The sequence below is a fragment of the Chenopodium album genome, chromosome 4 (genome assembly GCF_948465745.1).
Source record: "Chenopodium album chromosome 4, dcCheAlbu1.1, whole genome shotgun sequence".
NCBI lineage: Eukaryota > Viridiplantae > Streptophyta > Magnoliopsida > Caryophyllales > Amaranthaceae > Chenopodium > Chenopodium album.
In genome coordinates, this window is record NC_137837.1 from 69,744,815 (window position 1) to 69,888,993 (window position 144,179).

The window sequence follows — 144,179 nt, forward strand, 5'->3', positions numbered from 1 at the left end:
AAAAGTATAGCAATATTGAATTCATGAATCGAGCAGATGTTAATTTTATATTAAAGGCTATTTTCAATAGGAACTTAGATCTAGTAAATTGCGAGAGCCTGTTAGATCTATGTTGATTAATAAATTGCGAGAGCCTGTTAATCATGTTATATGTGCAATGTTAATTATTGGTTGTTATGTTTTATCCCGGATTATTAATTTTTGGTGAACCTGTGACCCTAGGCTTCCTTATTATTGATTTTCTCCCTAAACAAGATCTCCGTAGTATAGTTCCTTTCTACAACAACAAATTAGTTACTTGATAATTTAGATTACTCTTAATTAATTAGGAATAAATTAACTTGTTTCCCTGGGGTTCGACCCTTCTTCCCTATCTGCATAGTGTAGACACCTACTTTTGCCTCTTGTCCCGAAAGGAAGTGCGATGATGTTACAAAAATCCGTTCTTCATGTTAGATCAAAGTTGAAGTGTTTATGGACTACGAAATGCATTATGAAGTAAGTTGAAACCCATATTTGAGACCAATTTATCTTAGAGCCTTTTCAGATTACTAATTAGGCCTAAAACGTGTTCATACATGTTTAAACTTGATTAATAACGGACCCGAATGCGTCAAATGCAATGATTGGATCCAATGGAACCTACATTGTTGAAAAACCGAGCCAAACAGATGAACCAAACATCAAAATCTTGTGCAAGGCCTATACAAATGGATAGAACTTTTAAAGATCTTTCCAACGGTATATTATAAGCCCAATTCCGAGTTAAAACAAAGAAGTTATGATCAAAACACTAAATCGGGCCCTAAAACCGACACCCTTGCACTCCAACGGCCATATCTTTTGATCCATATCAGATTTTAACCTAATTCTAACGACATTGGAAATTAGACATTCATAGCGTTCCAATTATATCTCACACGCCTTAATCTGACTCCACAATTATATCAGATTTTAAAAATGCGTTTTCGTATAAGGCTAACCGCAAACCAGCGCAACTCAATTAGTTGCGCGCGCCTGTCTCGCGCGACTCATAGAGATGCGCGTGGCACCCAGCACAACTTAGAGAGTTGCGCGCGTCACCTAAAGGTGAAGTTCTAAAACCCTAAACCTAGATCCCTACGCCTATAAATAGGGGTCTTCGTTCAGCATTACGGGGACAGAAAAATCAAATCTAAACCCCTAATTCTGAAAAACCCTAGCATTCTCAAAACCCTAATTTCTCAACTTCTCTTACAATCTCTCAACTTCTCTTACTATCATACTACCTTTTATTCTCTCTTCCCAAATACTTTCAACCCTAATTGAATCCATTGATCCTTGGAGGTACGAAGAAGAAAGAAAGTCCATAAACGCATTAAACGGAGATTAAACATAAAAAAAGAACGGTTAGTTTCCTGGGCACTTAGATAAATCACTTTTCTTTCATTGTTTAAATAACTATAATTATATAAATAGTGTTATTTGATCACTTTAAACAAACTTTTAATTAATTATTTCACATAGTATTCTTTCGTTTAATCAAGACTAGAATTTGATGATTAATCGTTGTTTTATCACTTAAGACAAGACGAATATTGTTTATTTTGTTCTTTTCATGAATATTGATTAAACAAAGAATAACGACTTTTGCAATGTAATTCCTACATGATTAATGCTTGTAAATAAAATCAACTAACTTAGTTTTAGGTATCGCGTTGCATATATTTTTTGGTGATGAAATTGTAAAAAAGGAAGAGCTAGTAGAGGCCGTACTAGGGCTAGGATAGCGATTCCCTCTAAAGGGAACGTTATTTTAGTACCCTCGCTCCCGAACTCATTTCTGGTTTATGTAGACCAATTTGGGCATGGATAAACTTACGATTTGTGCTAATTATTCCCGAACTCCACATGGAAGAAATGCATGAACGAGGGTTTTCCTAAAACTCATTGGCGACTCCTACTTGTTTCTTATAAAAAAGCGTAATGATAGAATCAATTCTAATTCAAGGTCCCCCAAACAGTCAGGAATTCAAATCCTACTACACCTTATTCACAAGTGTAAAGTCCTAGGCTTTTAAATGGCCAATGGGCATTTAAGGAGAAGATCCCCTACGATGGGAACACCCTCCTTACACATAGTTAGAGGACTTAGGAATTATTTTTGATTAGGTGATTACGACTTTAGCCTGTCATACACCCTTGACCGAGTAACTCGAGTAATCCCTGATCGAGTAACCCCTGACCAAGTAACCCATCTCCGAGTAGGGCTGGAAATTCCTGACCTGCTTACCCGAATTTCCGTCCTTATCTCCGAGTAACCCCTAATCGAACACCTAAAGTAACCCATAACTGAGTAACCTCTAACCGAACCCCTCAACAAGTAACCCTTAAATTAAATCCTGATAGAGTAACTCGAGTAATCCATGAGTCCATGACCGAGTAACCCCTGACCGAATAACCCCTAGAGTAAAACCTGATTGAGTAACCCCTTAAGTAACTCATGACCAAGTAACTAACCCCTGACCGAGCCCCTCTATTAACCCGGCCCCAAACCGAACCCCTCAAGTAAACCCTGACCAAGTAACTCGAATAACTCATGACCGAGTAATCCCTCGAGTAACCCCTGACCAAGTAACCTCTTATTTAACCCATGATCGAGTATTTAACTAACCCCTAACCAAACCCCTCAAGTAACTTCTAACCGAACCCCTTAAGTAACTCTTGACCAATTGCAAGTAACTTGAGTAACCCCTGCCACACGATATTGCCAGCCACATATAAACATTTGCCTTTTATTTAATTGACTATTTATGTCCTCTAACTTAATACGAAGTATATTTTAGGAAGGTACCATTATAATAACAATATGATCATTATATATTGTACTTCATATATCACAAATAATTTCGTATTCTTTTTCTCCTCAATGGCCTCTAAAAACACTTAAAGTTTGAAGTTTTTTTTTTTCCTAAAATTTTAACCTCGGAATGATGTTTAGGCTTGTCAATTGTTTGATTACTTGTCTTTTTTTTTTAATTACATGGAATCATTTAATATTTAAAATGCATATATATAATAGTAAATAAAAAAATAAAATATAAAAACATATAAGAGAAGGAAAAAAAATGAATATCATTCTTACATATCACTAGTGACAAAATCTACAACATATTTTCTATGCGACTGGTCACACTGTTTGAACGCTTGTAAAAAAAGGGGAGTATTTAACCCCTATGACACTCACAAACTAACCCCTATCATATTAATATAGAAACTATTAGGCCCTGTTCACTTCACCTCATATTAGCTGAACTAAAATTATTTTTATTGAATTGAAATTATTTTTGTTGATAATTTTTTTTTATTGTTTCTGTATTATATTTATTCTTTAAAGTAATTGCTTTTTACTGAACTGAAATTAAATATACCAAATTGAACTTATTTATACTAAACTAAAATTATATTTACCAAATATTATATTTTTAAGGTGTAGTGAACAAAGTCTTATTATACCTTTTTAGTAACCCTTAAATAACAAAGTACAACACTGACAAAGTAACAACTATAACACTAAGTGGGTAACCCCTATAACACTAACTGAGTAAACCTATGGTGGTTAACTACACACATATTAAATTAGTACCAAAATCTATATATATTAAAAATGAAAATTATAGTTTTTCTTATAGGGTGGTACATATACACTTACATGCCTCATATTTATTATTTTTTTGTATGAATTTATTTATTTCTATTATGTAAATTTATATATATGATAGATAAATAAAATTATTCTTATGCACACTTAGTACTAATATAATTTATAAAATTTTCTAGCTTCATAAATTCTTATAATTTGTGTCTATTCATAATCTACTAGATGAAACTCGTAAGATGCATGGTTTGTTTGAATTTTTTACATAATTTTTTTTAATATATACATTTATGTGCTAAAATTTGTTATATATTTAGATAAAATTCCTAATATCAAAAGATAATATTTTTTATTTAATTAATTTAACTTGGGAAATCTCATTCGCCAATTTTGCTTTAGTGTTATTTACATTATATAATTCTAAAACAATTAATAATCTTGTATTTAATTGGCTACCACTAAAATTTATTATCCTACATGGCGCGCTGAAAAAATTAAATCTTATGTCGCTCTCTAAAAACTCGGGAAAAAACTCCCATATCTTTTATGAGGGACATCTTGATATTGGCTTGAATTTTGTCACCCTATAATATGAAATCAATACAAGTAACTGGTAAGTATATAGAAATTACAAAAAGGAAGTTGTTGATGCTAATAAGATAAAATCAATATAAAACTTTACTACATGAATTTACCTTTTCATCAATCAAAACTAACTCAATTGATTTAGTTATGTTTGGCTTGTAGTAATCAGGTTTATCCCATTGTCTCACAATCCTAACCCTAATTTTCCAACTCTCTTTTAGTGGGGTTATATCTTATTATAGTGAATATCATTGTTAATATAAATACTAAACACAAATACTACGTATTGTAAATTATGTGCATATATATAATGGTATTTGAACACTAATTATGTTAAACGCCATATATGGTAATTTTTTTTAATTATATCTTTAGAAAATATACTTATAAGATATATATGTATTCTTAGTTTATTAGTAAGAGAATGTTAAAATATAAGATAATTATATTCTGTATTTATGTATATGGCTTAGTTTGTTGAGTAAATATTCTTGTGCATAATTGTAGCTAATAAGTTTGTTAATGAGCAACGGAAAGAAGAAATAGGTGGGGAAGAAGATAGACAGATTGTTAGGGATTTTAGGATCTAAAATAAAATAATACCAAGAGTTTGAATCCTTGCCTTCTCATTACAAACGTATGGATTATATACAAATTACAAGAGCATAATTAGCCCAAAATCATGGAAATTTATTAGCCAAAATATGCATAAGAATATTTACTTAACAAAACTAAGCGATATACATAAATTAAATACGAAATATAATTATCTTATATTCTAACTGAGAAAATGTATTACAGATATCTATATATAAGTATTTTTTTTTAAAAAAAAACTAAGCCAGGGACACGTGGCAGCCATGGAGCTAGTGTACCCTCTTTTTAGTATAGTATATAGATTCAGGGTAGAGGTTTCCTTACTTAGGCTCTGTTTAGTTCACCTTAAAAATATAATATTCAGTAAAAATAATTTCAGTTCTATAAAAAAAATTTCACTGCAGTAAAGATAATTTCAGTTCAGTAAAATTATTTTTTAATTAGTAAAAATCAATAATTATAAAGATGAAATATAATAGAGATTCAGTAAAAATAATTTTAGGTCAGAAAAATTAATTTCAATTCTAGTAAAAATAATTTAAGATCACCAAAAATAATTTCAGTTCAGTGAAATTAATTTTAATTCAGCAAAAATAAGGTGAAGTGAACGGGGCCTTAGAGTCAAGTCATCTATCCACAACCAATTAATTCCAAAAAAAAAGAGTTAAAAAATGTAACATATTCAAGTTGGGTAGATCTTTTTAAAATGCCCAAAATAGTATATGGGACTAACATTATAAAATGGATGGAGTATCAATTTTCATAAGTATAATCCTTCTTTTTCTACGAAATTAGGAAAATTTGCAAATTGCAGCCATTTTAAGTTCGTATTTTGCAAATTGCAGCCCAAAAGTTCATATAAATTGTAAATTGCAACCCGATTCAACTTTTTCATCGGTTTACAAGTTGAAAAATCTTCGATTAAGGTTTTAGGGGTCATTTTAGCCCTTAAGGGTCCGAATTGAGCTCGGAATTAGCAAAAAAATAACGCAAGTATCTCGTTTTGCGTAACAAAAGTGTATCGATTTGTGGGAAACTGTAAATATGAGATACTTACGTTATTTTTTTGCTAATTTCGAGCTCAATTCGGGTCCCTAAGGGAAAAAATGACCCCTAAAACCTTAAGCAAAGATTTTTCAACATGTCAACCGATGAAAAAATTGAATCGGGCTGCAATTTACAATTTATACGAACTTTTGGGCTGCAATTTGCAAAAAAAAATTAAATGGCTGTAATTTGCAAAATACGAACTTTAAATGGCTGCAATTTGCAAATTTTCCACGAAATTAATTCTTCTATCATTATTTTATTTTCTGATTTTTCATCTTACTTTCTAAATTAATTCTCAATGTTGTACAATTTTAATTGTTCTTAAATCTCAATTTTTCTAATTACTTTTCTTCATGTGTTTATGTATGCAGGGTCATAGCAATGATTTGGGGCCCCTGTTCCAAATCGAAAAAGGGGCCCTTAATAATGTAAAAATTATACAATTTTTTTAATCTATAGTTTAGACAATGCACAATTTTTTAATATATACATTACAAAATAATAATGCTTTATAACGATGTATATTTAATCATGCTAAATGAATTCAGATATTTTATTAATGTTGATAGCAACAACTAAATACAACTCAAAGCTTATATAACTTAACTTTTATTAGTGAATTACAATGTTCTTCTAGACAAATTAATAGGCTAGCACAACTTTAAAATTAATTATACAACGAAGTACGGTACTAGACCAACTAAAATTGCTTCAATTGACATTATCAAAACCAGAAAAATTAAAAAAAAAAAAATTAATTGCTTCAAGCCTTCAATTATTGCTTTAATTCAAAAAAAAAAAAAATTGCTTCAATTTGTTTTTGTTTGATTTTGTATCAATTGAAAATTAGATGAAGATGATTGAAGAATGATGGAAGAAACCCATATCTATATATAAGGGAAGATAATTGGCCATTTGATAACAATAATTATGGAAAATTGAAATTGATTTCTCATTGCCATTGTTATGAAATTGGAACAAAAATAGTTTGAATTTGACTAATATTGTTTTCCCCCCTTGAAAATCCTTGAATAGAAAAATATGCAATACAATTTTTCATGGAGTTGATTGATGTAATTATGGAAGAATTTGGAAATTGGAAATTAAGATGGAAGCTTGAAATCCTTGAATAAAGACGGAAAATAATGAGGAAAAATCAGCGTGATAGACTGATCATGAGTACTACTGCTTGCTTGGCGTTACTAACAAGTTGGACCCCTTTAAAATTAGGGGGCCCAGTGCAAGATGGCACCTTGCGCATTCTATTCTACGAGCCTACTAACATGGAGAATTTTACTTGTTTTTTTTTTATTTATTTATTTAAGAATAAGGAAAAAAAACGGGTCCCTTTAAAATTGGGGGCCCAGTGCAAGAGGGCACCTTGCATATGCTATTCTACGGGCTTGTATGTATGTTATTTTATTATTTTAGGGTTTGTTTGGCATTGTTGTGGTTTTTGGGTTTTTAAAAGTGTATGATATTTGCCCCATAATGAATCAAAAATTATTTAAACTTATTAAAATCATGATAATTTTGAAAACTGACAACAGAAAAGTGGAAACACCTTTTTCTTGTTTCCTATTTTTGGTTTTTAGTTTTTAAAAAAACAGGAAATTAGTTTTTGGATTTTCGGCTTCAAAGATAAACTATCCAAGAACAGTTTGTATGAGAGTGTTGGCAGCCATTATTCAAAATCATTAGACGATTAGGTGATGTAATTCTTCAACTTTTGCTATGTTATTTTTTTAGGGGTTTTCTACATTATAACTCTCTAAATTTTCATTTTCTAAGATGTGCCTCCCCCTTTTGAGAAATCCACGCTATAACCCCAAAATACATTGGAAAAATTGCCCCCATTAATCCCAACTTTGCCTCGTCCGCCAATAATAATCCCTACTTTGGATTATTCACCATCAATCCCAACTTTAGGGGGTATTAATTTCTATTGCACCCAAATGACTTGCAACCGGTTAATCAGGTAAACATTTGTGAATTAGTTTTTTTTGCACACGTGTCAATATGTAATTGGTTGAAAAAAAATAGTGAAAACAAAAAAAAAATCCTAAAACTAACCCAGTAGCTGCCCCACCTCCACCACCACACCACCACCATCGACGCACACCCTCCTCACCACACCACCACCACCGATGCACTCCCTTCCTAGCCATTACTACCAGAAAACCCATCACAGGCCTAAACAGCTGTTTCCCCACCAAAATTGGCCACAAAAGTAAGCCCCCTCCCCAAAATTGACCGCGAAACTTAAATGGTCGAAATTGGTCGATGTTGGGGCTGAATACCCTAAATCGATCGAAATCGACCACAGTGGCTGATTGTTGCCGTTTTCCAGTGGTTAGGGGAAAAGGGAGAAATTCGATGGGGGAAAGGGGAGGAATTCGAAGGGGAAATGAGGTGTAGGCTGAAATCGGCAGGGAAGGGGGTGAAATCGGCAGGGAAGTGGCGAAAAGGCAGGGGAACTGGGGTGGCAGGGCTACCGTGGCGCTGCCGGAGGTGGCTGGGGGCTGTTAGGGAAAGGTTTCGGGGGTGGGGGAAGGGAAGGGGTGGGTTTCGAGGGAGGGGGAAGGCTGGGCGGCGGTTTCCGGCAGCTGGGGAGGGGTTTTCGGGGATGGGGCCGATTTTCCGGCGGGGTGGGGGTAGGAGTGTGGTGTTTTCCGGGCTGGGCATGGGTGGTTTGTGGGGTTTTTTTGTTTTTTTTTTTAAAGCCAATTATAGGTTAACACGTGTCTTGTAACCTGTAATATTATGTTGGATGACCGGTTGGGTGCAATAGAATTAATACTCCCTAAAGTTGGGAGTGATGGTGAATAATCCAAAGTAGGGATTATTATTAGCGGACGAGGCAAAGTTGAGATTAATGAGGGCAATTTTTTCAACTACATTTAGTTTCTATACGGTAACCTTGCTGTTAACAAATTTCGTTAGTGGGGTTCACTCTCCCCTTAATAATATTTTGTAAACGATTTGCGTGTTGGAATTTATTCCGTCAAAGGTTTTGGGGTTTATTTTGGTCTCGGGGAACCAAATTGAGCTCACATTTGGCAAAAAAATAACATAGATGCCTCGTTTTACGCATTAAATACGTGAACACGCAAATCGAGACATTTCTTAATACGCAAAAAGAGGAGTTTACGTTTTTTTTTTTTTCAAATTTGAGCTCTATTTGAAATCTTAAGGGACAAAATAACCTCCAAAACCTTTAATGGAACAATTTTCAACTCGCAAATCGATAAAAAAATTATTAAGTGGAGAGTGGACTCCACTAGCGGAATTTGTTAACAACAGGATAACGGCAAGGTTACCATATAGGAACTGAATGTATTTTTGGGTTATAGTGTGAATTTCTCAAAAGAGGGACCATTATAGAAAATGGAAAATTAGAGGGTTACTATATAAAAAAAAAACTTTTTTTTTTTAAATAATGTTTTTGAGAAAACATGCATCCAATTGTGATTTAATTCCTATGCATTTCGTATAATTTCTTAGGCTTGTTTTTATTTGGTTTTATAGATTCTACTTTCGTTAACTTGCATCATTATATTGTTATTACTATTAATTATTAATTGTTACGATTATTACGTGTATCTTTTGTTTAATCACAAATTATTATGTTATTGGTTAATAGGGTTTACAATGATGAACAAATAGTTTAAAACATATTCATCGGCCTCAACCATTAGTTTAAGCTTTTGGTTGAGATGGTCCTCTAACATAGTATCGGAGCCAGCGTGACACAAAGGTCACGAGTTCGAATCTCATCTGCCCCCCCTTCAAAGTGGAATTAGTACGCAAAAAGAGGAGTTTACGTTTTTTTTTTTCAAATTTGAGCTCTATTTGAAATCTTAAGGGACAAAATAACCCCCAAAACCTTTAATGGAACCATTTTCAACTCGCAAATCGATAAAAAAATTATTAAGTGGAGAGTGGACCCCACTAGCGGAATTTGTTAACAACATGATAACGGTTATTAATTAAAGAGAGAATAGGAAAAGGTTGAATTAAAGGGGGGAGTTGAAGTGTGTATGAAAGATGAATTATAAGTTTAATGACAGAATTAAAAAAAAAATGGTGTAATAAAAAATTAATAGTGTAGGATGACATGTGACACTATGGTTAGAGAAGTGTAATATAATGGATGGGGACATGTGTGTTTCTTAGTTTCTTGGTTATACTTTTTAAATACTAAGTATAGATTTCTTTTTAGGTGTGTTTGGATAGAAGGAAATGGAAGGAAAAGAAGAGGAGGGAAATGAAGAGATGTAATATCTTTCATTTTTATAACAAATGAGGAAGTAAAGGGGAGAGAAATGGAGAGATTAAATTGTAGGAAATTAATCCCTTCAACAATTGAGAGATTTGGAAGGAAAATTCACCATTCTTTTCTCCCTCCCTTTCCCTCCCCTCCTCTTCTCCTCCCTCCCCTTCTTTTCCTTCCTCTTATGTTATCCAAATACACTGTAAGTGTTTAAAACTGCTAAGAGGTTTTGTTCTAAGAGGATGACGGGATGACATGTAGGGAATTTTGATAAAAAAAAAAAGTAGCATAATTGAGGAATTTTGATTTATTTTAGCAATTTTAATGAAAATCCTTAATTATAATGACAAAAGTCTAATAAGGTTCGACATTAAAATTAGATATATCTTGTAGCATATTGTAGCTTCGAAGAAAAAATAAATAAATAAAGAAGTTTTTATTATACCCATGTCATAATTTAAGTGGGTGAAAAATCAAGTAATGTAGCTTGTTTGAGCAGGTTGCTAAGTCTTTAATCTTAATATGTCGATGTTTCAATGGTAAGGTATATGCTTGCAATTTTAATTAATTTACTAACTAGTCTCTTTTTTTTTTTTTTTTTTTTTTAATACCATTGAAGATGGTCTAATTGCTAAGTTTCGGTTTTTCTACTATTCCGTATTTTCGCGTGTTGTTAAGATGAGTGCATTAATTTGAACAAATATTCAAACACAAATTTTTAAAAAAGGCTGGTGTACAATACTTATTGTATGGCGTGGCCCAATTTGAGGAATTATTGCCCTCTTCTCACTGTCAGGTTTTAAGATTTTTTTTTTACTTTTTTTATTTGTATCTCTTTCTGATTTTTTCTTCTGCTCTTAAAACTCTTTTTAATTTTTCTCTCCCCTCTTTTCCTTTCAAGGGGTATATTTATGGTTTTTATTCAATTATAATCTCCTTATCCTCTCTCTCCTCTTCATTGCATTTTCATTTTACCTTTTCTTTCTTTTTTTCTTTCTCATGTTAATTTTTTTTTTAGTAGAATCAACTCAATTGGTAAATAAAAAATCTTTGAAGAAGAAAAAAGTTATAATGAAAATGTGTCATATTGAAGATTGTAACGAAGAATGTTTTTTCTCATGTTCAGCGTTTTGTAATAAAGGTTTGATAACCATTTTTTTTATTTTGTTTTTGTTTTCGTTTTTTGTAGTGTTTGATTCTGCGATGGTGAAGAAGAAGATTACAAAGAAGTCGTTAGATGCTGAAGGTTCAATTCAGTTTTTTATGGGGTCACTTTTATGTATAAAATGGGTAACTTTTGATCATAAAAAGATATATTTTGTGCATTGAAAAGGTAACTTTTATGAATGAAAAGGGTATTTTTGTGGCTTAAAAGGGTAACTTTTATGAATGTAAAGGGTAACTTTTATGAATGTAGATCAGGGATGAAACATATTTTAGAAAAGTCTGTCCCATTTGGTTCGCTGTACTTTTCCTTAAGCCCATCGCAGAAGTGTATATGGAGTGTTGTGAGTGACGGAAAGATTGTTTCTGGAAGCGATTTCAGTCTCAGACAATAACGGATGTCAAGTGATCGCAAAGACTTGAGGCAATCAAGCCACTCTGGGAGGGCTTCCAACTTGTCACAAAATTCAATTTCAAGACTTTGAAGGGTAGTCAAGTATTGAAGGCCCTTTGGCAGATGTACCAGTTGTGGAAGTTCATTGAAGCTCAAGTCGGACAGGACGTGAAGGGCTTTCCATGGAAACCCTTCCTCTTCTTCCAGTTTCAGGTTATGGCATTCCCAAATCGATAGTGTTTTCAAGTTGGTGAGACCCTCTATTCCTCCTCCTGACAAACTTTTTAAGTTTGGGCAAGACAGAAACTTAAGACTATGAATGGAAAATGCGTACTTCTGATTATACTCTTGTACAGAACTCGACAAACTCTGGACCTCCATGTTAAGCAATGTGAGATGATGAATGCTTTGTATAGAATCACGGAAAAGGGACTTGAGTATTCCTAAATTGTCTGTTTTTAATTCCCACAAATCAAACACATCAGAATTATTGTTGTTGCTGCTTGATAATGAAGAGCCAGCAGAGGTGGCCGTTGCATCATCTCTATGTCTACAAAATGTCAGTGCTTCGTCGAGGCCACATAAAGTAAATTTTTTCACATGTGGACAATCAGGAAAACATTTCAAGCTTTGGCAATTCCAGAGGAACAAAGACTCAAGTGACAGAAACGATGGTACAACAGCAGCACCACCACTATCATCCTCCACGAACTCTACATTGGGCATTTCTATGAGCGTAAGATATTTGAGATGCTGTAGTTGACTCATTGCTGGCAGATGTTGCAAATCACGAAAATACACTAGTGAGATTGTCACAAGCCGTGGGAGAGACATTGCTAGTTTGGCTGCCCATCTTGGCAACGTCACACCTTCATATCCTGTAATTCTAATCTCTCTAAGATCATGGTGGGGTTCGAGTCTTTCTAGCAATCTTTCTTTTAAAACTACTGGGTCATCCTGCTGATACAAATGGTTGATTCGGTGTGATCTAACCCAGATGTTTTCTTGTTCTATCAACAAAACCTTGATATGTTCCTTGTTTAATAAATATGATCCCTCCTCAGAGTTGTTCAAATCGTATGCATATCCTCTTTTAAGTTCAATTTCAAGTCTATTTCTAAGGTTAATTAGAGGCATCAAATCTCTAAGTTGACCCATTTGGGTTTTTTTTGAACTTTTTGGACCCAATACAAACCTTGTAAGGGTACAAAGACTAGTCATACTATCCATTCCAACAGGCATATGAGTCAAGCTAAAGCAATTAAATGTATCTAAATGCCGAAGATTGACTAGTTCCCTCACGTCCTTAGGCAACTCTTTTAGTTGCAAACATGATCTTAAGTTCAAGGCCTGCAAATTATACAGTCTAGAAATCGACTCAGGAAGTATCTTCAACTCCATATTATAAGAGAGATCAAGATACCTTAAATGCAGAAGGTTCTTTATTGTACTTGGTAAAACTTTTATACTAAAATGGTGCAAGTCCAATACCCTCAGGCGCTTACATTTTGCTATTACAGTGGTCATTGGCGATTCACAATTCAGCTGACGTATAGAAGGCCGAAGAAAGGTACGCAATCCCCTCAACTTCCCAACAGTATCACTTGTACAAAGCAAGGAGGGACGCCATATAGAAAGGGAGAGATGACGTTTTCCTTCAAGAATGCTTTTGCTAGTCTCTGTTAAGCACAACTCCTTTCCTGCTACTTCTTGTGCAAGATCGTGAATCAAATCATGCATTCCACATGAATAAATTTCACCATACGAATCCCTTTCAATGTCTTGAAAAAAACATCTATTTAATAAAATCGAAAAATACTCCTCACCAACATCTTCTATGCTCTGCATGTCATTCAACGGCTTAAGATAGCCTAATGCAGACCAAAGACATATCAACATATTTTTCACAATGGCATAATCCTTAGGGAAGAGTGCACAATAACTAAAACAACTCTTTAACTGAGGAGGAAGATGATGATAACTAAACTTCAATATTGGCATTATGCTCTCTTCACCTCGGTCCATTTCAGGCAACTCAATGCTCTGAAATAATTTCCACTTGCTTTTGTTACAACCATACAACATGCTCCCTACGACCCTTATAGCCAAGGGAACATTTGCACATTTTTTCACAATTTCTTTACCAATGCAAACAAGGTCATCATCTACCACTTTACTCTCGTGGTTAAGTGATATCCTCTTAAACAAAAGCCAAGAATCATCGTCCTGCAAACCTCTTAATGCATACATTGGATCGTCCCCTATAGCTCCTCCCACCTTTTCTGAGCGTGTAGTAACCACAATTCGGCTTCCTCTTGCACCTACCTGCAAGAACTCCCTCAACTTAAGCCATTCATCACGACTTTCGTTCCACACATCATCTAGAATAAGAAGATACTTTGTCCCTTCTATTCGTCTTCTAACTTTTCTCTGCAACCCATCAATTCCAAGATCACAAGGATCTTGCTCGGCGGCTGACTTTAACATCTTATGGAGGATTTCCTCAATAGAAAAGTCATCAGAGACACAAACCCATAACTTCAATTCAAATGCACTTTTGATCCTACCATCATTGTACACTAGTTGAGCAAGAGCAGTTTTCCCCAATCCTCCCATCCCGACGATGCTCACAAAAGAAACACTATCAATTGACTCTCTCAGCAACATGTCTATAATGGCCTCCTTATCGATATCTCTCCCAATTATACTATGTTCATGCACATAAGACCAGGTTTCCTCTTTTCTCTTAACAGCTCTATACACATTACTAAACCCAAAATCTGCACGATCTTTAGCAACGCTATCCAGCTTCTCTCTAATCTTCTTTATCTTTTGAGATGTACTAACAGCAAAAAGAAACTGGTTTTCACTGGAGAAGAAAGCACGTACCGTTTTGGAGATCTTACCATGAGGCATCATTTTCTGTCTCTGAGCAATTGTGGCGAATTCATCAAACAAGTCATCAGCATCATAGACTGCATCCTTGAGTTTGTTAAGCCAATCTAAGCCTTGACTGTTGAGCTCCTGCTGCTTGGACTCCGCATCAAGGAGGACATTCTTGATGGTTTCAACAGTTCCGCGAAGAGCTTCAAGTTGAGATTGATACCCAAACATACAGCACAACTCTCTTAATTCCTTGCATTGTAGTGCTGAAAATAGAGTTTGCGCGACACTCAACACCATACCTGTGGCCATTTTCTTTGTTCCCTCGCCTTTCTGAATGAAAATAGATTTGAGATTGTATGAATCACAATAAAGTTGCTGATTATAAAAACGGTACTAAACAGCAGGCTCTTTAGTAAAGTGCTAAGAAATTCTATCACACTTTCCCCTGCTTTTTTTCCACTAACTATGAGAAATAATTGAGGTTAGTAGGATTAAAGTTAGCAAATGCAACTGTGCAAGTTCATTGATATGAAATTCAAAGAAACGGGTCCCTCACTCCAGTGCTTTACTTCCTTTTATTGACTGCCTTAACATTAATTTTATGATTTTATCTAGTGGCGCCGAAAGTTAACCAGACATGAAACCAGCGGGATTAAATTGTTTAACAACCTGTTTGAGTGATTTAAGTTAACAATGGGGAGGGGACTAGAACCTAACCACCCAGAACTGATTCCCAAATCCGAATTAACCCAAAGGGTGAACCGGATGTAACACCAAAAAAAATGTTTACATGATAAAACATGTTAATTGCACCTCCTAATTGTATGAAGGGACACATATATAAATATATTACTGTTATATGTGATATCAACATTCAACATACTTCTTGGCATGCATGGTTACGTATGATTAGATGTATAAAGTATAATTTTGTTCACATTATTTTGAAAATTTGAAGCAACAATCAGTTTCTTGTGTTTCTTGTGCACTTCATATCGTATTGTTTTATAACTTTTGGCTTCTCTTTGGATATTCTCGTCATCTTAAGCAGCTTCATTGCGCCTCTACTTAGTTATAATAAAAAAAATTCATGAATATCAAGCAAGGTTATACAAACAGGTAACTTTATAGCCTTGGTTACCTGTCTCTTTGATGTATCGTGTCAGGGAACATGGCTATCATTAGCAGCTTGATAATCAAGAATTTCAGCCTCAAAGACAAGATGCAGATTCTTGAAGATGAATTTGATACTCTGACAGCTCGAGCATCTGATATCAGGTCTGAGTTGGAAATTGCTGAGCTACCATCCAGGAAAGAAACGAAGAAGAGAATTGAAGTTGAGCACTGGTTGAAAAATGTTAAAGAGTAAAAAAAGTTGGAGATGCCATATGGTTTTGGGATAGAACCTCCTTTGGTCTTGTGAAGTGGACTCCCTGTCCAATATGCTGTCAATAATTAGAAAAAGCTACTCGTCCTAGATGACATATGGCAACATTTTCCAATATTGCAGAGTTAGTCGCCAAAGAATGTGGAGGTTTACCACTTGGGATTAGGACAATGGCTCGAAGCATGAATAAGGTGCTTGATGTATATGAATGGACCAATGCACTTGTATTAATACAGCAGCAACTATTCCCAAACCTGCAAGAGATTGAGCTTGTGAACTGTCCTTACATGACAGAAATAATAGCAGACAATGAAGATGAAGGAGCTATAAGGGGTGATAAGGATAGCCTCCTTTCACTCCCAAACTTGAAAACTATATCACTATGTAACATGCCGAATTTGGAGAGTATCTGTAGAGGACTACTGCTGTGTGATTCTCTTATCAAGTTGAACAAGGAGGGCTGCCCTATGTTGAAAATGATCCCACTCTCCCTGCCCTTGCTTTGTGATTCTTCTGAATGCACACTTCGTCGTCTTCCTACTGATATAGAATGGTGGGCATCTTTGGATAAAAACTATCCCGAAGATGTTAAAGTCCTAAGACATCTTCTTATTAAAAGATCTGTTCTGAAATTTAGAGCTACTTAGTTTTGGCTTGTAATATCACTTGAACATGTGTATAACATATCTTATTCTAACATAAATTGGTTATGTATTAAGAACTTATCAGTTGATTTGTAATGCTAATCAGGATTTTGGCCTTCTGATTTCGTCTTTGATTTGTAGCATTCTGAATGATTGTTTGAGATTTCCTTGTTTTTTTAAGTTCCAGAGCACTGGTTACCATACATATCAGAAAGAACAATTTATAAGCTTAGCTAACTGCCTAACTTGATGCTTACTCTTTATTGCTAGCACAGGGCCAAAATTTTAAGAAAAACACTTACTGTTCTATTCTATATTTATGCAATGTTTCAATGAAGGTTGTTCATGAATTATTGAAACATTCAAGCCCAGACATGAGATTAGAGGTTGTCGGAAATTATTTTTCCCTTGATTTTCTCTTATTGATTTTCCCTTGATTTTCTCTTAATGGCTGTATTTAGTGAACAATATGGAGTATTTTAAAAAAAAAAAAAAAAAAATGATTATTTGGAATACTTGGTCATATTCATATATGGGTAATATACACAATTAATTACTACTTGGTCAAGTGGAATAGCAGCTTATCTAGTCATACTACTATTAAATATTTATCAACTTATACATATATAAACCTTCTGCTTCAAACAGCAAATATATTGTTTAAAATCATTGACATAGTCTGGTTAGCATGGCCTAAGGAGTAAGGACTAATGGTATCGAAAAGTCATGTGAGATTATACTGTATAGTATCTGGTTTTGATTGCGCCAACATTCTATTGGTGCAAGTTGTGCAACGTAGAGGAAGCTGTAAAACCAACGCATTTGACAAGTAATTGCACCCAATACAATAACATCTAGAACAAACAATGATTAAGTCGGCTCTCTGACCTAAGTTTGAAGGTTGAAATTTCACCAAATCACAATCATGTCATACTTGTAGGCTTTAGAATAACTAGTAAAAAAATTTACTAAATACATGCTCTCTATTAAATTCGTAAAGTATAGGACTTGTTGTGCCTGTCATAAGTGTTGGGACAAGGATGGGCGTGACGGACCTTCCTGGGCATCCACCGAATCCGCCCACCTCATTGACATTCCAGATTCCATATGGTAATGAAGAGGAATAAAGGGACTTAATTTTTCAGTATCTTTTGAATGGCTACATAATAACAAAACAAATTCAATTCCATTCCCTCAATATTTGCCATTATACCAAATAAGCCAGTCAGGTCCAATATCAGAGACATTGATCCTCATGACAGTCAGTTTCACATTACTATTTTAAATTTCTATTAAGACTCAACAAGGCTTTACTAGTTCAGAGGATACATCAGCCAAAAGAGGCTGTCAATCTTTTGAAACTGTTAAGCAATACTTATATGATCTATCAAAACCAAGAAAAAGTAATTGCTGTGATGTACTCCTTCCATATTGACTTCTGAAGCCGCAAACCAAGTATATACAAAGCCAAAACAGAGGAAAAACAAAGAAAACGGCATATGAAATTAGCATGATTCTAACCCAAGTGGCCAAGTCCAGCAAATGATGTGGTCAATGACAGTTAACTTGGTTCTAAATTCCAAATCAATGAACAGGTCCTTGCAGATCTTTCCACAACAGGATTTACAGCTAATGAGGATCTAAAGAGATGACTAAGCCTTCCAAATCGCAATTAACACCTTCAGAGCAACTACTGAAATATTCATCCTTTCTTGACAGGACGAAAGACTAAAGGGAAATGACCACCTTAAAGCACTTCACACATCAATGCCATCCACTGAAGGAAATTTCAGAGGACAATGAGTTCAAATGTGATGGCTGTGAAATGTTAGGCATCGGACAGAGATACCAATGCAAGGAATGCAGTTTCAATCTGCACATGCATTGTGGCCATTGTCCTGCAAATCTTTGCTCATTTATGCACCCAAAACACCGACTTCACTTGACCTTAGTGCAAAGGTCAAGAGCCTCATTTTCCAACAAACATGCCTGTGAAGTATGTGGTAAGGGTGTAGGGGGCCTATTCTATCACTGTAAGCGGTGTGAAATTTATGTTCACCCACTTTGTAGCCAATTGCCTCAATATGTACACTACATAACAGATGTAGAGCACAATTTAGAGCTACAGTGTCGAGAAAAATCTAATTCTTGCACTGTTTGTGGGGGATACTGCAGTCACTGGTATTACAAATGTGGCAAGTGCCCTATAATCCTTCATATTGACTGTCTACTATCAAAATTTCTGCTCTCAAGACCACTACCTCTGCAAAAGAAAAAGCCATTTTCTTGGTCATCACAGAAGAAAAGGTCAACTGTGGCATGGTGGTGGTTCTGTGTAGCTTTTGTTATGGCTTTACACTTACTTCACCAGGTAATGGGATCCCAATTTCCAGCAGATCACAGATAAATGTGGTTACATAGAAGAGGTAACTCAGGTGAGTTTGAAGTTGGGCTACATGAATTATTTTACTCTTTTTTCAAATTATCCAAATACTTGTAATTACATGTACTAATATATGTTGGCCTTCTGTTATGTAACACCAATGGAGATATTTCCAGACACTTAATTTTTATAATAAATACAAACACCAAAATAAGAACTGTTAGACATAATCCTAGGATGATCAGCAAAGAACAGGTCAAAGCGATTGCAATACAAGCATATACTCCATATTACAGCTATCATAGGTTTCATATTGCAAAAGGTACCTCTACTTTATTTCAAACAGAATGAGGAACAATGAGAACCTAATAGTGTGAGCTTTATATACAGCCTTCATCGCTTGTCAGTCTTCATCGTCAAGTGCAGTGAAGTCTTCTATACCTTCAGGCTCAACAGTATTTTTATTTGATGAACGCAGTTCCTCGATTTCCACATGTAATAGAGCGTCACACACCACTCTATTAGCCTTTAATGGTTTGGGACAACCTGAAAGCAAGAGAAATTAGGTATAAATGTTACAGCTCAAAAAGGTTAGATGAGCTAAACCATAGAACTGATGATTAATACAACCTGCTACAGGGCATTTTTTCGTTGGATTATTCTTCATGAAGTGCAGAATTGCACTCTTATCATAGACGTGCTTGCAGTCCATGCTGCCAAAGGAAAAATCAGTCGAGAGTTTCAACAGCAGAGTTACAGGAAACAAATTGCCTTGAAAAAAGTTCGACTGCTTAATTCTCTTTCTTTGAGCAACAAGTCAACTTAGGAAGGAAGTTACACAAAGTCTCAAACCAAAAGACAAACTTACGCATCCAACAGTAAGTAGGTAAACTACAGAAGTTATACATGCTTTGATGAGTTAACAGACTGAGAGACCATTATTTTAACTCTCTCTAGGACTTATCTTCTACTTGAAATCAGTGAGCTTCAGAATTTTGAGACATAACTTAAGGTAGCCTTAACTCACAACCATCAAATCCTTTTCTCCAGTTATCCAATATATAGGCAGGCTAAGCTAATCACCATTTTCAAATATAATGACAATACATCTTCTACCAGGCTTGCATTCCCTTACTCCACAGCCAAAGGGATGCTACTTCTAGTCTTCAATGACAGCCTAAGTGTCTGATATACATTTTGGTAAAGTGACAAGAGTCTTGGCAGATTAAGCAGTATAAAGACAACAATAAAATCTTAAACCTTACAGAATCTAGATCATACAAGGAACTATGAAATTTACAGTCACTTCTTAATGCATTCGCTTTATTAAAAAAGTGCTGAAAACTTTGAACTGCATGCATTAATATAATAATATCTAATTGCAAATGAAATTTCTCAGCTTCAAGTGCTTTTCAGCTTCAAATTTATTGACTTACCATGGAGATGAACTTGAATATAAAATCACCAAAAGCCCACAATTATTTACTTACCATGGAGATGAACTTGAATATAAAATCACCAAAACCTACAGTTCCTAACTTGAGGTTACAATCTTAATGGTAACTCAATTTGTGGTGAAACTGATGATCTCTACTTTATGTTTCCCAACTTCAGACCAAAAGCAACCCCTCATCACTCTCTCACACAGTCACACCTACCAAACATGCCTGTTGGAAGTTTAATCAAGGATAAGGGATACAGAGCTATTTTAGATTGACAAAACAGAGTATTATGTCCTATTATGACCAACTATCTAAACTTTAGGCAACACTCTAGACTATAAGATCCCAAAAAGGTTCCCTTATAATGACCCCCTAAAGTAGTTTGTGATAAGTCAAAGAAACTCCAGATAACTTAATCGGACAGACATGAAACACTAGTAAGAATACCATAATCCATATTAAAACCAGATATGCTGGACTTGGGGTCTTGGAAACATTGATCTTAAGCCCCAAAATCAACTCAAAAATTCAAAGAAGAGTAAACAATATTCTTTATTTTTCCAATTTGAGATAGAAAGAATTGCATCATCCACAAGCTGCAAGCGAGACAGCACAAGCCCTACCAAAAACCACAAATACAACCAAGCAGCTTCACTTCTGAAACCAGCTGACAGCAACTAAAGTAAACAAAGAAAGAGGAAAAGGGTACCAACCCCCAAGACTTTAATCAACTAAACTATTGGCATCCACACTCATGTTTCTTTTCTAACAGCTTGTTGAACTGATACAAAATATAAAATTACATCTGTCCCGCATACAAAATAAGTCATACAAGTATACAACACATGAAGAATAGATGAAATATTACCTGCGAACTGGATCTGCCAGGTCAGTAATTGACTTTCCAGATATTGGGCAAGCTGTATTTAAAATGCCTTGTGTGCTGGTCATCACAATGTCTTCTTGCTCTTCACCAGGCATTGGCTGACCTGAATGATGGACATTCTGCAAGAAAAACGTATGAGAAAAATTCAAGATATAATGTAAATAACCCAGGCATAAATAGTGAAACGTTTCTGTCTCCAATTAAGTTCTAGCAAATAGTACGTTAATCAGATATATTCTCAGTCACTTGCACAGTGAAATTCAGTTTCTGGATTCATATAATTGTATAATATGACTGACAGCACAAATTATAAGAAAGAGCATATATTTAAAATTATAATTTGAAGCTAGAGATAATAATTTCTAATATTCCTTTCCTGAAATTCTACATCATCAACATCCAATTATATAAAAGAGATACCAAGAAGATGGATCAAACAATACCCAAACAGCTTCTTTGAACTGCCGTAACATGCCAGCAGTCTGACGATTTGAAGACGCATTACGCTTGAGCCTAGAAACTTCATTTTTAAACAGCTTATTAAAATCGGTTAACTGCAAGGGGGGGGGGGGGCAAAACAAAACACAGAACATTAGCTTTTTATAAAGAAATAGAGAATAATCACATGAGAAAAAGAAAAATTCGTTCAGAGAACCTCCGGGCCAGGTTGGTAATTGCTCCCAACTGATTCCATCACATTGGTAAAATTCATGGATTCTTCATAAGTGCCCAATAACTCTACAAAAGCGTCTTCAAGCTCTCTTACCTGCAACATGTTACTGTCAGTTCATGGACAGGAGCTTGTGGTGGATGGCATCATTGCATCCGAAAAAAATAAACAACAACAAAGCATAAGCATTGAACAATCAACAAACAAACACATAAAAGTATTACCAAGTTCCCTCTCTTTCAACATCCTCTAAAGCCAATAAGGACTATAAGAGCGATCACTCAAAACTTGTAAGCTTGCCCTTCAACCGATCATCCCCAAGATGATAATATATGTTGCAGAACAAGAATATATATCCCTCATTTCCTCCAAACAACTTCATAAAATAAAGCAATGATCTTTATGTAGATCACACACATATTTTCTTCCAAAAAGCGCGCCATTTAGTAACAGTATCTTGTAAGTTTATTGGGTTTTTTAGCCAAAACAGCAACAAATAATTTGATTTGTTATACCCATAAAATAACACCCAATCACCCTAATTTTATCAACATGCATTATTAAACATTCATTACATCATCTAACTAGCAAGATCACATCGTGTAATTGGTAAAACTGCTGAGAAATTAGGGTTCATAATCTTCACAATATTAAATCAACATTATGGTTCATACTGCATATATAAAGGAAAATTAGTAAAAATGACAAATTAGGGTTTAATTGCATTGTTATTTTGGAGAAATTACCTGTTCAGATCGATTGAATCTCTCCATTTCTACCGCAACTTCCCTCAACGTATTTAGGGCTTTACGGATGTCCTGAATAAGTAAATAAAAACATCAATAAAAAAGAAAATTTTAGTAAAAAGTAAGAATTAAATGATGAACAATTAAGGAAATTGAAGATGAAAAGGCAGTAAAAATTACAGAGATAAGTGGTCGATTATCGGAGACGAAGGTATCAGTAGTGTTTTTGATTCGCACGGAAGCTCCCACGCCACGGCGAGCAGCAGAGGTAGACGCCATTTTTGCCCCTTTTTCTCTTCAAGTGAGTTTCAAGGGTTGTGTTTTTGGAGGGAAACAATAAGAGAGCAATTACTCACTAACTCAAACTACTTTATTTTATACTCCCAAGTTATTGGCCAACGAGTAATTTCTAACCGGTGCCCGACTGACTGAGTTGATATCAAAGCATTAATGATATGCTACATTGCTATGTACGAGTAATCGTTAACCGGTACTCGATTGACTCGTGTAAAGTCGTAATACGAGTATTTTAAGATGGCTCTGGATCGTGTCTCGTGGAGTCGTGGTAGACCCACATACTTTAAAGTTAGTTAGACCCGGAATACATATTTAGTTTCTTTCCGTTCCGTGCCATGTCGAGCCGAAGTTTTCAAAAGGTTGGCTCGTGCACGGCCCATGTCCATAATGCCATCGTGTCGGGTCATGTCCGGTTTGCATGCCTAAGCAAAATTGCATTGATTTTAGCATGTTTTTTCATGTCTTGCCCCATCGTGTCGTGCCTTATCGTGCTTCTCTCAAATAAAGGCGACCCAGGCCCAACCCACACGCACAATACCGTGCCGTGATGTGCTTTTACATGTCCATGTCGTGCCGTGTTTTTTTTCGTGCTGGATTGTGCCGAGCTTTATGCCGGCTCGGCCCAGTGCCATCTTTAATTGTAATACGGAGTATGTAGTTATGTACTCATGACTTGTAAGTTGTAAGCAAGCAAAATGTGTTTGGTACGCCATAAAGTATCAAACACTCTGAACAACTTTCGGTAAGAAAGGGAGTATTGTGTATTTTTATGAGATAGTAAAGATATCATTAAATAAATAAATAAATAAATAGTACAATTTGATGGTATTATAATACTTTTTTTAATTTTAATTTTTGTACAACAGCCGAATATATTAATGAAATCAGGGTTTACAAAATATGAAACAAGAACTAAAGCTTATCATTATCTACGTAAATTATTGTTGAATTAGCATTTCATGTTATAATATACCGTAAAATTAGCAACAAATGTGTTTTACACGGGAAATATTGACCAAAGCTAGAGGATGAAATAAAATACTACTCCCTCTGTTCCTATATGTTCTTTACGTTTCTATTTAGGGTGTTCCTTTTTATTCTTTACATTTAGTATATTTTCTTTTTAAGTCATTAATTTTGGACAACGTTACCCTTGCTTTACAATTTAAATACTCAATTGTCCTCTACTTTTTATGCGTAATTATTGTACATTTCATAATATTTTAATGGCTTTTCAATATTCATTATTACTTTCTGTCACATCTCTATTCTACTTTCTTTCTACTTTCTCTGTTTTTTAATAGTTGCAACACACACTTTTTCACGGTACTTAAGGTATGTGGAGTTCACATGATATACTACCTCTACTTCGTATTACTCGCAACAAACGAATATTTTATATCTCACAAATAATACTCCTTTGTTGCGAGTAATGCGAAGCGGAAGTAGTAATTGTTGGGGATTTTGTGTTTAACAAGGGTCACAAAGAAAGAAAATGAAATAAACTAGTAAAATCTTCGAGGCGTGAACGGAATCACTTTCCCAAAAGTATAATTCCGACCCTATACTACAACCGGGTTTCACGGAAATTTACTTAGGAGATACAACGAAGAACAATTGCAATCACAAGTGTTTAGGGTAATTTTACCCCGCCACGTGGTCCAACCAGAGGACGACACGTGTCAGCTTCAGGTTGGCCCAAAGTGGACCAATCAATGCCTGACACGTGTCATTCCATAAATCAAGGGAAAAAAGGGCGGCCTTCAGGTCCAAATCCCGAGAAAGCCGCAAAGCGGCGCAACCCACCAATGATTAGGGTTCAGTGACCTAATCAGGGGCACAATTCCCAAAGACCCTATAAATAGGGAGATATCCCTCTTTTTGAGGGCACGTTTTACCATTTATTACAAACAGTCCCTGTGATAGAGACATCTGAGCTTGGAATCCAAGCAGATACCCACCTAAATTTCCGCATCTTTTCCTTTCTCTACAAGTTACTAACTTGTGCGTCAGAGGTGGAGCACCACCCAACAGGTGTCTCCGTTTGTTTTGCAGGTACAGCTCCCCCTGGATCAGTCTCCGAGTTGTAACTCTCCCGAGGGACAAAAACACCCAAAACATTTGGCGCCGTCTGTGGGGAGAGTACCTCGAAGATGGTTCAAGAGTCTGTACCACCCCCTAACCGTCTAGGCGATGACCCAGAAGTCTTTACAGACCAGGAGGATGAAGATCCCCAGGTCGAAACCTTTACAGCCGATGACGGCTCTCTCAGAATCAAGCGCATCCGGCCCAGAGAGACTCTGGAGCGGGGTGCCTCCCAGGCGGGTGCAAGTCGATCACCTGGGCAGCCGAAGGGGAAACCCATACGGCCGCAGGATCAGCACCTGTCACCCGAGATGAACTCATGAGGTTCATGACAAGTTTCAAGGGTGAAATTAAAGAGCTGATCACCCAGAGCCGGGCTGGCTCGAGTAGAGGTCAGTCGGCCAAGAAGGCTCCTCCGGAGAAGGGGAAGTCAGTCAGAGAACGGAAGCCCACTCCTCATCCAAAGGAGAAGGCAGCCGGGACCATTGATTGGTAAAAAATTCTCCTTCCTAAGAGGAACAACATCCGCCGGACTCAACAGACGGTGGGAAGCAAAAAATCAATTCTTGATGCCCGGGAGATCATCAACCGGAAGAGAAACCAGTCGCTGTCTAAGTCGGCTTCAACGTCGAACTTTCCAGACAGCTTCAACAACATTTCTACAGGGAGTGCACCCTCCTTGCATGAGAGCCAGACAGGCGGTAATACCGTCCATTCTGGCCCTCATATGATTGGAGCTGTACCGTACGTGCCTACCCAGGTTTACGGACAGTATCCCCCTCACTTCATGCAGCCGACTCTCTTTGGAGGTCAGGCAGCATATCAAAATGTCCAGCCATTGGACTGGAAGCTCCGTCTGCTGCGCCTGGGTGAACAGCTTTCTGCGTTCACCCGGGAGATAACCGAGGCGGCTCAGCCGGCCAAGGTTAAAATGTATTGGTTGGTACCTATGATGGTACCACCAATCCGGAAGACCACCTCATGGCTTACACCAACCTCATGTATCTGCAGGGGTTGGATGATGCCACTTGGTGTCGGTGCTTCCCGGCTACATTGAAGGGCATTGCCCAACAATGGTTTGGTAATCTGCCAGCCGGGTCCATTGATAGTTTCAGGAAGCTCGCCTTCCTGTTTGCCTCCAACTTCTCAATGAACATCTCTGCTAAGAAAACAAGCCTTGATTTGAGCACTGTTAAGCAGGAAGAGAGAAAAGGGTTGCGCTCATATGTCAGGCGGTTCAATCTGATCAGAATTCAGATTCAGGGACTGTCTGATGAGGTAGCTTTTACAGACTTCTTTAAGGGTCTGAGAGACGGGTCGACCTTTAAGTTCGACCTAGTCAGAAAAGGGGCTTTCACCTTACAGGCGTCCCTGAGGGAGGCGGAAAGCTATATTCAAGCTACCGACCTCTACTCGCCTGGTAAACAGTCGGACTCCAAGAAGTCCGACAAGCAGAAAGACAGCCGGTCTGCTTAGCCGGCGAAAAATAAAGAGAGCAAGAAAAGAAAAGAAATCTGGGCGGTTAATGCCTCTGACCAGCCGTCCCAGAAGAAGAAGAAATAATTTAAACCGTACGTCCCAAAGTACGAGTTTAACAAGGACTGCAACTCCATCCTCATGGAAATCAAGGACCGGCTGTCCCTAGAGAAGCCGAATCCAATGAAAAGTTCCATTCAGTCAAGGAACAAGAGCAAGTTCTGCCAATACCATGAGGAGGTTGGCCATGACACCAACGACTGCTTCAGCCTACAACGGGCGTTGGACCGTCTGGCTGACAAAGGGCTGTTGAAGTCCTACATTTCTAAGTCCCCAGCCGGGGCAAAAAAGAAAAACAAGGGTCAGTCATCCAAGACAACCCCCAGCCTGCTAGTAGCTCGGATACCGACAAGGAGCCGGTCTACACAATAGCAGGCGGGCTCTCCTGTGGTGGCCCTACCATCCGGGGCACCAAGAGCCATCTTCGAAAGATGGACAAGGATGATGATGAGCAGGCGTCTGCAAGCACCTCCTTCCCAGACGTCTTGATCACTGAGAAGGACAGGGGCAGCGTCCGCCGTCCGCATGATGACCCGGTCGTCATTGAGTGTAAGGTGGCCAACCAGCTGGTTGGAAGAATCCTTATTGACACCGGCAGCTCATCAGACATCATCAGCCTCCGGTGCTTGCAAAAGCTGAAATACAACGTCAGCAGCATGCATCCGGTCACCCACCCCTTGGTTGGTTTTGGGGGTGGGATGGTCTACCCAGCCGGAAGAATTGACTTACCCATCCGGCTGGGAGAGAAGGGCCAAGGACGACATATTGTCGTCAGATTCTTGGTCGTTGAGGAGTTGACCGCCTACAACATTATCCTTGGCCGGCCAACCCTCAACGTAGCCAAGGCAGTGATCATCCCGTCTCTCATGCTCATCAAGTATGAGAGGGATGACGGCACTTTTGGTTCCCTGAATGGGGATCAGAAGACGGCCCGAGAGTGCTATCTCTCAGCCGTCAGAGACAATGTGGCCCTAGGCGGCCAGGAACCAATAGACCTTGACAATCTCAAGGATGCCGACCCAGCGCCTGCCCCACCAGCAGCCGGGAAGAAAATAAAGGCACCTCTGCTGGTGGAGGTGAAGAAAGAGAGAAAATAGCAATCACTGACCGGTGAACGGTCAGATGAGCTCCGTCCCCAACCGGCTGGTGAAAACATTGATCTCGTTCTGGATGACAGCCGTCCAGAACGTACTGTAAAGGTGGGGACGGTTGCCCATGCTACCTTGGGTGCAAGCTTGCACCTTCTGCTGAAGGAATTCAAAGACATTTTTGCCTTTGAAGTGGAAGAGATGCCAGGCGTTAGCCCGGATCTCGCTGTCCACAAACTCGCCGTGGACCCTAAAAAGAAGCCCATCCGGCAGAAGAAAAGAAACCACGGTGAGGAAAGAAGTCAGGCGGCAGCTGCCGAAGTCAAAAAGCTGCTAGATGCCAGGTTCATTCGGCCTTGTAACTTCCCCGACTGGGTGGCCAATGTGGTTCTTGTTAAGAAACCGAATGGGACCTGGCACATGTGTGTTGATTACACAGACCCCAACAAGGTGTGTCCAAAGGACAGTTACCCGCTTCCAAAGATCGACAGTCTGGTTGATTCTACAGCCGGTCACGCCTTGATGAGCTTTATGGATGCCTATTCCGGCTTCCATCAGATACCCCTGTGGAAAAAGGATCAAGAGAAGACGGCCTTCGTCACTGATCAGGGTTATTCTGTTATACTGTGATGCCGTTTGGCTTGAAAAATGCGCCTTCCACTTTCCAACGGATGATTAATACGGTCTTCATTAATCAAATTAGGAGAAATGTGGAGGCGTACATTGATGACATGATAGTCAAATCCAAGCTACAGACGGATCACCTTGCTGATCTCCGAGAAACATTCACCACCCTCAGGCGGCATAAGGTCATGTTAAATCCAAAGAAATGCGTCTTTGGTGTTGAGTCTGGGAAGTTTCTTGGATTCCTGATTGATCAAAGGGGGATAGAGGCTAACCCCGAAAAGATACAGGCGGTGATTGACATGAAGTCACCCCGTTCTGTCAAGGAAGTTCAGAGACTCACCGGTTGTCTGGCCGCCTTGGGGAGGTTCCTCAGCCGGTCAGGCGACAAATGCCTCTACTTCTTCCAAGCAATCAGGAAGAAGACCAGATTTGAATGGGGGGATGATGCTGAGGCGGCATTCCAGAGGTTGAAAGAACATTTACATTCTCTACCTAGGTTGGTCAGCCCTTTGCCTAGGGAGACGTTGTACATGTATTTAGCCGTCTCAAATCATGCCCTCAGTGCCGTTCTCCTTGCTGAGCGAGACGGCTGCAGCTCCCGATTTACTTCATTAGCCATGTTCTCAAAAATGCTGAACTCCGGTACCCCATGGTTGAAAAATTTGGCCTTGCTTTGTATATGGCATTCAAAAAGCTGAAGCCTTACTTTTTGGCACATCCGGTGGTGATTTACACCGACCAGCCACTCAAGCGGCCAATGTCTACCTTGGAGTCATCCGGGAGAATGTTGAAATGGGTTATTAAAATGCAAAGTCTTGAAATCACTTACGAACCAAGAAAGGCAGTGAAAGGTCAGGCGTTTGCCGACTTCATTGTTAAAATGACCCGTCCGATGGCTCCGGATAATCTTGATCAGGTTTGAAAAGTGTACGTAGATGGGAGCTCTACAAAGAACGGATGTGGTGCAGGCGTAATCTACGAGTCTCCTGAAGGGGACAGATTTGAGTATGCACTACGCTTTAAGTTTCAGGCCTCTAACAATGAGGCGGAATATGAAGCCCTGTTGGCCGGCATTCGCATGTGTAAGGCGACGGGGGCCATGAAAATTGACGCCTACTCTGATTCCCAATTGGTTGTTAGCCAGTATGAGGGAAGCTATGAGACTACTCATCCGGCTATGATCAAATATCTTTAGGCAGTCAAAGAAGAGGCCGGGGCACTTGAGGAATTCCGGCTGAATCAAGTGCCTAGGTCAGAAAACAACCAGGCGGATGCATTGTCAAAACTGGCGTCTTCCGCCTGCCATGATACGCCTCCGTCAGTCTTTTGGGAAGTTCTTGAAAAGAGAAGCATCTATAAAGATCCCATTGGAATTCTGAACCGAAGCTCTACCTGGATGGATGGCATCCGAGCTTACCTCTCAGACGGTACACTTCCTGATTCGCCACAGGAGGCAGCCGTCCTGAAGAAGCGAGCTGCAAGCTTCGAGTTGAAAAATGGAGAACTCTTCAAGGCAGGGTTTCTTAAGCCCCTGTTGAAGTGTGTCACCCCTGAAAAGGGGAAGGAAGTACTCGAAGACCTGCACTCGGGATTCTACGCCTCCCACATAGGCGGCAGGTCCCTGGCCGTCAGAGCCAGACAACATTACTTTTGGCCCACTCTTGAGGCAGACGCCAAGGAGTTGGTGAAGAAATGTGACAAGTGCCAAAAATTTGGCAAACTCATTCAGCGTCCGTCTACTGACCTGACGGCCATTCATAGCCCAATCCCGTTTGTAAAATGGGGCATGGACATTCTAGATCCTTACACGCCTGCTCCAGGCGGAAAGCGCTACATCTTGGTGGCTATGGATTATTTCACCAAGTGGGTGGAGGCTGAGGCGGTTAAAAACATCAAGACCTCAGACGTGATTTCCTTCATCTGGAAAAACATTATCACCCGGTATGGGGTACCTATGTCTATGGTGTTTGATAATGGTCCTCAGTTTGAGACGCCTCAGCTAAAAACTTGGTTGGGAGATCAGGGGATCTCAAGCTATTTTGCATCTGTCTGCCGGCCCCAAGAAAACGGCCAGGTTGAAGCTTTCAACAAACTCATCTCAGACGACATTAAGAAGAAAATAGAAAGAGCCGGTGGCTTGTGGGCAGAAGAGTTAATCCATGTCCTATGGGCCATCCGGAAAACAGCAAAAGGGGCAACCGGTGAAACCCCATTTCTCATGATTTACGGTGCTGAAGCCGTCTTGCCCATCGAACATTACGAGCCGACTCTCAGAGTCATGTTATATGATGAAGAGGCAAACTGGGAAGCAATGCGTCTGGCATTGGATTCACTCCCAGAACGCAGGGGCAATGCCGCCTTGTGTCATGAGATTTACCGTCTGAGAATGACTAGAGCCTACAACAAAAAAGTGCACAAGCGTCCCTTGAAAGTTGACGACTTAGTGTTACGAAAAATGGAGGCAACCGGTAGGGCCAATGAGCTGGGGAAGCTAACTCCAAATTGGGAAGGCCCCTACCGGATCTATGAAGAAGTAAGGGACGGCACCTACCGCCTGGAAACTCCAGACGGCAGGCGCCTGCCTAGAACTTGGAATATAGACAATCTGAAAAAGTACTACTTCTAAGAATGTAAGTTTTTTGTAAACAGTGAGTCAATTAATGAAGATTCAGACTTTATTTGCAAAATTGATTTGTTGTTTTTTGATTATCCGTCTGGGTAATACTCAGGCGGATTCTTCATTTACCTAACTAAGTTCGATACTTAGTAAAGGTTACATTTGTTTGACCGTCTGGGTAATACTCAGATGGATCCTTTATTTAATTAAGTTTGATACTTGGTATGATTTAATAATTGCCTGTCCGTCTGGGTAATACCCAAACAGGCTCGTTTGTTTAAACAACTAAGTTCGACACTTAGTGTAAATTCAATGTTGTAATAACGATCGGCCAATGCTCCGATTAAAAACTAAGCACAAAAACGCTTAGTGGCTATACAACCGGTCCTAAACAAGACCAAAGGCTAAAATGGCCGGATGGTTGCTCATTTTATAAAATCGCCTGTCCCAACATGGACAAAGGCGTCCGGCGACACCTCTCCGGGTGCAATCGTCGCAGAGAACATACTATTTGTCGGTTCTACGTACCCATGCAGACGGCAAAAATTGAACGACCGAATTGGTCAACTCATAGCCGTCTGACCATAATGGTCTGTGAAGAACGATCAAGTTACCAAATACCGGATGCCCTGGGGCATCAGTCGGTCATCGGCTGAAGTTCTCACTTGGGTTATTTATTCCAAAATTGCACTTTCTATCCCAATTGGGGCAAAAGAGTTGTTCAATGGCTATGAAATCTCTACCAAGACGGACAAACGCCGTCTGGGTACTGACTGGAACGCCTGTTGGTGTACGGATGTGCACTTGGTTTGGGGCAATCACTACTGTGATTGATTGACTTACAAACGTATCATGCTCTTTGCAGCATCAGACGTTTCCTAGTCAATCAACCAACTCCATTTGAAACCAATCACACAGCCGTCCAGGGGCAAGGACAACCAGGCTATTGATTAATTAGGCAAAAAATCGCCGCATGCTTTTGATAAGTTGGGCAAAAATGAAAAATTAAAATTCGCAAAAATTGAAAATCAGACGCAAACGCAAAATGATCAAAACCGACTCAGTCGGTGCATTCCATAAAAGTCCACCCAACCAAACGGTTGTAGTGGATCAAATGTAAACCGGACCCCGTCCGGGAGAAAAGAGAAATTGTTAATTAACCCGGCTCCACAGCCGGTAAATACAAACATACTCGGCGCGCAGGCCGAAAAAGTAAGTTTTGGCATACTACCGGTGAAAGATCACTTCTGGCCTGCAGGCGGTGCTTCCGGGTCCTCTTCCTCATCGTCTGAGGGAATCTCTTGTGCTTCACCTGGTCCAGGTTGCTCAGGCACGGGGGGCTCATTGTTGAAGTTGACCCAGGCTTCAAAGGACCCAGGCTCTGGCTAACCTCTGTCTCTCAAGTACACCACGTACTTGGCATAGATGTGAGCCAGTGCCCAGATGCTGTAATCCGCGTCTGGGTACAAGGCAGCCCAGGTAATCTTCATACGGGCGTCATTGTCAACGTCACTCTCAGCAACTAGGCGGTTTTGTTCCGCCTCCGGGGTTGCTGCAAAGTTTATATGAGCCTGCGCAGCCTCCTTCTCCAGCCTCTCAACCTTGGTCTTCAGGTTGGTGTTCTCTTCAGAAACACCCTGAAGTGTGCCAAGGTCCGCCTGGGCCTTCTTGAGCGTCTCGGCAGCTTTCTTGGCGCTCTCATCCGCCTTCTTCTTGGCCTCCTCTGCCTTCTTCTGGGCCATCTCAGCATCACTCGCCCGCTGGTTGGCCGTCTTCAGATCTGCCTCCAACTACTGGATTCTAGACGCCTGTGTCATTATGATTGCTTTAGTTTCAAGTTCATTTACGATAGTCGAGTGTAAATCAATATTATCAGCGTCTATGGTGGACTTCTTGGCCCTTTTTACCTCTTCCCGTTTGCGGGAATAAGGACGTTTGAGCCCGTCCACCCGCAGCATAGCCTGCAAAAAACTAAGCGGTATGAGTATTGCAGGCGGGATAAAACACTTGGTAAAAATAAATTTGACAAGTTTCTTACCTCAGCCAGAAGGGATAGAATGCGTTCCAGATTGAACGTCTCTATCCCAGGGATGCTGTCTTTATCCCTCTTCCGGACAGCGTCAAGCATGGCCTTGGCATGCTTCTGGACGTCTGGCCAGCGGGTAGATTGATCTGCACCACAATCAATACGTGATGAGTGCGAAACTAAGGCAACACCTATTTGTTGCCGACCGTCTGAAGATGATGTCTGTTGAGAGTGGGATTTCACCCGCAAAGGCCACCCCAGCTCAAGCGCGGATTCAAAAGGGTTCTTACCTTCAGAGCCAGCCAAGCGGGAACCTCTTGCAGGCGTGGTGAACCCCCCGGTCGATGTTACGGGGTTGACGAGGTCGAGGCCCAGGCAGCCGCCTACCCTCTCGATTCGCCCCGCTATCCGTATTTGTTGATTCCCGGCTGAGGCGCCAGGAGTTGAGGCGGAGGTAGATTTTTTGGTTTTGTTGAGAAGGGCGGGGGTTTCCTACCTAGCTCGTTTGAGATTTTTCTCAAACGTCTTTCCAACCTCTCCTCCCTGCGAAAATCAACAAGTAAAAGTTAGCATCCGGAGAAAATAATCTTTGTGGACAATCTAAGAAAGGGTCAGGCGTTTTTTTACCTTGGCCTTGAGTGCGGCCGCCGCTTTTTCTGTAAGATCCTTGCGGATGGCTGCAGAGGACCGCCTAGGTGTCTTTTCCGTCTGAAGCAGGTTTAGAGCTTCTTCTGCAAAAAGAGAAATTGGTTAATATCATAAATCAATTCCGATACGAAAGCACTACAGGCGAATATAAACTCAGGCGCATACGTTTGGTAAACATGTTTCCTAGCCCGCAGGCGGCTAGGAAACACTCGTCCCTGAACCAGGCGCTCTTGGGGATCCAGTTCTTGGGGACTTTTATTGTTTCCCTAGCTGACAAGGTCGCGTCTGTGAGGCCGAAAAAGTCTGCCTCAATGATCTTGTCAAAGTCTTCCTCTGGGATCCGGGGAAGACAAATTTCCGGCCCAACAAGTCGGGCTTCTTATTGTACTGACGGAATTCATAATTCTCCCGTCTGCTGGGAGCTGACATCAGGTAGAACCTGTGCTTCCAGCCGTCGAATTTCGAGACCTTGTCCAAGGTCATCATGTATTGAGGATGCGTGGTTAGAGTGTACCACGCCCTCTAGCCGCCTAGGCTTCTGCTAAGATAATGCATACTAGCAAAAGCCTCCCAGCCGGGGTTAAGCCCCTGGAACTCGCAGGCGCCAACATACCCCAGAATGTTTGTCCAAAAGTTGGGGGTAAGTTGCCAGACTCCGAGGCCATAGCCTCTCAATATTGCCTTCACCGCCTAGTGAAGGGGGAAGCGAAGACCAGCCTTGAACGCCGCCTCATAACAATCGAAATAGCTGTTGGCGTTCTCTTGATCATCCTCCCAGGCAATGGTGCCATCCTCAGGCGGCACCCGGATTCTATACCCGTCTCCTAACGGGTGCATTTGCGTAAAGTTTTCTAAGTTCTCCTCCATTTGGATCCGGTCCTTAGAGGAGACGTGGATGTTGAAGGGATCGTCCTTCTCGTTCCACTTCTTCTTTTCTTCCTCCTCGCTATCCTCAAGCGGGGGTAAATCGTCGCTACTCTCAGAGGTAGAGGCGGAGCTGTCGCTCTCCGTCTCCACCTCATTCTGGGTCAAAGGGGCTGAGGCGGCCTCATCGCCGCCTTGGTCGCACTCTTCCAGAAAGGAATCTGCGGGAGTTGAAGGGGCGCGCGGAGGGGATCTCTTCAGAGCCGTCTGGCCTCCCTGACCAAACGTTTCTCCCTCAAGCGTTTGGCCGCCTGAGCCTTTGCTTCTGTAGTTTGGATCAGTGGCCGTCTGCATAGTCCGAGCCATTGTGTCCTGCACAGACACATAAATGGTCGGAATCCAAGGAAAAGGGTGGTCCCAACACCCCGAGACGGCACTCCCAGTCCTAGACTCAGCCGTCCCAGGTGACCGGCTGGACTCTAACCTAGGCTGTGTCGTGTGTGTTGGTGATGCATCCATTTATTGCAAGAAATATGTACAAGCGGTGAAACAAGAAAAAGAGCTGAGAGAGGCAGAGACGGTACCTTTGGATTTGATATCTGAAAACGGACGGATTCGGCTGGGTTGATGGAGTACGAGCTTCCTTGCTTGCGCCTGACTCAAGCGGATGACTTCTGCTCTCTCAAAGTTCTCTCTCTAGAAAGTTTTTGTAAACGTACAAAATTATGAGGGTAAACGGCTATATATAGAGGGTAAATATGGGGGTCATTCCCGTAATTTACTCGGAAGGTGAACGGTTACTTCTTTATGGTAAAATTACCGCCAATCGGAGAGTGACACATGTCACAGATGCCACGTGGCGTGCCACGTCACATCTGTGAGGGGCAAATGTTTAGGGTAATTTTACCCCGTCACGTGGTCCAACCAGAGGATGACACGTGTCAGCTTCAGGTTGGCCCAAAGTGGACCAATCAATGCCTGACACGTGTCATTCCATAAATCAAGGGAAAAAAGGGCGGCCTTCAGGCCCAAATCCCGAGAAAGCCGCAAAGCGGCGCAGCCCACCAATGATTAGGGTTCAGTGACCTAATCAGGGGCACAATTCCCAAAGACCCTATAAATAGGGAGATATCCCTCTTTTTGAGGGCACGTTTTACCATTTATTACAAACAGTCCCTGTGATAGAGACATCTGAGCTTGGAATCCAAGCAGATACCCACCTAAATTTCCGCATCTTTTCCTTTCTCTACAAGTTACTAACTTGTGCGTCGGAGGCGGAGCACCACCCAACAGGTGTCTCCGTTTGTTTTGCAGGTACAGCTCCCGCTGGATCAGTCTCCGAGTTGTAACTCTCCCGAGGGACAAAAACACCCAAAGCAACAAGTAGGATGATTACAATTCAATGTAGATAAGTGTATGTGATTTGTGATGATGATAATTAAACTTTGCATATATTTTCAAGAAGAAAAAAGGAATCTCACTTTTTCTCCTCTCAAATTCTCTTATATCTAACATATGTTCCAAAAGAACATATTTATACTCAAGGCAAATAACAAAGCAAAACCCCTCAATTATTCTCTCGAAAGAAACTGACGTTAACCGTCAATTTCAAACACCCAAGACCCGCGCCCGATCGGGCCGGCCACCGCCCGACCGGGCGATTATGGACGTCGATCTCTGCAGCTTCTTGCGCCTGATCGGGCGATGGTAGCCCGATCGAGCGAAAACCCAGCAGAATTTGTATCTCGTTCTCGCGCCCGGTAGGGCGGCGGCTGCCCGACTGGGCGGTGGAGCAAGATACCAGAAGCAGCCTCGCGCCCGATTGGGCGGCTACCTACCAGACCGGGCAGCTGAGAGGGTGGCAGAACTCCAGCCCTTTTGCTTCCTATTAATTGAGCCTTCTCCCTTTAAACCAAGGTTCTTCATTCAACCTTTTTACCAAGGTTAATTAATCTTGTTATTTGCTTTAATAATCTTGTTTAATTAATCCACAACACCATATCCTAAGTAAATTAATTAATTACATGAATTTTGTCTCCAATTCTCAAAATAATTCAACAATCCTCCCCCATTTTGAGAATTAAACTAGACTCATTGCAAAAACATCATCATCACAAAACAATCTCATGCATAAATGAAAGTGTACATAGACTTGAACTCCCACTTAGTGCAATATACAATTCAAGAATCCGTATTCATTTGGTATCGTAAAACGTTTGAACCAAAAGCAACACATTTGGAAACTTGAAGATATTACACACACAAGATTAATTACTTAAATACATATTAGCTTGACATTATAAGCCATGTGTCCATATCTATTCATAAGTACATCAAAGCTACACCCCTAATAGCTTCTTGAAGCGGCTAAACTTCGTACTTATATAGGTAGATTTCCAAACATGCTCCTGTGACCGAGCAGTATATCAGGAATTCTATTAAGTTAAAACAACCTCTTTTCATCACAGTAAAACCGGAACTTAACCTTGGATGATTTAACAAGTTCCCAATCATCAAATAAGAGAATTGATCTCATTGAACTTAAGACCCAACGTCTTATTGGGCGTGAAGTTGAGATTCTCCTAATTGTGATTACAATGGGGCTCCAATATAAAAGGATTGCCATCCTTTTATTAACATCTCTAACTCATGTTTTTTAAAAAAACTGGCGAGATAACACTTCGTACAAAAATAAACAATAGTATATATTTAACACTATCCTGGTTAAGTCCTTGATGTAACTATACCTTACACCAATATACCTTAACTCACCATTTTATAATTTTACACTTGGCTATATGCCTTAGCCAAAAATTACATTGTTATCCCAATAATTCATCACTATTAGTGATATTGGCTTTTGCAACAAAGAAATCTCATCATGCATTAAAACCCTTAACCATTCTACTTCTTTACTAGCGGAATGTAATGCAATGACCTCCAATGTCTTATAGAATGCACAATGCAAGTTAATTTGCTTCTTTGATGCCCATTACATGACACCTCCCCCATATGGGAATACCCATCCACTTGTGAATGAACAATCTCTATTTGAGATCCAACTTGCATCCGAATATCCTTCAATAACCGAAGGAAACCCACTAAACCACAAGCCATAATTCATGATTTTCAACAAGTACTTCAACAAACAATAAACCGTTTTTCAACATAACATTAACATAGCATTCTAGAATTACTAGTGAACCTATTCAATTGACCAATCACATAAGCAATATTCGCCCACTTACATAGCTTTTGTCTGATACATGCATATATACCCTTTTGTAACCAAGAGTATAAACTCATAATCACAAAGAGATTATCATTATCCATATAACTTGAATAAATTTCACAAACAATATCAACAAACACTTAATTATACTGCTATCACCATAGAGGCATAAATTACATCAATAATTAAATTAAGGATTTTTTTTTTGAAAATAACACCACATATTTTGAAAAAAAAATGGATTATAACACCACCTTTTCTCGAATTTGTATTATAACACCACATAAAAAAAAAAAAAAAAAATAGATTTCACCACTTACTAACGGATTCCATCCAAGAATCCGTTAGTGGGGCTCACTTTTGACACATGTCACTCAATTATTGGATTAAAAAAAAAATTAAAAAAAAAAAAGAAAAATCCTATAATGATAAACCAGCCACCACGGCCGGTGGGTTCCCACCACCGTCACCCAAACCTAACCCTCGAAGCTCCGAGACCGTCGCTGAACCACCGTCGTCACCATACCCTGCCTCAAAACCTCCGATACCGTCACCACACCATCAAAACCCCAACCTAAACTAGCCGAAACCTCAGCCCACATCGTCGCCGAACCACCGTCAGCCGAAACCTAACCCAACCCAGCCGAAACCTCCCAGCCACTTCGATTCCTCCTCGAAAAACCACCCCTGTACTTCCGCTTCACCTTCAAAACGGTCGAAAACCACTTTCGAAGCCCTAGCTAGGTCGATTTTGCGGTGAGGCGACGACATGGGTGGTTTTCGGTGGTTCGTGGTAAGGGTTTGCACGGACTGATTGGTGGGATTTGCGCGGGGGGGAGGGGGGCTGTGGTGGGTGGGGATAATGGGCGGTGATTTCACCGGTGAAGGAAGGGTTGCCGGTGTTAGTATGAGTCTCCGGCTGTGGAGTCGCGGCCGCCGATGGTGGGCTAGTTGCTGGGTTAGGGTTATAGGGTGTTTTTCTTTTTTTTTTTTTAATTTTTTTTACCTTTATTTTTTAAACCAATGTCTTATTGCCACGTGTCTATCTTGGGTCCCACTAACGGATTTCATCCAAAATTCAGTTAGAAGGTGGTGAAATCCAATTTTTGGATTTTTTTTGTGGTGTTATAATCAAAGTTTGAGATTATGTGGTGTTATAATCCATTTTTTGTAAAATTTGTGGTGTTATTTTCAAAAAAATCCTTAAATTAAACGTTGATTTAATCAATTACAATAATTCAATACAAAAACCTCATGTCATAGACCATGACACTCATTGCATACCTTTATTCTATTTCACCATAGAATATTCATTATTATTAATTAATCAACCATTCTTAACATATAACTCATAACCCTCTAAACCAAGGAATTATATATTCATGATTAATTCACTATAACTACAACATAATTTATCATTGTAGTTTCAGTATTCTATTATACCATAGAATAATAACTTGAATCAAATTAATCATCAATTTAACATATGTCATTAACTTTTATATCAAGACAACAAGGCATTAATAAACCTAATAATTGTAACATATTAATCACAAGACTATACTTGCCATGATATACAATACCATCACATCACAAAGTGACATATACCTTTGTCAATAATTAAATGACTACTTGATTTAATTCATGCATGTAAACTTACATTCACAAAACCGAAAACAAGGCCATTCAACCTTTCATGAATAAGTACCATGGATTATTAGACCATACATGAGTAACCGCTATAAATAACTGCCATAAATGAAACAACATCATTTAGGCCATACAAAGTACAAACCATCAATTGACAACCCATCACCCATGTAACAAGATGAAATAATACATACTTTGTATAACAAGTAATCATGGCTATTAAACCGTCCATCTATAGCAAGAATTAACCTTCTAGCAAATATATTAACAATACCCAGAAAAACATCTTAAGTATCTTATTATCAATGTAAAAATAAATAGTAATTCACACCCATTTCATGAACTATAATAATACTTAGTTCATCCATTAACAATGTTAAATTACATGGTTTTAACCAACCATCATGATTTCACCAATCATCTTTAATGGGCATAATTACAAGACAACATATCTCTAATAATAATCAAGATACAATCAATAAACTTAGATTAATTAAACATGTCAAGAATTAACCATAGAGATAAATAATCAAACATATAAATATATATTAATCACAAATAAGAAACCTCTTACTTGAATGGAGTGACTTTGATCATATAACTGACTAGAGAAAACCTTCCATCAAACCTTTTTTCTTGTAATCCCACAAGAAATATCACCATCTTCGTTTCCATCTCCATACCACGATCTTCACCCTCGAACTTGTTCAATTTCTGGAAATTCGTCATCATACCCTTCACATTTGCCATCTTTGTAGAGATTATACTTTTGGATTGTTGGGGATTTTGTTTTTAACAAGGGTCACAAAGAAAGCAAATGAAATAAACTGGTAAAATCTTCGAGGCGTGAACGGAATCACTTTTCCAAAAGTATAATTCCGACCCTATACTACAACCGGGTTTCACGGAAATTTACTTAGGAGATACAACGAAGAACAGTTGCAATCACAATTAGGATGATTACAATTCAATGTAGATAAGTGTATCTGATTTGTGATGATGTTAATTAAACTTTACAATATATTTTCAAGAAGAAAAAAGGAATCTCATCTTTTCTCCTCTCAAAATTCTCTTATATCTAACATATGTTCCAAAAGAACATATTTATACTCAAGGCAAATAACAAAGAAAAACCCCTCAATTATTCTCTCGAAAGAAACTGAGTTAACCGTCAATTTCAAACACCCAAGACCGCGCCCGATCGGGCCGGCCACCGCCCGACCGGGCGATTATGGACGTCGATCTCTGCAGCTTCTTGCGCCTGATCGGGCGATGGTAGCCCGATCGAGCGAAAACCCAGCAGAATTTGTATCTCGTTCTCGCGCCCGGTAGGGCGGCGGCTGCCCGACTGGGCGGTGGAGCAAGATACCAGAAGCAGCCTCGCGCCCGATCAGGCGGCTACCTACCAGACTGGGCAGCTGAGAGGGTGGCAGAACTCCAGCCCTTTTGCTTCCTATTAATTGAGCCTTCTCCTTTTAAACCAAGGTTCTTCATTCAACCTTTTTACCAAGGTTAATTAATCTTGTTATTTGCTTTAATAATCTTGTTTAATTAATCCACAACACCATATCCTACGTAAATTAATTAATTACATGAATTTTGTCTCCAATTCTCAAAATAATTCAACAGTAATACACTTTAAAATGGGGTGAATGGTAGTTAGAAGTGTAATTTAGTAGGTCATGTGCTTTAAATAAGGGAAATAGTATAGTTTTTCCCTAACATAACTTTATATTTATGGTGTGTAGCAACTAGCAAGTATTGTGACATTTCCATTTTAGGGAAGTGTTTCAAGTATTAAAAAACGAAGGAAGTACTTTCTTTACCCCACATGTATAATATTCCCTTTTTTAATTAAATTTGTATATCTAATGATTGAATTTATGTAAATATATCTCAATTTTACATAATTATTAATCGTGCATAATTCCATACGTCAAAAACAAAAAGAAACGGAGGGAGTAGTATAAAAAAAAATAACTTTCTCTAATTGATAAACACACCATCAATTGTTTATCATATGACATTTCGTAAATAAATCAACAAATTTTTCATTAATGTGGCTTTTACAAAGATGGTAATTGTATAAAATTATTAATTTATTTACAAAAATAAAGTGGGGCAAACTCAATAAAAGCTTATGGACATGACAAGCTAATTTGACAGTTAGCTTATCATTGGAGTTGCTCATCTTCCTACTACTCCGTATTATAGGGTTTTATTTTAGCAAGTTTTTTTCCAAACAAATTTACTTCACGCCAAACTAATTGTATTTTTTTAACTTTGCTTCATAAAAAAAAAATTGTATTTTTTAACTCTAATAATTGAACTAATAGATAGGGATTATTTAATATTGCAAGAAAACTCCTAAGTACAATTGCTCTTTCTGTCAAAAAAAAAAGGGAAATTCTCTTTGGTAACACCATACTTTTTACTTTTCTCAGTGGTGAATCACAAAAAAATTTTATTATCTTTGGTAAACCTAAGTTTTGATTACCAAAGATAATACTTATTTTAATTTAAACACATTAACCATAGTTAGTTTTTATATTTTTGTAAATAATTAAATTATTTTTATTTAAAAAAAAAAACCCAACCCCACCCACTGGTGCCCCAGCCAACCCCAGCCCCCTCCCCTCCGCCAGCGCCACCGCACTTCATTGCCGACTCCACCCACCGTTGCCGGCACCCAAACCCCTTAACGCCGGCGACCATCCCTCATCTCTGAAAACCGCCAGCCGCTCATCCCCCCACCCCCGAAAACCACTAGCCGCTCACCCTCCACCCTCGAAAACCACCAACCTTTCATCCCTCACCTCTGAAAACCGCCAGTCGCTCATCCCCCACTCCTGAAATTCGCCAGCCTTTCATTCCTTATCCCTGAAATCCGCAACCACACCTGGAACCCCTCTCCTATCGGACTCCCCTTCCCTGATTTCCCAATTCCCTCTCCTTCGCCAAATCGGACCCAAACCCACGACCCAAACCACCATCGAAAATCACCGGCGAAAATCAGGACAAAATCATCGGTTTTTGTGGCGAAATTCAACGACACTGCTTCGAGACAAAGGTCGTGGTTTTTGAAACCAATCGGTTTCGAAGGTGGGAAAAGCCCGATTAACGTTTTTGATGGTGGGGTATTAGTCGGATGGGGGATTTCGAGGGTGGTTTCTAGGGTTTTCGGGGAAAAGGGAGGTGGGTTTCAGGGACAGGGGATAGGCGCGGCGGGCTGGGGAGGCCGAGGCGCCGGTCAGGGAGGTGGTTGGGGCATGAGGTAGGTTGCCGGCGTGGTGAATGTTGTTCGGGGAAGGGGTGGGGTTTTTTTTTTTTTTTATAATTTTTAAATTTAAGTTAATTATTAAAAAAATAATAAAACTAACCATGGTTTATGATTTTAACTAAAAAGATGTTAACCATGTTTTAATATTAACTAAATTGCTTCATTAAGTTCACCATTGAAAATTATAATAAATTAAAGTTTATCAATGATAATAAGAATTTTTGCAATTTACCACTGAGAAAATTAAAAAATTTAGTGTTACCATTGAGAATTTCCCAAAAACTACAATTACTCTTACTCCTTTTCAAACAATATGTTAAGCGGCAACCGAATGCTGTGCACAGTGACATGAGTACAAGTGTACAAAATGAATCCACCGACTGCAAAATCGTGCAATATTATGAAATCAGCGATTTCATTTGCTTACATTTCTTCTCTGTTAATCTCTCCGCTTGCTGAAATACTTGTAAATCCCTCTTCCTATGTTTTTTTCGATTTACAGTTTTTAAATTATTTTTTGGATAATTACTGGGAGTTTGTTGATATTTATGTTTGTTGTTTTGGAAGGTGCTATGGCTGGAGCAAATGATGTCAATGCTGAAGAAATCAAACTTCAAGTATTTTCATCCACTAATGAGGTTTTTTTTTTCTTTGTATCTTGGATGAATTATTGGAATAATCTCTCTGTTTTATTAGAATCTACCCGTAGAAGATTAAAGGGTTGCATATTTTCTCTACAATATACTATGAGTCTATGACTAATTAATACTGGTTCCATTCCTTTTTGTTTGCTAAGCATATTTTCTCTAGAATATACCATGATTTATTAATACTCGTTCCGTTCCTTAATGTTAGCTACATTTGGGCAAAAAAAAAAAGAATGGAATGAGTAATGTTTTGCATACCCACTTTCACCAATGTTATGTTTTTTACATAATTCTTATACTTGTAAAAGTGTATCATTGTAATGTTTTCGACTATCAAATTTTTATAATGTATATTTATTGATAGTTAAAGATATTATTGATAATTTTTCCACGTTGCATATATGCAAATCAATGTGGGAACTTATTTTGAATTAACGGTGTACATCAAACACATGGAATATTTCAGTACGTACATTACACTACGTGCCCTTACCTCACAAAACAACCCCATTTTTTTTTTCCAAACACAAGGTTATTAAGTTATCACATATGGTGTTGTTTGGTTTAGATTCGTATCCATGAGAAGTTTGATATCTTAGAAATTAGAAAGTAATAATTCTAATAACTAAAGAGCAGTTTGTTTGGTTGAAATTGAGATGAGTGTAGGAAGTGAAAACATCCTAGAGTCTTATTTCCCACACAATGGGGCAAGTTGTTTACTAGCCTCCCCTAGGTATGTAGAACATCTCACCGACATTTCAACTTCTTATGCTTAACCAAACAATGTTACTCAATTCAAAGGAAGTGAAAAGATATAGGACCTTGGCATTATGATATGAGTCCTACGAGGCTACGACTACATATAATTTTTAAATGATCTTGATACGACCCCTCCATGGTCAAGATTTCATATATTAATGAACAAAATACTCTATTTTTTTCTTCAAAAACATCTTTCTTATTACTACTCGTAGTAATTATAATTTTGGAAGAGTATTAAAAGCAAAACTACCGGTTGAACCTCAGAACAAGGACCACCTTTTCCTTTACATACTTTGTGATTAGTTAAAAGTTAATGCTAATGCAACTTTAAGTTTGTATTGCACAGAGTAGCTGGTAATTTCATTTCACAATTGTTAAAACTTATTTTTTTAAGGTGAACGGAACATTCTATAACACTGCCCGTGTTAAATTAAAGTAATTAAAATTTTACTTAAAAAATGATCTAGCAATTATTGCAGCAATATGAACGAGATATATATCATGCATTAGGGAGGCAATATTCCCATCACCGTTCCAACAATCCGACCTATCATACTAAAAGTACTGAGTACAAGATCGAGTAACAGAACTACAGAAGCTTCATCTAATACCTTCATGTACTATTATGCACAAAAATTCTGAAATGATTACATCTAATAGGTTGCTTCCAATTTTGACAGATATCAGTCAGTCATACATATAGAGTACAAAGTACTTAAAATGAACATCTTTATAAGTTCATAATGATAGGAATACATTCCAATCTTATGTTTATTAATCAGTAAATAGTAGTTTTTCTTACAGACCAGAATAATGTAGTAATGGAACAAATCCCCTAATTTTTTTTTGCTAGTTTAAAAAGCAGTGAATGACTCCTAAAGTCCTAATGCAATCTTGAACAATAAAGCTAAGTTAATGCAGCAGTAGTACAACTGCTGAACAATACAAACCCCTAATATCCATCGTTGCTAATAGTCCCCTTAAAAACATAGAGATAATCTCCATTTTCAACACCGTGCCAACGAAGACTACAATTATTGCGCATAATCCTCTGTTTATGGATGAAAATGTAATCATCCATAGGCAGAATCCTTCTACTTAACAGCAATTGCCTCACCTCATTAACAGTGCTTGTTTCCTTCATCTCTAAGGGTATGCTTGCTGCGTTTAGCAAACTTTTTGAGGTCTGTACCACCACGCTTAGCTTCCTGCAGAGAGGTTCGGCCTTAATCCTGTTCATGCTCTTAAGAAAAACTGTGATTTCTGAATATTCAGTAACCCCATACTCACTCAGATATCGAAATTCTTCTTCCATTTCTACCCCTGAAGTGTATAGTAACATCCTCTTTATCGGGGTACCATCAATAATGTGAATTTTCTCCTTCAGGCTTCTGACTGTTTCTGTTATGTTGTCTACCTCTATGCTTACTTGCCTTGAGGAAAATTTTATTGTGACTGGGATCTTGTTATGGCAGCTAGTGTGCTGACTGTGCTCCAAGTAGTAGTCCATAGGAGGTAATTCGTCGTGAGTAGTGTTCACAATGAGGTCGATTCTTGTGCCCTCGTGAATGATGGGGTAGTCATCCATGTCAAGCCCATCTATTAGTTCAAAGCCTAACACGGAAAGTGTTTGTATGGATACAGGGATGCCTAGGATTTTCGATATTTTGTGTTTGATCTCAAGTACAGGCTCTTGGTGGCTTATTTCTATGGGGAAATTGCTGGTGCTGGTGACTATGGTAACCTGCATTGTATGGGTTGAGAGAATGAGAGAATTTGGAGTGATTATGCTTTAATGTTGGTAGAAGATTATATTTGAGATTCGGTATTAAAAGAAGGTTTTATCATGTTCTTATAATGAATAAGACACTATGGTTTCTGTTCTGTCATTCTGATATCATGTCTTCATGTTTTATAACATGTTCTATATCATGCAAATATGCTTCTTTTGAATGGAAATTGTTGGTCTATGTCAGTTAGCATGCATAAGTCATCTATTGAACTAGAGACTTCAATTTTCCTTTTTTTTGGGGGTTATTAAATGATTAAGTGTAAATTGTAAAATCAGTTCAGTAAAATCATGTTACTTAAGTTGTAAGTTGGAATCTTCTGTCCTAGTATAATTGAGACAATGACTGTTATAAGCTGCAATTTTTGGACCATTTAATTTCTGTTCTATTTGTTAGGGCGGAGGGAAGTAATGCAGCACTTTCTATGTTATGCCTATTAAGGTCCATGGGTGTCTTTTTCTATGGTCTTTATATGTCAAACTGATGAAAGCATGTGAAATGATTAAAAACTTGATTCCTGGTAGTCGTCTTGAAGCTATTAAAGTATGAATTAGTAATAGAAATATGACCATATGCAATTCCAAAAGCCACCTGAGTTTTCTTGAAGAAAGTTTTGGGTGAGATTGTCTCTTAATAATCATTCTCAAAAATAACCAAATCGCCCGTCATATCATTAGTCATGAAATGTCTCATATGAGACTTTGCCGTTTGAGCTTATATGTTTTTGTTTTAAGACTAATTGTTTTATTATTTATTTTTTATTTTTTTGCCTTTTCTCTTATTTTGAGTTACATGTTTCCGTTCCTAACTGCTTTCATTCTGATTAGTTAATTGAAATTCTGAACAAGAAGTGCAATAAAGCTACGGATCAACCCTATCCTGCGATGTATTCCAGCATCTTTGGTGGTATTGTTCTTGATCCTATAATGATGATGATACCTATAGATGATCATATGGTGCATCGAGGGCATGGTGTATTTGATACAGCCATAATTTTTGATGGGTAAGCCACTCAATTGCCATTAGCTTATTTCAGTTTGCTCTTTCAACTAGAACATGAGAAATTGATTGTTAGGCTGTACATCTTTGAAATGTTGAGCTGATTTATAATTTTTAGCAATTCTCAATTGTCTATGTAGAGTGTGTAATCAAAGATAAAAGTATAATGATCCGACGTAATTCAACTACCTACATTTGATCCTGTGACAAAATGACGGTATTGGAGTTCCTTCTTTACATAGTTACTCTCCTAGCATATCATTTGTCATGGATTATATTTGGTGAGGCTCTTTTTACTTTACAGCTTCCTTTATGGCCTGGATGCACATCTTGACCGGTTTCTCAGGTCAGCTTCAGTAGCGAAAATATCTCCTCCTTTTCCTCTGCCTACTCTTCGGAGCATTCTCATCCAACTGACTGCAAAATCAAAGTGCAAGAACGGAACCCTTCGCTACTGGCTTAGTGCAGGTCCTGGGAATTTCTCACTTTCATCTTCAGGTTGTCCTACAACAGCTTTCTATGCAGTAGTTATCAAACATGATTTCTCACAGTGGAAAGAAGGTGTTAAAGTCATAACATCCTCTATTCCCATGAAAACACCGTTATTTGCCACAACAAAGAGTGTTAACTACCTTCCTAATGTCCTTGCTCAATTGGAAGCAGAAGAGAAGGGGGCATTCGCCTCCATTTGGGTTGATGACGAGGGTTATATTGCAGAAGGTCCAAATATGAATGTTGCTTTTGTGAACAATGAAAGAGAGTTGGTTATCCCAAAATTTGATAAGATCCTTGCTGGTTGTACCGAGAACAGGCTTCTAGAACTTGCACCCAAGTTGGTTGAGCAGGGGCGTCTGAAGGCTGTCAGAACAGCTGACACTTCAATTGAGGAAGCAAAAGCAGCTGCTGAAATGATGTTTGTGGGAAGCTCCCTGCCAATTGCACCCATAATTATGTGGGATGGAAAACCCATAGGAAACGGTACGTATTGTTATCTGATCCCTCATCTTTATAGTAGTGTTAGTAGAAATAAGCTGCTTGTGAGTGCTGGCTACTGCACAAATATTTAAAATTAGTTAAGAGAGTTGTAGAGTATTGGGAAAAAGTAGCAGATTTTACGTAGTTTTATTTCACTGAAATGGAATGAAATGGCCTCAATAATGAGCTAAAATAATAAGCTTTGTGTAAATTGGTACCACGCGGTCCATGTCTATGAAGTAAAGTCATGGTATAAGTTTCGTATTTTGCATGAATACAATATAAATTAAGATGACTCCACACACATAATATGAAAGTTTTGGTTGGTCTTTGCTCTTTGATAAACTGCTGTTTTAAGCCTGTATCTTTATATGCTACATCTCTTGGCAGGAAAGGTGGGAGAACTGACTCTAGCACTCTCTGATCTTCTCTGGAATGACATGGGAGCAGGACCTGAAACACATAGGATCCGCATAATTTACGAATAGGATCTGTGTTATGTGTTATCTACGAACCTTACTGATCGAATCATTGCCATCTTGCTTACTAAAGGTTATAAAAGTCCTTGTTCCACTGTTTTTTTTTTTTTTTTTCACAACACTTGGTCCTTTTGTTACACTTGTTACTAAAAATTAGTATATCAATGTTAGCTTAGTTGGCCTTAATGGTCAAGTCTTGAGATCGTTGTATGAGAATTGTTGTCATGAGTAACGAGTTGGGATTGACCCAGCCTTCTATATTTTTACATAAATGACATGAGGTGGGCTGTGGGGGTAAGTCTTTGGCCTCATACGTGACATATGGTTAATCTTTAGGCAATGTGAGACAAGCTAAGCTACGTTCATAGTGAATCCAAATTTGCATTTTTGCCCTTGTCTCACCCCTCTCTCTCCCTCAATCTCACCTAGAACTCAGCTTCAGTTAACTAGATATTGTCAACTACACAAGCACACCACTGGCAACCCGGAATAAGCCACATTAGATAAAAGGAGGGTCTTACACGTTCATTGGTTTTATTTGTGATGTTATAAACGTTGCTTTGCACTAGAGGTTTATTTGTTTGGTGAAAGTGTGGCCCTTGTCATTGTGAGAGAACATTCTAGGGAAGATAGAGAAAGTAGTAATGGGCAACCAGGGTCGTTTCTGAGTTTTTAGGAGCTTAAGGGCAAACTAATAATTAGGGGACCCTATAAATTTGGGTGTTTGCGCGATATACGTAATGTGCGAATACGCTACAATCTAAATAAAGCAGTCATGCGGATGGGACTTGGAAGTATAAATGAAACAAAAACATAAATTTCAGGTCTCGAACCCCAGAAGACAAGGCTAATTAATTCCACTATAAATCTTGCTTTGACCACTAAGCTAGTTTGTTCATTTGTCTAACATTGAAGGAGATTAATTTTTATAACTTAAATATTTTTCCTTGAAATAGCGAATTTGATTTGGGGGCCCTGGGCGACCGCCCGGCTGCCCTGGCCCAGCGACGGCCCTGCGGGCAACAATTGCCTGTACTCCATAGATGGCAGCAACTCAAAAAGAGATTGAGGGGGTAAGCAAGGAAGAAAAGGTGGTAGTTCCAAATTGCTTAGGATGATCACTTTAGCAATTTTAAGTGCTTGTTTGGTTCACATCATCACATGTGGTGTTAACTTTTCATGGGAAGTTCCATTTCACGTAAGTTACTTGATAATTTTTTTTATGAAATACCTGTATAGTATTTGATTGACACTTGCGCACTTTTAGCTCATGGAAATTGACATGAGAATTGTGATTTACTAAGGGTAGGGTAAGTAAGTCATTTTACATGTTGGAATTCCAACTTTTAAATTAAGAAAGTTTCACTTTTCTAATTTTAACCATTTCATGTTAAACAAAATAGCTTGTCTTATACTCCTCTGTCCCTAATTGTTTGCTCCACTTTCCTTTATAAGATGTCCCCAAAAGATTGCCCCATACTACTTTTGGCATGTTTTCCCACTTGCACTCTCTCTATCTCTCTCCTCATTGATAATTGTGTCAACCCATGTGCACCATTTTTTGCCCAAAGCCTTAACAAAGTGGATTTATGGTTTGGAGTAAACAATTGGGGACAGAGGGAGTATATATAAATGATGTTAGTGGTTGTTTAATGGTGAGATTAGATTAATTTATCTTGTCATATAAGATTTTGTTGATTGTTTAAATGGTAGGACAAAATTAAATAAAAGAAGAACCAAAAACAAAAAAACACACACACACCAAAAGCAAATGGGATAAAAAAAAATTTCACCACAAATGTGACAAGAAAAATGTTAATATTTGCTTTTAGTATAAGTTTATAGATTTATTTCTAGCTGTCCAACCAAGCAAGCACCAAATTGGATAAGGATGAACCCTTTTGTCATTCCAAATTTGCATAGTAAAGGTATTTTTGTTAGACAATAGTTATCACGCTTTTGTGAACAAAAAGTCTGGGTAATAATTTATTGTCTTATTGAGATAAGAAGTATTTAACCAAATGAAATAAGACATATTCTTCAAAATATTCTGCCCAATAGAGAGGGTAATAGTGTTGCATATCACCTTGCTAAGATCATTCCTTTCGGGGTTGAACAAGTGTGGGAGAATCACGCTGCGAATGAGATTTATCCGTATGCACTTATGGACACTTTGTCCCTAAATTAATATTATTTGCAACCTGGGTTTCAAAAAAAAAAAAAAAAGACATATTCTTAGTGGGTCTATACTCTATAGGGTCTTGAAAACTCTTTTTATTTTTATTTTTATATTTTTATTTTACTTGTAACACTTTTTATTTTACGCTGTAAATGCATTATCTCAATCATTAATATTTTTAATTACCACCTTCTAAAAATTTGATTTTTTTTTAAAGTATAAAGTGAGACAAATTTAACAAGACCACATATGACTAGATTTTTCTCAATTATAATTCATCAAATCTACTTTAAGTAGTGATGAATTATAAAGTGTTGCAACTAAATAAAAACAAATGAATATACCCGTCAAAAAAAAAATGAATCACTTCATAAGATTATGTTACTATATGCAAAGTTTGAAGCATTTTTTTTTTTACAACAGCAGAAACAAAGGAAAGAAAAATAAACAACTAAAAAGCATCAAAAACAGCCGTAATGGAGAAACTATTCAGTCTAAAGCATATCTTACAACAAACCAAACTCACATCTATTATGATTTACGAATATTTAGGCCATGTTCTTTTGATCTAAACTTAAGTTACTATTTATCGTAAATATTTAAATCATTTTTACTAATTGAAATTTATTTTTACCAATTTACTACAACAAAGAAAATATATTTAATATAATTGAATAAGAATTAACCACAAGAGCTAAGAATCTAAATACATGTATATAAGAATTCGGCATATTCTCAATTTGTTACTTCATACAACTTCATGAGTGATTTCGTCACTTTGTAATTTTGAGAGGAAGAAAGTTATTGTGATAATTTCGTAACCAAAATTCGAGCAATCAACTTCAATCGCAGTCCCCTCATAACTTAATACTATACCAAAAGCATAGATCACCCATAACTCGATACTATACCAAAAGCATAAAATCAAAAATCGAGCAATTGTTTCATAGTATGCCATAAGCATAGAACACCTACATATACATCATCGGAAGGTCAAAGATCTAGAAAAATCCCGCAAAAGGATCAGAACAATTAAAATTCACCATCCTAAAAATCCTCTCATGAAAAGGGAGAAATATATATGACTTGAATGAATTGAAACCTAAAAAAGAAAAAAAAAAGTAATATATAAATAAAAATAGGGGTCCACCATCCTTATCCTTAACAATGGTGGATAGCAACCTCTTAAAGGAAAGGACTAGGGTTTACTGAGATTTTAAGAGATTTAGAATTTTTTTTTTTTTTTTTTTTTTTTTTTTTTTTTTTTGGTGAATTAAATAAGCCAAACTATCTTTTATTATGCATATAACTATAATTTATGGATTTTAATACTTTGAAATTACATATGTGAAATGAATCTAACATGATCATACTCGCTTTTTTGTTAAAAAAAATAAAATAAAATCAATTCAGATTAGGGTAATTTCAATTGTAAATTGAAATATACAACCGGCAAAAGTATTAGTTCATTTGCACAAAATGAACAGATTTATTTCCCTCATTTTTCTTGATTATGTTCATATGTGTTAAATGAGCTGTTAAATGAGTGAATTTGTCAAGCAATGATAAAAGCAAAACCAACCTCTCATCTGTGCAAAAACCGATCGATTTAACTAGTTATATAATGCGTGAGTAACCAAATCTGACATAATTTTGTACGAGGCTATGTTGTGTCCTCAATACATTTGACCGATAAAATTACTTGCTCATTTACACAGAATGAGAATAACCTCGCTTGATTATGTTCATTTGCACTAAATGAGCAAATTTGTATGGGAATAAGCAAAACCAACCTGCCCATTTGTTTAAGTAAACAAACCTCAAACCCGATTTAACAGGTTTATTAATGCATAAGTTGCCAAACCAGACATAGTTCCATGCGAGGCTATGTTGTGTCATCAATACATACAACCGGCAAAATTATTTGCTCATTTGCACAAAATGAGCAGAATCTCACTTATGATCGTTTGTACGAAATGAGCAAATTTGTTAAGCAATTATAAAAACAAAATCAACTTGTTCATCTATTTGTGCAAATAAACAAAATACAAATCTGAAACAAGTTGTACATTGTATGATTTGCCAAATCAGGCACACTCCCACATGTGTTTATGTCGTGATGGCAATATAGCCAGCAAAAACGTTTGCTCATTTGCACAGATTGGCAGAATTGTTTCCCTCATCTCGCTTGATCATCTATCAAGCTACGGTAAAAGCAAAACCAAACTTCTCATCTATTCGTGCAAATAAGCAAATTACAAACCTGACTCAACCGGTTGTACATTGTTTGAACAGTAAAGCTACTTAAATCAAACACAATTCTATATTTGTCTATGTCGTGCTGCGAACTCATGCCCCTCAAATCAATTTAATCAATCATAAGCTATTGTTGTAAAATCTTTGTCAAACCATGACAATTACTTGAGTCGTTAGTCTTATCCATGATTATCAATTTATCATGGCTAATTGGCTAACAACCCTTGTGCTACTAACCAAACGCTACAACTCCCCCAATAAAACAACGAAAACGATTGAAAACGCTCCTCATTTTAAAACCCCTTGAACAACAACACTCCCAGATAAATAGAGAGAGAAAGAGAACAAACATTTTCTTCGATCTTCAACATTTCTAGGGTTAGGGTTTTCGAAATTCAGCCGCACCACAACCAAATTCAACGATGTCTTCCGACAACAACACCACCGCTTCTTCTCAGCAGCAGAAGCCAGGAAATGCGCCGACGAAGCCGCCACTGAGAAAGCCTACTTTCATCAAGGTCGACCAATTGAAGCCTGGTACTAGCGGCCATACTTTGACCGTCAAGGTTCTAAGCTCTAACACCGTTTTGAAGAGAGGAAGGGTTGTTTCTCAGAATCTTCGCAATACTCGAATTGCTGAATGTCTTATTGGTGATGAAACTGGTACCATCATCTTCACCGCTCGCAATGATCAAGGTATGGTTTTTGATGGGTTGTATTTCTTTCGTGTTAATTTTCGAAATTTAGGGTTTAATGTGTTCAATTTTTGGATGGGATTGTTTTTTTGAAACCCTAGTTTCATGAATTGGGCATTTATTTGAATTTTTGTGTTTGATTGTTTTTATTGGTTTGTCATTTTGAGTGATATGGTTTTATATAATGGGTTACGTCATTTGTTTCAGATTTTTGTTGGGTTTAAAGAGATTATATGCAGAACACCCATGAATATTTAAAGTATTTTTGTACATGTGCACCTGAAAAGTCAAAATTTAAACACTTCAAAATTGATGGATTTTCTGGTATTTTATAAAGGGTTTTAGTTTTATATGATTTGGTGGAGGGATATGTTTTTCTGGCAATAAATTGATAGGGAAACAGGTAATTGTAACTTTTGATATGATATAATGGTCCATATCTTTGATGTGTCAAGGATTTTCGGCACAAATTTGAAATAATTTACACTATGTCCTTAACGGCCCATTTGGTAGCCGGTAATGAATTTTTAGTGTAAACTAGGAAGAAAATCAACAATATAATCCCAATGGTAATGCAATTTTATCCTCAAGGGTGTGTTTTCTTCATAATTTTCATTACCATCCATTGTCACTTGGGAGGATGTATTAGGTGAAATTTCTAAAGAGAAATGGTCATTTTGGGGCGAGCTAGCATTACCATATGAATGAACCTTGATTTTCATTACAAATTTACATAAAAATTCATTCCCATTACCTTCATTTATGACCACCTACCATACGGGCAGTAAATAGAATGTTTCTATCCTTTGTTATATGTTTGTGTGTGCATTCCTAAGCTGCTCCGACAAGGATCAAGTACTACTATTATTGATATTGGCAAGTGTTATATTGAGTTCTCAGTTATACCCACATTATTTAATATACGTGCTACACTGCAACGGTTTTAGTAAATGCAAAATTGTGTCTACTGTCTGTCTATCTTGCATTTTTTATTTTGTTGGGGATGCATAATCAGGGCCCTTTTCACCTCTTACAAGTCATTGCACAAAAATGGCCTTGCAAAAGGAGTGAGAATTTGGAATGAATGATTTTTTCCCCCCCTTAAAAAATAGGATGAGAAGACAGTGTTACACTTTTATATATCGGTTCAACATGACAATTATAATTAATAAATGACTTCCTATTTTGTTCTGGAAAATCAAATTTGAAGATGTGTTCTCTGATATTTAGATTTGAAGACTAGTGGCCTTAGTAGCTATGAAGCATGTATTTTTGTCTCTTGACTTAGTTTCTGTAATGTGTTGGTAGTTTTAATTGCTAATTGTGAATAAGTCCTCCCCCCCCCCCCCCCCCCCAACAAAAAAAAGGCCTTTGTTCCTCAACTTAGTTTCTTTAATTTGTAGGTAATTTTGTAGTTGGTGGTTGAGGTGAAATTGATTTGTGCTTGGTTTTCAATATTTTTTTTTCTGATATTTTTTGTGCTAATGCACAAGATTGTGTAATGCATTAATATCAGTCATTATTACTTTGTTTGTTGCTCAGTGTTGAAGTTCAGGTTATTCAAAACATTTTCCTCTTAAATGTAAAATTACTGCTTGAGTTAGAGAAGAGAGAATTATATATTGGCTCTATTGTCAATCATTAGGATCATAGTTGACAATGTTTTTACGGATATAGATTGTTAATTTGGTTCTTTTTATGTATCTTTTTCATGAGTTCAGATTACACAACTTGTATTGGTGATGAAGTATCTAGATGCATCATTATAGCTGTGATTCTTGTGGATGTGGATGCTTGCATCATGCCGTTGTGATCAAAAATTGATTAAAAATATTTACAATATTTCAATTAAGGAAGCGTTGAGGTGATGTGTGGATTTTTTTTTACTGCTGGTTTCTGATGTATGGACTCTCTGATTACATGTTTCAAGCTTATTTGATTTCCTTGAAGTGTTTGCTGATTGCTCCTGTCCTTTTTTGCGGCGTTTTTGCCTTGTTGCTGTCAGATATTAAATATATCAAAATAGAATATGATTCATGCGCTATTTGAAAAGCTTTTATCTTATATGCTTCGTGAATGAGAATTGGGGTTGTGGCTTTGTTGTTTGATTACTTTATATGGCACAGGCGTGTATTAAGTATTTTATTCCCCAAAAAATTTCTGAATTACTGTTGAGTATTAGTTTGGGCTCTGATGACGGAAAAATGATGATGATAATTTCTTGGTGTCTTTAAAGAGTAAGGGCCCTTGTTTTGTCGGAGATAGCTTAAGCATAAATCTAAGCAGAGTTGAGGTATGCCTCTCGGGATAGTGGCTAGTTTTGAATTGATGTGCTGGAGTACCTGAATGATCAGGTGCAAGAACTTCTTTTGTTCTAATGGCTTGCAATATAGATCCATCAGAAATACGAAGTACTATTCTACAGTATATTCTTATGCATACAAGTTTCTGTTTGTTGATGTTATGGCTTCTTTTCATGCTTTCATCCTTGTGCATACTAGTTTCTGTTTGTTGATGTTTGGCTTCTTTTCCTGCTTTCATTATTGTGCTGTGCTATCTACTGATCTCCCTAGAATTTGTTTTTGCATTTAATTCTGTCTGTCTCCACCTAGTCAAAAATAGTAAAAAGAGTTGTGAAATGTAATAGTCAACGAGATGACAGTATGACATAGGTCCAGGATGTAGAACTTGTAAATTATGAAGGTACTTGGTTTACCTTATTTATCTGTTAAGCATGGTAGTTTTGAGATGTTGCTTACTCATTTGTTTAATCATGATGGTTTGGAAATGTTGCTTTTGCTGCTCGTTTGCTTACATGCTCCTTTGTCTTCCCTGCTGTCCAGTTGACACCATGAAGCCTGGTACCACTATTATTGTCCGAAATGCAAAGATTGAGATGTTTAAGGGAACTATGAGGCTTGTAGTTGACAAGTGGGGCCGAATTGAAGTTACTGAACCTGCTGATTTCATCGTGAAAGAGGACAACAATCTCTCCTTGATTGAGTATGAGCTTGTCAATGTTACTGATGGGGGACAGAGCGGACAGTAATCTTTGAGCTGGTAAATATTTTCAAGTGTGAAGAAAGTTTTGGGGTTAGTCTAACTTATCCGGTTATTATGTGCTTCAGCAATTGGTGAAGGGCTTTCTTAATTAAAATGATTAGTAGGAATATTGGTTATTGGTATAGATATATGCTAAAGCCACAATGGGGTATAACTTTCGTAATGTGGTATCTAGATTATGATGTTCTGTTAATGCTTTGGCTTGTTGATGGACATGGGATTGTAAAAAAAAAAAATATTGGTGTTAATGATGATGATATATGCAGTATATGCTTATTAATATCCCCGTTATTGACTTTAAACTTTTATGTACTAAATTGGCCAATGTTCATATCGACGTGCCTTAACAGCTTTGGTAAATACAAGGTGATAATCTTGTCATGTATAATGTCCTATGGTAGCTTACAAAGTTCTTGCTAGACGGCAAGTACAAATTGGAGTGTTACTGAGTAGGAGTGAGAAATGAGAAGAGATTAGGGTTTAATTAATTGCTATTTGTCATTCCATAATGGGGTTTTCCTAATCATTCTCCTTTGAAGGAGAGTAACCCAAAAGCTAATGGTGCTGCAACATTGGGACCCTTGGATGTTTGTCCATGATGTTCTTGATTAGGACTCTACAAATTTGATTGGATCTACATGTTTGACATTTGTCTAGTTTTTCAATTTTTGAAAATCTTTCATCATATAGGAAGGAAGAACTTTTTAAAGATGGATAACGTAAAATAGTAGATGAGTAGAATGAAGAACTCTCTGCTGTATGTATTAATGGTCCTCTATTTCCTATTTTCTTAATCCTATAAACAAATACTACTTATCCCCCAATACGTAGTATATTTGAAAATTATAAATTATTTATTTACATTTTCTTTGGTCCCAATTCCAAGCTCTAAAATTCATTTATAAATGAACACAATGTGATTAATGCCTATAAACTATTGTTCTTGGTCATAAGTTTTTTTGGAGAGGAATGTTAGTGGACTATTGTTGACAAAAATTGAATAATAAAAAGTAATTAGAATAATTTATTGTTTTAAATTATGACGATTGAGAATAATTTATGGTTAGGAATTAGGATGATGATCTTTGATGTCAGGGAGACAGGGATCCTAGGTTCGTTTAAATACTAGTGATGTAATCGTTTTCCATACTTTATATGACTAGTAGTGATGATTTTGTTGCAAGCTTTGAGCACTCGGTTGGTTGGTTGGTATGGTTATTATCTTAGCAACGACGGAGGGGAACACTTCTGCGTTCCCCTTCGTTGTCGGAGTACACCCCAACGTCATGTAGACTCCCTTGTGTCAAGCCAATTTGGCCCTTTTTTGCCCTGATTGTAAAAATCATCACGTTCGTTGATTAATAGTGGAAAAAAAAGGCAATAGACCCAACTTTTAAAAATGGACGCTTTCATTTAAGAGCAAAGGGAGTACAAAAAATATGTATGAAATTGATTCGATGTAGCTATGCCCATCAACAATTTTTTTTTTCGAAAACTATTGATTAAAGTTTGATTACCTTAGTTAACATTAAAATAGCGTTAATACAGCAATAAAGTATTTTAAAATGGATTCAATTATACTCTAATATTTATGGGATTTCATGGTAGCATAGTAACACAGAACAATAATTGATTATATTGTATAATGACATATATATATTAAATTATTATAAGGATGGAATAATACCCTACCTGGATGTTGAAGGTTTAGATCACTAATTAACAATAAGAAGAATTATAAAACTAAGTCAAAGTTTTCACACCTGATTCTCCATCTTTAACATTTTCCTAACTGTCTACCATTACCTTTCCCTTCCCTTTTGCCCTGGAAAACTAGCTTAAAGCAAGCTTCTTCTATTTGAAGCATATTTGCAAACCAAACGCCTACAATCAAACGTCAAATTATTCGCCTTTCTACAATGAAAGGAAACAAAACAGAACTAGAAGCTCAACATTATCATCAACAACAACTGCCACAGCATGATCATCACCACCACAAAGAAGAGGAAGAAGAAACAAGGCGGCGAGGTTGCCGGCCTATAGCAGCCATGCTTGGATTTCCATTTGCTATATCTGCTTTTCTGTTATCTCTTGCTGCTGGTATTGTTTGGATTCTTGGGTATGTTCACTTTTCCTACTCTGTCTTTCAGTTGTCACGTTACTAGTTCAAATTACACTATTAACACAAAATTATAATGTTAAAGAGGTATTTCGGGTTTGTGACTTTGTTTTTATTTATTTTTCTGAACAGGTCAATGTTGAGTTATGTGTGCCCATGTTTAAGCTGTTGTGCAGATCTTGCAAATAAAGCCATGGAAATTATAAAGCTTCCTATTACTGTATTTAGATGGTTTGTTGATAAGATTCCTTGCTGATTTGGTTTGTTCATAGTTTTTAATTTCAGATTTCCAATATTTGACTTTGTTTATTTAATTAAATTTATTATAAATATAATTTTAATTTGTGAAACTTGTTGCAACCACCATTTTAGTATGTATCTTCTAAGGTAAGCATACCTTATTTGTTTATAATTTTCAGATATTTTTTGTATTGCCGTGTTATTAGTTGCTTTATGCATTTTAAAAAATTCCCATCCAATTGAATTCGAGCCAATTCGTCTATTGTTTTTGGCAGATAATATACAAAAGACCCATAATTTTGGGCAAGATTAGCCAACTGGTGGGACCTTGGGAGCACTAGATCTAGGATGCCATGATGTAAATTAAATCCGCCACTGCACATATACACATGATATTATATTGTATTTTGATGATAGAGCCACAAAGAATAATGATATATGTATTTTTTTTAATAAATAATGATATTTATATACTATACATCAAAAACATGTCGATTTAAAGTCATGAATATGATGAACTTTTAATGACTTTACGAGCTTAACTTAAAATAACGTGTATATTGTATATCGATTATCAATTTTTGTTTTTGCAAATTCTATGGCCTTGACAAATTGGCACATAGTATATATTGCGGTAACCCTATATGCTAAATTTTGTTTATAGTTCCTTTTTTTTTGTAAGGAAATAAAAACTAAGTAGGACTATATAAAAGGTCCATTGTTTCTTGGTTCTTAGTCTTAATCTATTTACAGTTCTTAGCAATAATAGGTAGGCAATTGGGCAGCATATGTTCACTAGTTTCAATCCAGTTGATAGGCATGCCTTGAACAGAAAGAATTTATCCTTTGTATTGCTTCTTCGAGCGAGGCAGGATCAACAGCGAAGGTGATCCGAAGCCAATCTTTCATTCCTACTGCAACTCCTGCAACATCAATCCTAGTATCTGTTAGCACTTAATATCATTGATGTATCTTTCTATTAAGGTTTATAGGAGTTGGAAGGGATACTTTATGTTATAATGTGATATATGAATGATCATGATGTATGAGAGATGAACATTAATGGAGGCGGTTTGGCCCCATTATTATGTTTATTGCTAGCTTAGGTGTTCTAATGTGAAGACGAGAACTCAGGAAAAGAACTAGATATACTCGTATACATATTGGCTGTTTTGTTACATACCTGGAAGAATGATGACTGATTCCTCTTTAGCCAACCTAAAACAGAAGTCAATATCATCACTGATATCTTTCAATAAAGAAAGATTCAATTTTACCTGCAGAAATTATTGCAATAAAATCAGTCATTGATTCCCAAATCATGCTTTCAGAATTTTCAGGTTAGAAAACTGCCTATGATGAAGGGCCTCGGGTACCACCCCATAGGACTTTACCAACTAAATTAGTTGACATTCAATAGCATGATCGAATCATAGTATACGACAAAAAACTTACCATTACAGCCATTGAACCCTCTGGTTTCTGAGGACAATTGAGGCAGGGGATCTTATTTATGCCCTCAAAACACAACTCCGATGTTTGCTTCAGAATGTTAATATTTTTCTTGAAGAAAGCATCATCGGTTTTCTCTAGGATTTGTGGCACTGCTGCCTAAAAGTAGAACATTAGATTTTAGTATAGAGCAAAGTAAAGGTTTAAAAATATTAGTACTAATTAAGCTTTACAAAATGAAACCTGAACAAATGTTGGTGGTCCTCCATAGATGTCAAAAATCTTTTTCAATCGCTCCATGACCTGAGAATGATGCAAGACAAACACATAGCGTTAAGTAACACCTATTGATTGAGTATATAAGTATTACATCACACTCCTTGAGTAAATCCTAGCTTTACAAGGCTCAAGAAGATAGATAGAGTTGAGCTTAATTAGCTCGCGAATCAGCTTGGCTCATTATCACCCGTAGTTTAGAGAGCCACAATTCCAATCATGATTAAACTGACTACTATTTCGGAAAAATTGAAGGGAGCATGAGTGTGCATAAGATGTAAACCTTAGGCTGCTTAAAGATGGCAGTGGGATCAGTTACAGCAAGCCAACCAAGTCTCCAACCAGGGACTAACCATCTCTTCGACAAAGATCCGAGAGTCAGAACAGGAGCAATTGATCCAAATGTTCCCATTGGCACAAATGGGTTCTTCCCAAAAGCAAGATGGCCATAAACTTCATCAGCAATGACTATAATTCCAAGCTTCTTTGCAACCTCTGCAATCTGAAATGAAACAGAATTAACATTCTAGTGACATAATTTCCCTTTTTCTAACTAGATATGTTATGTCATATCAAATAAGTTATTGTGCAATCGTCTCATATACATTCCAGAGCCAATGCATTGAGGTAAAAGGCTAACCCGTAACAAGTGTTGGAAAGAGTAAACATTTCCACACGGGTTTCCAGGGTTGATGACAACAATTGCAACAGTGTTCTCATCAGCAAGAGTTTCAACGGCGTCAAGGTCTACTTCCCAGCTCCTAGCAGGAAGAAGGTTGAAGTGCCTAACCTCAAGTTGCCTAAAGGAAGCACAAAGTTGGTAGATTGGGAAGCCTGGTCTAGGCACCAATATATTGGCACCCGGGCGTGCAAGTATAGACAGTGCTATATCTATGGCATTTGTGCACCCCGATGTCACGAAAACATCTTCCTTGGTTAAATTGTATGGCAAATCATGAGACAAGTAGTCAGCTATTGCCCTGTCCAACAAACACATGCGATACAGTTAATTTTTATTGGAAACCAAGGCAAAAGCGGGCGACAATTAGGCATATTACCTAGAAGAATCACAATTACCATCTAACCTTAAGGCTTCGATTGTAGGATTCGAACCTCAAACCTTTATGTTTGTCAAGAGGGTATTAATTTAATTTGTCAAGAGGGTAGTAATACACAAGTAAATTTGTCAAGAGGGTAATAAATTTCATTTGCATTGATTTTCTAACCAAGAACAACACATAGAAACAAGGAAGGACTGATTTATTAGAATCTTCAGCAAAAATGCATGACAGAGGTAATCAAATGTAAATGTGTTAAATGTATTGTACAATTGTAAATTACAAAAAGATTGTACTTGTAATTTCTAAGTCACCTGTATAAAAAGGTTATAATTGACAAATTTGTACATAAAAAAAACCCGTGATAACAAAAAGAAAAAAAATGACTTTTCTAGAAAAGTCTTCTTTTTTCCTCTAATAAGTTGGTAGTAATTTTTTTTTTTTTTTTTGACAACAGTTGGTAGTAAAATTCAAAGAAAACTAACAATACAAATTCCCCCTCAATTTATTTTGTAATTATGTACGACTCACCATAAAAAATTTGCCAACTTTATCCTATCTCCCTAATTTACCTTTTTGAATCTTTTTTTTTTTTTTTTTTTTTTTTTTTTTTTTTTTTTTTGAATCAACAAAACCAAAGGCAAACAATGGTATTAGTTAGATTATACATTTACACTCTTGACCCAAAATCAATTGGTAATAGGAGTAGTAGTTCCATGACAGCGATTAATGCTAAACCAATTCAATCTCTTTCGAAGATTCAACCAATTTGAACAAACCACTTCTAGTAAGTTTGATTAACGAGAATATAATAAACATTGAATGAACAATTCAATCTCTTAATATTTGATTAGCTAATAGCTAGTTTCATGTTTCTCTTGTTCATTCAAAAATTGAGGGAAAAAATGCATCAAAAACCCAAAAAAAAAAAAAAAAAAAAAAAAAAAAAAAAAAAAAAAAAGAAGAAGTTAGTAGCATTACTTTCTAGTTTGTGGAAGACCTTGAGTAGGAGCATAACCATTGAACTTAGCCGAGGACAATGCATCAACCACACCTTCCATTGCCCCATTACTCGTCGTAAAGCACGAATACGCCGTCGGATCGCCCATTCCTAGAGAAATCACTTCTTTCTCATCATCCTCATCAATTTGCGACATTATTAACCCAATAATCCCTTTAATGGTTATCATATTTTGTGTTTTATCATCAAAATTGTTATTATTATTGTTATTCATCACCTCTTGGTTTGTCAATATTGACGCATCCTTCATGTCTTGGTAGTTCTTTTGTGGTAAATGTACTTGAACCATTGGCTTTTTGTTGGGGAGGTTTTGATCAACTTGTAAACGATTTGAGCAATGTTGCTTATGCCACGGGACAAGTAATGTGAGACGGAGGGAGTATGATTATTGAAACAAATTTATGTTTGGGCGATATAAACTAAAAAAAAGGTGGAGAACAAGAAGACTACGAAAGATCGTAGCTAAAGATTGGATATTAACCGGAGATTACAATGTTATAGCAATATAACATCCACATGTTATTGTTTGTCCTTTATTGCATGAGTACAGCAGATTTTTGAATAAAGACAAATTCAGTTGAAGACAAATGGTTTCGTGGTTAAACGGTTCTACTCGTGGATGTACAAGCATTCATAAATATTTTATTTTCTTTAAAGGTTCGTTTATAAACCTATAATATTGGTTTCATTTTGGACCTTTTTTTTATATGTGAAGAATAAAATTGGTCTCATAATTTAATTCAACATTTGTCATATGTATGTATGAAGCTAAGTTGAGATAATATCTACTTTTTCCATTTTTGAAATTATGGTTACATTTATTGATGGAGTATGTTCAACTCGATAATTTAGAAAGTAAAAGATATGGAGTAACTTGAAAAAGTGTTTACCATTAAAGTGTTAATTGGCTCACTTGATAATTTAAGTTTCTTACCTCAAATCCTACAAGTTTAAGGCTTGAATTTACCTAATGACTAATGAGAGTGTTTTGGGGTAGGGATTTCCTTACCTTTTCCTTTACTCCTAAGTGTCTGGCCCACATTAAGTTTAAGGTCTTGTCTAGTTGCAAGACCTAGGTGATTTAATTCCTACATTATGTGGGAAGATGATTTTTTTTTTTTTTTAAAAAAAAAAAAAAAAAAATTTTACGTATATTTTCATTATATAAATCTTTTTATGAAAGGATTAAAATATTTTTATCATATTAATGTTTAAAATTGTGCATAAATATATGTCGGTTAAATTGTTACTTTGTACTAATCTATCCTAATACTAATAATTGTTTTGTAAATGCGGGTGTATCACGTGCATGGTACACCCGAAAAACATTACCCTATGAATAAAATAACATTACCTATAAATAAAATAACATTAAAATTAATAAAAGAACGTAACCTTATCAAAGAATATAACGTCATTACATATAAATAAAAGAACATTACCTGCAAATAAAAAAAGTCATAATCATAATAATCTATTATACATTATAAACGAACATAGAGTACATCAAAAAGAACATTACATATGAGTTATTTTTTTACTCACCATATAGTCATATACCCATGAAATTTTCAAATTCACCATATGCCCTTGAGTTTAAACAAAATGTCACCACATGCCCAAATGACTAACGGACATTAACTCCGTTAGTCATTATGGTTAAGTACACCACGTGGCTGGATATGATTGGTTATTTTTTAAAATTATTTAACTAAGAATTAAAAAATTCACCCCAGACAGCCACCCTCCCCACCCTCACCCTTGCCGGCTACCAGATCCCTACCCTCACCATCGTCAGCGCTCAGACCTCCTTGCCCCTGCGCCGACATCTCTCGCCGCTTCTCCCCCCCCGACATTTCCCTGCCCCTTCCCTGAATTCAACAAAAAAAAAAGACTTTAAAAAATCGACCACCATCCCCGCCTAGCCAACAACACCCCTACTTCATCCCCGCCCAGCCCAAACACCCGTGTCAGCGCCGCTCACTACAACCTTTCCCTATCGCCACCCCTTTCCTCGAATCACCATTTCCCCCTCCACGTAACCCCAAGAAGCCCTTCCCCAACCTCTGAAATCCCAACTCAAACCCAACATACTGTGGGAGAATTAAGATGTCGATAGCAACAGATGAATTAAAGAACGAAAGGAGGGATCGGTGTCATAGCCATTGTTGTTTTTGTCAGAGGAGAGAGGTGGAATCATCTTCACCGACGAGATCGACATGATGAAGAGGAGAGTGGCGGTTTTAGATTTCAAGGATGGGGACGGTGATTTCTAGTTTTACGGAGAGGAAAAAAACTCAGGGGCATTTTTGTGAATTTGAAAATTGTCGTGGGTATATGATGAAAAAAAAAACTCAGGGGCATTTTTGTGAATTTGAAAATTGTCGTGGGTATATGATGAAAAAAAAAACTCAGGGGCATTTGGTGAAAAATCTGCATATAATAAACTAACATAATTTATAAATAAAAAATTATTACACATAAATAATGGCCCGGAAAAACGCTACTACCCAAACCCATGGAAAAAGATGATGAACAACAATGGAAGTGCCAAAATTTTAAATAATCAAATAATTTCATGATAATAAAACTTCATATGAACAACAAATAATGGCAAAACACAAAATATAGATAAAAATAGCAAGCAAAGAGAGTTCACTATTGAAGCACAACCTAGGGTTTCAAATTTATGAAGTAGAACAAAGATGAACAAAGAAAGAGAAATTACACCTCAAATGAGTATAACACCCTTGTAAAGTGACTTAATAGTGAAAATCAAGCAAGTAAAACGCTCAACTGCAAATTCTTTAGTCAAAATAAAAAATACCCAAAATTCTCAAATCATGAAAAATTCGAAATTGTGGTTGTGAAATTTGGATTTTTTAGAGTGTAAAATCAAGTAAAAATTGTGTTTTAGGGTGATGAATTAAACACATAAAAGCTATAAAAATCAAGAAATAAAATGAAAGAAGAAGTCATTAGAGGGAAAAGAGAGAGTGTGTCGAGGAGAGAGAAAATGAATGGGTGAAATGAACATTACATATAAATTTCTTCTTTAAAGAAAAAAAAAACAGTATATTTAAATAAGGAAAAATTATCAAAAATAATACAAAATTTCACCCGTTCGCTCAAAACAAGTTGAACTTTCAATTTTTTCTAGATAATACAAATTTTGAAGGATGTTCGCTTTAAAGAAGTTATGACCGGTTAGTGACTTGATTAATAGCTACATGAGACACTTGTCATTATTTCATTGGTTCTATAATTTAATTTGATTTTTTTTTAATTTAATTTTTTTATTTTTTATAAGATTTAAATTTTATTATTATTATTATTATTATTATTATTATTATTATTATTATTATAATATTATTATTATTATTATTATTATTATTATTATTATTATTATTATTATTATTATTATTATTATTTTATTATTATTATTATTACTGAACTGCATGCTATTCGTCGCTCCCATTTTACAGGGTAACGCTCCCATTTTGACTTGAATGGACAAATATGCCTTTTATGCAATTTGTGTTATAAAAAGAACTTCGTTCCCCATTTGGACACATTATATGAAACGGTCCCCTTACATTACGACCTTGCTATCCCGAGTCCACTAAATCGGTCCCCACGACCTTAAAACCAAATCGGTCCCCACGACCACCTTAATTTCTTTTATTTAAAAAAAAAATCATAAAATTTTCCGACGGGTCTTGGGTCATGGACGGCGAGTGGAACATTCGTACGCCGGAGAATGCGTCGGAAAATTCTGTAAGTTTTCTGTTTTTTTTTATTATTATTTTCTGAAAATAGGACATCCGCCTAAAATATCCGGATGTCCCTAGGTAGATCCGCCTAAAATTTTCGGATCTACCATGGAACATCCGGAAATTTCAAGCAGAAGGAGGGATCCGCCTGAAAAATCCGGATGTTCCATGGTGGATCCGGAAATTTTAGGCGGATCCACCTAGGGACATCCAGAAATTTCAGGCGGATGTCCCTTATAATTTTTATTTTTTTTTTAAATGTTAATTACGTTATTTTTTTTAAAAAGTTAATTAAGTTTTTTTTTTTTTTTTCGTGGTCTTGTGATTGTTGTCGTGATTAAGTATTTGATAATTAATGTAATTATTATTGTTTTGTATTAATATGATTATTAGTAATATGATTATTTTTTGTAACATTATTATTATTATTATTATTATTATTATTATTATTATTATTATTATTATTATATTAATTAGTAATTAATGTTATGGTATTATTGTTTTGTATTTGTTGTTATAATTGTTTATTATTATTTTTAATATTATTACTAATATTAATATTATTATTTTTATTATTATTATTATTATTATTATTATTATTATTATTATTATTATTATTATTATTATTATTATTATTATTATTATTATTATTATTATTATTATTATTGTTATTGTTTTGTATTTGTTGTTATTATTATTATTATTAGTATTGTTGTTATTATTATTATTATTATTATTATTATTATTATTATTATTATTATTATTATTATTATTATTATTATTATTATTATTATTATTATTATTAGTAGTAGTAGTAGTAGTAGTAGTAGTAGTAGTAGTAGTAGTAGTAGTAGTAGTAGTAGTAGTAGTAGTAGTAGTAATTTTTAATTATTTTTAGAGTATATTTGTTTTGTAATTGTTGTTATTATTATTGTTGTTGCTATTATGATTGTTGTTAGCAGTATTAGTTATTAATGTTAATATTATTATTAGTTGTAATACATAAATATTATAATTAATATTATAAAAAATTACATAATGACATAAACCATGTTTTGTTTAATTTGTATAAGATATGGATTCTGAGGAAGGCGGTGACGGTGTGAATTATAGTGGGAATTTTGTCACGGATACGTTTTTTCCAACATTTGACGATGCGGTTACATGGGCTGATGGTGTTTCCATAAATTTGGGATTTATTTTGGTGAAATCGTCTTATAACAAAACCAGAGATGGTCGGCTGTATCGGTATTTGCGATGTGATCGGTCACGAAGGAGCAAGCCGAGAGATTTGGAGAATGCGATACGGAAGGACACAAAAAACCAAAGCTAATGGTTGTCCATTCTACATCAAGATATATAATGAAGTCAGCACCGACAGTTGGAAGATCATTGCGAAAAATGATCACACCGGGACACATAACCACCCAATGATTGTGTACCAAGAGGGTCATCGTAAAGTGAGCGGATTGAGTCCAGGTGCAAAAAAGGTTGTGCGGGACATGACAAAGTCCAAGGTTGCGCCCCGTAACATCATGTCAACTATTGCCGAGCAATTTCCTGATGATCATCCAAACATCTGACACATTTATAATTGCCGGAATGACTTCAGGATGGAGATGTCCGAAGGAAGAGGAATTGTTCAGCAATTTCTTCATCTGGCGAGAGAGAGTAAATACATTTACTGGGTCACGAACGATGATCACAACGTTTTGCAACATGCATTTATGGTGCACCCAATCATGGTCAACATACTCCGCACATACCCACATGTCATAGGTATGGATTCTACTTACAAGACCAGTCGATATAACATGCCTTTCTTTGAGGTAGTAGGTGTGACACCGACAAACCAGAATTTTCTAGTTGGATATGTTTTCATGCGCGACGAGTGCACGGCTAGCTATCGGTGGGTGTTGCAGAGATTAAGGGAGTTGATTGGGTTTGATAAAGAGCCATCTGTATTTATTTCAGACCGTGATCTTGGGCTATGTGCGGCTTTGAGAGAAGTCTTTCCAGGGACGTCACATTTACTCTGTATATGGCACATCAATAGAGATGTGGAGGCTAAGGTGACGAAGATGTTCGAAAACAAGAAGGTTGGTGTCAGTTTTAGAAATGGAAAATGGTTCAAAATCGTGAATACAACAACACAGGCGGAGTATGATCATGCTCTAGCTACCATGCAAGTGAGGTGGGGAAAATATCCGGCAGTGATTCAGTATGTTGAGAGAACATGGCTTTGTCATAAGGAGAAATTTGTGAAATATTGGACGATCCAGGCTCTTCACTTTGGTAACACCACCAACTGTAGAGTTGAGAGCCAACATTCAGCAGTGAAAACTTGGTTTGAATCATCCACAGGTTAGTTGTTTTATTTTATTAGTTGTTCTCGTTGTTACGTAATTGTAATTATAATAAAAAAAATTAAAATGTATTTACTAATTTGAATCATTGGCAGGTTCTTTGGATACCGTATGGGCCCGAGTCCATTGTCATATCAGTAATTGAATCATACAAATTCGTAATGTGTTGGAGGCATCAAGGTCTAAAATTGGTGAGATGTACAGACAGTTGCCACTGTCACGTATAAATGGCAAAGTGTCTCAACATTGCTTGAAAGAATTGCATAACGAGACGAAAAGGATGCGGGATTTGAGTTACCAAGTCTATGAACGTTGTGGATGTGCTATGCGTGTGACCCATGGTCTTCCATGTGCTTGCCAGATACATGATTCGATAGTTGCACAGACAGGATTGTATAGCAGCCAAATTCATTCTTTCTGGAAGACACTGGTTATTGGTGATGGTGTTAACATTCCTGAAGTGGTTAATGATTCGACCGAGGAAGCTGCACATTTTCGATCCCTAATTGATGAAGTAATGGAAAGTAACCCGGCCGTACGTCGAAATGTAACGCGAATCATTGAAGAGGAGCTACATCCGGATCATACACACCTTGAAGAACCACATGTGAACCTCAACACTCGTGGTCGACCGGGGAACAATGACACCAGGCGTGATCGAAGTTATTTCGAGCATGTGAACCATCAACACACTCAACGTGGTGGTGACCCACAACCAGGTAATATTAAAATTCTATTGATTTTGAAAAATATATAATATTAATATATGTAAACTTAATACTTGTAGCTTTACTAATAATTTATCTTTTAATTTTGTGTTGTAGATCCGAGTGACATTAGTCAATGCAGGTATTTGAACTTGCTTCCAGGCCCAATGTTGCCGTACATTTCGTCTTGGAAGGATGTCATTGGTGATGAGAACTGTGGCTTTCGTTGTGTCGCCGACTTCTTCTATGGCGATTAGGCGCTGTGGTTTGACGCTCGGGAAACAATAGCGAACGAGATCGCCGGTCATCCTGATTTGTACGAGCGGATTTACGGGCTTGGACGACTTTGGATGAACGTAGAGCGTATTCGATGGGATGGTGGGGCTGTCGGGGAGCGGCATTGGATGGTTACAATTCAAGATTTATTTCCTATTGCTACGTGGTTCAACGCAAGGGTGATTTGTCTCGGGTAGGCCTAGTACCAATTTGCTACTACCCATGCATCACAGTCTTACCGCTGAGGGCACGCAACGGGGTTCGGACACCGATTCGAGAGTTTGTGATTGCTACAGTTGGTGGATCACATTTCATCCGTTTTGACCTTGTACCTGATTCACCTCTCCCGCCGATCGCCGGTTGGTGGACTGAACACCACGAGGATAGTGTTAATGGATGGGATCAACAATATGAATTTAGAAGGAACATGTGGGATGCATTAGTTAGGTAGTTTGTAATGTACATTCACTAACTTTGAACATTTGTAAGAAAATTACAATTATGAAATTAATTTTTATTGTACTTGCTTTTAATCTAACATGATATGCAAAAAACATAAAATATAAAAATAAATCAATGTCCAGTTTATACATTACATTTAGGAAATTTTAGAAAATAACACCAGGAAAAAACCCATATTTTGATTATAACACCACAAAATTTAAAAGTTTGATTATAACACCACCAAAAAACCAAAAAAATTGATTTCACCACCTCTTACTAACGTCATCCAAAAAACCGTTAGTAGGTCCCACTTATTATACGTGTCAAGTATATACTGGATAAAAATAATAAAAAAAACAAAAAAAAAGAAAAATCCTAACCCAGCCACCGCACTCACCACCGGTGCCATTCCACTTGCCCCCACCACCGCTGCTAGTTCCCCCAGCTGACCACCCTCGACCGACCACCCTTGATCGACCACCTGAACGAGCACCACCCTGGCCCTTAAACATCGTACCCAGCTAAGCCCAGCCCCGATTCAATTTGATTTCTTGAAACGGGTTAGGGTTCAGGCGAGGGAGGTTTTTGGGTAATGTGGGTTGGGATTTCGATTTTCGACGAAAGCTCTAGGTAAGGAAGAAGATTTCGGCGACGATGGTGGTGATGTAGCCGAGGTAGCTATTGGTGGTGTGATGTAGGTTTTCAGCGGCATGGGGTGGTTTTCGGGTTTGGACGTTTGGTGGTATGAGTTCAGCGGCGTGAGTGGTTTTCGGGGAGGGGGAAGGCGATATTCGGCGTCGTGGGGTGGTTTTGGTTGGGGAGATGGGTGTCGCCGGTTTTGGTTGGGGATATGGGTGTCGGCGGCGGCCTGGGTTATAGTGTCGGAGGCTGAAGCGAGGTGGCGCCGGTGGTGGGGCTAGCTGGGTTAAGGGATTTTTTTTTCTTTTTATTATTTCATCTTTTTTAAGCCTATAGGCTATTGACACGTTTCAATTATGGGCCCCACTAACGGATTCCATCCAAGAATCCGTTAAGTGGTGGTTAAATCAATTTTTGGTGTTTTCTTGTGGTGTTATAATCAAAATTTATTTTTTTGTGGTGTTATAAACAAAATTTGTGTTTTTTTGTGGTGTTATTTTCCGTGATTAAAACCACTAACACGACTTCTAATCAAAATAATCTAAAGTCCCATTTTTGACTTCCAATCAAATACAAGCTGCTCAGTCATTGTCCGAGTCTCACTCGACATTTCAGGATACTCAGCCAGTGCTCTTTGGTGAATCTCCATGGACCGACCCATCCACTACAAATCAAACAATAACATATTATATACACAAAAATTCACAGAAGTCATTTTTAATATTATAATAAGAATAAATACTTACATAATCAGTGTTAGTCCGCTCAGATAGGTTGCTTGTAACTCCTGCACCTAGAGATACCCGCGGGTGAGAAAACCTGTACAGCTACTGCATGTAACCAGGCGCAACCGAAGGAGCTGCAGCACTAAGCCTGGTGAGGGCACCTAAAACTACACTCTGAGATACCCCAGGGACAAACCTCTTCCACATCACATCTGTCATCTCGGTCGGGAAGTCTACCCGATACATCTTCAAGTTAGTCGGCCTCTTGGCCTTCTCTGGCCTGATGATCTCGCGGGGAATGCCTTGCACGAAACCAAGCTGTCGCACCACTCTATCAGGCATGTACGACTCAATGATGTTACGGTACTGGATGCAGCCAATGAATAAAGTGGGGGGCACTCGTAATGCAGGATCAGCTCCGTACGGTAGCCAGTTCACCTCAAGGTCAGTAAGCGCATCAATTCTAGTACGAAAAGATAACAGGCGCTCCAGGTTCTTGCTAGGACATCTCGCTCCAACATCCCAAGCAGACGCACGAGGCATTTGAAGGTCCCGGGTCAAGGTACCCTGTTGTGGCCGAAAGCACGGAAAGTACTCGTAAATCCACGCTTGCAGAAGCGTGAGACAACCAGCAATCGAATCAGCACCTTTCCGTGATGCCGTTCCCAGTTGCCGATACAAGTAAGCCAATGCAGTTGTTCCCCAAGCATACTCGTTAATAGGGACATCCATATAACATAGCTCGTGGAGGAAGGAAGGATGCGTACGGTTACCACTCTTGTCTACAAACAGTGTACCTCCAAGCACTAACCACAAGTATCCATTAAGCTGATCACTAAACTCCCGGTTAACCGCCAATGTCGACTCAAAAATCTTATCAATCATCACCCCACTACCCTGCCAAATCGTCTTTGTGCCGCAAATCTCAGACAAATTATCTGGAGTCATATCCATGGTGATCGAGCACGCGTCCCGTAACACGTCCGTGCTAGGAGTAGTGGTGACCATATTGCCTTCGACACGTAACCCAAGTATATTGTACACGTCGTGCAACAAGATCGTAATCTCCCCAAATGGCATATGAAAGGTGTTCGTATCTGGCTGCCATCTCTCAACAAAAGCAGAAATCAGCGGCCAATCAAGTCTTTTAAACATCAGGCCGGGCAAGTGAGACAACCAACTACCATCAATCACCCCGAGGTTCTCCACTGATTGACGACCTCGCCAAGTAAACAAGTCAGAACATAACTTTGTCCTACTCAAACATTGCAAAACACTACGCTCCTGCTCGATCCATATATATCGTGCCACGTGACCACCAAAACTAGGGATAACAGTCCCATCCTCAGGACCACCTGGCATCGGTTCCTGCACTAACCATGCCTCTGCAGAGCTGGTAGTAGGCTGACTCGATCCACTACCAACAAATCTACCAAACTGACCCCTATATACCGTATGGTAATCCCGAGGGTCCGGTTCTTGATCACGGTCATCAGCATGACTAGCCGAGCATTCGTCTTCCTCGTCAGATGTAGGTGCTCTACTTGCAGAGTACAAGGGCCGACTACTACCAGACTGTGGGTCTCCCGACCAACCACTAGTAGACCCGTATTGCTGCTTGGGCTGAAACGGTGCTGAACGAGATGACTGTCTCCTAACAGACGCATTCAGACGTCGTGATATTGCATGTCGAGCACCAGAACCCTCGATCTACATAAAATAAGTACAAAATCCGATTTTAGTAATAATAATAATAATAATAATAATAATAATAATAATAATAATAATAATAATAATAATAATAACAACACCAACAATCATAATCATAATAACAACAACAAAAAAAATTAAAATTAACAACAACAACAACAATAACCATAATAACAATAATAATAACAACAACAACAACAACAAAAAATAAAGTTAACAACAACAACAATAACCATAATAACAATAATAACAACAACAACAACAACAACAACAAAAACAATAACCATAATAACAATAATAACAACAACAACAACAACAACAACAAATAAAATTAACAACAACAACAATAACCATATAACAGTAATAATAACACTAATATCAACAACAATAATACTAATCATAATTAAAAATAATAATAATAGTACTACTAATAACAATAATAATAATATTATTATAACAACAACAACAACAAAATAAATTTAACAACAACAAAATAATTAATGCAACACATAATTCTAATAATACTAATCATATTTTTAAAAATAATAATAGTACTACTAATAACACTACAAAATATGCTTCAAAAAAAAAAAAGATAACACTACAAAATAACAACAAAAATAACAAAATCCAAAAAAAAAAAAATTAAATAAACAATAAAAAATTAAAAAGCATATTATTCACGGGAAAAAAAAAAATTAAAACGGAACTTCCGCCCAGAAATTCCGGATCGACCTGGGAGGATCCGCCTGGAATTTCCGGATCATCTTAGGAACTTCCGGAAATTTTAGGCGGAAGTTAGATCCGCCTAGAATTTCCGTAAGTACCAAGGAGGTTCCGGATTTTTCAGGCGGAACCTCCTTGGAACTTCCGAAAATTCTGGGCGGAAGCTGGAGGTTCCGTTTAAAAAAATAAATAAATTTACCTGCTCGCCGTCAAAGCCGCCTCCGCCGCTGCCTCCACCGCCGCCCAAACTCCTCCCTTCGAATGTAAGCCTTATTCGCCTCGAATCACCCATCCTTTTTTGTGTTTTTAATGATTGTTGTTTTTTTTTTTATTATTAACAAAAAAAAAAAAATCAGATTTATAGTTTCAAGTTTTTTAGAGAGTTAGAGAGATAGTGAATGAGGTAAGATAGTGAGAATGTGAGTCGTATAGTGGAAAAAACCGTATTTAAATGTTAGGGGTAAAATTGGAACTTCATACAAAAATGCGAGCGTTACCCTGTAAAATGGGAGCGACGTTTAACAACCCCCTATTATTATTATTATTATTATTATTATTATTATTATTATTATTATTATTATTATTATTATTATTATTATTATTATTATTATTATTATTATTATTATTATTTATTTATTTATTTTTTTAAAAAAAAAACTCCCCACCAACCACCCCTTCCCCAGCTGCCCCGGCCCTCTGGCGATCCTTTACAGGCGCCTTAACCTCCTCCCCTGCGCCGGCGACCCCATTTCTGCCATCCCCATCTCCCCTCCCCCTTTCCTGACTTCTACCCACCACAACAACGGACCCACAAAATCCCCCTCCTATAGTCCTGCCCTACAAAAGCCCCAAATTTCCACAAAGTAGTGGAATTAAATCTAGCAGATCGACTAGCACTACTACCAACCAACCATATCACGAAAAAACCGAAGCGAATTGATATAACAATAATTCTTAACCAACCCAGAAATCATAATATTCCACAAAACCGTATCTCTATTAGACATTTTATCAAACAAATTATATGCATACTGTAGGCGTGTTCGAAGTGCGCCTACGTTAAAGCATGTTGTGAATATGCTTGACACTCATAGGAAGTGAGAATCGACATAATACGATTAGGGACAAGGAAAGTAGGGAGCCGCCAACAAGTTTTTAAGGAACTTGTAAACCGTTCATGGATCATAAAAGGAAACCACGATACAGGGACAACGAAAGGTAACAACGATTGATCCGTGAAGGTTACTAATCCATGAGATTACTAACTTCATATGGTTCGGTAGCACGAAAGGAGGATCTGGGATGATGGTACGAAGTGAGTCATGGAGTCACATTCGCCCGTATTGGCCTTTACTCGATTTTTATAATGAAAAGTGATTCCTGCAATCTCAAAGGCATGCAAACAAAGATTCAATTCGCTCCAAACTATTATTAGACTAAATTGGTTGAATATTAATGCAACACATAATTCTAAAACTTGTGATCACTTGATTTAATAACAAGATTAAAAAGAAATCTAAACCGGTCGTCCAAGTTATCTTATTAGGCGTGGTTTTCAATTACATATTCCCTTTAAACATGCAATATGGTGATCAATAAATATAATAGAATAAACATTAATATTGGAAGCAATTTAACCATAATATCATTAGTCAAATAAAATAAAAATAATAACCCTAATCATTATACTAGCAATATAAAATAATAAGAATAATTAAGTGAATTAATTACTCACTTTCCGCGTTTTCTTGAATTGCTACATCATGAATAAATTGTTAGTAACTTCAATAAAAATATAAATCAAATTGAAATTAAATTAAATAAAAGTAGAGTTGATTTGGTCTAAACCCTCATTTAATTACACCTTTTATGCCTTGGTTTAAGTATAGAACCTTAGGTCAAGTATGGACTCCTAGGAGTGCTTACGGAAGGAATGATGTAGTTAAGAATATAGGTTTAAGGCTTAGAATATGAGAGAGAGAAGAAGAAAATGATTTTTGGTGTAGAAGAAAGGAAGAGAGAATGATTTGGTGATCAAGCTTGTTGATGATTGAAAAAGGGGTGATATGGCCTCTATTTATAATTAAAAAAGAAGGGTCGAAGAATTAAGAAAAGATAAGAATTCGAATCTAATAAAACTCTTGCGATAGACAACAGTTTTTGCGGTTTTTTTTTTATCATATTTTTTATCTATAAATTAGAATAAGATAAATAATATGTCGTTGGAAAGATGTTGAAGTCTAATTTCTAACCCAATGAAAATCAGATTAAAATATTTTGTAGAATAATAGATATGGCCGAAATAGTGAGACGGCGTCAGTTTTGGATAGAGTTTGATATTTCATTCATATCTTTTTCATTATAGCTCGAAATTAATATTATAATATATCATTGGATAGATAATTTCAAGATATATTCAACCATCTAAGATTTGGATAAAAAATAAGATGAAAAAAAATAATATCTAACTATCTTTGGATGTCTTTCAATTCGAATAGAATTAGGACTTTAAAAAAGAGGAGTTTTATTCAATTTCAAACTCTTTAGTCTTATCTTTTCAAAAAGGATAATTAAGATATTTTATAAAATTATAGAAGCTTCCAATTAATCCTAATTGTTTTAGGAATGGGATTAGAGATTTTGGACCCTCCACATGATCATTGGGTCATAGGTAAGGTGGGCTTAGGTTCGGTTTGTACTCAGTTTAGTATTTTGGCCATAACTTATTCGTTATAACTCAGATTTGGGCTTATAATATATCGTTGGAAAGCTATTTTCAAGAACTATCCAACTATTCCATAATTGGACCCAGATTATGGACCAAAACAAACTGGTCTAAACATTTTTATAAAAAGGACACGAAATGAATGGTTTTAAAAGACACAAAATGAATTATTTTGGGTTTAAAGACAGGAAAAGAGGAAAATAAGTTATGGTTAGGGGAAATGGGCTAGGAATTGGGTTGTTTTATGAAATTTATTGGGATTGAATATGGATTTAAGCATTCAAAGATTAAATACTCAACTCGACCAATTATGGCGGTGAAAGGTTGTTCATCATCGAGTTTGGTTTTGTGGAGACATTTTTAGGTGTCTACACATACCCAATCCTGGAGTTTATATACAATCTAACAACAGCAGACCCAACAAACAAATTAGTGCCAAACCCATCAATGATCGAGTGAGCATGAAGCAACATATACCAACCCTTTTATCCCCAAGTGACACAGAAGCCGAAACTATAAAAGCGTGGGTAAAATTATTATAAACAGAAACTGGATAAGATTCAAGTTTTGACGCAACTGGGTATAAACAGAATTAGAGTAAGATGGCAAATGATTGAGGAAAACCCTACGAATGAGGTGTTGGGTTTTAGGTACTCTAAGCGGAATTTCATGAATCACATTCATACGCACCTAAACAGGATCTCATGCATATACAAATAAAGATCACATAATAGTTTAGAATTAACCTTTGAAGCGTGAATCCTCTTAGCAATCTTCTTCTCTATCGGAGATAAAGAGCCTCAATTGTAACTCCTCTATTTGGTCCACCGGATTGAATCAACACTCCACCAATGCTAGTTGGACGGGAAAAACCTTTCACCTTTCTTGGAGTTGAGAACCAATTTTAGAGAGAAAAATATTGAGAAAAAACTTACGTTGTTTTTCAGAAAACTGAATACTGTATCTTTTTATTATCCTTAACTAATTAATATATAATCATATTATTAATAATTAGGTTAGGGTTTTCTCTCCCCTTTCCCTTTTTTGGCCGGTCACCCTAAGGCCCACTTTGGGCTTCGGGTTTCTTTATTGATCCAATCCTAATGTGTGACCTTGTAGGATCCGTTTAGGCGGGCTTCGGGTTTGTTACTTACTAACCCAAAGTTCTATAGCATTCTCTAGCAAGACGTATAGACGACCCAAATAAACGAATTACTATATCCATAATACGATCCATAATTATATTAAGTAATTGCACTAAAGTCGAGGACACATTTCCTTCAATCTCCCACTTGTCCAAGACAAGTATGCAATATTCAAATTCCTTAAGTCTCTTAGTGTCTAATTTGATAGTATGATCGCATCTCTATGCTATCCATACTAGCGTTCAAATTATTTCTTGAAATCCGAGTTTGAATTGCTAAGCAAATGATCATCTTATGATCCATTTGAGCACGACCATGCATTTTCAATTCTTACTCTTCAAGAGGCCAAGACACCCAGCCCATCTAACATAGGAGGACCTATTCAATCTTGTGGCAACCAAAACTCCCACTTAACTTTTAGCACAACCCGAGTGTCGCCTTTATAGTCCCCTTTTACGGCATGACGTTTGACAACATCAAGGTTACACTAATCATTGAATTGAGTAGTGTTCCGCTCATGTCTAAGGAATCCACTAATATAATTTGCGAAGTTTTAGAACTTCTAAGTAGGTCTGTTCGATCATGTATCGACTATACATATCCATATGATTGACTAAACATCTCCATGTTTCCATAGCGCATGAAACGGCACTATCAATCAATCTTATATGCTAATCCTTTTATTGAGTCATTTATGTCCAAATTAACAACTCAGATTAGGAACTTAAATAATTTATGAATTCAGTTCACTTATGGGGTTTCATTCATCAAATCACGTATTTGACAAGCCCATTAAATTCAATAAATATATTGGACATTTTATTTAATACTAAACCAAAATTAAATAAGATGAAAAATTTCATACTATATAAACATAAAACATGAAAATCATGTCTTTAAATTGTAACAAGTTTCTCTAAACAAAAAACAATTTAAAGCCATTCTAACACTTGCTTCAACCCTACAGCCCTAGCGTGACGTTCATGCTTGGGTTGAGGGAGAGGTTTAGTGAGTGGATCAGCAACATTCTCATCCGTGTGAACTTTGCAAATCTTGACATCATTTCTGTCTACAATCTCGCGAGTGAGGTAATACTTCCTCATTACATGCTTGGATTTGTCGTTTGATCTTGGTTCTTTTGCTTGCGCAATAGCTCCATTATTATCACAAAATAACTCAATTCCTTCTAGAACACTAGGTACGATCCCTAGCTCTGTTAGGAACTTCTTTATCCAAACAACTTCCTTAGCTGCTTCTACCGCCGCTAAATATTCTGATTCTGTCGTAGAGTCTGCTACAGTGCCTTGCTTTGAACTCTTCCAGCTCACTGCTCCTCCATTCAGACAAAATATGTACCCTGATTGCGAGCGGTAATCATCTCTGTCGGTCTGGAAACTTGCATTAGTATAACCTTTAACAACCAACTCATCTACTCCTCCACAGACCAAAAACATTCCTTTAGTCCTTCTCAAGTACTTTAGGATGTTCTTAGCCGCAGTCCAATGTGCTTCACCTGGATTTGCTTGGAATCTGCTACATAAGCTCAGAGCAAATGCAACATCTGGTCGAGTGCATATCATGGCATACATAATAGAACCTATAGCCGAGGCGTAAGGTATGCTACTCATCCGCTTCAACTCGTTAGGCTCCGATAGGCACTAACTCTTGCTAAGTGAAATGCCATGTGACATGGGAATGAATCCTCTCTTAGAGTTTTCCATATTGAACCTTGCAAGAACCTTATCAATATAATTCTCTTGGCTCAGTCCAAGCATCCTTCGAGACCTATCTCTATGGATTTTGATTCCCAAAATGTACTCAGCTTCTCCAAGGTCTTTCATGGAAATACAACTTCTCAACCATTCCTTGACTGACTCAAGCATTGGTATGTCATTTCCTATGAGTAGTATGTCATCTACATACAAAACCAAGAAGACTAAGCTACTCCCATTAAATTTCTTATAGACACAAGATTCTTCTTCACTCTTGAGAAAACCAAACTGTTTGATTGCCTCATCAAATCGAAGATTCCAGCTCTGAGACGCTTGCTTCAATCCATAAATGGATCTCTGAAGCTTGCAAACTCTTTTGGGATTTTCTGGATCCTCAAAACCCTCAGGTTGTGTCATGTACACATCCTCCATCAAGAACCCATTCAAGAAGGCGGTTTTGACATCCATCTACCAAATTTCATAATTGTAATGTGCAGCAATTGCTAAAAGTATCCGAATTAACTTAATCTTTGCCACTGGAGAAAAGGTTTCATCATAGTCTATACCATGTATTTGTTTGAATCCTTTTGCAACCAGTCTTGCTTTATAGATATAGACATTTCCATTCTTGTCTGTGTTTATTTTGAACACCCACTTGCATCCAATAGGTTTAACCCCATCAGGAAAGTCAACTAGGGTCCAAACTTTGTTCTCAGACATGGAGTCCATTTCAGATTTCATGGCCTCAAGCCATTTCTTAGAGTTTGGGCTCGTCAAAGCTTGTTTGTAGGTAGTAGGTTCAGAATTTTCCAAAATCAATATTTCAGAGTCTTCTGTTAACAGGAAATCAACCAACTGCTTGTTTGGGATCCTTGTTCTACTCGACCTACGTGGGGCTTGAGCATCAATAGAAATATTCTCTTCAACCTCTTGAAGATTTTTGCATGAATTAGCTTCAAGTGGGACGATAGGAGTTTCGCTTAATGAATCATCTTGCTCCGACACTTGACCTGTCATAGCAGAGTCATGCGCCCTCGCCTCTGACGTGGTTTGATCCACATCCATTTGTTGCTCATCTCGAATTTCTTTGAGAACTATTTTAGTCCCACTTGTCTTTTTGGAAATAAACTCCTTTTCAAGAAAGACACCATCACGGGCAACAAACACTTTGTTCTGTTGACGGTTATAGAAGTAGTAACCCCTTGTCTCCTTTGGGTATCCCACAAAGAGAAATTTATCTGATTTGGGTGCAAGTTTGTCTGACAGTAAACGTTTTACATAGACCTCACAACCTCAGATTTTAAGAAAAGATAATTTTGGAACTTTTCCATTCCACATCTCATATGGAGTCTTTTCTACAGCCTTTGACGGGCTTCTATTTAGTGTGTGTGCAACTGTTTCTAGAGCATATCCCCAAAAAGAAATTGGAAGATCAGCAAGACTCATCATTGATCTAACCATATCCAGTAAAGTTCGATTCCTCCTTTCAGACACACCGTTTAACTGTGGCGTCCCTGGCGGAGTCAACTGTGAAACTATTCCACAATCCTTTAGATGATTATCGAATTCTTGGGTCAAATATTTGCCACCACAATCAGATCGTAATGCTTTTATTGTTTTACCAAGTTGATTCTGTACTTTATTTTGGAATTCTTTGAACTTTTCAAATGATTCCGACTTATGCTTCATTAAGTAGATATACCCATATCGACTTAAATCATCAGTAAAAGTGATGAAGTAACTAAACCCACCTCTTGCCTTTGAACTCATAGGCCCACAAACATCTGTATGTATAAGTGCCAAGAGATCATTGGCTCTTTCACCCTTTCCAGTAAAAGGTGACTTTGTCATTTTCCCCAACAAGCATGATTCACATACATCAAATGATTCATAATCGAATGACGTAAGGATTCCATCCTTTCGTAACTTTTGGATGCGCTTTTGGTTTATATGACCCATCCGGCAATGCCATAGATATGTTGGGTTTAAATCATTCGACTTTTGTTTCTTGCTATTTATGTTATAGACTTGTACTGTCCTATCAAATACATATAAGCCATTAATCAATTTTGCACTAGCATAGAACATGTTATTGTAAGAAATGGAACAACATTTGTTCATAATCTCAAAAAAAAAACCTTCATGATCCAAAACAGAAACAGAAATAATGTTCTTAGTAATTGACGGAACGAAATAACAATTATTAAGTTCTAAAATTAATCCAGACGGTAAATGTAGACTATAACTTCCGACGGCAAGTGCAGCAACTCTTGCTCCATTTCCGACGCGAAGCTCCACCTCGCCTTTTGCTAGTTTTCTACTTCTTTTTATTCCCTGCACATCATTAACTATGTGAGAACTACAGCCGGTATCAAATACCCATAAAGAAGTAGAAGTCAAATTAACTTCTATAACATAAATACCTGAAGTAGAAGCACCTGACTTCTTGTCCTCCAAGTACTTGGGGCAGTTTCTCTTCCAGTGACCTATCTTTTCACAGTAGAAACATTTGCTTTCCGCAGCAACTTTTGGTTTAGCGGTCTGCTTAGGCTTTTCAGAAACTTTGACAACTTGCTTGCCTTTGTTTTTCTTGCCTGCCCCCTTCTTTTTGAAACCCTTTCCCTTTTGAACCATCAAAACCTCTTTCTTTAGTTCTTTGGGAATGTTCCTTTCAGCATTGACAAGCATCCCATGCAATTGAGTCAAAGTCTTTTCAGACTCATTCATGTTGAAAGTCATCCTAAACTGATTAAAGCTGTCAGGCAATGAATGGAGAATGATATCAGTAGCCAACTGTTGGCTATAAGGGAATCCAAGACGTTCATTGCTTTCAAAAAGACCCATCATTTTAAAAGCATGTTGGCGAACAGATTCACCATTTTCCATCCTGCATTCCAAAATCTCCTTATTAATCTCATATCTCTCAATCCTGGCCTGTTTCTGAAACATGGCCTTAAGCTCTTGCATAATGGTGTAAGCATCTTTGGCCTCAAACCTCCTTTGGAGGTCCGGTTCCATAGCCGCCACCATCAAGCAAGTGATTGGAGTAGACCTATCATTAGCCTGCTTAGCACGACGTTTATCAGCATCAGATGATTCATCAGTCACTACTGGAAGTGGGTTTTCTAAGACATCCTCTCTACCCTCCGACTTTAAAAGAAGGCTTAGGGTCCTTTCCCAATTGATGAAGTTTTCTCCGTTCAGCCTATCCTTCTCAAGGAAGGGACGGATGCTAAAAATCGAGTTGTTGTTGTTATTAGTCATGATATCTACAGACAGAAAAGGCAAAGTTCAATTTTATGTTTATAAAAGCACCTAAAACATGCAATAGTTTCTAGGTTACTTAGCACTCTATTCAATTTTAATTTCCCTATTTGAATAAGTGATTCCAAGATCCTATCAACATGCAACGTTAAGCAGACGAAGGCCTTTTCTTAAAATTACATTTTCAAGGTAAGTAAACTCTTTACTAATTACAACATTTGTAATTCTTGGTTAGACAGAAAAACATCTCATGCTTAACTGTCCCTTTGCTTCAAAATCCAAAACTCTTTTGATGATTTTGTTGAGGTTAACCAAATTAAGTGTGAAAAATTCGCAATTTCACCTCACCTCCCAAAATTAATAACAATACCCTGCGGAGGCATGAACTATTACTATTAATTAAGGGTTAATAAGTACTTTATATTTGGAAAAGCAAACCTCAATATTTGCGGGACCTAAGTTTATTATGTCGTTATTAATTAGTGAACTCTAGCGCAATGATAACATACATACAATAAACTTATAAGCATTTTAAGAATAATAATAAAATGCAAAATTAAATATGAGCTAGTATGGCCCCTAATCCTAAGAACTAAGCCGAATGGGCACCTCCTTGGACTCTTCATGGATATCCATCCACCTTCATCATGGGCCTTCTCATCTGGGCTCTTCTTTGGATTAAATAAGAATTTAAATAATTAAACTAATTCCTAATTAAATAAAAATTACAAAAACACTTAACGATACGCAGATCATATTTAAATTACAAAAATACATAACGATACGCAGATCGTATTTATAATTTAAATCTAGGGTCATACTAGTCATTTATAGCAATAATATATCATATATATAAAAGTGCCACATAATAATATCACATATTATACTTGCCAATAATTAAAATATCATATATTCTTAATTATGGTAAGTGGATAAATTAATTAATTAGGAAATCCTAGAATATAAATCATATTTGATAAACTGAAATCCTAACCACCTTACAAGATTTTATCCTAAAAATAAGCTAACCAACTAATTTTAATTAGATTAAAAAATCAAATTATGTAATTATCAATTCAAAACAACCTTAATTGGAATTGCTCAATATCCCCTTAAGATCAGTTTTTCAATATTATCCAAAATAAATAAATCAGAATTTTATTTATTTTTTTTTTATCAATTTTTTTTAAAAAAATTTTATCAACTGAAAAACAGGGCTGCGTGACTGAGCTTGCTGCCCAGCCACATCACAGCCGTTGCAGCAGCCAGGCCGGAGCCCAGCCACCACAGCAGCTGGCCGCCGCAGCCCAGCAGGCCAACCAGCTCGAGCAGAGCTGAAACCATGCAACAATTGCAGGTTCAGCTCTGCTCTTGCCCAACACCGACTCCCCTGCCGCCCCTCCGCCATTTCCGACCACCGGAGCAGCCACCGTGGCCCACCATTAGGTGGTTCTGCCACCCATTCGTGGCTGCTCCCCTTGAAGCTATTAAAATTTCTTCTTTTTTTTTTTTTTTGTTGTTGTTGTTTGAGTTAAATTAATTTCACAACTTTTGCAAAATTAATTTTGGTGATCTAATTATAATTAAACACAAAATCCTATGCATAATTTCAGGAAAAATTAATCAAAATCTCCATTTTAATTAATTTAGGGCTTTTCATATAAAATAATCCCCAATTCATATAAAACCAATTTTACATGAATTAATTAATCATATCTAAACAATTTTAAATATGAAAAATAGATTATATTATATGAATTTAACAATTAAAATCGAAAATTAGGGTTCATATCCATCAAATTCGAAATTTTTGGGGCTTTAGGTTTCTTAAAAAAAATGGTTAGAGGCTATTTGAGCAATTAAATTCACAATTTAATCAATTCCAATCAATTAAAATCATATTTTAATAAGGTTATTTTAATCCATAATTCAATTCCTCCCCTTAATCGAATTAAAATTAGCCTAATTCACACATCAAAATAATCATATTATTGTGACCAGTAAATTATATGCAAGGGGCTAACTGATACCACTGTAGGGTTTTAGGTACTCTAAGCGGAATTTCATGAATCACATTCATACGCACCTAAACAGGATCTCATGCATATACAAATAAAGATCACATAATAGTTTAGAATTAACCTTTGAAGCGTGAATCCTCTTAGCAATCTTCTTCTCTACCGGAGATAAAGAGCCTCGATTGTAACTCCTCTATTTGGTCCACCGGATTGAATCAACACTCCATCAATGCTAGTTGGACGGGAAAAACCTTTCACCTTTCTTGGAGTTGAGAGCCAATTTTAGAGAGAAAAATATTGAGAAAAAACTTACGTTGTTTTTCAGAAAACTAAATACTGTATCTTTTTATTATCCTTAACTAATTAATATATAATCATATTATTAATAATTAGGTTAGGGTTTTCTCTCCCCTTTCCCTTTTTTGGCCGGTCACCCTAAGGCCCACTTTGGGCTTCGGGTTTCTTTATTGATCCAATCCTAATGTGTGACCTTGTAGGATCCGTTTAGGCGGGCTTCGGGTTTGTTACTTACTAACCCAAAGTTCTAAAGCATTCTCTAGCAAGACGTATAGACGACCCAAATAAACGAATTACTATCTCCATAATACGATCCATAATTACATTAAGTAATTGCACTAAAGTCGAGGACACATTTCCTTCATGAGGAAATTGTAGTGGAAAAGATCCGGCGTTGGAGTTGAAGAAACAAGAAGATTAGCATGGTGAATGGATCCAATGTCGCAGAGTTTTTGAGTGAGCTTAGTGATTGTAATAACGTCAAAATTGAAAGCGTTGAGAATGACTTGAGCATGGATTTGTTTGAGTTTTGTGAGAGTTGTTGATTTTTGAGATGAGGTTGAGAGAAGGGGATGGTTGGGGAAGCCAGAATTAAGGTCGCTGGCGCAGAGGAGGGGTTTGAGGCGCCAACAAAGGATCGCCAGAGGGCCAGACGCCACCGAGGAAAAGGATGGATAGGGAGTGGTGGCTGGCGGTAAGGCGGAGTGATTTTTATTTTTTAATTGTTAAGTTTATTTAAGTGTTAAATATGAGTTAATAAATTATTTAATGAATTTAACAAAAAAAAAAAAAAAAAAGTATGCCGGTTATTTAGGTTGTAGGTAAAATGTCTTGTTTAAAGCGGATATCTTTCAAAATTTGTATTATTGAGAAAATATTGAAAGTTCGACTTGTTTTAATTTTAGTAGACGGGTGAAAATTTGTATCATTTTTTACAATTTTTCATATAAATAAAATATCATTAAAATTTGTCCCAATATTCTTTTATTTATATCTAATATCTTTACGGGTGTACCCTTCTACCATGCTATTTTCATGCTAATATACAAGTATTATATCGGTATGAAACTATGAACGTGTAGTAGATTTGTAGAGTGGCATGTGATTTGGAAATAAAGGAAGAGACAAATAAATGTTTACAGTAGAAATAGGCGCACCCCTTTCTATATTCAGTAATAGCGCAAATAGTGTGACTGTGTCAGCTAAGGGTCCATTGATGTCTTGTTGATAACTTGATAGTTGATACTGTGTTACGATCAACTGAGTTCAAAAACAATGGATCACAATTCATAAACAAGTGGCTTTAGTAGTCGCTTTCGTTCTGGTCATATAGTCATGTAGATTACATCTTCAATTTTTTATAAAACATATGGATGTAATCAAATAAAATACTCACTTCGTTTATAACCTTGGTAAAGTTGATAGAACAACCGAAAATATGAAATCTGATTTTAAGGTTACAAATTTGAACTTCACTAACTATATTTGCTTGGAGATAGGGAAATTCATTCCTTACCTTTCCCCTCTACACTCATACACCGCAGCATAGTAGGGTGACGTAACCTGCTGTGATATATAAGTGCCGGTTTAATAAGATCCATTATCTTACCAATAATTAAAAATAAAAGAGTCAAAAGTCATGTGTATAAGAGTACAACTTTTATACGATTTAATTTTCTTTGGGGTAGTTTTTAATTTTTTCAATTTTATTTTATCGTGAAAATGCGAATTTTCCCTACTTTTTAAAAAATATGACTAAACTCTTAAAAAAAGTGTTGAGACGATTATGCCCTTTATAAAATATTTATTTACATATGAAAAGTATGATTACACTTTTATGAGTAGTGTTGAGACAATTATGTCCCTAAAAAAAATTTGTTTACATATTTCTCCTTCATTAATGCAACTAACAATTAAATTTGTAATATAAGGCCAAAGTGGAAAAAATTCCTGAACATGACTACTAGTTCAGTAAGTATAAATTTTAAAAAGTAACACATTAAAAGTGAGTTTTACCAAGTGCTTGTAAATATTTTGAGCTCCGTACATTGTAATAGTAATTGTAATACTCCCATATTAAAAGATACCCCATATTCGGTATTCCACAAATAGTTATCATTATAACTTGGGTTACTGTCAATTAGTCGATGGGATTGAACATTGTAGGAATGTATGTTCGGTTAGTGGGCTTCTCACCCTTGTCTCTTCTCTAACCAATAGTCCAATACTTCGTACGGAGTATAACGTAACTTTTAAACATCTTAGTGTAAGTTTGCACCCAAGATGATGATAGCAAGGGGTAAAATACAATGGTTTAACTAAGTTTCAAAAATAGTCAAAGGCTGAGTTATAGATAAATGATAAATTTATATTTATAGCGAGCCACACCCCATTGATATCTTATATCAACAAAATATTGTTGATATAATGGCAAACTTGTAATATTTGTGAACTTTTTAAGAATTCCACTACTTCAGTAGTGGAAGTATGACGTGGCCCCCATTTTGTAATTTTTTATTATATTCTTATAACGGTACTTGAATTTGACGGATTCTTAACCCCATCTCTTCTAATTGAGGTTGCTGAATAATTGACCTCCCAGATGGATGAGGAGAGGGAATAATAGAGGTTGCTGCTCGTCAAACGGGAGGAATATGGTTGTCGGCGGGGGATAATACTGCACCCAACGTCGCTCAAACACGAAAATAGCAACAGTATTTCGGCTTGATACATGGATTGCAGGAGAGAGATTATGCTAGATTTCGCCATGGAAGTCGGAACCGAGATCGGAGCAGATATCGCACCGGCGTTGCACTTTTGAAGTTATGAAGTTAACAGCAGTCCACCATGGTTGCTGCAATGAGAGAAGACCCCAGCTGCAATATCTAGGAGAGAGAAAATGACGTTAACAAAAAGTTAAAGTAGTTAACTTCTGTTAACGTGCTTCGCAACCAAAAACGGAGCAAATATAACGGGTTGATGTCCCTATTCCAGTAGTGCCCTTACTTTATTGACTGATTTGACGATAAGGCCCTTATATCAACGTTTTTGGTTGATATAGGATATCAATATGTATTTGCTCATTTATAGCTTCCTTTGACCGATCAAATTTCACGTAAAATATGTATATTTTTTGGGATCTCGCTTACTAATTTATTTTAATACTCTTAGGGCCTGTTCTGATTTACTGAACTGAACTGTCTGGAGCTGAACTGAGCTGAAATGAATTGTTTATAAGAGAAGGAAATTAGAACTGAACTAAACTGATTGGATCTAAACTGAACTGAAATTAAATTGAAGAGAACATACCCTAAGTAGAATCATTTTTGATAATTTATGGGGTGTATATATTAGTTTTGTTTTTTCTGTCTAATTGTGAACCACGGAGTAGTTAACAAGAAATTAATTGTCAAAAAAAATAAAAAAAAGTTAACAAGAAAAAAAAAATATGACTTCAAAACCCTTTGTTTTTTTCTGAGGAATTTTTTTATTTACTTCATAATTAAGCTTTACGAAATTATCATTATTTTTCATAATATTCAAATACTGTACATATCTTTTTTTTTTTGACACATATTCAAATACTGTACATATCTTTACATTAGCACAATTGATCGATTAATTAAGAATCCTAACCATATTCAAGTTACTAATTTACTAAATAACCCCTCGTTTTTTTTACGCCATATACCCCTTATTAATATCACTTCAAAATCCTGATAGGATCATACATAACCTTACCCATCAAGGATATATCATATATGTGAAAATTTGAGATATATAAAGTCTAAACAAATCTCTTTATCTACTAAATAAAAAAAATAATAATAAATAAATAAAAACATATTATTGTACTTCAACGGTGTCAATTTCTTGTGAGAAAGATAAACAAGCATCATTCGAAAGTGGTGTAACTCATCGCCTAGAGACTTCCATTGTTGGTTACCCCATACATTGGTACAATTTGTGCAACAACCCTATCAAAGCTCATCAATACACCAACGAACACGACGACGACAACAACAACATCAAAACGGGCGGAACTAATAGTCCCGATTCGAGACAACCAAGAAACTAAAAGTATGAAACACAAAATTCACAACAACATTGATAAGGAAGATGATTGTTTTTTATGGTGTTACTTATTGTTTCCTATTACTATAGTCGTGTTACATATTTCATTAATTATGTCCGCAATACTATACGTACCAAATTTTAGTATTCAAGTCGAGTCTTTAGGTGTTACTTCGATGTCAATCACAAAAAATATTACTAATAATAATAATTTTGTGACCGTGACCTCGGCTGGTTTAAACCTAACACTCTCCATGATGTTCAAAGAGGCAACAATTGTTGAGTCTCTCCTAGTGTTGGTGGACTATCGCGGCGAGATGTTCTCGTTAGCAATGGTCCAGCCAACTATACACCAAGCAACACAACAGCAAAGTATGCGGCTAGAGATGGGTGGTGTGAAGGGTGCACAACTATCGGAGTCGGCCGTCGGTTCGATTGTTAAGGATTTAGCGAGTTACAAAGAGTTGGAAGTTACGGTACATGTTCAAGGTAGGGTTTGGAGTTTAAAAGATGGGGAGGATAACAAGTATGAGATCCAAGTAATATGCAAGGGGATTAAAGTTATGTTTTCACCTCCTTATAATATGACTAATGGGATGATGATCAATGCTCCCATTCAATGCTTTAACATCTATGATTATGCTCATTCATTTTAGTCTTTTAGATAGATGTAAGAGCTTTTTTAATTTATTTAAGAAGGTGACATAATTAATTAATTAGCTAATTGGTAAAAAAAAATTCTATTGTAAGTTACTTTCTTGTATCTAGAGTCTAACATGATTAAAAGTTTTATGGAGTTGTTAAGCTAGGGTCTATATTATTCAAGTTTTACCGATTAGTAGAAGTTCCTTTTTTTTTTTTTTTTTTTTTTTAAAAAAAAAAAAAAAAAAAGTCATTATGCGTTTTTATAATGATTTGTTTAGGCTCTTGATATATTATTAGTTATTTGACTTATTTCTAATTTTTATCTATGTTCTTTTTTTTTTTTTTTTTTTTTTTTTTTTATCAATGTGTGTTTTAGAAAAATGCTGATGCTTTTATTATAATGTCATGTGCTTTTGTCAGCGAAGTTATTCCGCTTGCTTGTAGAATTTCATATAACTATATACATGTTCTAATTTGCAAATTACTGCCTCCAATCCTCCATTCCTTATTTTTTTACCTCATTGCATATAATTGGGTTAGTTTTTTAAAGCTTTGTTCACAAAATCTCGTTAATCTAGAAGTAATAATATATTCATTTGGATACTTGTTGAAATCGTCTATGTGTATATCTATTTTATATCAATCTAGTTATCTAGTTATTATAATTTTTATGCTTATAAAAATGAAGATACATATGATTTAAGATGCATTTTAGAGATCGTGAAAAAGTTAAATGGGACAAAGAAAATGACGGTAGAAGTATATATGAAGGGATGTAAACGTTGGGTTAATTGGTTATAGGGTTAAGTTAATAATTGGGTCTTCAACTAATGTGGCTATGACTCTATGAGTCCATACCAAGCATGAAACGAACAAAACCCATAACTCGCAGCCCATAACTTGTTACCTTCTGATTATTGGGCTGCATAATTTGAGACCTTGACTTGAAGACTGGAGGACACTTGTTTTTGTCGTTTTTTTTTTTTTTTTTTGAGAAAGTCTGTTAATTAGTTGATAGCTGGTTGCATCAATTTCTTGTTAAAAACTAAAAAAAAAAACCAAAAACAAAACAAAAGGTCTAATTGAATCCATTCACACTGTTTTTCTTTTCTTTTTTTTTTTCTTTTTTTTCTTTTTTGGAAAATAACCAGTAGCTGATTGTATTAGTTGTTTATGTAAAACTATTTACTCATAGTAAAATTAGCTCAAAATTTGTACTTTGTATTTGGTTTGTTTATCTAGCGTTTGAAAAGTAATTTAAGGACATTGGTATTTAAGTAGGTTGTGATGTACAGTAAATTATAATAACTTTAGGACCAAATTGTCATTTAGCTAAAATTTCTCAATTAATCCTTTGAAAAAAGCCTCCATTTCTCAGTTTTTTTTTACAAACGACGAAGTAATAAATTCAACTCAATCAGCTTTTAAAAAAAGATCTTTTACCAAATAAAATGTTGTACTTCATACTTCACAGTTGTTTTATGTGGTCAACCCTCTAATTTGGTCAAACCGGCTCATTTTTAAGTCAAAACTCTATTTGCCAAACAAGGGCCGCCTTATAGAAATTCCAAGGCATTAAACTCTTTCGATCTAGTTAACTTGGTAAGGCTTTAAAAGTACTATTTCTAGTAGTCACAAGTTCACACAACTTGATTCTAGTTTATGAAAATAAAATATATATATGAAAAACCTAAAAATTTTAGATTTTGTTGTAGAGATGAACAAATTTCAAAGTACATGCATACAAGAGGAGGATATCAAACGAGAACAACAAGAAAAAACAATTTCATCACTGTTGTCATAGTACGTTATTACTTATTAATGAAGCTTAGGTAACACAACACTACAACAGCAGTATTCTACAATAAATTTTGAAATGAACTTTGGGCCTTTAATTTGAAAGATACAATTGTTCTTTAACCTCTCACTAATATAAATGCAATCGCTTGTAAGAGTAAGATAACATCATTACAAAATTTACATTACTTGTACAGTATTAACCAATAACATCATTATTAGATAACCTTGGCAATCTGCATGATATGACAGTTTGTATAAATTGAATCGTACCACTACAACATCATAACAGCTTCATCTTAATTCATGCTTCTTGTTTTACTTGTACAAAAATCTTGTTCATTAAAAATAATACTCAACTCCAATCCATCCACATCCTAAAAGTTTATGCTAGCTGAATTATCGCATAGAGCTATGTTTAATTCAACTTAACTGATCGGAACTAATTCTAATTTATATTTATCTGTTATTTTAACTAATAAATTTTAGGAAAAATACACTTTAATAATCCCAACTATATATTGCCGATTTACCTACAAAAATTCCAACTAATGTTTATTTTTTAATAATCCTAACTATGCACTCAGTTTTCCTCCAGCAGTTCCAAAAACCGGTTACCTGCTGAAAGGGTAAATTTTTTTTTTGTTTTTTAAATGTCACATGTCATCACATGATTGACTTAATTTAAAAAAAAAAAAACAAAAGAAAAAAAAAAGAGTAATCGGATCGGCCAACCGCCGCCGTTCCCAGCCACACACAGCCAATCGGAACCCGCCGACCACCGCCCTAACCTTTCGAAAATGGCCGTCGGCCCTCCATACCCTAGAAACACACACCCCCGATCGACCCCAACCCCCTAAAACCACTCTCCCGTCTCCTCCCTTCCTACCCCTTCGCTGGAAAATCAATTCAAACAAAAAAAAAATTCAATCATTGTCGCTCCTCCTCCCTTCCTACACCCTCGAAACCGTCCATGAGGGAGAATTCGAGGGTTGGGGAAGGAGGGAGGGTCGTTTTTTATTCGAGGGTTTCAGTGGTTTGGGAGTGGAAGTTTTTAAAGGTCGAATTCGGTGGTTTGGGAGTGGGAATGGGCTGGCGAAGGTGGATTTTTTGTTGGGAAGGATCGGCCAGCCTTTTTCGAGAGTAAGGGGTGACGGCCGGCCATTTTACGAGGGGCTAGGGGTTGGCCCTGGTATTTAGCGGTGGCACAAGCCACAAGGGAAGGGGTCGTGGCTGTGAGGTTTTTTTTGTTTTTTTTTTAAATTTTTTCTTTAATTTTTTAATTTAGACCAATCACGTGTTGACACGTATATTGGTTACCTGTCATAGCAAGTCATTACTTGGTGTTGACCGGATGGGTCTGTTGGAGGAAAACTGGGTGCATAGTTAGGATTGTTAAAAAATAAATCTTAGTTGGGATTGTTAGGTTGTAGGTAAATCAGCAATAGTTGGGATTATTAAAGTGTATTTAACTAAATTTTAAGCATGATCTGATTACTTGAATTAAGAAAATATTTTCTTAATTAAATAAATTGAATTGAATAGAACCTATACGATCATGAATTCATGGTTCTACGATGGATCAATGAGGGGGTAGGACCGTACCGGATTGATAGAATTGGATTATAAGGTCATATATAATAAGATTCTCATTGATAATAAAAGCACAAATTTAGCAACATTATACAGTATGTAAAATGGTCTATCATCTTAAATTATATTGTATATTGAATTTGATCGATAAATCATGCGTAAAATTGTAGAATTGTATTAAGATCCTACCAATACTCTTGATTTTTTTTTTTTTTAAATCAAAGAGGGATCTTAAGATTATTATCAACTGATTATTTTTAGTGCCAAAAATGTGAATCAAAGTAATTGAACCTAGTATGAAAGTGCTAGAAAAGATGCAAAAAATTTATTGGAGCTAAATAAAATTTGACTTTTGTAATGTAATTATTACTTCATTGATCATACCATAGTTAAGTTGCAACTATATCATCCCAAATAAATTAAACTTTTCTTAACCCAAAAGACATAAAAAGCCGAGACAAATTAAAAGAAATGAGTACAACACTACACTAGTCCTGAATAGGAGATGATTTCATGAAGCAGGCCAGCCAGGGTGAAGAAATTCAGGAGATTTCTTAGTAGAAAACGCAAATTTCCAAATCTAAACATAACCCTTTTGACATAAATAGAATTTTCTCAAGTGTAAAAAGAAATTACTAAATATATTCACTACAAATTTACTAATAATAGAAACAAGTTGAAAATTCTTTTTCCTATCAGAAAGACAAATGATGATAAATAGAAAAAAGTTAACATTTGACAAAAACAACACATTACTGAAATCTGCAAAATTATTTTGGAGTACGTACTAAACTTAAATTAGTACATACTGGTATATAATATAAAGTTTTGGTGTGCCACCCTTTTATACCAAGAATCAGGCTTTTATTTGGGTTGTTAAAAGTGGAGTTGTGGGTTTTATTGGTGCAGCTTCTTTCTTTAATTTCACTCAGTTTTGTGTGAATTATCTCAAACTTAGCTAGCAGTGTGAAGTAAATAGTGAATTGATAGATGGTTCTTTCAGCTTTACTATACCTTTCACTTTTTTCAGGTGACTTGTGTACGTTAAGTTGACATATGTGACCAATTTGGCCCCTTGTTATTCGAATTATTAGGTTGAGAATTTGAGAATTGGGATAGCTTAATTAGCCCTTATTGATCGACCGATTCATTTCGGAAATTGGATGACTCTTTAATATTTCGATTTTACTATAAACCTTATTAATTTCCAGCTTAATTAACTCATCACTTGAATACGACTCAAACTGAATGTACTCCATATAACTTGCTTTAAAAAGTATTTGAACAATATAGCATATATTAATCCGATTGTAACCCAAAATGAAATAAATGAATGTCATTCAATTAGGAAGATCCATTTTTTTGGTATGAACTTAAATTACTAACAATGTAGCATGTATTACCGAAATCGATCAATCTTTTAAAGAACTCATCATCAGTCAAATGTGTCCCAAACTAAAGTTTGCAACTATTAGTTCCAATCAGTTCAGTTCAGCTCCAATCAGTTCAGTTCAGCTTCTAATTTCCCTCTCTTATAAAATATTCATTTTAGCTCGGTCCAGTTCAGTTCAGTTTAGTTCAGTTCAGTTTAGTTCAGTTCAGCTCCAATCAATTCAGTTCAACTCAGTTCATAAAATGTGACCAGATCCTTAGTATTGTATGAGAAACTAATTAGAGTAAGAGAGAGGGAACAAAAAAAAAAGCAAAGGTCAGTCAACTGCTGGCCATTATGCCTTTTCTATTCCTATATAAACCCGGTTACACTTGCACTAAAATTCCCACAAACCACTTAAAAAAAACACTTCCTTTTTCAATCAATTTCTTCATTAAACCAATGGAAACTTTCAACCAAGCTTCAATAGCAATCCCTTTCCCTTACAATTATGGCATAACAAATGTTCCTACTTTCACCCCAACTTTTCATCCTTACACTACTATCACTGCAACATTTCCTCCTCCTCCCACCACCACTCCTACTACCATCACTGCCTCCTCATGGATGGATAGTCACCTTTGGAGCCGCCTTCCGCAACAACTCATTGACCGAATCCTCGCCTTCCTCCCCTTGCCCGCCTTCTTCCGTGCTCGGTCCGTGTGCAAGAGATGGTATGCACTTCTATACTCCAACTCTTTCCTTCAACTCTACCTTCAAGTCTCCCCTCGCCACCATTGGTTCATCTTTTTCACCCACAAAACACCCAACACTAGTACTATTTATCGAAATAATAACTTGAAATATCATAATAACAATGGAAACGAACAAGGAGACAATAATGTTGTATCAACCAGGGCTTATCTTTTTGACCCTTATGAGGTCAAGTGGTACATTATCCCTTTCCCTATTATACCCCTAGGGTTTTCGCCCGCTACCACCTCGGGCGGGCTTGTTTGTTGGGTGTCCGATGAACCCGGCCTGAAAAACCTTTTCCTCCACAACCCACTACTCGGGTCAGTCACCCAACTACCACCCACCCGCCGCCCTCGGCTTTTCCCATCTGTTGGACTGTCTGTTACACCAGCATCAGTTGATCTGATTCTTGCAGGAGATGACATGATCTCCCCTTACGCAGTCAAAAACCTTACTGCAGAGTCCTTCCACATCGACTCGAGCGGGTTCTACTCCGTCTTCGACACCGCCTCCTCCCTCCCAAGGCTCTGCAGCCTTGAATCAGGTCAGATGGTTCACTCTGATGGCAGATTCTACTGCATGAACTACAGTCCCTTCAGTGTCTTAGCCTACGACGTCTCCTCGAACGCGTGGTGGAAGATCCAAGCTCCTATGAGAAGATTCTTAAGGTCTCCTTGCTTGGTTGAGAGCAATGAGAGACTCATCCTCGTGGCGGCCGTCGAAAAGAGCAAGCTCAATGTCCCAAGGAGCTTAAGAATGTGGGTGCTTCAAGGGTGTGGGAGTCAATGGGCCGAAATCGAGAGGATGCCACAACAACTGTATGCTCAGTTTGAGGAAATTGAAGGAGGAAGAGGGTTTGATTGTGTTGGAAGTGGTGAGTTTATTGTGATTATGATTAAGGGTGTGATTAATAAAGGATTAATGTTTGATATTGAGAGAAAGAGTTGGATTTGGATGCCTTGTTGTCCAAGTAATTATAATGGTAATTTAAGTTGTGAGATTGGTAGTAATTTGGAGGGTAATTTTCATGGATTTGCTTATCAACCAACATTGGCTGCACCTGTTACTGCACTTGTTCAGCAATTGGCTAGCTCTTCACTTTCAGAGTTTTAAATTAATTAATTAAGTTTATATAGTTTTAATTTGGTTAATTAATTAGCTGAAAAATTTAAGTTAGTTACTTTGATGCTTTATTTGTCAAGTCAGTTTACTAATTAATGTAATTTAGTTAATTAGTGTTATCAAAATATATATATGGGAGTTATTATTATGTAATGTATGTATATCATATGTATGTAAGCTAAGTTAATATTTTTATTTGACTTGTTTCATTTTAAGCCTATTTAGTCTTTTTTTTTTTTTTTAATCACTAGTATAATCCCAATAAAACGAAATGATATTAATAAATCATGACGTATATTAATGTGTGTTATGAAATTCAAATGAATTGAAAGTGATAGATTTGCACAAGCTCAAATCAAATGATGTGATTATTACTACGCAATCAAACGTGGATTTTTTAGTAATTTGATTTTGTTGACATGATTGTTGTAATGAATAATACTCCCTTTATATGTATCAGACTCTTTCAAATAATTTTCTAAGAACATTTTTTTTTTTTTTTTTGAAAGCAAGATAGCGATGTTATATTATTAAGTGGAATCCAATTCCGCCAAAGTTAAGATACTTTGAGGGAACGAACCCAAACGAACCAACTCCAACCCATTACTGGTTTCCCACCTGGCAACCAAGTGAGCAACCGTATTACAAGAACGTTTAATATGCGAAAAAGAACAAACATCGAATAACATGCTATCTCTACAAATATCATCATAAACAAAGTGGATAGGAGTAAAGCCTTCTTTAGCCGAGTTCACTGCTTGAATCACATTCACAGAGTCACTTTCCACCTCAATAGCAGAGTACCCCAATCTCCAAGCTAGCTGCACCACTTAACGAACTGCCATGGCCTCTGCAACTTCAGGTGTTGTACAGCTTGTTCTCTTCACAGCAGCAGCTAGTATCTTCCCCTCCTCATCACGTAGCACAGCCCCTAAACCCACCAGCAGACCCTCCCTCACATGAGCATCTGCATTTGCCTTAATCCTCCCCATAGTAGGTTTCTGCCGGTGTGCTGCTGCAGCACGCCTAGCACCACTTGGAGTGGTCTGCATCACTCTAGCAGCATACAAAGAGTAGTCCTTCACATATGTCAAGAAACCCGCGGCAAGCATAACAGCGTTATTAGGTGCCTCATCCTCGAACAAGATCAGATTCCTGCCCCTCCAAGACGCCCACATTAGAGCCGCAATCGAGCTCACTACTTCCGCCTCAAACTTCCTGCATTCCCATGCCCAAAACTCAGCAAAATCTGTTCTTGGAGCATCACAGAGTAGTGCATACAAATCACTATGCTGCCAGACTTCCTTTGCAAACACACACTCAAGCAAAACATGTAAGATGGATTCATACCCCCCACATAAAGGACGCTGCCATAATCTTTCTTTGACTGCCATATTGCCTTTTACAGCATTCCATATAAAGTGCTTCAATTCAGTTTCGGAGGACCTTGAACTTTCCGCACCGCTTTCCACAATTCCTCATTCTCAGCATTCCCCACATTATTTGCACCTAATTTTGCTAGCCAACAACCCGATTTAACGGAGTATTCACCATCTTTTGTAAGGTACTGATAAGTTGGATCGAATCCACATAGAGATGACTATTCAATCTAGCTTTCAAGGTATAGAGAAACTAAACTATGTCGCGAAATTGGGATGAAAATATAGTCTAAATTAAAAGAGGGAAAAAAATAATTAATAAAAAGACCTAGGGATATGGTTCACCATGTTTATAGTTTTAAATCTATCAAATATCAATAACAATTCAATCAATCAATTATCTAGAGCAATTGCTAAGCCTACGGTCGGGTTTTAACGCTTTCAATTCAACATATGTAGTTCGGTCGCTAACATAATCAGAATTGCTAATTGTAGGTAAGCCTCTAAAAGTAAGATCTTTCGATTCAAACTCTTATTAACATGAATTAATCATACAATTGATCAGGTTGCAAGATTAACAATAAAACACTATCAATTAGAGAAATCAATAATCAAATTATTAATAATATCAATCAAGATTCATAGTATAAACATGGATTCCCAAACCCTAGAAATAAAACTACTCAAACATGGAAGAAATAATAAAAACTAGATCTAAGGAATAAAACATAATTAAAAGCAAGAAAATAGAAATAAAATACCTCAATGAATTAAAATAGTAAACCCAAGAATCATCCATGGAAGAATCCATGGAGATGCCATGAGAAACTAGGGTTTAAGAGAGAAAACTAAAAAGAACGTAAAATAAAAAGTAATAAAAGGCATAAAAAGGCCTAAGGGAAAAATAATATCCCTTGAGTATTTATATTATCCTAAAACTAATTTAAAAATAATTAAAGAAAAGAAGTAAGAAAATATAAATTACATAAGTTGAATTATTAGTGGACGATAGAAGATGACGTGGCCCGAAGACTTGTGACGATGTGAATGAAAAGGCTACTCGAGGCTTCAAGGCTGCTAGACCAGACCTGCGGGCGCAGGCTGGTGGCCGCGGCCTGGCAGCAGCACCTGCTGATGTCGAGTGGTCGCGGGACAGGGGCGCAGCAATTATCCCGCGGGTGGCTGACAGCATCACTTGGATTCAAACGCCTATAACTTCTGTTCTAGAAGGCTTCTTGGAGCTTGTGACCTATCATTGGAAAGCTCTTTAAGTCTAGTTTCCAACGCAATTTGAATCGCATCAATCCGATTTGTAGAACTCAAGTTATGATCAAAAGAGTGGACAAAGGTCAGTTTTGCCACTTTATAAAACATCGTTTAACTTCGTTTCTAACTCAAATTCATTTCCGAAAGATGCATAGCGACCCTTGTGAATGCTATATTCATTCCTCATGCATATAAATCTCAAAATCAACATCCAAAAACATGGGATCTCCAATTAATAAACTTAATTCATCGGCTTCCATCCAAATATCATCCGAATAAACTCCAAACACTACGAAAGCGTCCAAATGTCTATCAAATCACCTGAAACATTAAGAAAAACACAAACGGAGCGTAATAGAGTACAAAACAAACAACTTATGTATTTACGACCTAAAAAGCGACTAAAAGACCTAAAAAGCAACTATAAACTTAGCATAAACGTGCCTATAAATCCTATATAAATGTGATTTATCAAATTCCCCCAAGCAACACTAGACTCAAGACGGAGAAACAAGACCAATAAGACTTCCAGGGAACCAGAATAAGACCGACCTGACTCTCGAGCAAACAATCAAACCAAAGTTATTAAGACCAAAATTTAGCTCGGATACAAATAGAACCACTTAACATCACGATCCACAATTGAAACCAAACTTGGCCACAAACGATTTCTCAATCAAGCTAGTCTTTGCCGCACACCTTGTAGAATATAAATATTTGATGCAACAAAGGGTAACTTGACGATAGCAAGAAATAACGTTCACTCAATCACAAAATGCACATGCCGATCAAAAGGACTTTACAAGCTTGTAATGGGGCAAAGGTAAAGGGGTAGGATAATATTTAGGAAAATGTGAGCGAAAAGGCCAACTTGGGGAGCAAAAACATAAACGCGATCAAATAATGATCTAACTCCAATTGACACCACCAACTTTCTCCAAATATAATAAAAAACCAAGATTGAAATCAACTATGCATCGTCATGAATAATTTTTTTCTTTCTTTTTCCTTTCTCCTTGCCTTTTTCTTTCATTTTTTCGGCTTTTTCAATGAAGTACTCATAAACAAGATTTTTATTTTTATTTTTATTTTATTCTTTTTTTTTCCTTCTTTCTTTTTTCAAGTAACACTTCTCAACTATAGAAACAACTTTTTTTTTCAATATATATTCCACCATATTTTGCATAAATTAAAGCTTGACACTCAAACAACGACACCACATCAATAAGCTCCCCAAGCTAGCTAGACTTGGGAATAGTAACCAATGGGGCTAAAGTGGCTTGTAATGTAGCTATATATCAATAAATGGACAAGGCAACAACATGGGTGAGCAAAGGGAACAAATGTATCTAAATATCATCTGAAGGTTACCTAAAGAACATGGCCTTTATCATGTGCGGCATGCGTGAATCATAATCAAATTACTAATAAATCTCAAGCCAAAGTCATTGAAATAACAAATTGTATCAATCACACAAACACGGAGTAAGGTGACCTAACAAGAGAATTGGCTAGCTATACTTGATATGGGACAACCAATCTTTCCACAAACCATTCAATTGATTCACCCAATGTCAAGCAGTTAGCAATGTATAGCACATACCGACTGAATTTTAGAATTATAACTAAGATCAAAAGAAGCTCAAGAGAGTCAAATCAAATCCGCACACGATTCGAAATCAAAATATAAAATATAGACACAAGTATGCACTAAAAAAACTAAGAAAGCAATACATTGTTTTTCATTGTATGTAAACTCCCACTCCTAATGAATGGTACAAACCATACAACACCTACAAAGCAAAAGAACTAAACTAAACACAACTAACATGCACAAAGTGATGATAACAATATTTCTCCCCCAAGCTAAACATCACATTGTCCTCAATGTGAACAAAGAGGAACTAAAGCATAAATAAAGGAGAGACACAACTCACAAAGGGGTGGTAAGCGAAGGGAGCGTCAAAGGTATAGACACCTCCACCACAATTGGTAGTTGCAATTGGGTAGCCGACGTAGCCAAGGAACTTAGCTATGTTTGTACCTAGCAAAAGACGTCATCACTAGAACACACATTAGCATTATTATTTAAATAACGAAAAAGATAGGAAGTTGCAAAAAAACAAAAAGGAAATTGGGTTGCCTCCCAATTAGCGCTGGTTTTTAAGATCCCGCACGACCCTACTCAATTCGTCAATCGGAAGAATCCAATGCCTTGAGTAACTTATCATACGCCCCTGCAAACATATCATTGATCACCATATATGGCTTGACAGCAAGCACACAAATCTTGAAATACAGAGGGTTAGAAAAAATTAAAGAAAAATAATCAAAAAAAGAAAAGTTAAAATAAAAGGAAAAAGAATGTATACACCTTACCCCCTGCTTGCCCCTTAGGCCATGTAGACCTTTTTGAATAATCATCAAGGTCCACATGACCAAGTGTATCATGAAATGGAGACATTTTGAGAAAGTATGGAGGATTTGACATAGTGAATGAAGGAACTAGATCAAGCCTATGGGAAAACGGGATATGAAGGGGAGATGGGTTAGGCTTAACATAAATGTTTTTACCTTCAACTTCACTCTCATGAATAAGCTTGTCAACAAAATCTTTGACTACCAAAAGATCTAAAACCATTGGTTTCTCAATCAAGGACTTCACGATAATTGGTTGTTCTTCCTTCTCCACTACCTCTATATCATCATTCCAAAAATTTTCACCATCGGAATCATAGATAGATGGGAAATTATTCTCCTTTATTGTACTTTCACTTGATGGGGAGTAAATATCATGAGTCAAATTAATGCTTTCCTTCACTGAAATACAATCCTCAAAATCAATATCATTATCATCATGTATCACCTGTTGGTTAGTATATTGTTGCACAACAAGTAATTCAATAGATTTTGAAATACGTTGACAATCATGCATCAATTCATTAAGTTCTTCATGCTGATTAACAATAAACTCATTCATCATATTGAAAAGTTCTCTACACTCCGATGAATTGGGTTGAGTATAATTATCCACTTGGGATTGGTAAGAGGAATTAAAATCATGCATATAAGACTCACTAGGGTAATAAGAATTTTCACAGGAATTCATGCATATATTTTGTGAATTTTGATAATCAAATGATGCATCAAACATAGAAACATTAGCATTATAATACCCAGAATTATAATCATATTGCCCTTGATAATTAAGATCATTCATCCCATACGAATTATAATCATACTACTCCATGAAAACACAATATGAGTAAAACAAAAAGTAAGTATATACACAATAAAAATAAGAAAAATATATATACAGATTAGTCTCACCAAATAAGAAGCTAAATAAAATTAAGTCGTCTCCCCGGCAACGGCGCCAAAATTTGATAAGTTGTCGTACACCTGTCAAAAATAAATTCCTAACAAAACCAACTAACAATGTAGTAGGGTAAGTAGGGTCGAATCCACAGGGAGATGGTATTAATCTAACCTCTAAGAAATTGGAGAAACTAACCTATGTCACGAAATTCAGATAGAAAAGTAGTCTAAATTAAAAAAAAAAAAGAAATAAAACAATTAATAAAAAGACCTAAGGTTATGGTTCACCATGTTTATAGTTCTAAATCTATCAAAAATCAATAACAATTCAATCAATCAATTGTCTAGAGCAATTGCTAAGCCTACGGTCGGGTCTTAACGCTTTCAATTCAACATATGTAGTTCGGTCGCTAACATAATCAGAATTGCTAATTGTAGGTAAGCCTCTAAAAGTAAGATCTTTCGATTCAAACTCTTATTAACATGAATTAATCATACAATTGATCAGGTTGCAAGATTAACAATAAAACACTATCAATTAGAGAAATCAATAATCAAATTATTAATAATATCAATCAAGATTCATAGTATAAACATGGATTCCCAAACCCTAGAAATAAAACTACTCAAACATGGAAGAAATAATAAAAACTAGATCTAAGGAATAAAACATAATTAAAAGCAAGAAAATAGAAATAAAATACCTCAATGAATTAAAATAGTAAACCCAAGAATCATCCATGGAAGAATCCATGGAGATGCCATGAGAAACTAGGGTTTAAGAGAGAAAACTAAAAAGAACGTAAAATAAAAAGTAATAAAAGGCATAAAAAGGCCTAAGGGAAAAATAATATCCCTTGAGTATTTATATTATCCTAAAACTAATCTAAAAATAATTAAAGAAAAGAAGTAAGAAAATATAAATTACATAAGTTGAATTATTAGTGGACGATAGAAGATGACGTGGCCCGAAGACTTGTGACGATGTGAATGAAAAAGCTACTCGAGGCTTCAAGGCTGCTCGACCAGACCTGCGGGCGCAGGCTGGTGGCCGCGGCCTGGCAGCAGCGCCTGCTGGTGTCGAGTGGTCGCGGGACAGGGGCGCAGCAATTATCCCGCGGGTGGCTGACAGCATCACTTAGATTCAAACGCCTATAACTTCTGTTCTAGAAGGCTTCTTGGAGCTTGTGACCTATCATTGGAAAGCTCTTTAAGTCTAGTTTCCAACGCAATTTGAATCGCATCAATTCAATTTGTATAACTCAAGTTATGATCAAAAGAGTGGACAAAGGTCAGTTTTGCCACTTTATAAAACATCGTTTAATTTCGTTTCTAACTCAAATTCATTTCCGAAAGATGCATAGCGACCCTTGTGAATGCTATATTCATTCCTCATGCATATAAATCTCAAAATCAACATCCACAAACATGGGATCTCCAATTAATAAACTCAATTCATCGGCTTCCATCCAAATATCATCCAAATAAACTCCAAACACTACGAAAGCGTCCAAATGTCTATCAAATCACCTGAAACATTAAGAAAAACACAAACGGAGCGTAATAGAGTACAAAACAAACAACTTATGTATTTACGACCTAAAAAGTGACTAAAAGACCTAAAAAGCAACTATAAACTTAGCATAAACGTGCCTATAAATCCTATATAAATGTGATTTATCAGGTACCAATTACAAAGAGTCCACTCTTTGTTGACAGCTTAGGGGGATTGCCAAAATAGCAGTCTTAGTCACATCATCAAACAACTCTTCAATCATGGGAACATTCCACTCCATCTTGTCCTCATTCAGTAAGTTGTTCACTCTTATGTCAGCTGCAGCACCAGGAGCATGATTCGACACACACACAACACCTTGATTAAGCAACCACCCATCCTCCCACACCTTGATGCTCTCCCCATTTCCCACCCTCCACACAAGGCCATCCCTAAGAAGAGATTTTGCCCCCCACATACTTCTCCATGAGTAACTTGGGTCATAACCCCGATTTGCCTTCAATATATCGGAGTGCTTAAAATACCGAGCCTTGAGTATTTGATGGAGCAAAGTGTTGGTGTTAGTATGTAGCCGCCAACATTGTTTCGCCAAGAGGGATTGGTTAAAACATTTGAGGTCACGAAAACCCATCCCACCTTTTCCTTTGGGCTGACAAAGTTTGTCCCAATTTTGCCAGTGTAGCTTTCTGCTATCTTCCCTAGAACCCCACCAGAACCTATTAAGGAGAGTGTGAATTTCATCAATGAGTCCCTCCGGAATTTTAAACACACTCATCATATAAGTTGGAATGGCTTGTGCAATAGCTTTAATAAGAACCTCCTTCCCCGGCTTAGACAGTAACCTTTCCTTCCATCCATTCAACTTCTTCCAAATTCTTTCCTTCAAGCAAGTGAAAATGGCTTTTTTAGATTTACAAATCACCGTCGGAAGACCTAAATACTTCTCATGTTTATCCACCTCTCGAAAACCCAAAGTCTCAATTATAATCTGCCTCCTATCCTCCGGCACACATTTACTAAAAGCAACTTCTGTTTTGTTTAGATTGACTTTCTGACCAGATGCCCTTTCATACTTACTGATAATTTCAGCTATCATCGAGCACTCCCTCAGATTTTCTTTAGAAAAAATGATACTATCATCGGCAAAAAATAAATGAGACACCCTAGGGGCCCTATTACAGATCTTAGCACCACTAAGCTTCTTCTCATGAGCTGCTTTTAACAATTGAGTGGAAAAAGCATCAGCACATAGCAAAAAAAGGTACGGAGGTATAGGATCACCTTGTCTGAGACCTCTAGTAGGCGTAACAGATCCCTTAATCTCACCATTCACTTTAAAAGAGAACGAAACACTACGAATGCAATTTAGAACTCTGCCTATCCAACTCTCATTAAAACCCATCTTCTCCATCACCTTCTCTAAAAAACACCACTCTACTCTGTCGTATGTCTTGCTCATATCTAACTTTAAAGCTACCGACCCATCCTTCCCTTCTCCTCTTCTTTTCATTGAGTGAAAAATTTCGAACGCAATCAAAACATTGTCAGTAATCAATCGACCCGGAATAAAAGCACTCTGATTTATAGAAATAATATCATTCAGAAGAGGTTTAGGTTTATTTGCCAAAACCTTCGATATTATTTTATAAACCACATTACAACAACTTATCAGCCTATACTCAGTCAATTCTTTCGGGTCATTACATTTTGGGATCAACACAATGCACGTTCTATTTATTTCACCAATATCAACACTCCCATTCCACCAATTTTTCACAAGAGAAATAATATCAGGGACAACAATATGCCAAAATTTCTGAAAAAATAAGGCATGCATACCGTCAACTCTGGGGGCTTTGTTAGGGTGCATTTGAAATAACGCCTCTTTGACTTCTAAACCAGTCGGCTCCAAATTTAGAACTCGGCTCATGCAATATGTTACACGCACATCAATACCTTCTAACGCACCTTGCATATCAGTGGGACTACTTGAAGAGAAAAGATCAGAAAAATACTCAGCAATTATGCTTTTAATACCCGCTTCATTATCGCACCAATCACCATTCCTATCCCGTAACCCATCAATTGTGTTCTTCTTCTTTCTAGCACTAGCTTTCCGATGGAAATACACAGTGTTCTTATCTCCATCTCTCATGTAATTTGCACGAGATCTTGCGAACCAATATGATTCCTCCAATCTCCTCAATTCACCCAATCCACTAGCTAGCTGCTCACATTTTTTAATCATCCCCGCATCCATATGATCTCCTTGTGCGACCTGTAATTCATCTTCTATAATCCTCTTCTTTTTCTTCGTATCTCCAAACTTCTTGGCAGCCCATCTTTTTAACCCCATTGCACATCCAGCTATTCTCTTGTGAGTCACCTCCCCCTTACTATCATTCCAAGCTTTAGCAACCTCCCCCGCACACTCATCACTTGATAACCACATCGCTTCGAACCGAAAGAGCTTCTTTTTCCTCCCTCTTTCATAATAATTAATGGTGTCAAGAATAATAGGGGAGTGGTCTGAGTCCACTCTTGGTAGATTTATTGCTTTGAAATTTGGGAACAACAAGAACCATGCATCATCTTCCATAAACCTATCAAGTCGTTCACGTACCATTGTTTCGGGAGTTATACCTCTTTTCCAAGTGAGCTTATTCCCTGTATATCCAAGATCACGCAAGCCACAATCATCAATCGCTGCTCTAAAAGCATCCATCACCCCTTCCCCCCTTATAGCTCCCCCTTCCTTCTCATTCATGCTAATGATCTCATTAAGGTCGCCAAACATAACACATGGAGTATGACATTCTGTTTTGAGAGCTCTCATCATATCCCATGTCTTGTACTTATTCTCGGCTTCCAGCCACCCATACACCCCAATGGACCTCCATATAGGATTCCCACTGTTGTCACGAATGTCAGTCGCACAATGATGCTTAGAGTAGGAAATAATATCAACATTGACATCCCTCCACCAAAACCCCATCCCCCCCGAGTGCCATTCACTACTCATACATATACCATGCATAAAACCACATCTCTTTTTTATTTTTTCCAAAACAGCCGCATCAATCATCGTCTCCATCAAGAAAACCACCTCCGGCCGCTCTCTCCAGCACAAGTCCCGAAGAGTGTGTTCTGTCCAAGGGTTGCCAATACCTTGGACATTCCAACTTAAAATCTTCATTACTACTATTACGCAAATAACACAGGAAAAATACTCTACCAATCCATCACAGACAGTCCAAAAACAAGCACATATAACAACGTAGAGAAAGGGAAAAGAATTGAAAATATGGTGAAAACAATCGGGCACAGTAGAAGAACGAACCTTCGCATGAATTAACAGAGAACAAATTGTGGAAATTGATTAAGAAATCAGGGAAATTGATCGCAAGAAATGACAAACCCTAAGCAGGGACGACAAACCCTACTCGAGGGACTCTAATTTTCTAAGAACATATACAAAAGCGTCTATTTCATTAATTCATTTTTTAAGAATTTAAACTAGAGTCTCATACAAGCATAATAGTTTAACATAATACTCCATATAAGTAGTAAACAAGTAGAGCTTATTTATTTCTATTCAAATAAAAAAATAAAATAAAATAAAATAAAAAGAGAGCTTGTTTAATTTTTAATTGAATTTAAAACAATGATCCACATCATTCCATTAGAATAAATTCTAGAATTGTACTTCCTCTATCCCTTAATTAGATTCCAACTTCTCTCTATTATGTGATGAATAAATGCTAGAAATAGGAATCTTATAATGGGACGGAGGAGTATTAGAATAAGCTTCATATCAATCATAAATATACTTATCGGTTTTTCAAAATTAGAATATGATTTGATCCAATTTGCAAGTATGATAAATAAATAGTTATTTTCAATATACTTATATACAATGGATCTTTTTGGAGGTATAAATATAAATACTGTAATCCGTATATTACTATCTTCATCCCTGTATAGTTGGTGTTTCGGCAAAAAATGAGCTAACCGGGCCTCAAAGGGGTGCCTGAGAACCTCGAATTTGGGCCTTGAATGGACCTGCAAATTAAAATGAACCCCGAGCCCCGGGGTGGAGTCTCCGACGCCCAAGTTAGTAGCCAAACAATGCATCTTCATCCCTGTATAGTTGGTGTTTCGGCAAAAAATGAGCTAACCGGGCCTCGAAGGGGTGCCTGAGAACCTCGAATTTGGGCCTTGAATGGACCTGCAAATTAAAATGAACCCCGAGCCCCGGGGTGGAGTCTCCGACGCCCAAGTTAGTAGCCAAACAATGCATCTTCATCCCTGTATAGTTGGTGTTTCGGCAAAAAATGAGCTAACCGGGCCTCGAAGGGGTGCCTGAGAACCTCAAATTTGGGCCTTGAATGGACCTGCAAAATGAACCCCGAGCCCCGGGGGTGGACCTCGGGGCGTTGCCTCCGACGCCCAAGTTAGTAGCCAAACAATGCATATATTGAGAGGAGTTTAGGGGAGAGAGTGGAGGAGTATGATCATCTTAGATGATAAGAGTGACCCCCCTTTTACCTTTGGCCCCTTGAGGGGTATATATGGTGGGTGTTAGTGAACCCTTAGAAGTACATATGTGGGCCGTTGAAGGCCATATTGATGCATTTGACTTATTTGGGACTTTTTAGACCTTTTTATGCCCTTTGGGCTTATATGGGTAGAATTACCCAAGACTAAAATGGGTATGACCATTTTAGTATCCAAACAGTTGGTATTTTTTACATGTCTTGATTGACCCAAAGTATTAAGCAAATTTAATTTTTACTTTAGTGTATGATACATAGTAGAGGGGTTTTTTTGGGTTAAATTAAAATCGGTGGTTTATAGAGCCCTTTGCATTTAGTGTGTCGTTAGTATATTTTTGTACTTCATATTACAATTGATAAGTAGTGGATTCAAAATCAAGTGAGAGTAGTGATTAAAAAATGACATGATCTATATCATTTACGAAAAGGAAAATACGTGTCAAATAAATAAGGACAACTCGACAAAGAATATATGGCATTTTAAAAAATAGTGGGGTTTAACTTTTACAAATACATCCTGGAGTAATATATTTTTGGGTTATTCTATACAGTGCCCCTGAGGTATTGACTTTTCCAAGCTGTGCCCACCCATTTTCAAAATTCTACACTATACCCTCAAGTTACTTTTAGCGTCTACGATGTAACCCTATCTTAATCACTCCGTTAAATTTTCGTTAACTTCAAAATAAATTAATTAAAAAAAAAACAAAAAAAACCCAAACACCTCTCTCTCCTCCCTCACAACTACCTACCACTACACCTCCACCGCACCACCACCGCACCACTGCCGCACCCCCAGCCGCACCACCAAGCCGTGCACGCTCCTCTCTCCTCGACCCACCACCGCGCGCGTCACCCTCCTCTCTCCTCTCTCAACCGAGCCACGCACCTCTCTCCTCGACCCACCAGCTGCACGTACTACCGCGCGCGACAGCCCAAATTTCGTTCTTCATGCCCAAATTTTCGACCAATTGAACTATATTCGTGCAGATTTTTATTGGAAAAATCAATTAAAACAAGTTTTGTGTATTGAATCTCAATCTAATTGAACCAAAATTGATGATTTAACAATTAAAATCAAATTGGGGAAAAAATTAGGGTTTTCTATTATTTTAAACTAAATTCTTTGATTTCAAAACAAAAACAACAATTAACAACTAAATTTTGCAATTAGAATCCAATGAAATAAAAGCCCTAAACCAATTTGTCAAAATTTCACTTCGAATTCGAATTCCTCCATTGTCTTGTCCAATAGTTTCTTTGGTGGTGCACTAGGTGGTGACGCGCGGTGGTGGGTCTAGGAGAGAGTAGCGCGGCTCGGTGTTGCGGCTGGGGGTGCGGCGGTGGTGCGGCTGGAGGTGTAGTGGTGGCTGGTGGGTAGTTGTGAGGAAGGAGAGAGGTGTTTACGGTTTGTTGTTGTTGTTGTTTTTTTTTTTTTTTAAGTTAACGGAAAGTTAACTTAAGTTAACGGAGGGATTAGGGCAGGGTTACATCGTAGACACTAAAGATATTTCGGGAGTACAGTGTAGAATTTTGAAAATGGGTGGGCACAACTTAGAAAAGTCAATACCTCAGGGGCACTGTATAGAAAAACCCTATATTTTTTATGGTTGCATTTGTTTCGTTGGCAAGTGTCGGTTAAATTGTTGAATGTACTTCGAGATCAAGGGAGCTTTATTAATAACTCCTCTATTTAAGTGTTATACTTTCCTAATGAGCCATTTTTTCAAAGTGTACACTGTTTTTTAGCAAACTACTATTACTTCATTTTAATATTATGTGTTTCTTATTTCATGGTCCCCACACATACGCATAATTTTTTGTCCTCTCACATCAGTTACTTATTAATAAGCTATTACCTTTACTATCTTTTCTTATAATTTTTTAATATCTCAAGTACATTACTTTTATTTTATCATACTAATTTTAATCAAATTAAGTTAACTTATGTACCGGACAAAGTGTAAAATTTAAAGATAACGGAGGGATTAAGACAAGTTTCCAAACCTTATCTGAAAGAAGCGAACCTCAGAGGAAAAGGAAAAAAATCGTAGCTGGAAGAACATGAATCACCCCACCAGAAACCAGTTCCGATTCTTTCTAAAAGAAAGGACCTCATCTCGAAGAGTACGTGCTTCCCAAAATGATTCATCAAGGTAAACTCGTCAATTGGTCTTTCACCTCCTCTAAAAATATAGAAGAAAAGGGTTTACGCCCCGATATCTGCCATAAAAGTAGGGGTGAACATGGTCTGGTTTGGTGTGGTTTGAGTCTAAACCAAACCAAACCGCAAAATACGGTTTGGTCAATTTTCCAAACCAAACCAAACCATATTAGTATTGAAACCAAACCAATCCAAACTGCAGTTTGGTTTGCGGTTTATGATGAGACGACATTTTTTCCAAAAAATTGTCAAATATTAATAGATTTATAATAAAGTTCAAATAACTAGCCCAAAGGGATTAAATTCTACTACAAATTTTTAATAAAAATAACAATCAACTAATCAAGTGCTAAGTGCTAACACAATAACACATAATAAAAATAATACATAACAAATTAATAGTGGAAAAAAAACATAATACATTTGTCCCAAAAAAATAATTCATACTACATTATAGTTATATGACCTATTGAATTTTAAGTATTGATATTTGAGATTGAGTATAGAGTATAGTAGTATACTGACCGTATAGTCTTCTAATGATTTTTCATGTTTTTTTTGTTTTTTTATTTTTTTATAATATGTAATAACTATTATAATTTATTTAAAAATTATATAAATATTAAAATGTGGTTTACTGGTTTACAGTTTGGTTTGGTTTATAATTTTTGAAAAACCAAACCAAACCGCAAACCGTATTTCCCAAAAAATCGAAACCAAACCGTATTTTTCCAAACCGTAAACCAAACCAAACCGCTAAAATGCGGTTTGGTCTGGTTTGGTTACAGTCCATACCAAACTGTGTACAACCCTACATAAAAGGGCCGAGCCATAATAAATGGAATTCTATAAAAATAGATGAAAATAAAGAAAAGAACCCCTTTTATTCTTCGTGTCCTGTTAATGTTATGCATCAACAATGTGTTTTTTTTTTAAAAAAAAATTTGCAAATTGCTGCCCAAAAGTTCTTATAAATTGTGAATTGTAGCCCGATTCAACTTTTTCATCGGTTAACATGTCAAAAAATATTTAGTTAAAGTTTTACGAGTCAGTTTAGATCTTAAAGATCCGAATTGAGCTCGAAATTAGCCAAAAAAAACTAATGTAAGTACCTCGTTTTTACGACAAAAATTAGTTTCCCATAAATCGATATAATTTTGTTACGCAAAACAAGGCACTAACATTATTTTTTACTAATTCTGAGCTCAATTCGAACCCTTAAGAATTAGAATGGCACATAAAATCTTAATTGAATATTTTTCGGCACGTAAACCGATGAAAAAGTTAAATTGAACTGCAATTTACAATTTATAAGAACTTTTAACCTGTAATTTGCTAGATGCAAACTTTAAATGGCTGCAATTGACAAATTTAAACGATCTTATTAAACAAAATATATTCAATGGGCTCGTACCTCTGTATCCAAAAAAAACATAGTTATTGATGGATAAGGGCCCTGCAGGCTATACGTGCGGACATATCATATTATTGGGCTTTATCGGTGTATGGTCTAGTAAGGTCTCTTCCAAGAAGACCCATCAAGAAATTAAATGAAAAGATACGTTTTTTGGGCCTTGTTCATTGATTTACTGTATTAGCAGCCAACCCAAATTTGTAACACAGCCAATGAGTCTCTCATCGTGACTCAATAAAATTGGGACTTTGTGAGTTCACATATGGCAGACTTTTGCTACTCCATAATAGCTTATTGTAGGACGGGGTAAAGTTTTTTTTTTTTTTGAACGAGATGGGTTAAATTTTACCTAAAGGTATTATAAGTTACTCTTACATTTGATAAAATTTATCATTTATTTAACATAAATTTTACCGTTAAAAACATCCATGACGTATTAAATTAATCCTATTAGTCTTTGTAACATGTATCCATTAGAAATTACACATCTATTCTATTAACTATTACTAAAACAGAAGTTATTGACGTCACCATTGTCCGTGTTACTTTCTCAATAAAAAAAATTTCCGCGCTAAATGCAATGATGATGTCATTTTTTTATTTTTTTTTTGTAGAGCCATCATATTTAACATTTTTGAAATTTAAATATTGGAAGTTTCTACAACATTACAGCTAAAACCTAACAATTTATCTTAGGAAAATGAAACAATTTCAAATAACACACTAATAAATAACCTCCTACAGAACTATGAATTAGACAACATTGAACGAACACTATATCATAATTTTGATGAAAATTAAAAAAAAAATTAAAATTACAAAATATACATAATTCTTATTTATATTCACGTATAATTGCGATTTAAAATGTACAAATTAAAAATAGATTTTATATAAACCGTGCATCGCACAAGTTCTAACCTAGTTAATTCTACAATCAACCTCATTATACACAATGGGAAAATGAGTTTGACATAGTTGGCCAAAATTTGAGTTAGACATAGTTGGCCAAAATTTCAAATTTCAAGTGAGGTGAGTAGCATTCCATCCTTATCAATTTCACTTTTGGCATTTTGAACTCCTTCGAAAGACAAGATAAGGTTTTATTTGTGTTTAATTTAATCTCTAGTTGTACGGGGTTACGATTGATATGGTTTGGATTTGAGTTACGAATTCTGCACAAGAATTTTCTTTCTCACAAAATTACGAAGCTGACGGATTCACTCAAAAAGTTGTATGAGACAACGAATCAAGAATGTGTTGAATTGTTATATTTATGTATTTGGATTCTTATGGTCTGTTCTCTTCAACTTATTTTTAGTTCACACAGCTCAGCTCAGTTCAGTTCAGTTCAGTTCAGTTCCTAATTTTCTTCTCTTATAAAATATTCAATTCAGTTCAGTTCAGTAAATGAGAACATACCCTTAATCATTTTCCGATAATTCTTGTTTAATTATGTTACGTACGTTTTCATTATCGTTAATTGTCAATTATAGGATGTTGTATGGCTTTAATTAATGAAATTTAGTGTCCTTTAAAATTTCTTTTAAAATAAAATAAAAATAAAAAAAAATTAAAAAAATATCACTTTTGGCGATCACCCTTTAATTTATTCCAGAGTTGGGCAACGGACCATATATACTTCAATATATCTACGTGAAACCTTATGGTAAAATACCAACCCAAACTTTTTTTTTTCTCTTTACACCCTCCAACCTCTAAGGTAGTTACTTGAACAAATTCAGCTACTCTGGCTCAAATAAGTGAAACTGCCCATTTCCTCTAAGAATTCTGCTATTTTCAATATTCCGTACAATTCCTTTTCTTAGAGAAATTTAGTTACGAGTAAATTTCTTTATTGGAATAAATAAAATTCTATAAATCCTAGTACAAAGTATAATAATAATGAAGCTAAATCATAGCTAGAGTCCAGCAGTAGTAGTCAATAATTCAATGATTGAGATAAATTAACATGTTCATAAATTTGATGCACTAGCAGCTAAATGTAACACTAGTGCATCGTGCCAAATTGGTGTAACATCTTTGCAATAATCAGGACTACCATTAAATTTATACAATTCCTCAAGTAGTCTAGCTAAGCTAACTAGCTTTCCTTTTCTAGTTCTGCATTTTAGAAAATTCATAAAGTATTTTTGTACTTTTCACTCTTTTTATTTGTCTCTAATAAGAGCATTGCCACTAGTGGGTATTTTTTTGGTTGCCCAATCTCTCTCTAACCACTTTCTCACTCCTCCTCCCCATGGGCATTTTCTTAGTCATTTTTATTCTACACCAATGGTCATAAATTATAATCCCCACCATTCTCTCTCCTATTTTTAACCCTATACCCCACCAATATTTATCTCTCCTACACATCATTAAATTTGTAATTTAGTATTTCTTAATTTTATTGTTAACAAAATTTTGTATTGATTAAATTATTTATGAATAGTACAATATTAATTATTTTTAATATTAATTTTTGCAAAATGTATTTTTTAATAAAATAATAATATTTATTCTTAACTAAATTTTTTTATTGATTAAATTATTTATGAGTACAATATTAATTATTTGTGTCATTATTTTATGTGAAATTTCATTTTTCATTAGTACAACATTAACGATTACAACATTGGAACATAATGATCGTACACCAATCATACAAACCAAATAAATTAACGATTACAAAACTATTTATTCATTACGACCGTATTTTTGCCAAATATGCTCAACTAAATCATCTTTCAAAGAAAAATGGGTTTGGCTATCACGCAGGGTAATTCTTCTTTGAATATACGCGTCAAAATCAACGTTTGGTGGTCGGCCAACGTCAAATTCGAAAGGCTCGTTGTTATTCACTGTGGCACTTGTACTCGGACCGGACCTTGCTCTATGAAGCTGAGGGCGATCTTCTTCGTAATACCTTCTCAAAACTTCGGCACGAGTGTAATTGTGTCGTTCATCCTCGACAATCATGTTGTGCATAATGATACAAGCTTTCATTATGTCGCTCAAAATGTCTTCGTCGAAAGCAAGTGAAGGTTGTCGTAATATGGCAAACCTAGCCTGTAGAACTCCAAACGCACGTTCAACGTCTTTCCGAGCTGCAGCTTGTTTATCTGCAAATAACTTGTCCTTTTGGAGTTGAGGATATGTGATACCTTGTATAAATGTTGCCCAGTTCGGATATATACCATCTGTTAAGTAGTATCCCATGTTGTACTCATGGCCGTTTACCATAAAACTAATTGGTGGTGCCCGACCTTTCAAAACATCGTCAAACACCGGAGAGCGGTATAGGACGTTCAGATCATTACAAGAGCCGGGTATTCCAAAAAATGCATGCCAAATCCATAAATCTTGATCCGCAACAGCTTCGAGGATAAGGGTTGCATTCTTGCTACGACCTGCGTATTGTGCTTTCCAAGCCATAGGGCAGTTCTTCCACTCCCAGTGCATGCAGTCGATGCTACCGATCATGCCCGGGAATCCACGCATTTCATTTTGGTGAAGGATTCTCCTTAAATCTTCATCTGTTGGACTTCTTAAGTACTCGGCCTCAAAATGCTTGATCACCCCTTGAGTAAAATGTTGCATTGATTTTCTAGATGTTGTTTGACCCATGCGTATGTATTCATCTACGGCATCCGGAGCAACACCGTACGCTAACATTCTTATTGCAGCGGTGCATTTCTGCAGAGGTGATAAGCCAAGCCTACCAGCTGCATTCCTACGCTGCTGGAAGAACGGATCGCCCTCAACCACTTTATTCATAATCCGACAGAATAAAGGTTTGTGCATTCGAAATCGACGACGAAACTGATTTTTGGAATACACAGGATTTATTGCAAAGTAATCATTGTACAATTGCAAATGCCCTTTCTCCCTTTCTCTATCTCCCCTATGCTGCGGGACTGTTTCATCTTCATTTACAATTTCAGTCTCGGATGGAGGTGGTTGAGGAAGCATTATGTTAGGTAAGTGATTTGTGACAAATTCGTCAACTAGATTATCAAATTCCGCATATTGATCTGAATCAGAAGAATTTGAGCTTGAGGTTGAGCTTATGGAAAACATTTTTTGTGTTTGGTTTTTGAATGTTTTGGTGTTGTGGATCAATTTATGGATTTCACACCTTTAAATAGGAAATGTTATCAGTGCATGTCCTTCAACTGAGTGTGAACTGACTACTCAATGTATAGTAAAAACAAAATACATGACTACTCAATTCTTAATACGGTTGAAGTTATGTATGAAATGACTACTCAATGGTTGTATAAAACAAAAACTGCAATTGGACTTGACTACTCAATGGTTGTATAAAACAAAAACTGCAATTGGACTTGACTACTCAATGGTTGTATAAAACAAAAACTACAATTGGACTTGACTACTCAGTGGTTGTATAAAACAAAAACTAAAATTGGACTTCACTCATAAATGAACAAAATATATGAAAATGTAATATAATTTGATAAATTTTTGGAACATAATTAATAATAAAAATTAATTCATTGCAACATAAAATAAAGGGAATACTTGAAATCATAATGCATAATAAACTACTCTACTTTCCACCATACACTTCTTGAATTAGTTCCTCCTTCCACGCTTCTTCAGTTGGTGTAAGTGGCGTCGTTTTGGACATAATTGCTTGCAACATATCAAATTTCATCTTCTTCTCTTGTAATTCGACCTGTTTGTTTTTCCTCTTTTCCTTTTCCCTTTCAAGCTCCAACCTTTGCTGCCGTAAATTTGCCTCAAAGCTTCTTACTTCAGTACAAGCCTGTATCTGTTCACCAATACTTAAAATTGCACTATCATGAGCAATAGCTTTTCCCTTACGCTTAGCCTTTGCTTTTTTTACCCCGTCGGGTCTGGGTATACCTCCGGATGAAAACCCAGCAACGGGAATATCTCCTTCAGCTTCACTGTCAGTTCTCGATCTCTTTCCACTTCCACTGCTATCCTCGGTGTCCCCTTCCGGACGCAGTTGACAATCCTGTCGTTCCTTTAGTGACAATGCCCATATGAGTTTCGGCCTCCACTTTGGGTCATTTTTTATCATTTCCCAAGCGTGGGGAAAAACAAAATTGTGTGGTGGTTTGGCTGATATATGGAACAACTTCGAGGCCTTTTGAATTCGATCAACTTCGTTGAATCCACTTCCAGTTAACGGACCCGCTTCATCATAACAACTTGTCCATAACAGTACATCTGCCGCCATCCTTCTCCAACGGTTCTCCAAACTCTTCGCATTTCTGGGTGGTAGTATTTCTGGCTTCTTAGCTTGAACCATGTCGTACGCCGCAGATATTTGTCGCCAAAGTTCAGCTGCTTTCATGCCCGTACCCACTATCGCATTTCCACTGTATTTTAAATATAGCCCAATAAGAGCTTCATCTTCTGCGACTGACCAAATACGACTAGCTTTAGCGAGTTGTTGGTTGGAACCCACCCGCATTCTTTGAGTCGACGGAGGGTATTGAGGTGTCTCAGGCACATTTTCTTCTTGGCTATCATCGTACTGAGAGTTACTTCCTTGGTAGACAGGAGGTGATTGCTCGTAATCAGTGTTTTCAGTTGGAATTTGTGGATGTATTTCAAGTTGTGGAGGTATTTGTTGTTGTGGAGGATTTTGCAGAGAGGTGTTGCTCAATCTTTGTAGGAAAAGTTGGAATTGAGGTTGATTCATGAAATTCTCATCAAAATCATTACAATTTTGATAAAGTATTGAGTAAAAGGGGTTATTGGGATCCATATTTTTTTTTTTTGATTAATTTCAAAAACTAACACAATAATAACAATAATAATAATAACTATAATAATAATAATAATAATAATAATAATAATAATTATTATTATTATTATTATTATAATAATAATAGTAATAACAACAATAATAACGAACAACAGTAATAATATTAATAAGCTAAAATAAGAACAATAATAATTATACTTCCAACAATAATAATAATAATAATATTTATTGTAATAATAATAATAATATTTATTTTAATAATAATAATAATAATAATAATAATAATTTTAATAATATTAAAAGTATGACTAATTATGAGGGAGAAATTGAGAAAAAAAGATAAATACAACAAATTTATGTGAATTTTGAAAATATGAAAATATAGGCAAAATGGGTCTCTATTTGTAGAGAATTTTTTTTTCTAGCCGTTGGTATATTTTTTTTTTTTTTTTAATTTTATAACCCCAAAATTACCGTTACAAGTATATTACCGTTGCAATTAGGAGAAAATCGGTGATTGGTCCAAATACCCTGACAGGACGCGTGGCAGCGCCTGATTGGGCGTGCTGACGCGCCTGTCAGGGCTGCAAAAATCATTTTTTTTTGCTTTTCGAACCCTCAAAACGCAGCGTTTTGAGGTTTTGCTAAGCGTAAGCTTCCTCAAAACGCTGCGTTTTGAGGAGTGCTTAGCAAAAAAAAATTATACTTGCAGCTGTTTCGTGGGGCCCACTTCTTCTTGGTCAGTTTTTTAATTTTGCCCAAACTTTGATCAAAATCTGATTTGCCCATGGGCATTTCTCATTTTGACCATTGGTGGGGAGTTATTTTTTTTTATTAAAACCCAAAAAATGCCCATGGGCATTTTTCTCCCCACTAGTGGCAATGCTCTAATAATACTTGTGTAGTAGGTATGGGTATGAAATATAGTAATCCATAGTATATCTAAAACTAGAATAGAAAAATCCAAACTGAAATATGAAAACATAGGAACTAAACTTCCATTACAAGGGGCATTAATTTTACAAGATTTTTCATGCATATTTGTTGTGTGGAGTATGTATTATATATTGTATTAAGGCTATATTATCTTCAAATTTATTTCAATAAAGTTTAGGTATGTAAATATAGTCACTTGATTAATACGAGTATTTCGTATTAATGAGTTGACATATCTTATTTTTAAAAACCCCAATAATTCTTATCTTTTTTCCTCCTACGAATAATGAAAAAAGTAAATGAGAGTTATTTATACGACGTCTTCAATTTATCTTTAGTTTTTTGCTCCTAGCCTCATTTTTAAGGGGTAAAACTATTAGAGGTGTAATCATATATTGTACAAGAATTTAGATTTTGTAAGTTTTTACAAAATTCAATCTAACTTACAATATAGCATTATGCATGGTGTATTTTTAAAATTAATAAGATAATTATCACTCTGAACCTATATGAAATATGATGAACCTTTAATATTCTTTCAAAACTTATTCTAGGTTGTAAATTGCATACAACATCAAGGCATACACTTTTGTAAACCAATCAATAACTTAATATTAAATGATTTCATAATTAATAAATGAATTTTAAAATTAGACAAATACAAAGTAATTTATAATTAATTTTGACATTAAAAAAATTGACATTAAAAGTAAATCAAAATCAGTTAATAAAAATTACTCTGTCCTATAATAATAGAACTTTTAAGGATGACTGTTATAGAATCATCCTATATATTCTATCTGAATATCTCTATATGATTTAAAATAATTGAAACTGTGTTTGAAATTTCTAGACAAAACTTATATTGTTTGAACTTAATTTTTCTATTAGGTTTATTTACCGTAAATCTTTGTTAATTTCATTTTTTAGAATAAAATTAAAGAGTAGGAAAAAATGCAAAAGAGAGCTTTAAGAAATAAAGAAGAGAGATGATTGCATGCAATGAAGACAATAAGGTATACAGCTTCCCTTGTCAACATTGGACGAAACGGATTGACGTTGACTACTCAATGACGCCCGCACACTCTCTTTCTCTTTCTCTTTCTCTTTCTCTACAAAATTTAAACTTTATCTGTGTATGAGTGCACCTTTACTACTATGAGGATCTCACATATTCTACTGTTTTTTCTTTTTGATTTTGATTTTGAGAAATTTTTACTACACTTTTCTGATCATGCCATGCACCTTTTATGTTTCCATTAATCCCCAATCATAACATTGTGCTAACACTTTTACTAACCTAATTCTCCCACCTTCTCCTGATTCTATTTGCAAGTATCTGTACCGGTAACATCTACAAATAATCTTCTTGTTAGGTTTGAACTCGCATATTAAGAAATTTAATACATTGAAGTACGTGAAATAGTATTGTGAGATATGCACGAAGCTAATTTAGGATGAAAATAAATAAAAATAATATCCAATGCCCTATAGTATAAGATAATCACTTTTTCAAATCCGAGTATATTGATAAAGCCATGATGTTATGGATTGCGGTTAGTTAAATAAGTACACAATTTTGTCATACTATGGAAATTATAGCTAATTGGTTTCATATGATGATAATGTCATAATGAGGTGCTTATTCAGTTGATTTTTGTTAAACTTGGGGCCTGTTTTGATTTACTAAACTGAGCTGAGCCAAATTGAACTGATTAAAGCCGAACTGAACTGGATATCTTATGAGAGAAGGAAATTAAAAAGTGAAAATAAACCGAAGAGAACAAACCCTTGTACATACATAGTCCATAATTCCATATATAGCATTAGTGTTGTTGTCGAAACTCTCAAGTGATTAAAATTATAAATACTAAATAATTTGAAAAGCAGCCAAAAATTTTTGTGAAATGTGTAATCCAAAATATAAGTAGAAATATGGGTAAATGGGTAGCACCCGACCCACACAGCAAGCATGAAATGCATAAGATGATGGGCAGTGGTGACTGATAATCTTTCAAATCCGATTACTTGAATTTTGTAGTAAGTGATGTGCAACAGCAATATGAATATTTACACATTGACATTTCTTGATCTCCGTGCTTTATTTTGTTTTTGGTGTTTTTTGTTTTCACTCAACCTCTACCATCATCAACTAAATTAGGAGTAACTAGGTTAGAATCCGGTGCACGGTTTATATAAAATTTATTTTTATAAATTGTATATTTTTTCTAAAAAAAATAGATAAATATAAATAAGAATATGCACCTTGTACATAATATCTATTTTGAAAATTTTAGATTTTCATCAAAATTATGATATAATACTTGTTCAACTTTGCCTAATACATATTTTAATGTAGGAGTCTATTTATTAGTGTACAACTTAAAACAAAATTATTTCATTTTTTAAGGATAAATTAATAGGTTGTATTTTTAATATAGAGGCTTCTATTATTCAAATTTCAAAATCTATTAAATATAATAACTCAAAAAAAAAAAAAAAAAAAAAAAAAAAGACATCATCTTGCATTTAGGCGGAATTTTTTTTTATTATGAGAGTTACATATGAACAGTAATGACATCAGAAAAGTTTTATTCTAATAATAGTTAATAGATTATAAAATACTATACCGAGTACTACTTTCTTCCAAAAAAAAAAAGAAATATATATATATATATATATATATATATATATATATATATATATATATATATATATATATATATATATATATATATATATATATATATATATATATACACACGGAGTAATACAGTACTACTCGTAGTAACAATAAATAAGGTGAGTGCATGAAAATGCGTGATAGAAAAATGAAACAAGCAATTTTTTACTGTATTTTTTTTATTTTAGAAAAAAAAAAAAGTCAACTTGTTTGAGATGACAATAATCAAATCAATTATCAATATCACAAAGTCTATTCATTACATTCCGTAACATTATAATAGTGCTTAGTAAAATTAAGCTTTATTCTTCATCACATGATTCATACGGATCTCAAAAACTCATTTAACAATCAACAATTAAATGATCATCATTTTGAACTACATTAAGCGTTTTTGACGTACTACTATATTGATTTTTTTTTTATTATTATTATTTTTTTTTTTACTCCTATTCCAACACAAATGCACAAAGGAAGAAGAAATGAAAATAAGTTGAATATGCATTTGTTATTGACTTGATCACATACAATATCGTTACGAGTTATCAAAATTATTTTGAAACATTCATTTTATGGTTGAAAATTCTATAGTGGTCGTTTGAATTATGACTATCATAATATTTTAATGATTATATACTTCATAATTAACATATTTTTATCCAACTAATTAATTATATTAATCTATTCTTGTTATAAAATATTATTACCAACATTTTTTTAATTTATCAAATTTTTTGTTTTATGTATGTAATTTTTACTATTATTTTATAGTTTCTCGTAAAATATTTATTTTATGTTGGATTAAAATTTTCGAAAATTATATTTGCACGATAGAAATTAAAATACTAATTGTGTCCAATTTATAGTGTGAAAAAATGGGTCGCTCATATTGTTTATCATTAAAATAATAAGGTAGTTATATTTCAAACGACCGCTGTAGAAAATATCGTGAAGCTAAGGTAAAGGATAAGATAAATGTGAAAAAAATAAATAAATAAATTACACACTTTATACTAATTAAACTTTACTTAGGGTCGTTCACATTTACTGAACTGAACTAAGCTGAAATGAATATTTTATGAGATAGGGAAATTAGGAGCTGAACTGATTGAAGCTGAACTGAACTGAAATTAAGTAAATATGAACAGGCTCTTAGTGTCTGTTCTCTTCAGCTTATTTTCAATTCAGTTTAGTTCAGTTCAACAAATCAGAACATGCTCTTTGTATAACATTTTTTTTTTTAAATGTGTTTATTTTATTTCCCTAATTTATCTATTTTTATTTATTTATTTTAGGTCGTGAAGTACAAATCCTAAAAAAATTAAGGGAACAAAAATGGGAGGAAGGGAAAGAATCAAGTGGAGGGAAACAACAAATTGAAAATTGGTAAGAAGGGATGAGATGATTTGATGTAAAGCTGCATGACTGTGTCTGTATGTACGTGAGTTGTAGCAATACTTGCATAAATTCTCAAAATCCTTCTTTACATTTTTAACATATATTAATCAAAATCATTTTTATTTGCAACAATATAATTAAGCATCAAAATCATAGACCATCAATCTTAATTTCCATTTTCTATTTATAATTTTAATTTTGAAGTGTCAATAAATCGTGAATTTTGATGTACTGTAGTAATTATATAAATGACGTACAGATGGATTGATGGATGGGATTTGTGAAATTGATCCATGCATGAATCCCATTCAGATCATTTTGTTAAGGATTTCTCATTCATTGTCTATGTAGTAATCAGTGTTGTTTTCTACTAGTACTCCATATTAAGCTACTTAGAGTTCTAGTATTACGGAGTACTTAGTAATAAGTACTGCAGTACTAGAACTCTAATACGGAGTAGCTTAGTAACACTTACTCGACTCAAACTTGACCCGTTTACCTGAATTGATAGCTCTATTTATTACTCGTATGGAGTATTTGTATTATTTTCTGGATTTAAATTATTTTTAAGTGTTTTGTAGCGGCTCTTAAGACTTTAGTACAAGTAGTGTTTAACCGCAACATACAGAGTATATAATTTTCAGTTTGCGATCCAATTTTGTTCAAAATATTTTAAATTTAATCTTGGTCCAAATCAATATTTTGTTTTAATCAATGCATATAATCTTCTACTCTATAAATAAAATTAAGTTTTTTTTACATGTATAAATATAATTAACTTTCTCCTTCCATATGGTACCGTGGTACGAAATTTTTTAAAAAGCTACTCTATTTCATACAAAATATGTAGTATTACTCTACAGGTTTTTTTTTTTGGTACATAATGTAATGAACGTGGTTGTGGAAGTAATGAAACTTCCTTTGTTCCCTTTGCAATGTGGCCATGTATCGTGGGGTATTCATGAATATTATTTTAGGAGATGAAACATATAGAAGGAGATGAAACGAGTGACTCAGAGTCTATTCACGTTTATTGAACTGAACTGATTGGAGGTGAAATGAATGTTTTATGACAGAAGGAACTTAGAAGATGAACTAAACTGATTGGAGTTGAATTGAACTGAACTAAACTGAACTGAAATGCATATTTTATGAGAGAATAAAATTAGGAGCTGAACTGAACTGTGTTGAACTAAAATTAAGCTGAAGTGAACAGACACTCGGTTCAGCAAAAATAATTACAGCTCAATAAAATAATTCATATTCAACAAAAATAAGGTGAAGTGAATGGAGCCTAATAGAGAAAATAATTAGTCGAATAGATCAATACTTGCATATACAGAGTACTTTGCAATTATGAGTATAAAAACAATACAATGCCATTAAAAAGAACACGAATAAAAGTATATTTCTCAGTGTCACAACTGATGCCTAATTTAAAGTATAAACATATACGGATAATACATACACTTAGCGTCTGTTCTCTTCAACTTAATTTCAATTTAGTTCCTAATTTACTTCTCTCATAAACAATTCAGTTCAATTCAGTAAATCAGATCAAGCTCTTAGGTCTAATGATGAATTATAAAGGATAATAATGACATGTTGATACTCTGATCACCGGATAATAATAATAATGGTACAAGTAGCTACAACAGTTGGTTCAATCTACATCGCCTTATCATTGATAATGAAGTTTGAGATGAGAGGACCATATAATAATTACCACTAGTATATGAAATTATGAATAATAGAGTTGAAAAAAGGTAAAATTTGATGAGATATGCACAGCATATATACTGTTGGTCTTACGGATATTGATATTGATAGCACGAGTGTTACGTCTCCTGTAAAACAATTCACTTGATAACGCCATGTACGACTACATCTTTGCTTAGTTGTTGCCAGAAATATCTGCCAAAACTCAAATATCACCTAAACTAAACTAGAGCCATCTTCTTTATTTTTAAGGAGATGTTAGGACTTAGGAATTTAGAGTTTAGGACACTACTTTTTGTATTGTGCATTATTTATGCTACTGATTTCATTTGCGTTTTTAATTTAATTTTGATTTTAGAAAATTCACTTTATTGTATCAATATAATTTGCTACGATTGACCAAAAATATTCGAAGCTTCTTCAAAAGAGGAGTTGAATGGTATTCGAAGCTTCTTCAAAGGAGGAGTTGAATGAAACTCGAATTGTCGATCGATTTTCTTATTAACGCTTCAAGTTTTTTTTTTTGCAATATTCATCAATTAATATTTTGTTAGAATAGTTTCATTAAACACACACAGAGTAGAAAGTTAAAGATACTATTGGTAAATGACTAAACATCACATGTTAAAATGTTACTCCCCTGTTCTGTTCAGCATAATATCAGTTTAGTTCTGCTCTAATTAATTAAGTTCAGTTTTTAATTTTCCTCTCTTATAATCAATTTATTTCTGCTCTATTTAATTCAGTTCAGTTATTTTTAGTAAATCGAAACATGCACCAAATAGAGGCAATTCTTCACTTTTACCAAAGCCTTTCTTGCATGGTGCAACTTTTGTGCTGCGCAAACTTTGGTGCAATCCGATCACAACATTGACGCTATGCATATTCTCACCACACAACACAGTAGATAAGCATTGCATAATACAAGTAAAGACAAATCAAATTATACTGTAATATTCTTCAATTCACAATTCATATTTTCTGATCGATCTTAATTTATTTAAACATAATGATGCATTTAATGTTAATTTATACTAGTAATAATAAATAACGTGCACAATAAATAAAATTAATACAAATATGAAGTAGGATGTGATAAGAGGTAAAGGACAAAAGAGTGGATACAAAATAGAAATAAAATGAATAACAAAGCCCAAAACAGATTATATAATCAGAAGAAAACAACAAATAAAGGTAAAGATGAAGCAGAAATAGAATTAGCAGAGTTAAAAGGGGGAGAGAGATATTATTATTAGCAGAATAGCAGCAGCTGAGAGGTTTAGCAGTGTTTACAGGTAACTTTTATGAAAATAACAGCATATTACAGTATTAGATTTACCTTAGCTTCCTACTCTAGCTAAAAGCTGTATTTGTATAGATACTAATTAATCACTTTATCATCATCATATACTTCATGCATGCAACAAATCAATACTCCAGAGTTTAAACTATAGTTTTTTGTTAGTTCATTATGAATCTGGTCCCGGATTCAGTTTGGCCTAACTAGTCGGATCAATTTTGGGTTGGATCGACTAAAAAAAGTGATACGAAGTAAATTAGTTTTCTTATTTCGCGTAGTTATGAATTGAATTACATGTTAATTTGAAATGAGTTATTTTAAATAAGTTTTTAAAAGTGACCAAATGAGAATAATTATAAAAAGAGCGCTACGTATTAGTCGAAGAGATTAAATTGGAAATAACGGATTAATTATATGTTAAATGTGAATTAAGTTTTTAAGTAAATAGTTTAGTTAAATAATTAAATTGAAAATAACGGATTAATTAAATGTCTCATAAACTCACATGGAGTAATTTGTCCTTTACAAGACTACATAAAGTACAAAATAACGTCCAATTTTTTAATTTTTTTAAGGGTTAATAGGTATGTTTAAAGTTTTATTATTACATTCAAATTTTACAAAAATCCAACATTATAATTATGTTGCTATGAAAATGTTGAAAACAAAGCAAGAGTACACTTTAATTCTAAGATCAAAGGATGATGGATGTGAGTGAAAGAAACTTGATTTGCTATCAACGAGATGACATTGAGGCTAACCATCAATAGGAAGATCAACCGACACGGTTGACTAATCTAAATTTCATAAATTTAACCTATTTATCAAATTTTATAAACCGTTGACTTATACATATCAAACAAATTGGTTTAGCCGTTTAGCTGGATTTTATACTTCATCTCCATTAAGAATATTTTGAACTTCGAGCATTATTAGAGCCAAAGGGCCTATAGCACGAAAGCCTTTTTCACATGACATATAGGGCCAATATGCTCACCTATTTAAAGGTCTATTTTTCTAAATAATTACTCATTTCATCTCAATATACATATACCACTGAGGAACTATTTTATTCACCTTATTTTCACTTATTTCATATCTAATAAATTCAAATAAGTTAATATAAGTTTAGATAAGTTAAATTCAGGAAAAATGAGTTCTGATAAGAGTTATGCAAGTTCAAATTACAGCTAAAATAAGTTTTAATAAGTTCAGATAAGTTAAGTTAAGGTCAGATAATTTCTTTTAAGTTCATATAAGTTCAAATTAGTGAAAATCAGGTGAATAGAAAGCACCCGGATTTAAAAGAAAATTAAACATAATACAAAGTTTTAAATATACCGAGCTTTAACAAACGTAAAGAATAATTAAAAATGAATTAAATACCACTTTTTATATGTAACAAGTATTGTAACATATAAAAGTATTTTATTTTATTTTTTAATGTTCGATGGATCATGGAAAATTAAACTTGTCATAAAAAAAGATCGACAAAATCACGACGCTTTTTTTTTTTCAATAGTAACTAACAAACTAAAAACAACAAACACACATAAATCAAAAGGACCAAAACAAAATCCTACGCTCACAAGCTCGTCTGGCTAGCCAATGGGGTTGGTGTAACCCAGTCTCGAGGCACTTTAGATATCTTGCAAATCGAAAGACCCTCAAGAAACCGACGAACGTCACTCAGCAACCATAATAAGCAAGAAACATCAACTGGTCGATCATGATGAAGAAGTGAAGCCATTATAGCGCTATCAATGTAAATAAAAAGACTATGAAACCCTCCGTGAATAGCTGCCTGAAGGCCCCATAAACAAGCCTGAAGCTCATCCTGGAAAGCGGACGCAGCACGACAAGCCCTAGAACCACCTCCTAAAATCTCATCCGATTCAAACCTACGGAAAATCCATTCCGCTCCCGCCGAACAATCTGCAATAGTCCACGCTCCATCCAAAATCAGGCAAACCTGTACAGGGTCAGTCGAAAAACCTCGAAGACAAGTAATAGATCGAGGCATAGTAGGGTTAACCCGACCCTAATGATCAGAAAACAATTGAATAGATAACAGACCAGCCTGATCTATATGTATAAAATTCTACGTTTTTTTAAAACAAATAACTTCATATATTTGCACAATGTAATGTAGCAAGGGAATATTAGATAGATCTATATGTATGAAATATTAAATTGTTGGTCGATAGATATGAAAAAAAATAAAATAGATATCAAACTATGTGATTGTAATTAGTTGTTAACATGAATGGTGGAAACTTAAGAGTTGAGAGTGTCAAATACTTATATGCACGACGTGAAGTCGTGATAAATTGGAGATTTATTTCAATAGTAAAACAAGAGTGGGGTATAGTTCAAGTGTTAGAATTTTTCTCCCGATTCCAGGAAATTTTGGGATCGATTCTCATCCCCGCCTTCGTGGCTCTCTAAACACAAAAAAAAAAAAAAGTAATAGTAAAATAAATTAATTTAAAACAAATAAAAGTAAAAATTGAAGATTATTTGGAATAATTAGATTTATATAAAGTAAATATTTTCTTTTTGTTCCATCAATTTTCATTTATAAAGCAAGATTATTCTCACATATTAAGCCACGAATAGTATGGTTCATAGTTCAAACATGTATTGCATACTACGGGTCGGTTCACATTTTTAAACTGAGCTGAATTGAACTAAAAATTTTATGAGAGAAGGAAATTAAGAGCCGAATTGAACTGAACTGAACTGATTGAAGCTAAACTGAAATGAACAGGCCCTACGTAAGATATTTAAGATGTAAATTCAGTTTGATTTAAGTTTAATACTTCTTCCATTCTTTTATTATTGCACCGTAAGGGTTTGACACAAAATTTATTGCACCGTAAGGGTTTGACACAAAATTTTTGGGAGTGGAAAAAAAAGATGAGAGAAAAAGGTAGAAATACAAAGTTGCCCATATGATTATACACAAAATAAAAAGTAAAAGTTGAAAAATAAGGGTATATTAGCTATTTATAATATGATCACAAATATTTTTTACTTTGGACCGACTTTTAAATAAGTCTGGCATAAATACACAATATAAGGGACAAAAATAAATTTCCAAAAGTTCCAATGCAAATGCAAATTACTGATAAAATATTGTAGTAAAAAAAATTAATTGAAAATCCCAAGCTCATCAAATTTATACACTTCAAAAGACAAATATTTTACCTTAAGTTTACCTCACCTATCTAATAATTTAACGTTACGTTACATTACCTCAGACTACCCCTTACCCCCCCTTACACACTAGCCCTGCCTTCCTCTGCTCCCATCTAAAAGATTTCACTTCTTACCAAATTTTTATTTTCTTTATTTTTTAAATATATTTTTTAAAATTTTATAATTAATAAAAATTTAAAAAATCCTAGTGTACTATGCTGACATTTTTGAGATATTGTTTCAGCTTTATCGATTTTTGCTAAAATCTCCTCCCTTTCTTTCTCTCATTTTCCCCTCATCCCCAAAACTTATAAAATTAAGAAATTAAATAAATAAATTCAAGAAAATAAAATAAATTTAACAAAAATACAAAAAAATAAAAAAAAAAAAAAACCTCATATTTTTCTTCACTGACAGATAGGAATACCCTCTGCAAATTTCCTAACACACGCACGCATACTCGCTTTCTCTCTCTTCATGTCATACATCATTACCTAAAGCCAACGGAAATCATAAATGTGCACACAAAATTTTAAATAAAAAAAATAAAAATTCACAATAATAACAAAATAAATACAGTAAATAAATACTCTAAAATAAAAATATTAGAGAAATTAAAAAAAAAAAGGAAAAAACAGGACAGGACAGAACAGAAAAAACCACAGTATATTGGGTTTCGGGCCCCTACCATACCACAACTCTTCCTTTTTAACACCCGTTCAAATTCTCACAATTCTTACTTCAATTTTTCTCATTTTTGAGCTCTTTTCATGTTATAAAAACTTTGGGTTATTTTTATTTTTGGTTTTGTGGGTTGTTTGAAAAATGGACCAACCTTTTTTTCTTCATTTTGATAACAGTGAGTCGAATTTACCGCCTGGGTTTAGGTTTCATCCTACTGATGAAGAACTTATTTCTTATTATCTGCTTAAGAAAGTTCTTGATGGTAATTTTAGTGGTAGAGCTATTGCTGAAGTTGATCTTAACAAGTGTGAGCCTTGGGAACTTCCTGGTATTTCTCTTTCTTTTCTTATTATGTGTTTTATTTGTTCGGAATTTGTTGTCGCGTTGACAGTGTAATTTAAACTTGTAACACGTAATGTTTTGAGTTCGGGTAATTTCTTCTATTATAGTATTACTAAGTACTAACAACTTTTCTACCCTGCTTAGCTTTATCATAGTCAATGTATGTTTTGACTATTCAATAAAATTATATTTATGAGCTCATGATCATATAATGTTGAAGTTTCTTACCTAGTGTTACATAAAACTAAATGAAAATATGTACTCTAGTTTATTTTTGCAAACATTATATTAACATGAATTTTAATATTCCAAAGAATTATACAAGTAAATGTCACACTTAAACTTTATATTATGTGATGAGTGTAGAGAAGGCGAAGATGGGGGAGAAGGAGTGGTACTTCTTCAGCTTAAGAGACAGGAAATATCCAACGGGGTTACGGACTAACCGGGCAACCGAAGCTGGTTACTGGAAGGCAACCGGGAAAGACCGGGAAATATACAGTTCCAAAACAAGTGCATTGGTTGGAATGAAGAAGACTCTGGTGTTTTACCGGGGAAGAGCTCCTAAGGGTGAGAAAAGTAACTGGGTTATGCATGAGTACCGCCTCGAAGGCAAATTTTCTTACCACTACCTTTCTCGCACCTCTAAGGTACGTATTTAGTTGTCACGTTACTAGTTTAAAATTTCGTTACTCGTGGTGTAAATGTTTATACATTACATGTGAAGGGTGTGTTAGAATTAGTTAATGTGGTTAAATTGTTTTTTTTTTTTTTTTAATTTTTTTTTTTAAATGTGATGTGTTGTTTTGCATGCGTTTAGCAAGTATTACTATGATTGTATTGTGTGAATAAATTGATGAGAAAAATGAGAGAAGTTGAAAGGATTTTTCATGGTACAATCATTTTCAGTGAAATAAGCAAAACACTACTTGAGTATTCTCATCAGGTAGTAATTATTGACATTTGATATGATATCTTTGTTTCAGGAAGATCATGAAATGACTTGTGAAAATATATTCATATTTTGTTACCTTGTAGTTTTCACAATGTTATGATGACTTAGTTAAATCAAAAGATTTTGAGACTATATTTTATGGTACTAAATTAAAGTAGTGAAAATCAAGTACATAAATGTAAATAATTAATGTTTTTTTTTTTTTTGAGTTAAATCATGAGATAATCTTAACAACTTATTTTTGTCTTTAAATTAGATCATATTTGTATACTTGTAATCTTGTATCATGTGGTTAACGATTTTTGTTACGAGTATTAGTCTTGATAAGTCACTATTTTTTTTTAACATGATAATTGTCACTAATTTTGTACTAGGGCACATTTGTTAATACTTGAATTGTATGAAATTTTGTTAATAGGATGAGTGGGTGATCTCAAGGGTGTTTCAAAAGATCGGTAACGGAATCGGAACAACAAGCACCGGCACCACCAACACCGGAGGCGGAAAGAAAACTCGAGGCAGTGGAATCATGAGCAGCCTCTACAATTACAATAGTAGTAACAATGATGTATGCAGCTCACCTTCCTCAGCTTCAATCTCAATCTCTCAGCAGCTTCCACCACTCCTGGACTCCTCCCCTTACGGCGGAGCCTTGAATGAGGCTTGCTCCTACGACGATGGGAGCGAATCCAACAACACTAACAACAATCCAATCAAGAAAGAGCACGTGTCCTGTTTCTCCAACAACACCAACAACAACATAAATATAAACAACACTAGTAGTACTAATAATATTATTAGCAACTTTAACCCTTTTGAGCTCACATTTGCACCCCCACCACCAATGATGAGCACTCCACCTCCTAGGAGTATTACTAGTAGTAGTAGTAGTAACTCATTTACCTTATCCGGGGTAGGGTTACCGGTTTTCCCTAGCCTAAGGTCCCTCCAGGACAACCTCCACCTCCCTTGGGTCGGTGGGGGAACACCAGTCCAAGGTGGGTGTGAATTAGATGTGATGATGGGAGGTACTAATGCAACATGGGGTGGAAGCAATGGCGGTGGCAGGGTCGGGTTTGATCATTACATTGGTGGTGGAAGGGTGGGAATAGGTGGTGGTGGGAGTGAGCTAGACTGCATGTGGAGTTACTGATAATGACAAGGCTTGCTAATCAGTCTGCATGGTGTTCTTGCATTGCTTGTCTGAGTGGGTTTGACTTTTGGGGGCCTTTAGCTTTAGCTTTAGGTAGGCTATTCTATGTGTGTGTTAATCAGAGTTTGATGTGAGTAGGGTTATGGTATGGTATGTTATCTAGGTTGTTTGGTACTATGAGTTAGTTTCTATTTCTACTACTTGTTTTTATTTTTATTTATTGTTGTTGTTAGTTTATTTGTGTATTTCTTTTTTAATTAGGGTTAAAAAAAAAAACTTTGTTTCTAGCTAGTGTGGCTATTGTTGTTGTATGATTGTGTTATGTACTTTGTGGAATCTTTGTTTTGTACTATATTATTAAAGTTATGTGTTGTTAGATTGTGGTGTATTAATTAAGTAGTTTTTGCATGGTGTTGATAGATTATTATTATTTTCTGAAAATCTGAAGTCTACATTATTATTTTCTCAAGTCTACATTATATGTGTTAATTGTGTGGTGTTGAAATATTATTTTAGTACTTCGATTTCTTTAATTGATTGATATTGTTTACAAAAGTAATTGACGTAAATTTATGTACATCTTTCACCAAAAAAAAAAAACAAAAAAAAAAATTAAAAAAAAAAAATTAAATAAATATCTATGTACAACATGAATTAAGAGTTGAAATAATTACAGTCAAAACTAGGTGTATCAGTGTATGCATGCAATCTTAACAAGGGCTATAATAATGATAAATTACAAAATTAGATACTTCACGAGGCTTTCATGCGGGTATGATTTGAATGAGGATAGGATTTACATTATATTATAATCAATTGGAAGATTAAATTGAAATTGAAATAATCAAAGTGAGCAGGGTACTTCAGAAAAAAAGTGACTAAAAGTACCAATTGCCAAGTAAATGTTTTAGCCATAAAAAAACTAATCCATAGTTAGATTTTATTAATGTGATAAACAAATGACCGTTTAACATCACATGACATGGTAGAGCGAATTACGTTCAAAAGTCTAAACAAAAGAAAAGTGAACTAATATATTTTGGAAGGGAGGGAGTAAAAGTTCAGTTGGAGCCTTGACAACTACAATGGCGCAGTAAGCGAAATGGTTGCACAAGAGCTATCTTAATTAAAGTGTTGAAAGGACTATTGAACTGGAAGACAGACAAAGGTCGGTCTGTCTGTCTCCATTCTCTCTGTAAGTTGAGGGAGGTGAAAGCATGTATAATAAATGCAACATGTAATTTATCTCTCTTTTACAAATACAATTGGTGGCCCTTAGTTTGTATAATTTCTTAAAATGTCAGCATAATTTTGGGGATGGATAAAGGCCAGGGTTCACCTATCACACTATTATTATTATTATTTATCCAACCTTTTCTCTATCTATCTCTCCCTTTTTGCCTTTCACTTGTGTGCTGCTGTGCTACCTTCATTTACCTCTACCATATTCCTCCTTGGTGTACTACTAGAGTTTAGAGCATATGAATGTTAGTTTGAGATGTGAGTAATAAATGCTCTTCTTTTATGTCTTATTAAGTGTGTTGTGAGTGATTCTAGCCTAGTGGCTAGTGGTGGTGGTAGAGGTTTTCACCTTTTATTCGATCTTTTCGTGTAGTATTTAGACTTGAGATCAAATCTTTATCTAAAGAGGAGTGAGAGAATCGTGTGTGATGTTGGGCACTTGGATGTTAGTCGTGGCCTTGGAGATCCCAAAATGCATTCAAGCAAAATGAGTTGAACTATGTATTAAGTTAGTTTCACTACAATCAGAACGTATATATTATGGAGAATTTCAAGGAAAAAACATGAAATAATATGACATTTAGAGAAATACAAAGCTAAGTTATACTTGAACTACACTGTACAATATAATAATTTATTCAATTCGCTACGTATTTCTAATTTAAGATTAATCAAAATGGTGTACTTAGCTTCCTCAAAATTTAAGTTTAAGTTATAAGTCTTATAACTAATGAAAATTAGATGATCAGAAAGTTAGTGAGTTACTAAATGAACATAGCATTGAGTTAGGCTGGTTTGAGTTTGATTTCAAGCTAAACTCAAACTCGACCCTAATTAAGTTGTAACAAACATTTGTCAAACATGATATTTTCAAACTCTACAAGCTCGACCATTGTTTGAGTTAGGATTGTTATTGTAACACACCGAGCTAAGCTAAACCAAACTCATTACTCGTATTAGGTTTAACTCGATCTTTATCACCCCTAAGCCGCCCTAACTATCATATTACCACACTTATACGTGATCAAATTAACTCAACTAGAGCCTCCAACATTCCAACAAACCCCCACATACCAAAACAGCAATCCCATACAATGATGAAAATATTAACCCAATGATTACTTAACCATAAAAAATATGTGGTTTTCAACAAACATCACAACTATTATTTCATCTACTGTTATAAAAGCTGGTCCCCTTTAATATAAATCAAAAAAAGTAAATAAATTGAAAGAAACCTAAAATTCTCATTTTAAGTTAATTTCTAAAATTGTCTCAAATAATCCATTCGTATCAAAAAATATAAATAGGGACAAAAAGCTAGTGGTTTGAAGTTTATAATGATTAAGTATGACGATAGCTTAATAGTACATGAAATAAAGGATGGTCCAAAAAATAAAATAAAAAAATAAATAAGACTTAGCTAAAATTAGGTTACAATATAAGCCGCGTGCTCTGAGAAATTCAGCATTGCAATCTCAGTTTTAACGATACTAGCTACGTCTCTCTGCATCTATTTATTTTGGGAAATTTCCATCCAATTACATGTACTATATATTATTTGTAAGGTTAATTTTTTGAATTCTTTGTTGTATCTTTATGTCATTTTAATCTACCTAAAATTAGATATTGATTTATGTTTTTCGTCTAGGATTTATAGTCTTGTTATAGATCTTGACTCTTCGATCAAATATATTTATGGATTATATTTGTCATAAAATCATAAAAATGTGTTAACAATAGATTTTTACATTTTGCACTCTATCTTTGGTACGGAATACTCCTAATAATCATGTGATAATCGATCAAAAAGAGAAAGTCGTATCATGAATGTATTTCGTGAGAAGGGTCTAAACAGTAAACACCTAGTGTTCTCTCTTTTTCTTGCTTAAAAAGTTATAATGGAAGTTATTATATTTAGAAGATAATAAAATTAGCCTTATTACATGAGCACGAAATTCATAACATAAACATTCTCGAGTGATGGATAAAACAACGTGTAGTAAGGGCCTATTCTGAATATTTAATTGAATATTTTACGATATAAGGAAATTAAGAACTGAACTGAAAATAAGCTAAAGAGAACAGGTTCTAACATCATGTAATATATACACAATCAGTCAATCACACATAACTTTAATGTAGTAACACCATATAATATATACATACATACACAATCAGTCAATTACACATAACTTTAAAGCTATTTAATTTTAGATAGAGTGAACATATACATGAGTAACACCATATAATACATACACATAACTTTAAGATTATTTGTTTTTATATAAAGTGAACATATACATGAGTACAATAATTATATAAGTAATTTAACTTATGAAGTATATGTTGTATATGAAGGAAAAATTGTTAGTACTGTAGCAGATTTCAATTAGTGAATTAGTAATGTAGTACCATTTATAATAATAGTGCAATTCAACTAAGTTTCAAAAATAATTTGTTTTTAGTTTGTGTAGCATTGTATCATTTAGGCGAATTACTTAAATACGGATTAATATATTAAATGTAGCAATTTCCTTGCAAGAACTCTAATTTTGGATTTTCTTTTTGTTTTGCGCAGAAACTTTTTGTGTGTTTGTGTATTATGAAATGTACAACCTAATTATGCAAGAAAGTAGAAAGCAAATGAACCAAAATTCCAAAAGCTAGGTTTGAGGGTTTTGGTTGTACTATGTTTGAGGTGCAAAGTGCAATAATGATCCAAGACTTTTGGGCCATTGGCTGTTGTTTGTCTCTATAGTAAGTTCATCAGGTTGCATCTTTCATGAGCTAGTGATATTATCATTGTTTTGTGTTGGACGACTTGGACCACCCTAAAGTCATTCCATCATGCATCAACCAGACAAGAAAATGTCATATAAAACCTCATCCAATCGAAAATGTTCCAATGTATGGATTTGTATGTAGATATATCAAAAATCGATCCAACCCCAAATCGATCGAACAAAAAAAAAAAAAAAAAAATCGGATTTCAACTTGTATAGACACAATAATTTAGCATGATTCAAATTAAAAAGTCTTTACCCCACTCGAACTCTCGAATCTGACCCACACACCTAAATTGACACCTCTACTTAGCTTGTATGTTATATATAATCTAACAGGCCAAGACCTAGAATTACATCTACTTTTCCCAAATCTTTCATCTCAAACTTAGAAGAAAGTAATCCCTAAGTTTTAATTATAGCACCCAAATCAATACTAAACAATATGTCATCCACACAAAGGAATATGATCACACAATGATTACCAAACATTTTAGAGTAAACACATGCATCACTACCACTGACAACAAAACCAAAACAATAGTATAATGAAAATTTTCATACCACTATTTTGGTGCCTGCTTCAGTTCATACAATTACTTCTTGAGCTTACACACTTTATTCTCCATTCTAGAATGGTAGGAACCACAAATCCTGGCCCGGAGGTTGCTCCATGTAAATTTCCTCTACAAATCAGATCACCATTTAAGAAAGCTGTCTTTACATCCATTATTGCACAAACAAGTTATAGATGAAGATAAGGCAAATAAAGTATGAATACTAGCAATCTTAGGGCCTGTTCTCATAAACTGAACTCAGTTGAACTGAACTGAACTGAACTGAAATGAATATTTTATAAGAGAAGAAAATTAGGAGCTGAACTGAACTGAAATGAAAATAAACGTATGAGAACAGGCCCTTAGTCACCAAAGAATAAGTGTAGAAATAATAATCAATGACATATGTTCTTATTTTCTTCTTGAAAATCCACTATCACCCTATAGGGTAGGTAAGCTTCTCTTCGCAGGACAACCAGTTCCCAAGTGTCATTCTACATGATGGAATCAAGTTCACTATCAATAGCTTCCTTCTAAAGAGTTACATCAACTAACCTCATTGCTTCTTCGAACATTTTTGGATCTTCATCTACAACCTAAAGACACACCATGACTTCATCCAAATCATCCTCACCTTTCATCTCAGTTAGAAACATTAGGTTGTGAGAAAATTAGGACTGAAAGTAGTATTTGTTATGTGGCTCTTACTTCTCCTGGGTTGAGGTAACTCCTCCACCCTAGAACAAGTATCAACTAGCTATATAGACAAAGGAACTGAAGTAACATTGTTACTAATTTTAGTTTTCTTCAAAGGAAATACATGTTCGAAGAATACTGCATCTCAGGACTCACTAATAGAATTATCGTCCAGACTCATAAACCTGTAGGCAGCACTGTTCTCAGCATATCCAATGAACACCTTATCAAATTAAACATCCTCGAACTAACTGTCGACCATTTAAAGGAAGGATATCCCACCTTTGCTAGACACCCCCACACTTTCAAATAACTCAGATTTGGGGCATAATCCTTTCACTACTCATATAAAGTCTCGTCGAACTGCTTGTGAAAAACTCTGTTCTAAACAAAGTTTGCTGATAACACGGCTTCACCCCACATGTTGTCTGCCAACCAATAACTCAAGAGCATTGTGTTCATCATCTCTTTTGGAATCCTATTTTTCCTCTCTGTGATCCAATTCTACTAGGGCGTGTATGGAGCTGAAACTTCGTGAATAATTCTTGCAGTCTCACATAAGCCCTTAAGGAAAACTGGAGCCATACTCTCCCCCTCTTTCTAATCGAACTCTCTTTATTGTTTAACCCAACTAAGTTTCTACTTCTGCCTTACACATTCAAAAGAAACTTGGTTGAACCTGCAAGAAATTTCATCTTAGCAATCTAGGTAGTATCAGATTTTTATCCCCACCAACAAGAGTACTAGGAATTTCAATTATAGCATTGGTTTGTTCAATAGGTTTAGGAGCGTCCTATCTATCCATGATATCAATAGATCTAATAATAAGCATTTCGCTTCTAAATTGTTGGAAAAACACTTAGCTTGCTGAAATCAAAGACAATAAGCGTTACTGTAGAAAATTAATTAAGATTCGTCCTCCTTTGGTTGTGCCGCAGTTTGGGACCTACTGCCTAAGAAACAAAATACATCACAACCAATACATTTATTCTAGTGACACACGCCCCCCAAGTTTTACAAAATTACCTCCGCAATTGGTTTACCCGAACTCGAAGGTTGGAATTATTGAAGAATTATTTAGATTTCAAAGGGTAGGTTTGTGTTTATGAGTTTGGGTTTTGTATTAATGAACAATTCAAAAGAAGAAGGTGACCCTTGTATTAATATATGCTCTCAAAATAAAAAGAAAATCACATATACCGACACCAGCAAAGAGGCCGAGTGCAATCTCCCACACGCAAGCAATCGCGACCGCTCAATTGGGCGAGAACAATAATGCACTTGACAGTTGACACAAAATCCCGAGCGCTCTGCCGAGCGAACCTCTCCTAGTTGGGCTCGTAAAATTTGGTGTATCACCTCTCGAACAGGCGACCAACCGTCCGGCTGGGCGCAAGAGCAGCCCAATCTTAGAGTTAGTTCGCCTGGTCGGGCGCTTCGCGAGAACAATTCTAATTTTTCAAATTAATCCAACCAGTTGAGTGCAGCTCGCCCAATCAGGGGGAGAATGAGGGTCGTTATAGCTTAACGATCCATATCCGATTACATTACCATTTCCAACTGATGTGTCTATTTTATATAGTGTTTTACCCCCGTCCCTTGGTCATAATTATTAGTGTTTTTGGCTCTTTAGAGCCACTTTTATTACTAATTGGTGTTTTCTAGTGTTTTCGTAGATTTAGTTGACTTTTGCAGGGATTTGCACTTTTGGAGCATTTTCCTGATTTATTATGGAGCAATTACGAGCACTGGAGAAGCACGACCAGATTTTATAGCCCAGGGCCGGTTAGAGCCATCGAACCGGTGATTAAGGGCTCGGTATATGTGATACCGGGGCATTTGGACCAAGTATTCAAGACTCGAAGAGGAAATCCAGATTGGCTCGAAGAATTGGAGCCCAATCGTAGTCCAAATAGTGGCCCAAGAGAGCCGCCCGACCAAAGAGGCTGGCGCCCGGAGGCGCGCCCGGCCGGGCGAGGGAAGCAGAGGCTGGCGCCCAAAGTCGCGCCCGGCCGGGCGCGAGAAATGTACTTGAGAGGAAAAAGGCATGCCGGATCAGGCGGTGCCTTGCCCGATCGGGCGCGTGTTATTGTTAGGAGTTAATTATTCGTCGTTTAAGTTTGTTTTAGTTTAGGATTCTTACGGGAGTATAAATACTTTTCCGTAAAACGAGTTTAGTACACTCTTCTTTACTCTCTCTTAATTTTTTCTTAGATTTTCTCTCTCTACTTAGCTTTTAGATTAGTTTCTCTCTCATATACTTTGTTCTTAACTTGATTCTTAATTATTCGAGATTTATTTTGGTAACGATTTCTCTTCTCTTAATCTTAGTTGTTTATTTTATTCTTTTGATCATGTCTTGCTTTATTACTTTGATTAGTTTAGTTTTTATTATGTGTGAGTAGTTCTATTTCTAGGGTTTATAGGGATCCATAAATAATATGAAGGGGTAATTTATTGTTGTTAATTATCAATGCTAGATTAATTTCCTATTGATTGATTTAATGTTCTGTGACTAGATTTGCGCAGATCTTTTATGCATGAGTTTAACAATATTGATTCGAGATTCGACAGATGAGAATTAATGTTTAGGTCTAGTTTCATTAGGCAGGTTAATTTATAAATGGTTAAGTCGAGATTAGAAAGATGAGATTTAATACCGGTAAATTAATTGTGTGATTGTAATACGTAGCGAAAGCCCTTTATGATCTGATTAATGTATGCATTGATGATTGATTATCATGTTTTACCCTGGAATATTATTTATTGGTGAACCTATGCCCTAGATCCTTTTATATATTGTTTTCTCCTTATTCTTAATCTCCGTAGTTTAGTTTATTATCCAAATTTACATATTGGTTACTTTATAATTTAGATTACTTTAATTAATTAGGAATTTAAAGTCTCGTTTATTTGTGGATTCGACCCTACTTTCCTATCTACATTAGTTAGAGGATTTAGGAATTACTTTTGATTAGGGGATACGACTTTACCCTGTCACCAACATATCTCTATTGGTGGACCATGCTATGGCCTTTTCGGGGATTTGATTAAACCAAATTGCTAAGAGGAATTTCTTGAAGGTTCAATCTCCAGGAACCTAAAAGCAAAGTCTTTAGATGGAGATCAGATAACCATGATGAATCAATATCTTCCACTGTGAGAGATGAACTAAGGTTATGTTTTGGTAAGTTATTAGGACCGTTATATGTAAGGGTAGAAAAAGAAAACACATATCAAACTTGGTATTGGTAATGCCATGCTTAGAAGCTAACTAGCTAAGGTTCACGCTTCCTTTATTTTAAGGAAAAATGTAATATAATAATCCCATCTTTAGTCGGTCTTTCATAAAAAATCCCACCTTTGACCCTCATCTTCCACAAACGATCCCATTGACCTACAACCTGTTAAACAAGTTATTTTTTTTCTTTTTTTAACTACTTTTATTCTCAAGCCACCAGTCCAACCACCATGGCTACCCCAGCACTCACTCCTTACCGCCACCCCCACCTACCAAGCCACCACAAAACCCTCCAACCACGCCGAAAAATCCTATAACCACCCCCAAAACCCAACCCCACCCTCGAAAACTCCACCCACAACCCTGAAAAACCCCACCCCAACCCTGAAACTCAATCCTCAGCCCTGAAATATTCCAACCCAGCCCCGAAATTTCACCCACATCCGCCTCGAAAAACGTCACCCATCATCTCTCAATTTGATTTTTGGTTTGAAATTAAACGCAAATTATGATTTCAATCAACTGAAAAATCGAATTGAAAGGGAATTGATGATTCAAAGGAGAGAAACATACCAAAGAGAAAGAGCAGGAGAAGGAGAAAGAGGGGTTGCGGTAATGGTTGCGGCCATTGCGGGTGCTGACATTCGCGGCAGTGGTTTTTGGGTTGGGTTGGCGGGGAAAGCAAAGGTGGGCCGGGGATGGGAGGGGATGCTGTGGCAGGGATGGGGAGGGGGTGCGGTGGCTGGGGATGGGGGTTTTGATTTTTTTTCTTTTTTGTTTTGTTTTTTTTAAATAAATAAATAAACCTATTAAAGTACGACATGTGTCTTATAACCTAAGAAAACCAGTTATCAAAACAATTGTAGGCGTCGTTCGAAGTACGCCTACGTTAAAGCATGTGTGAATATGCTTGGCACTCATAGGAAGTGGGAATTGACATAATACGATTAGGGACAACGATTAGAGGCAAGGAAAGTAGAGAGCCGCCAACAACTTTTTAAGGAACTTGTAAACCGTTCACGAATCATAAAAGGCAACCACGATAAAGGGACAACGATAGGCAACAACGATTGACCCGTGAAGGTTACACCCCATTCATAATCCATGAGATTACTAACTCCATATGGTTCAGAACCACGAAAGGAGGATCGGGGGATGATGGTACGAAGTGAGTCATGGAGTCACTGATATGTCTATTTTATATAGTATTTTACCCCCGTCCCTTGGTCATAATTAGTAGTGTTTTTGGCTCTTTTGAGCCACTTTTATTACTAATTGGTGTTTTCTAGCGTCTTCGTAGATTTGTTTGACTTTTGTAGGGATTTGCACTTTTGGAGCATTTTCCCGAGATATTATGGAGCAACTACAAGCATTGGAGAAGCACGACCAGTTTTTATAGCCCAGGGCCGGTTAGAGCCATCTAACCGGTGATTAAGGGCTCGGTATATGTGATACCGGGGCATTTGGACCGAGTATTAAAGACCCGAAGAGGAAATCTAGATTGGCCCGAAGAATTGGAGCCCAATCGAAGTCCAAATATTAGCCCAAGAGTGCCGCCCGGCCAAAGAAGCTGGCGCCCGAAGGTGCGCCCGGCCGGGCGGGGGAAGCTAGGTCGGCGCCCGAACTCGCGCCCGGCCAGGCGCGAGAATTGTAGCTGAGGGAAAAAGGCGCGCACGATCGGGTGGTGCCTCGCCCGATCGGGCGCGTGTTATTATTAGGAGTGAATTTTCGACGTTTAAGTTTGTTTTAGTTTAGGATTCTTGCTTAGTATAAATACTTTTCCGTTAAGCGAGTTTAGTATCTTCTTTTACTCTTTCTTAATTCTTTCTTAGATTTTCTCTCTCTACTTAGCTTTTAGATTAGTTTCTCTCTCTCTTATACTTCATTCTTAACTCTATTCTTAATCCCAGATTTCTTAGTAAAGATTTCTCTTCTCTTAATCATAGTTATTTGTTTTATTCCTTTGATCATGTCTTGTTTTATTACTTTGATTTGTTTAGATTTAATTATGTGTGAGTAGTTACCTTTCTAGGGTTTATGGGGATCCATAATTAATATGAAGGGGTAAATTATTGTTGTTAATTGCCAATGCTAGATTAATTCCCTATTGATTGATTTAATGCTCTGTGACTAGATTTGCACAAATCTTTTATGCATGAGTTTGACAATATTGATTCGAGATTTGAGAGATGAGAATTGATGTTTAGGTCTAGTTTCAATAGGCAGGTTAATTTATAAATGGTTAAGTCAAGATTCGAGAGATGAGATTTAATATTGGTAAATTAATTTTGTGATTGTAATACAAAGAGAAAGCCCTTTATGATCTGATTAATTTATGCATTGATGATTGATTATTATGTTTTACCCTGGAATATTATTTATTGGTGAACCTAAGCCCTAGGCCTTTTAATTCATTGTTTTCTCCTTATTCTTAATTTTCGTAGTTTAGTTCCTTTCGACTATAGTATTTTGGTTACTTTATAATCTAGATTATATTAATTAATTAATTAGGAATAAAATGACTCGTTTCCCTGTGGATTCGACCCTACTTCCCTATCTATTTTAGTTAGTGGTTTTAGGAATTACTTTTGATTAGGTGATACGACTTAAGCCTGTCAAAATTTGGCGACGTTGCCGGGGAGACGGTTTTATTTTTATTTCTGATTATTTTTGTAGTCTAGGTTATTTCTTTTTGTCTCAAAGAACGTTAGTTCTTTGAGGCAAGTCTCATATTTGCTTTTATTTTTTTTTTATTTTTTTTTTGTTTATGCCCAGGTGTTCCAGATTAGGTTACATCCCATTCGATCCTGAGATCGAACGTTCCTTCCATAAACAGAAGAATTTCTACAAGCAAATTCTGGAGGATTCTGGTGATAATAATAATCACCGAGATCCTCCAACTGATTCTAGTGATTCAGAGGTATCTTTAGATCCGGAATCAGAGATGACGGCTCCAAAGAAGCTTAGTGATTACTCACAACCAAAGCTTACAGATTTTTTACACCTTACTCCAACTCTAGCTCTTGATGGGGTACAGTTTGAGATTATACCCCAATTTATAACAATGATAGAAAGGAAGCAATTTAGTGGAGCTAAGGGTGAAGACCCAAATCTTCTTATTGCAGACTATTGTCAGTACTGTAATACCATCAGGCAAGCTGGGGTCACACAAGACCAAATCAGGGAGATTCTCTTCCCTTTTTCTTTAACAGGAAAATCCAAATTATGGTTTAATGGTTTAAATAGAACTGCGCTTGGTATAACTGACTGTGAAACTCTTGTTTTGAATTTTTATAACAAATATTATCCTGCAGAGAG

The 144,179-nt window shown here is 35.8% G+C and overlaps 9 protein-coding genes and 1 pseudogene across 9 annotated transcripts; 6 read left to right on the forward strand and 4 right to left on the reverse strand.

Annotated features, from left to right (window-relative positions):
• Positions 1-11,547: 11,547 nt before the first annotated feature.
• Positions 11,548-14,895, reverse strand: LOC145628077 (putative disease resistance protein RGA1). The gene has a single exon (XM_081680402.1). It carries the CDS (start codon positions 14,893-14,895, stop codon positions 11,548-11,550), a length of 3,348 nt encoding a protein of 1,115 aa, XP_081536528.1.
• Positions 14,896-18,355: 3,460 nt separating this feature from the next.
• LOC145628078 (uncharacterized) lies at positions 18,356-19,024 on the forward strand. The gene has a single exon (XM_081680403.1). The coding sequence runs from the start codon at positions 18,356-18,358 to the stop codon at positions 19,022-19,024; it is 669 nt and encodes a 222-aa protein (XP_081536529.1).
• Positions 19,025-19,163: 139 nt separating this feature from the next.
• LOC145627167 (E3 SUMO-protein ligase MMS21-like) lies at positions 19,164-23,082 on the reverse strand. The gene is made up of 7 exons (XM_081679564.1): positions 22,925-23,082; positions 22,745-22,816; positions 21,984-22,094; positions 21,772-21,882; positions 21,311-21,447; positions 19,631-19,713; positions 19,164-19,546 (listed from the first exon to the last, which is right to left on the reverse strand). Exons 1-7 carry the CDS (start codon positions 23,021-23,023, stop codon positions 19,404-19,406), a joined length of 756 nt encoding a protein of 251 aa, XP_081535690.1. The 5' UTR covers positions 23,024-23,082; the 3' UTR covers positions 19,164-19,403.
• A 20,083-nt stretch (positions 23,083-43,165) lies between these two features.
• On the forward strand, positions 43,166-48,449 carry LOC145627169 (D-amino-acid transaminase, chloroplastic-like). The gene is made up of 4 exons (XM_081679566.1): positions 43,166-43,332; positions 46,721-46,896; positions 47,197-47,870; positions 48,258-48,449. The coding sequence occupies exons 1-4, from the start codon at positions 43,243-43,245 to the stop codon at positions 48,353-48,355; spliced, it is 1,038 nt and encodes a 345-aa protein (XP_081535692.1). The 5' UTR covers positions 43,166-43,242; the 3' UTR covers positions 48,356-48,449.
• On the reverse strand, positions 45,056-46,079 carry LOC145627168 (polyubiquitin-like). The gene has a single exon (XM_081679565.1). It carries the CDS (start codon positions 45,851-45,853, stop codon positions 45,056-45,058), a length of 798 nt encoding a protein of 265 aa, XP_081535691.1. The 5' UTR covers positions 45,854-46,079.
• A 4,605-nt stretch (positions 48,450-53,054) lies between the features above and the next one.
• LOC145629251 (uncharacterized protein At4g28440-like) lies at positions 53,055-56,870 on the forward strand. The gene is made up of 2 exons (XM_081681795.1): positions 53,055-53,477; positions 56,320-56,870. The coding sequence occupies exons 1-2, from the start codon at positions 53,204-53,206 to the stop codon at positions 56,523-56,525; spliced, it is 480 nt and encodes a 159-aa protein (XP_081537921.1). The 5' UTR covers positions 53,055-53,203; the 3' UTR covers positions 56,526-56,870.
• A 1,305-nt stretch (positions 56,871-58,175) lies between these two features.
• On the forward strand, positions 58,176-59,231 carry LOC145627170 (signaling peptide TAXIMIN 2-like). The gene is made up of 2 exons (XM_081679567.1): positions 58,176-58,658; positions 58,791-59,231. Exons 1-2 carry the CDS (start codon positions 58,459-58,461, stop codon positions 58,912-58,914), a joined length of 324 nt encoding a protein of 107 aa, XP_081535693.1. The 5' UTR covers positions 58,176-58,458; the 3' UTR covers positions 58,915-59,231.
• A 210-nt stretch (positions 59,232-59,441) lies between these two features.
• On the reverse strand, positions 59,442-63,166 carry LOC145629252 (putative aminotransferase TAT2). The gene is made up of 7 exons (XM_081681797.1): positions 62,666-63,166; positions 61,267-61,606; positions 60,910-61,128; positions 60,594-60,653; positions 60,354-60,509; positions 60,082-60,175; positions 59,442-59,821 (listed from the first exon to the last, which is right to left on the reverse strand). The coding sequence occupies exons 1-7, from the start codon at positions 62,992-62,994 to the stop codon at positions 59,700-59,702; spliced, it is 1,320 nt and encodes a 439-aa protein (XP_081537923.1). The 5' UTR covers positions 62,995-63,166; the 3' UTR covers positions 59,442-59,699.
• A 32,009-nt stretch (positions 63,167-95,175) lies between these two features.
• LOC145627171 (protein UNUSUAL FLORAL ORGANS pseudogene) lies at positions 95,176-96,833 on the forward strand (annotated as a pseudogene).
• Positions 96,834-130,030: 33,197 nt separating this feature from the next.
• LOC145627172 (protein CUP-SHAPED COTYLEDON 2-like) lies at positions 130,031-132,898 on the forward strand. The gene is made up of 3 exons (XM_081679568.1): positions 130,031-130,217; positions 130,598-130,881; positions 131,605-132,898. The coding sequence occupies exons 1-3, from the start codon at positions 130,031-130,033 to the stop codon at positions 132,337-132,339; spliced, it is 1,206 nt and encodes a 401-aa protein (XP_081535694.1). The 3' UTR covers positions 132,340-132,898.
• The last annotated feature ends 11,281 nt before the right edge of the window (positions 132,899-144,179 follow it).

Excerpts from the sequence above, each read along its gene's own strand:
- LOC145629252 (XM_081681797.1), bottom strand. The coding sequence starts at position 62,994 with ATGGTTCAAGTACATTTACCACAAAAGAACTACCAAGACATGAAGGAT. Across the intron at positions 61,607-62,665 it reads GGTCTTCCACAAACTAGAAA|GGCAATAGCTGACTACTTGT; the intron begins GTAATGCTACTA and ends TTTGTTGGACAG. Across the intron at positions 61,129-61,266 it reads CTTTCCAACACTTGTTACGG|ATTGCAGAGGTTGCAAAGAA; the intron begins GTTAGCCTTTTA and ends GTTTCATTTCAG.
- LOC145629251 (XM_081681795.1), top strand. The coding sequence starts at position 53,204 with ATGTCTTCCGACAACAACACCACCGCTTCTTCTCAGCAGCAGAAGCCA. Across the intron at positions 53,478-56,319 it reads CACCGCTCGCAATGATCAAG|TTGACACCATGAAGCCTGGT; the intron begins GTATGGTTTTTG and ends CCTGCTGTCCAG.
- LOC145627167 (XM_081679564.1), bottom strand. The coding sequence starts at position 23,023 with ATGGCGTCTACCTCTGCTGCTCGCCGTGGCGTGGGAGCTTCCGTGCGA. Across the intron at positions 22,095-22,744 it reads GATTCAATCGATCTGAACAG|GTAAGAGAGCTTGAAGACGC; the intron begins GTAATTTCTCCA and ends AACATGTTGCAG. Across the intron at positions 21,883-21,983 it reads ATTACCAACCTGGCCCGGAG|TTAACCGATTTTAATAAGCT; the intron begins GTTCTCTGAACG and ends CCCCCCTTGCAG.
- LOC145627168 (XM_081679565.1), bottom strand. The coding sequence starts at position 45,853 with ATGCAGGTTACCATAGTCACCAGCACCAGCAATTTCCCCATAGAAATA.
- LOC145628078 (XM_081680403.1), top strand. The coding sequence starts at position 18,356 with ATGACCACCTTAAAGCACTTCACACATCAATGCCATCCACTGAAGGAA.
- LOC145627170 (XM_081679567.1), top strand. The coding sequence starts at position 58,459 with ATGAAAGGAAACAAAACAGAACTAGAAGCTCAACATTATCATCAACAA. Across the intron at positions 58,659-58,790 it reads GGTATTGTTTGGATTCTTGG|GTCAATGTTGAGTTATGTGT; the intron begins GTATGTTCACTT and ends TTTTCTGAACAG.
- LOC145627172 (XM_081679568.1), top strand. The coding sequence starts at position 130,031 with ATGGACCAACCTTTTTTTCTTCATTTTGATAACAGTGAGTCGAATTTA. Across the intron at positions 130,218-130,597 it reads TGAGCCTTGGGAACTTCCTG|AGAAGGCGAAGATGGGGGAG; the intron begins GTATTTCTCTTT and ends TGATGAGTGTAG. Across the intron at positions 130,882-131,604 it reads ACCTTTCTCGCACCTCTAAG|GATGAGTGGGTGATCTCAAG; the intron begins GTACGTATTTAG and ends TTTTGTTAATAG.
- LOC145628077 (XM_081680402.1), bottom strand. The coding sequence starts at position 14,895 with ATGGCCACAGGTATGGTGTTGAGTGTCGCGCAAACTCTATTTTCAGCA.
- LOC145627169 (XM_081679566.1), top strand. The coding sequence starts at position 43,243 with ATGTTTGTTGTTTTGGAAGGTGCTATGGCTGGAGCAAATGATGTCAAT. Across the intron at positions 43,333-46,720 it reads TATTTTCATCCACTAATGAG|TTAATTGAAATTCTGAACAA; the intron begins GTTTTTTTTTTC and ends CATTCTGATTAG. Across the intron at positions 47,871-48,257 it reads TGGAAAACCCATAGGAAACG|GAAAGGTGGGAGAACTGACT; the intron begins GTACGTATTGTT and ends ATCTCTTGGCAG.